Source organism: Brassica napus, chromosome A7, assembly GCF_020379485.1.
Source record: "Brassica napus cultivar Da-Ae chromosome A7, Da-Ae, whole genome shotgun sequence".
Taxonomy (NCBI): domain Eukaryota; kingdom Viridiplantae; phylum Streptophyta; class Magnoliopsida; order Brassicales; family Brassicaceae; genus Brassica; species Brassica napus.
In genome coordinates, this window is record NC_063440.1 from 9708459 (window position 1) to 9845967 (window position 137509).

A 137509-nucleotide genomic window follows, 5' to 3' on the forward strand; every position below is an offset into this window, starting at 1 on the left:
CAAACTTTCTGTTTGTCTTCAACACCAAGCCTGAACTCATATAGATCACCTAGAAAACCATTCACCCCACAAGAACAAACATTATAACAAAAAAAACATCTCTACGTCCCATCATGAAAGAAAAAACCCATTAACATGTAAAAGCTAGCAATAAACGTTAAAACTGTTCTTCTCCCCCACTCGTCAAATCAAAAACAACTTATTTAGGAAACAAAGAGTTGTGATGAATTTTTCTTTCTATCAATCAGAGTGGATGGATGATTTGACTTAACTTAAGGTCACTGTTCCCATTATATTCTTAGACTCTCTCAAAATCACACATCAAAATGTTAGTACTCTCTACCTATTTTCTACATTCAAATTATCTCTAAAATTAATGTCCACAATATAAGTTTCGAATGGTGATGATATTAATAAAAATTATATCAGATCACCGCACCGCAATTAATATTAATAAAAATTATATACATATATATATTTTATTATTGTTAAAACTGCACCACATTTATTCTGTGTGTTATCATTCGAACCTGTTGTAAATGTTGACAGTAAATAAATAATTTGGTGGTCACAACTAGTCCCAACATCGCGCGTAATCACTATGTAAGTTCACCCATTAGATAAAGCACTCCTGTGCACACACAAAAAAAGATAAAGCACTCCAAGATGAAAGTTAGGCGTAGATAGTGACTTATATAATATACTCTTTTGTTGTTTACTTTGTTAACTACCTGATTACATAATGTCAAAAAAGTGTTAAGAACATAAACTGAAAGGAATTTAAGATGTTCTTTGTTCCGAAAAAGAGAGAAGATGTTTTCTTATTTTCTCTATGCTCAGTTCCAATCAGTTCTGTAAAATAACTGTAACACTTAGAACGTACACTGTAAACACTTAGAAGTTAGAACTATATAACTCTTTTGAGTTATGCAATACAGCATTGCCAAGGTCTCATTTTTAAAAGAATATATATACATATACATATACAGATACCATTATAGTATATATGTATTCCAATTTAGAAAACTGGCAAGGGAAAAATCCAAAGATGTGAATTAAAGTTGACACACACATCGGTTAGATCGGTCGCGTAAATAACGCGGGACAAAATATTGATAAAGGCTGCTCTGAGTGTCTGACACTCATGAATCATTTCATATAATTCAGTTACAAATAAAAGAATAGCTTATACATGTGTATGATTTTGTAAGAACTTTATATGTATGCTTATATATATATGAATACGTGTGTGATGACAATATATAAATATGTGTCTTTGTGATGCGAAACATAGTGCTTGCTGATTCTTATCAACTGATTATAACGTAATGGTATTTATTTGTCTTATGATACAACATAAAATGTACAATGCATGCTAGTTGGGGAATGTAAATTGCTTTAAGAGAAGTAATGTACCATTAAGACACGTAAAATGTAAACCAATGAGCATTTTCTTCTCAATACTTTTATTATATTTAATGGTTTCAGAATAACGGTGTAATGGTTTAGAAACAAAAATAAATATAGATGCTGATTTTAGATTAAAAAAATATAAGAAAATCAAGTAGTATATAGTAACACTTAAATACAAATGTACAAATTTTATTTTGCGACATGCTATTAACCGTTGTTTTCAACTTGCAAAAGAAAGGAGTGAAACAGTCTCCCGAAGTATATGAATAAACATCAGAAAGAACGATGAAATAAAGACAACATTATATATATATTTTTACCAAAAAAAAAACATTATATATATATTTAGCTGTTTGCCTTTTTCGGAATATAATATCACTTAAATTAAATTCCCCGTTAAGAAAGCCGTGAAACTAGGGCTTTTCTCCCTACCTTTTAAGATCGCCCACATGCATGGTCTGATTGAGAAACTATGCTTACATTATATATGCATATAGATCCAACAAATAATTACCTCCAATCATAGGCTCGTAGCACATATACTAATCAAAATTCATAACATAATGGGGGTACTATGAAAATTTTATTTAAAATTATAAATTATTTTTAAAGATCAGTCATGCTAGTAATTATATACGTAACTTAATTATAATTTAAATTTAGAGTATTTTAATGCAACTATTCAGTTTCAGATATTCAATCTATTTCAAAATTCATGAAGTTTTAGGTTAAGGCACAATTATTAAAAAAAATATTTGTTATCTAAAAAATATCATTAAAATATGAATTTAAAATTATTCAACTAATCACAAAACAGACTACAAAATATGATTGGTTACACAGTTTTTGATAAAGTTAAAAAGTACATTGAAATATAAAAACATCATCTATTTTAAAACATCAAAAACTCCATAAAACATCATCTATTTTGAAACAGAAGGAGTATTATATTTATTTATATAGTTTAAAAAACATAAATTTTAACCAAATCATGTGATAATTTAATGAGATTCTTTATTAGTACATATAACAGAGTCTTAGGAAAGAATATTAGCTAAGGTAATCCTACAATCCTATCGTTTTTAGTTTTAAAAGTGAAATATAAATATCATCTTATGCTCACATCTAGGAAAAATTTGTATTTCGTAATTAAATAATAATACATACATACCATTACGAATGTTAAAGGATCGAAACAAAATTTCTAATACAGTCAGATACTTATATATGTTTGCGAATTCGGGTGAACAGATGGTAATTTAGAAAAGTGGCTTGTAGCTACTTAGTTGGTCATCGTTAGAGTTCGAAGCACTTTAAAAGTGTAATTTTTTTTTCATCCACTTAAAGTGTAAATTATATTTAGGGTATGGAATATTATTTTGAATATATATAATCATCTGTAAGGTTTGAAACATTATAGCTAGCGGTTGACGTATATAATCAGTCTAGTCCACATGAAAAAACATTTGAAGGAAGTCATACAAGAAATGAATTTAAATAAATGATAGGTTTAGTTTAAATTTTGATATTGTAAACAAGATAATATGAATATTGGCCTTGTTATTGGATGCATCTGGTGATTGAGCTGTAGATGGACGAACTTATTCACTTTGTGTCCCATCGACCTAATATTCTTTCGCCCCACTTTTCCTGCTCCCAGACCCGCAGCAAAACTTGATCACATAGACATCTATAACACATTATCAGTCACGTATATATAGCAATACAATTCGTTTAAGTAGGTCTTAATTCGTTGTAAGAAGAAGAAAAAATCGTTATAAGCTATGCAAACGGGAACAGTTTATTTTTTGTAGAAACAAGATTAATATTTGATGTTTATACAAGACAATAGTGATTCTAAGCTATGTTTTGTTTGTTTTTTCTTGATAAAGAACTATGTTTTGTTTGTTTACTAACAAATGTTTCATCAATGCATACAGAGCAAAATATAACGTACAATTAATACTTTCGAAATTTGTTTCTTTTATGTAATCTAATTTCCTTTACCAAACAAAGAGAACACACAGAAAACGGCATTTTTTAACTTACAAACAGATCTGCCGGAGAAAAAAGAATGTATATATAGCAAATGACGATAATACCTTTAACGATCGGTCAAGTAACCAGCTCATTGACCCACCACTAGGCTATAGTCGTCATTTTCACAAGCTCAACTTAATCGTAAATAATATTTATGTTAAGTAATTAACTAACACTATCTATAAAGACTTTGACTCACTGATCGTCTTTATTATTATTTCCCGCAGTCCAACCAAAGAAATCACTGATCCCGTCGGACGCTATCGTTTCATTGTTCAGGTCGCCGGCGCATCCTTGAGAAAGCAACATGCTTAGAGAATCTCCTTCTAGTTCTAGCTCTTCAAGATCTGCAAAGAAATCATCTGGCTGATGCTGATCATGAATCTCCGGTCTATATGGAGCAACCTTATTATCGTCTTCTACGTTTTCCAACTCCATGTCTTCTTCTGTTTGTTCATTCTTAACGGCAGAGGCTGAGGAAGGTAAGTGAGTGTTGCTTTGAGGACCATTGTGTGAAGCGGTTGTGGTTGAGGATTTGGAGGAATTGGGGTTAGAGGAGCAGGAGCGTGTGGAACCGGCAAGAGCGTTGCGTTGAATGGGCCAAGGATGGTTATGTTCGGAAGTATATGTGATAACCAACATGCTTGGATCGGCTCGGCTTCTTTCCACTTGCTTTCTTGCTGAACAACCTTTTGAGCTGCTGCATCTATAGTAACCCCTGAGAAAAAAACAACCATATATAATTAAGTAATCATCAAGATTAGCCATATGAATCCTTATGATTACATCATTAATATAATGGTTTATATCGGTAAAATGCCAAAACACTACTGAGTGAAGAACATTCCTCATATTATCGTAAGACAATGATTTCAAAAACTCTTTTGCTTGTTGTGTTACTCTGATGACTGAATTGTTATCTTAATTTCACATGATTTGTAAAACAATTGTTAATTTCACGGGTGGATATATGCACAAAATGTCACAACAATCAAGAGGAATGCTGTAAAAATATTCGAATCTTTGTAACAACTTGAGTCAAGAAGACTGTACTGGTGAAATAAAGCGTATTTTTCGATCTTTGTTTAATGATGGATACTGGTATGGTATGAGTTTGTGTAATACCTTGGAAAAGGAGATCCTTTGATGGGTTTCTGACCGTACTTACGCCAAGCCCATAGATCAGACGGAACCACTTCTCCACTTGATCGGCTGTTCATGGCAGCCGGCGCCGGTATACACACCACCTTCTTTGCCTGACTCTTCCTGCACGTATATATGCATACTTACACACGTGTGGTTTTTGGTCTACTTATAAACACGCGTGTATATATATAAGTTGTGAAAGCTTAGGTTGGTAGTGGGACATTATTATTATCAGTTGTGTTTGAGATAATGATGCAACGCAGTTGTATGTTCTTTAATTGTGACAGTTCATAGATTCTCCTGCATGTGTCTTCAATCTCAACCATCCTTCCTCTCATGAATATAAAAGACTTATATATGTATTCTGTGTATATATGCACATAAATTCATGAATATGAATAGACAAAACAAAACAAAACAAACTACAAAACTTAATAATGAAAAGCGCACATATACACATACACACTAGGTAACCATGCCTCATTTTATTATTACAATATGCATGATTTTTCAAGTGACAATAGTGATGGATAGTTTCCTATCAACCTACATCTACCAGGAGGCTTAAAACCCTAATTTGCTATACTTTCTATAAATGATGTAAATTGTTGAATAAAAAATTAATACTGTTATGCGTATGATAATTGAATATCGTGTGAGCATTTAATGAATCATATGATAGAAAAAAATAAAAAATATTATACCTTCTCTTAAGGCCTACATTCCGAGGAGAAGAAATTTGAATCTGAGACGAGAACGTGTTACCATCGACCAATAGACAGTTTCTAGGACTGTTTGTATTGGCGTTGATGATCCCTCTAGGCGAGGCCGCGGCTGCGGCGGCCAAAACGTGAGCCGACATGGCCGGAGAATTACACGGAGAGGACTCGTGGATGATGTTACTATGCGAGATCCGGATTCTTGGGAAGATACTGCATTGACTCTTTATTTGATCATCTTCAAGTACTACCTTAGGAACTAAGAAACGGTTGTTGTTGTTGGCGTTATTTTCGGCGGTGGAGAAATGGCTAGAGTTTGTGACCGCGTTGAGTTCTTGGAGAAGAGGATCGGTCATGCTCACGAATGGATCTCCAAAGGGATTCATGTGAAGATCTGACGGCGATGGTTGTGGAAGAGGCAAGATGTTGGGAGAAGAAGAAATTTCCGGCGACAACATGTGGCCTCCGATACCTCGCACGACGTCAGTCAAGTCCCCTTGAAAATTGTCCATCTCAAGAATCTAAAAGAAGCTGCACATAATCTATGTATGATGATATGAGTGTGTTGGTGTATATTATATACAGCTATACGAAAGAATCTGATCGAAAATCAAGAAAATATCAATACAATACTAAAAGGGAGATATAATCCATGGAGAAGGTGTCCATGTCAGCTCAAATAATCAACCAATTAGAAAACAGTTATGTTAATGAATAATTCCACGTCACCGAAGCACTTCTCTTTCGCGTTCTCACCGTCTTACCGACGACGAAAGAAACCGACCTAATTTGTCGTTACAGTTCAATCGTAAATTCTGCATTCAATTATTATTAAACAAGAAACTCTTCAAATTCATCCTGCATTCCACATCACTATATTAATCGATGGCGAGTTCTAGATTTGAAGATTCTAATTACGCAAAGAAGCTGTTTCGTCTCTCCTCTTTGTTCTACGGCGCAAGGTGATGCCTGAGCTTTTTCCTGATCAGAGTCGACAATGATTCAAGGTTCTGATCTGATCTGTTGCTACTAATTGCTTTCTCCAGTAAACTAATCTTATATGTTGTCAGTTGAATCATTTTTTCTTCTCATGATTCTTAGTTTTTTTTTAAAAAAGACTTCAATGTCCATTTGTTTTTACTAAAAACTTTGATGTCCATTAAAATACTTTTGATTATAATTTTGCTTCTGCGCTTTTTTGGTTTTCTATGAACTGACCAATATGTTTTTTTTTTTTTGTGTAAAGCTTTTGTAAACTGGGAAAACACTGAAATATTTCGATAAAAAGAGTTGACCTTCCACCCCAAAAGACCATGGAGTCTCTCCAAATTACACAGAGGTGGCATCCAGCTCGCTTTGATCGATACAGTTGACAATCACGAAGGCCCTGTTTGTTCTCACTCCATTGCCTTTCTTCTTCTGAAGAGGTAAGATAAGAAATCTATGTGCATGATAATAACTGCACACTACAGAAGTTTACTGGATTTTTTCATTACCCATATGAAATCTATGTGCATGAATAGTCTTCTAGATTGAGATACATAAGATTTGTTCAAAAAAAAAAAGATTGAGATACATAAGCAACTCACATATACATTTTAGTTTTGTTCATGATCTCTGTTATGTTCTTGATAAACATATACACAGATGATAATGCTGGTGAAAAATGTAGATTAGTATCTATTTAAAATCTCAGAATAGTTTAAGCAAACACTTATAAATATAATTTTGATGATTGTACACAGAGTTGCTTGCATCTCTTTGTTTTCTTTTGTTCTCTATATTCTATTTTTGTGGCCAACCCTCTGTATCCTTTGTAATTATAAGTTTTAAATCTCAGAGAAACCATATTGTCTGCATCCAAGAGTTTTATTGCAGATTATTTATATCCTATTTAATTTAAAGCTTGGTGATGCATTCTTTTCTTTACGATATCCAATCGGGCCTTTAGATAAGATAATTATTGGTATTTATTTTACACCACACAGTGATCTGTAGAAAGTAATGAAGAGGAAGGTGGTGCTTACAATCCACTGAAGCTGCCAATGGGTTAGGACGGGAAGCCAATACCATACTGGCTCTACAAGCTTCATGGACTTGGCCAGGTTTTTTGAAGTTCTTAGACCATCGTCAATGTTAAAGTAGACAGTGAAAACCACTATGTTGACTAATCAAATTTGATGTTGTTGTGTCGTGTAGAAGTTGAATGCAAGATACGTGGAAACAGTGTCTACATGGGTAGAAGGGCTTTTGAGAGACATTTCAAAAAGAGTTTCACCACCAAATGGATGCCAGAACTTGAAGAAGACTTACTCTGATCTCCAACGTCAAGGTTGCGGTTCCACCTTTTCCCAACGAACGGAGCCGTTGCAAGACCTTGACATACATCTCATTAACTCAACTTCGTAATTGATAGACGTGGGACCTGAAAAGCTTAAGGAGGTAATGACAATACTTCATGTTTATATGATCCCTGAAGCATTTTTCCTTTAATTATCTGTCATCTGTGTCATTCAGGCGCTGGGGGCACTGGGGCTGAAAGTTGGTGGTACTTTGCAGCAACGTGCCGAGAGACTTTTCCTTCCAAAGGTTCGTACACTTCCATTTTGATTTCAAATTTCTTTATATAAATAGATTAGAGCAGCATGATGATTTTTCATGTTTCTTTTTCTGAGGTTTTAAGACCAAGAGCCTAAACTGCTCCAATTTTTCTTTCAGGACTACAACTGTTCGTCTCAGTGCTTTCGATGTTCAGGCCAGCCAACTTCACCAGAACTTATTTAGGGTACGTGTCGAGCTTACGGTCATTGTTTCCACCAGAATTAGTCCCAAGTTTGTTGGAGGTCAAAACCATCTCTCTACCATCTCTGTCTGTAATGTTTTCCTCTAGAAATTTTCTGATACTGAATACACTAAAATTTGCAGGTCGCCTGTTCATGATGATTCAAGTTTATATATTTTGGAACTTGCAAATAAAGAGATGTTGACTTGACCAACCGCTGGTTTGGGCGAGTCTGGAGCTAGCTGCTCCACAAGTTCTACTAAATATGGTGGTGTAAGGAAAATTGCGTCTGTTACGGTGTCCGAGCTAAATGCATACGCTCTCAATGCTTCTAGCAGTGTGACATATTCTATGCCTGACGCAGTGGCGCTATATGTGTGTCCTGCATCTGCTCAGATGGTCAGAAGTTAAAAGAAACTGACATAGCTATAGGCAGTGGTGAAATCCCTGTGAACCCAACGCCTCTGCTGAATGAAACCACAACAGCTGCTCAAACAACTCTGATGAAAGCTTAGCTGCATAAGTTACCCATATATAGTTTCCTGCATTTTCTGAAACGTCATTTGCATTGTCTTTTTCAAAACATTGTTTGGTTTCATGTTTCCAACTTATTTATCAATAAAAGCATATTCTAATATTGGACCGGATACACATCAATTTCTTATAGTTCATTGATGTGAGTAGATCACTAACCATTTGTTTTCTTTTTACCTGACGAAGTACATATTTACTGTGTAGGTCAGAATTACCTTTGACAATTTTTACGAAAATTTGAATGAAAATTATTTTTAACATGATCTTCTAAATTATTTTTTAAATGAAATTTCAGTAAGTTTAGTTTTGAAAATGCAAATATTTAATTTAATTAAAGATAGTTATATTTTTTTGTAAAAAAGAAAATAAAATAAAGCATCTATGCGTTGGAAATTTGCACTTTATGCCACACACCTAAGTGGTCCATGTCTATTTTGTGTGAGCTTAAAAATTTAATCGATGTTAAATCAGACCAAAGCAAAAAATTACTAATGGCCAAAAATTTCATATATTCATAACCAAACAAATTGAAACTAAACCAAAACCGTAACAAAAACAAATTAGATACCGGAATATCTAAAATATAGCTTATATATCTAAAAATATTAGCTTTACAGTATTTAGTTTTAAATAACAAAATATCCGTAAACACTATAATAAACCATTATTTGAATATCTCTTATTTTTTTTTGATGTTTTTATCCGAACAACATGAATTATTAAATATTTAATCCAAAAATCCAAATTATCTACCTTTTTAAACGAATTATTCAAAATTACTTAAAAAGTCAGAACTGAACCAAATTGGATCACATATTAATAATTTATAGAACTTTTATAATAAACTAATAAATTTCGTCGGTCCTAAGTTGGACTCGAGATATCAGATAACGATAAAATAATAAGATAATATGTATCAAATAAAATCAACTATTTTGTCATTTAAATCATATGAAAAATATTTTCTGTATACTATAAAATAGTATAAAAGCAATATGAAAGTCAAATTTAAATTTTCTAATAATACGTATAGAATAAAATCAACTATTTTTTTATTTTATAAAAAATATATTCCAAAATATAAAAAATCTAAGAAATAAATCTTTTCATAAATTAATTACTATATAAATTAATAAAATATTAGTTCCAACATTAGTAATTTAGATAACTTTTATAATAAACTCAATGTAAAATAAATTTTTTATCATTTATTTTCAAACCCTAATTATGAACTCAAATAACATGATTTATCTGATTTTAAAAATAATCACATATAAAATTCAAACAAGCATATATATAGTTACAATTTGTATAGGTTTTCCTTTACTTACCTATTTTAAGTAATTTTTATTATAGTAAATAACATATTTCCTCATTGTATGACTTAATAATTTAAAGAAATAGAAAATCAATAAGTGTTGCCAAATTCAAAAAAAACTAACACATAAAATTAAAAGTAAAATAATAATATAAATAATAAAAATGCAATGAAAATATAGAAAGTTTTTAATTGATAATAAATTAGGCATTTTAAATATTTTATTCAAAACTAATGCAGACTTTTTTTTTCCATTCAAGAATTAATATTAGGAAAAACAAACAATTTTGACAATAAAACAAAGCCGTAACAAGGCTAAACATTTTTGCATAATGGAAAACAATGACTATGGTAGAGGTAACTATCTTGGTAAGTATCTCTATGCCATAATTTTACTATGCATAGCAGAAAATTAGGAATGTATGAAATTTATGGACCGTCATGAACAACAAACCGACATGTCTGAAGCTGACAAATGATGGAGTCGACTAAACATTGGTTAATAATATAATATTTATAATGCCACCAAGAAAGCTCCATATCAATAATCTGGAAAATCGTTGCATTGATTGTTATTACTATAAAAAAATAGTAAAGTTTTTGGAGTTGGTTTTATGGTGACTAACAAGTGTCTACACTCATCGACCGCTACTCAATTTTCACATTTTCTGTTTTCAATGTTTTTTTTATTTTGATTAGGTTTACTTAAGTTCTTCGCATTCAATATAACATTCTACTTTAAATAAGAAATGTAGTTTTAAATAATCACCACTTCCACTCGAATACCATATCGAAATATTATGATTTCAACATAAATTACTCACAACTCAATCCTTCTAAACCCAAAATATTACAAATCACCTGAATATTGGATCAAATTTTTGTTAGAGGAAACAACATGAAGACCATTTGAAGCCTTCACAACATATCAACGCTACAATTCTTTAATATAGAAACAACTATTTAATTTTAAATATATCTTATCACATATAATTTCTCCATACTTCAAATTTTCTGGAAAACAAAAATTATTATCATATACTTCTCTTGCAAATACAAATTTAAAACACAAATCCCAAAATCACAAAAAAATAATAATACCATAAATCACATATAAAGAATATCCCGCCCGTAGGGCGGATCGACCCCCTAGTAATCATAATGAAGGGGAAGAAGAGATTATGACACTAGCATCGTGTTTGTGAGTATTTTCTTGAAATAAGTTGTGATTGTCTTCAGAAGAGATTGAGAAGATGAAGAAGAAGAAGGAAGGTTGATGATGAAGAAAGAGACGCTGACTTTTCCTGATGAGATGAATATCTTCTTCCCTTTCTACATGTTAGTGAGAGACAGAAAGAGATTTCATAAAAATTATAATATTAAGAGATATCAATATTTTAAGTATGGACGGAAATATAAGTTAAAGTAACTGAGATAATCTATTTATTAATCATATAGATAAACGGATCGACGGCCAAGTCATTGTACTTTTTAGTTTAGATTATCTTTCTGAGTTTACTTGAGTTTGTAAAGTTCTAATATAATATTGGTTATTATTTTTTTTAAATGTAATATTGGTTCTTGATTACTCGTTGCAACAATTCGGTGGAATAGAAGCTGTTGGATATAAACAAATACCCTTTTCCACTCGCAAGAAGAATATAAAAGATTCATATTGTAAAATTATTTTTGAGAGAATAGAAGAACACCATTTTTTTTGTAACTATCCATTTTTTGAATTTCCTGTCAAATTTTGTTAATCTTTAAGTAATTACTAATGGAATATGAACAAAGTAAAAGACGCATATTATATTCTAGATGATGATTTAGGGGGGTTATTGGGAGATATATTTTTGTGTAGAGTTTGTAAATTTTAAAAGTTGATAGATTTTAAAAGTTATGTGGATTGAGAAAATATATATACACTAACTTACAAAATTTGATCATAACTTTTCTAGATTTCTACTTCATGCATATTATTTATTTTCTATCATTCATTTTGTTAACTAAAATATATGGTTGAGAAATTTAAAATATATTGTTTAGAATTTTAAAAATAAATAAATACTTCAAATTTAAAGTAAAAATTTCAAAATAAAAATATTTCAAAAAAAGTTTTGAAAAAACATTTCGAGAAAATGTTTTGAAAAAAGTATTTCAATTTTTTTTTGATTTTTTTAATAAAAAGTTTGAATTCAAAAAGTATAATTTGAAAACTATATAATTTTTTTAAAAAATTATTTAATGAAAAATAAAATATAATTACACATTCAAAAAGATAACTATATAAAATGTAATGAATTATATAATTTTGGACATATAATCTAGGTTGAAAGTGCAAAAGATATTTGGCAAAAATGATTATTTTGTTTTCTAGATTTTTCTCTCACATAGATTTTATAAATCTCATGAATCCCCTATATATTAATTGAGAAACATTACAACTTATTTTTGTAGCCACGTGTCATCACTAGGATGATACTTAGAATCATTAAAAAAATATGTTGGTCCATCTAATTCTATAATAAGCTTTTTATTAAACTAACTATAAATTCATTATTAATGTTTTTTATTTCCTTAATAAAAGTTACGAAATTGCCTAATGTGGCTAAAATATATACAGTATAACCTCTTTAAATGAATACTGTATAAATTAATATACACTAATTTTTTTATAAAATAATATAGTTTTATAGTCTCAAATTAAGTTTTTGGTTTAATTAGTATATCGATAAATTAATATCTCTATAAATTAATAAAAAAAATTATAGTTTTGGTGTAGTTCTAACATTATTAATTTATAGAGGTTTTACTGTGTATATGATAATTAATGATAAACTTTTTGAATACCTAGAGATTTTAATGGATTTTAAAATTCTCAAACCAATAAAAAGGGATTTTGAAAGTTATGTCTTATTATTATGGCATGATTTCATGACAAGATCACTCCTGAATTTGATTATTAGTTTGATACTCATGCAAGAAGAGTTAGCAGTCAGTATAACTGTATCATACGCATTGTCGCACAGATATCTGTCAAGTGTTGTGACAAAATAAAATAAGTAATATTGCGAAAATGGATGAATGGTATACTTGCAAAAAGAGTTGTGACGAGTAAGAGATGCGGCCGCAACTTGCGGAATACGTTTCACTGCTACCCAATCAAAATCTACCACAAAAACGTTATGGCTAACATTTATTTTTGCTGAAATCAGTACCCGAGATATGTATTGATTTTTTTACTAATATTGCACTTCATTATAAAATAAACAAACCGTTAAAAGGTCACATAATTATTACGGTCTGACTGAGTTTCCGCCACGACCCGCAAACGCAGCTTTTGCGGTTGATAGCAGTTGACAACGTTTTGAAACAATCATACAAACCACTACAAATCGCTCCAAACCGCTTTGAATCTCTTAAAATCAAAAGCTGGTTCCAGCTAGCGTTTGCGGTTGCGGACGGTTGCGGGTGGAAAAATAAATATAAAATTATTTTCAAAAATATTTTAAAATTTTAAAATGGAAATTTTATAAAAATATATATTTATTAAAATTCACAAAAAAGTATCATAATTTTCTTTATAAAAACTTTAAACTAACTGTTTATTAGAATTTTTAAACATTTCTATACACACATATATAAAGATATACACATATATAAAACGAAATAAAATATTTTTAAATTTTTTTAATATAAATCTTCAAAACAAATTTTATTAAAATTATAACTTTCAACTAATTTGAATTTTTATAAATAAACCTAATATTTTTATTAATCACATTATATTGATAATTATTATATTTTATTACAATAGTATGTTTTTTATATTTTTTAATGTTATAATATGTTGATATGGGTAATTTATTATTAAACCGCTGCAATATCTTATAATCAATCAGTCACAAATATTCCGCAAACGCAATAATTTTTCAAACGTTATACCAGTCATACAAAATGCTTAATATGCTTGAAACCGCAATCACCCACATCCGCAAACTCCCACAACCGCTGCTTTTAAACCATACAGAATCTTAGCGGCTAAGAGGAAACATCATTGGACAATATTAACCGAAATTCTACTATTTGTAGAACAGAAATGGACAGAAGTAGACTGAACATAAATAAAAGGAGCTCCTATTACAAATCCGAACTGGTATGTGGTTGGAATATTTGAGAAGTTGGTAATGGAGGCAACTAGCAGAGCTCATAGCTCTTGCTCGTTTGTTTGTTTTTGTTCTATTGAGTCAGGAAGCTCTACTTTATTTTGGCACAGTGTTTGGAGATTTCTTGACCCGTTAAATGAATTTGCAGGTATGAGTCACTGGAACCCATAATACAGCATTGTTATATATTACCGTCCCAGTGTAACGGAACATGGATTTTGACATCTTATTCGTTTCTTTTTCTTTGAGTCAAATGAGGATGATATATAAAAGTATAGTTATGGAATGGACAGCTTGACACAAGAACAAGTAAATGGCTAGAAAGTATATTTAACTTAGACGAAGCATATCTATAATATCTCTTGGATTAGATAATAAAGTGTCGTTAGGATGTGAATATTTGGTCACCTTCATGATGAACACTCTTACCCACGTTCGTGCATCACAACTCCAGCAATAGTTTTATAATACATTAATCCACATACAAAACATATATATATATATATATCATATTATAAAATTAGGTTTATCATATATTTTGGCTACGAAATATACGTATGTTGATTCGTTTACTGGATAGTAGAACTCATACGATTAGGGAACAAATAAATGGTAGTTTAGAAACATTTGCTGGTGTGGTGTTTTAACATCACAAAAGTTTGTCGGAAACAAATAAAAATCTGAAGAGGGTAAACAAGTTTGACTTACGTCGGGCCTAGTGAAAATGCTCCATGACGTATTCAGACATTTGTTCTGTGAGCAAGGTTTTTAAATTTTAAAACAGAGAAGATAATGGTTAAACGAGAAATTTAGTATTTCCATTTACATATCTTGAGCTGCGCCAGGGTGAAAGTGATTATTAATTTATTATGCAAGACCGAGTTCAAGAACTTCTAGAGAGTAGAATCTTAGCTCAATAAATCAACAAGATAAAATAAGGATTTGAAGCTGCATAATCCACTAATTTACACGTAACGTTACACGATTCAACTAGATTAAATTATATATGAAGTTAAGTAATAGTGATTTAAAAGCCCTTTCTTAAAAAAAAAAAAAGTAATGGTTATTTAGTCAAGTGTTGATAAATTTGTGCAGAAAGCAACAACTAGTGGCTGTGGAGCTAGTTTTCAAGGAGATATATTAGGGTCACGTAATGTTTTTTTTTTTGTCGAAGGTTCACGTAATGTCATGCACGACTGATGTCTTGCCTATACAAAAGCTTTCTATTATTTGGTAATAATCACCAAAACTAAACTTTTATTTGGTTGGAGTCTTAGTCCTCCAATGAAGTTGCAAGAACAAAATCGATTATAAAAACTACCATTTTTTATTAGATTTAGAAACTCACACAAAACTAAATCTTTTAATGCGTTTCTCTTATGGAACAACTCTTGAACTTTTTATATATAGGATTAAGTTACTTCTTAATCTAATAGTAATATGGAAACATAAATCCTAAGTTCGATATGTTTTTCTTTTACCTTAACCCATCAAACTTCACTTTAATGAATTAACTTACTCCATAAGTTAACTGGAATTATCCAACATTCTCCCCCATAATTCCAACTCGAATCTCGGGTATATATGTTGATCTTCTGAACTCCAATGAACTTGTGCATTTCCTCGAATTTGATCATCGCCAATGGTTTGGTGAGTATGTTTGCCTTCCGCTCCACTCCAGGTACGTGTTTAACTTCGATCAAGTCGAACTCCACACATTTCCGAATGAAGTGGTACTTCGAGAGTATGTGTTTGCTCCTACCGTGAAACACTGAGTTTTTAGTAAGGGCAATCGCTGATTTGTTGTCAATCTTCAACACGACATTTTTGTCTTCTTTTTTCACGATCTCGGCCATTAACTCTTTTAACTATATTGCTTGTTTTGCGGCTTCTGTAGCTGCCATGAACTCCGCCTCACATGGAGAGCGTGCTACGGTGGGTGGGTTGCTTACACGATGTCCCATGGGATCGGCGATGTTCCTTGGTAGAACATAAACCTTGCAGTGCTTCTTCCATTATCTACGTCTATGTTATGGCTGCTGTCACTGTAACCTGTAATCTATGTTGTTCCATTCCGTTTGAAGAAGAAACCATACTTAGTGGTACCCTTTATATATCACAACAGATGCTTCACGGCTTGTCAATGGCTCTCTCTTATACTTTGCATATAACAACTCAATACACTGACCAAGAATGCCAAGTCCGGTTGAGTATGAAGAAGATACCTTAAGCATCCTATGGTGCTTCGATATGATGTTGCATCAATCTCAGGCTCGTCCTCTGCCTTTGATACTTTCAAACTTGTGTGCATCGGAACGTGAGAATAGTTACATGACTCCATCTTCATCTTGACAAGTATACCCTGAGCGTATCCTCCTTGTTTGATTCGAATGCCATCAGCTCCTTGCGTTACTTCTATACCAAGATAGTATGTAAGCTTCCAGAGGTCTGACATCTCATATCGTCTTAACATATCATCTTTGAAATGTTTGATAATGTTGAGCAAAGTCCCTGTTACAAACAAGTCATCGACGTATATAGTTATGATCAGAAGCTCCCCCTTATCTTTCTTTTGATATACCGCAGGTTCTTTGGTGTACTTCGTGAAATCCATCTCCTTGAGAACACGATCGAGTTTGATGTTCCAAGCTCTTGGAGCTTGACGTAAACCGTATAGAGATTTGCTGAGTTTGTACACGTGATTCTCTTTACCTTTCTCTTCAAAATTTTCTGGCTGAGTTACGTATACATCCTCGTTTAAATCTCCGTTTAGGAACGCAGTTTTCATATCTAGGTTATGGATCTCCAATCCATTGGTCGCTGCCAAAGCTAAGAGTAGTCGTATGGTCTCTATCCGAGCGACTGGTGCACATACTTCGTCAAAATCTATGCCTTGTTGTTGTCTGTAACCTATTGCGACTAGCCTTATAGACCCACTTTAAACCTATCGGTTTAACACTTGCCGGCTTCTTGACTAGCTCCCAGTTCTTGTTTTTATGATAGATTCGATCTCTACCTTCGTTGCATCGATCCAAGCTTGTATCGCTGCAACTTCAATGTAACTTTCTGGTTCACCATCTTTGGTGAGCAAGAGTCTACCACCTTCAATTTCAGCGAGATAAATGTAATTATCGAACCACTTTGGTTTTCTTATGTTACAGACATATCTCGATGTTACATGCTGCTATTGGTTTGCATCGTTGTTCTCTGCTACTTGCTCTTGTTCATTTGCGTCTACAGCTTATTCTTCTTTGTTATTGTTTTGCTCTTCGTGGTGTTTGTCATCTTGATGCTCATCACCATCTTATTCATGTGTAACATCGATATAAGGAAGGTTGAAAGTTCCCGGTTCATCGTTTGTAGTCATCATTGTTGTAGACCAATCCCAACTCTTGTTCTCATCGCATACTACATCTCTACTAATAATAATCTTCTTCGTGACAGGATCATAGAGCCTATAAGCTTTTGAACCAGGCTCGGTCCCAAGATTGATCACCATCCTTGATCGATCATTGAGCTTTCTGAGATGTGGAGCATTGATTTTTACGAAACCTACACACCAAAAGACCCTTAGATGCTCAATGTTCGGTTTCTTAACATAAAAGCCCTCGTATAGAGTTTTGTTTTCCAAAGCTTTTGTAGCAATACAGTTGATGAGATACGTTGAATGACGCACTACCTCACCCCATAGTTGAGTAGGAATCTTCATTGCTTTCATCAAGCTCCTTGTCATCTTCATTAGTGTTCTATTTCTTCTCTTGACCACACCGTTTTGTTGTGGTGTATACAGTGCGGTGAGATGTCTAGTTACACTCTTTCTTCACAAAAACGAATGAACATAGAAGATGTGAACTCTCTTCTTCTATCAGTGCGAAAGGTCTTGAGTTTTAGCTTCGTTTGATTCTCCACGTATTCCTTGAACTTTTTGAACCAATCGAACGCTTCACTCTTCTCTCTTAGCAGCATCATCCACATATATCTTGAGTAATCATCAATCAAGATGAATACACATTTTTGTTTGCTGGTGTTGGTGGTGATATCAGACCGCACAAGTCACCATGTACCAGCTCTAATGCGTGTGATGTTCGATACTTTGCTTTAGGCGGGAAAGACTTCCGAGTTTGCTTCCCAACTAAGCAGGCGCTGCAAACGTCTTTCTCGTGTATCACCTGAGGCATCCCTACTACCATCTCCTTGTTTACCATATTCTTCATGACTCAAAAGTTCACATGTCCGAGCCGCGCATGCCACGTCCATGTAACATCAGTTTCTTGTATTTGAAGGCACTTATGATATTCAATCTCCATTGGCTTCTTGTACAATCGGTTTGGTGACATTGAGACTTGTACTAATAACCTTCCACGGGGATCTTTCAGCATCAGTAAGTCTTCTCTCATATTAACCTCACAATCCATCTTGGTTGCTTGTCCAAGACCTATGATATTGTGTTTAAGACTTGAGATTTAGTAGATATCTTTGAGGTCTCTTCTCTCTCCTGTTTTTTCGATGAACGTGATTGAACCTTTCCCAACAATCTCGATGTTTGATCCATCACCGAATTTAACTTTGCCTATGACATTTTCGTCTAGTTTTGAGAAGAACTTTCTCTTGCATGTCATATGGTTACGTGCACCATTGTCAAGATACCATATACTCGTATTTCCATCACACTCGTCAAATATTTTAGGAAACACTCTTTCTTCATTGAGGAACACAACTTCGTGCATATATAATGCATCTGCCTCTTGTGTCTACGTTAGATTTGTTTCTTCTCTCGGTCGTGTTGGACAATGCGATACAAAGTGCCCCATCTTTTCGCATCTCCGACATTTAACCTTAGAGTAGTCCTTCTTGGCTTGTCTGAAGCTTCTCCTCATTTGTTATGCCATCAGAGCCATTAGACCTTCCTCGTCCTCTTCCTCTTCCACCATAACCTCTGCCTCCTCCTCGCGAGTTGTTATGGCTTCCACGACCTTGCGTATCATTCTTTACAAACATTAGCTTCGATTAATCTTCATCTTGGATTTTTTCTTTTATGCGTTCTTCGAAAGCCTTTAATCTTCCAACAATGTCTTCGAATCCCGTTGAATTTAGATCCAGAACTTGTTCTAAGGAAGCTACGATGTGAATGAACTTTGTTCTTGGAAGTCCCTTTAGAAACTTCTTTATCATCTTCGATTCTTCTATTATCCTCCTAACGTGGCTACTCTCGATGCTAAGCCTGAAAGTTTTCATGCGTAGTCATCCACTGTGTATGTGTCTGTCATCTCCAGTTTTTCGAACTCATACATCAAGGTTTGTAACTTCGCTTATCTCACGCGATCAACAATTAGGTTACGGGATTTGATAGCTTCCCAAATCTTTTTCAATGTATCATGTTTCTCCTATCTGAAGTAATGCGTTTCCGGGACTGATTGAAAGATAAAAGAAATCACCATATCGTTTTTCTTTGCGTCATCACTCCCTGGATCAGTCGTATCCCAAACATCGTATAAACAAATCATAACTTTCACTCGCATCGACCATACGGTATAGTTGGTCGATGATAGCATAGGACATTGTATGTCCTTCTTCATCTCAAAACCTTTATCACGTGCTTGAGAATTGTTATCGTCTCCCATGTTTTGATCTTCCATGTTTTGATCGAATTACAATTCTTCTTGTACACGATTTTCAAAACTTGGAGATCTGATATCAATGAAGTTGCAAGAACACAATCGATTATAAGAACTAACATTTCTTATTAGATTTAGAAACTCACACAAAACAAAACTTTTCAGTGTTTCTCTTATGTAACAACTCTCGATGAAAACTCTTTATTTAGGACTAAGATACTTCTTAATCTAATAGTAGTATGGAAACATAAATCGTAAGCTTGATATGTTTTCTTTTTTTCATTAACCCATCAAACTTTACATTAATAAGTTAATTTGTTCTTTAAGTTAATTAGAATTATCCAACCTTGAGATTGTTTGTAAACTCGTTCGTTGTCTTTGTAACTGATAAATATCAGCCTTTTTTAAGATCAGCATTTTTTTAGTTTCTGTTGATATTTAGTAATTAACGAGTCTTTGTTTTGGGCTTTGTAGCATGTTGATTCTACACGTGTGCATAAATATCAAACTTTACGTGCAATCTGGCCATACATGGCCTTTAAGTACTCCCCAAGTTTTTTTTTTTTTTTTTTTTTTTTGGTAAAAAGTACTCCCCAAGTTCATTGCTGAAAACAATCACACTCTTAGCATTAAAATATTTGGAGAGACAAATATTTCTTAAAATGTAGGTTAGATACGTGATTATAGATGTTTTAAATGACTAATTGATTTGATTATATGCTTCGTATATATACAATATATTAATATTATGATAAGAAGATCACTTGACGAAGCTTTATAATATGTAAGAAAAAAAGGGATCGAAATAATAAAACATATAACAAAGTTGATATGGTTTTAGCAACTGTGTATATTTAAATAAGGTAGCCGTATTTTACAAGCTAATTATGCACTTTGTGATACAACAAAAATGTCAAATAAACTTGCATGCGAATCAAGAAGCTACGTATGGAATTAAGAATAAGAGTTCTTGAGCAGAATTTTTGCTTTGTTTTGTCAGATAGCTTGTTCTTCCTTTATTGTGTCAGTACCATTACAAAATTATTACTTTCACTATCTCTTCTGTTTTCATTTGCTTATTAATCAACAATTAATTGTTTATTCGGATTGACAATTCGAGATAAAGGAGAAGTGACCAGTTCAATAGAAAAGAAACGATTTGACTAGTTTTGGATGTTTTCTAAAACTCGATAAAAAAGTGTTTATCCACCACCATCAAAAGCCCAAATCTCAGCAGAAATATTCGACCAAAACGTGTATACTCTTAATACAAATGGTTTTTTGGAAGTTTCTATCATATATTAAGGTCGGTAATCGAGAATTCAACTCTACATACTATAGGCAAATCACGAGAAGTCCAAAGCCACTGTTCTCTTTTTTTTTTTTTTGTTCTGTATGTAAATATTTATAAAAATAATAAATAACTGGTACGATGCAAAATTACTGATCCACTTTAACGTCCAAATAATAGTTCAATAAAGTTGCTATGGTGCCCAACATAAATCATAATGGGAGTGTCCATTGAACAATTCAAAACAGATGAGATCTTTATAAAGTTATTTAATTCAAAGTTAGTCTTAAGTCTTTTATAATACAATAAGAGAGTTTCTACTCCTAAGAAATTCATTACTAACTAAAGTATAACGAGAACATAATTTGTAAGACCCACTAATTTTTCATCTTCTGTCTCTTCTCTTTTTTTCTTTTAGATCTTGTTTTTTATTTCATAAAATAAAAACACAATTTCATCTTCTCTTCTTTCACAGTTTCTCTTTGTCGTACTTCCAGGTCTTCATCCGTAACTCCAATAGTTCGATTGCTGTTCGTCTTCTCCTTCGCCATGAATCAACACGACCAAGCTTCCTCCTCCACGTTGTGCTCTGCAACTCATCCGCCTCGCGCTGTGACACCGTATGTCGTGGTGGGTGTGATGGTCGGAATCCATTGCGGTGTCGCACGGTGAAACTCGGACAACAATAGAGTTTTTCTCACATTTTCACATTTGGTCCTTTATTTATTAGGTTATTATAAATTTGGCCCAAACTATAAAATTTCTAGATACATCCCTTTTAATTGTCTAAATTTTTTTAATTGTTCAATTTAATCCTTACAATATGTAAATATGAATTTTAAATATAACATATATGTACATAAATTATTAAATATCATAATTTAAGTAATGTACAAAATGAATCGGTATACATGTATCATTGCATATAATATTGTATACGTGGACAATAGAACATATGTGTACATGATTGTATGGTACATTGCTTTAATGATATACAATGTACACAACTAAATATGTGCACATACACATATAAACATGTACACATGTATATATGTACACAAATACACATATAAACATGTACAAATTTACACATGTATGCATCCCAAACCTTGGTTATGCAATATGTATGCAAATACAATATTAACAATTAAATGCTACTTAAATAATCTAAATTAACTAATTAAGATGCTATAGTAACATCTAAATGCTCATATTGTACACGTACATCTATTTCATAGTGTACATATGTATATCAACTTCAAAGTGTACTTGTGTATGCTACATATGTTCTTTAGATATAAACAAACTACACCACAATTACATTCAAAATCACAGTTAAAATAAAATTGTCTGGTTAGATCACAATTAGATATCATGTCTTTCCACTAAAACCACAAATCACATTGTCTAGTTAAAAACCCAAAATCACATTTTGAATGATACCTGAAAAGTACTTAGTGTGTCAAATATCGTCAACATGTACACATATATTCTATTGTCCATGTGTACAATATTATAAGAAATGATACATGTACTCGGATTCATTTGTACATTTCTCAAATTATGATATTTAATAATTTTAATGATTTTGAGCATAATTGCTAAAAAAAAATATTTAGAGGTTTTTGGTACATTTATCTCTTCATTTCATTCGATATGGTCTAAAATGCAAAGTTAGAAGTTTTAGGTTAACTGAAGAAGATTAATTTGCAAATCTGGAAGTTTTAGGGCAGTAGTAGAAATAATTAAAATTACAAGGATCACATATAAAAATTAAGGAAACTTAATTTCAAGGTTCAACATTTGCGATCTAATCTCAGATGCAGCGGTGGCTTCCCTTTACAGTCCACCGGAGGCACGAAGAGAGGCTGAGAACACTACGAAGACCTCTTGGGACACCGTGGAAGAGAGGCAGAGGGCACGACGTTGAGGTTTCCCATCGGATTTGAGATACTGCAGAAGAGAAGATATGTGTAGAAGAAATGAGATGGTAGTGGAGCTTGTCGTACATGTGAATCGCGGTGGATAAAATTTAAACTTCAATCACGATATCTATGGTCTGTGACAGTACTAAATCAGTCACTATGAGCTGAATTCGTGGTTCAATCTGGTTTTTGCAAAGATAATCTTTTGAAAAAAAGATTAAAAGGGAAGTTTACTAAAACGAGTCAAATTACTTGAGTTATTACTAGAATAAATCTTAAAAGTTCAAAATTACTAAAATATTTTTATGGTCAAAAATGCCCTTTTTTACAGTTGTGAGCAGAAAGGTATATTACAAAATTGCCATTTAAATTTTGAAAAAAAAATCGTCGGCAGATTTATTTGACAGAAAAACAAATCTATTGTAACATAAATCTGTTCATTAAACCTGCTGTTAAAGTTATATCTGCCGTGTATTTGGTAGCAGACTTTTAAGTTACAACAGATTTTTTAAAGATGGCTGATTTATTTGTCCGATTTAATGCCGTCAATAGATTTATATGTTTTAGTCTATCGAATGAAGAGACAGATTTTTTAAAATTGGCAGTTTTATATCGTATCAGTTAGATTTTTTAAACCGATTTAAAATTACCTTCAGCCGACTTTTTAAGAGTAATAGACATAAATTTTTATGAAAGATATGTTTATCCGATTTAAATTTCTGGTCGACTTTTATATTCATTTGGTGGCAGATTTTAAAAATTGCCATCTTTGACGGCAGACTTTTAAATCAAATTTTAATTACCATCTTAAGACACACTTATTGTAGCAGACTTATCCACTCGAATTTCTGGTTAAATTCACTAAGATTTCGGTTTGGTATAACTTGGTTCAGTTTAGATTATTTTGGGTTTAAATAAATTTTTAATTTTGGTTGGAATCAATTTGTTCTCGGTTTAAATTAATTTAAACCTTCGGTTAAAACAATTTTAAAAGTTGGTTTAAGTTATGAATCAGATTACACCACGTTTCCAATTAGGTTATACGTTCTCTGTCGTCTTCTTCTTCTTGTTACCTCTGATTCATAAATTTTGGATCCACTTTCATGGGGATCTACAACGGTATCTTTTAATTCATATTGATAGGAGAATAATGGAACACATGATTCTCGTCTCGGGGAAGTGGAAAGTTGAGAAAACTAAGTGGTTATTTGAAGTTGACAATGATCGAGGTAGCATAATAGTTCCTGCGAATGAGGACACTCGATTTGAGGACTTTGTGAAAATCATATTTGAGGATTATGGAGTTGATTTTGCAGAAAATGGCTTGGAACTGAGGTACCTTTTTCCGAAGCAGAATCTACACAATCAAAGCATCAATACACCACCTGTGAAAATAGGAAACAATAGGCAGTTTCATGCATTCTTGGGTGTTTGCAAAGTCGAGAACATTCGGCTATGTGTGGAGTTTAAATTGAAAAAAATTGTTGGAGAAGGAGCTGGTGAAGATCAGAAACAACCCATACATGGAGATGACTCGTTGTGTGAAGACGAAGAAGATACAGACGAAGAGGGTGATCGATTCGATTACTGCGATGATTCTGATGGAGCAACATCTGATGATGAAAACTTTACTACATACGGGCTTCAACCAAACCACGTAGAAGAGGTTCATGGATCGTCTACAAAGCTGATTTATGCAAGAAAGACAGAAGAAAGAGACTCTCCAATGAGTATGTCCGATTTGCGCTTATTCAAATTTGACGTGGGGCAGAGTTACGATTCAAAAGATGCACTGGAGACACGTCTGAAGATATGTTCAGTTGTCCACAAGTTTGATTTTGATGTCATTGCATCAACGCGGACACTGCTCTTTGTAAAATGTTGGCTAGAAGGATGTACATGGAAGCTAAGAGCTACACCAGTAGGTAACTCTTTCAAGTTTACAGTCCGAGTATATGTAGATGAACATACCTGTTCCATAACAGAACGCTCATCCCGTTCCCGACAAGCTACTCCCGAGATTCTTGGACTCTTGTACAAAGACTATATTGGTGGGGTTGATCCATCAATTTTGCCACGTCATGTTTCTAGTGCTATGAACATGAGCTTCGGAATCAAGGTTGAATAAACATGTGCTTCAAATATAGTCTCTTCTCCAGCCTTTACTTCCTTTTAAATGGGTTACTGTTTATTGTTTATTGCAGATGGATTACTGGAAATCTCATCGTACACTTATAGTTGCTAGAGATCTCGTAATGGGTTCAGCAGAGAGTGGATATGAGGAATTACCTACTTACCTGCACATGATTAAAATGTCAAATCCAGGGACTTTAACTCGACTGGAAGTTGATACAAACAACAGATTTAAATACTTATTCCTTGCATTCGGCGCTAGCATTGCTGGATTTCCATATATGAGGAAGGTTGTCGTGGTTGATGGAACATTTTTGCAAGGGAAATACAAAGGAACGCTTCTGATTGCAACCTCCCAGGATGGTAATTTTCAAATCTTTCCAATTGCGTTTGCTGTGGTTGACACAGAGAATGATGAATCATGGACATGGTTTTTCCGCCAACTCAGCCGTGTGATCCCCGATGATGAAGGATTGGCATTAATCTCTGACAGACACCAGTCAATAGGGAAAGCTATTGCAGTGGTCTATCCATTGGCAAGCAGGGGAATTTGCACGTACCACTTATATAAAAACATCTTGTTACGATACAGAGGGCGTGATTTGTTTGGATTGGTCAAAAAAGCTGCAAACTCTTTTAGGTTAACTGATTTTCAAGCAACCTTCGAGACAATCAAAGAGCTAAATCCAGATTTGCATGCATATCTGGAACGTGCTGATGTACGTAAGTGGGCACGAGCTCATTTTAAAGGTGACAGATATAACCTCCTTACAAGTAACATAGCTGAATCCATAAACAGAGCTTTGTCCGGTGCTAGAAGCTTGCCAGTTGTTCACCTTCTAGAGTCGATCCGATTAATGATGACACGCTGGTTTGCAACAAGAAAACATGACGCTGAGTTGATGAAAACCTCTCTTACTCGAGGTGTAGAGAAGGTGTTGGAGGTAATATATTTTGAATCAGGTTATATTTTTTGTTAGACTATTTGCTAGTATACTAAGATTTAACATTTGCAGGGCCGGATACCTATTGCTAATCTACTAAAGGTTCAAGCAATAGACATTCATCAGTCACAAGTTACAGGAGTCTCGTCTTTACATGTTGTAAACCTGACCGAGAAGAAATGTTCTTGCCGTAGATTTGATTTGGAGAAGCTACCATGTGCTCATGCTATAGCTGCTGCGGAAGCTAGAAAGATGTCATGTATATCACTTTGTCATCATTACTATCGGAAGCAATACCTGTACAATGCGTACAACACAGCTGTTATGCCCAAAGATGACGTCCTTCCAATTCCAGAAGCGCTTGCCAAGAGGATATGTTTACCACCTGAGGTCCGCTAACCACCGGGAAGGCCAAAAAAATCAAGACATAAATCCATTTTGGAGAAAGTTGCAAGTAAAAAGCGGCCACGGAAGGAACACACATGTCGAATTTGTAACCAGAGTGGTCATAATTTTACAACATGTCCTCTTAAGTGATAAGTTTTCGATTTAGTTTGAGACTTTTGTCATTATATTGCATTTTGTGTGGTGCAATATTACGATTATTTTGTTTAGAAGACTTTGGTCATTATATTTCATTGAATTTGGTGCAACATTACGTAGTTTATTTAGTGGACTTTGTTCATTACATTATGATTCATTTAGTTTGTCTTTTTCCAGAATTTGTAGTGAGCTGAAAATGTGAAAGAGACGAGCCATAATTAAACAAAGTAACCATCAACGTTAAACATCCAAATTACACATCCGAGAACAAGAAAATACCATCCAAAAATAAGCAAAAACCTACAGTTATACATCCGAGAAAAAAGCAACAAAAAAAAAGCAGAGTACAAGTTATACTTCCTAATCCTCCATAGCCACCTCATCATAAATCTCTGCAGCCATCTTCAATCGCATTGCTGGTATGATCTGATCACTTAAGCCTACAAAATTATACCCCAGAGCTAAACATTCAATGTATTTCAGAGTGTACAGGCCGCAATCTCATGGGTCGTCATTTTGGGGAATCTTCTTGTACCTACGGTAGGTGAAATTTTTGTGAGGCTTTGTTCTCAACTTAGGATCGACCATCTTGTTAAGCAATGCAGGAAGCATTTTCGTAAACGGCATGCACTCCTCTTGCATCTTCTTATCAGGCACCCAAGTTCGAATGCTATCATACACATGTATTAGCTCCTTCTGCAGATCGATGTGAAGAGCAACCCAGTGGTCGCCGTTGACATGGTGGCAGAGGAAGAGAGAGTCAACATCTGCAAGCCACTTCTTACCCGTGACAAATTCAGCTGGGTATTCTCCAGTAAAAGCCATGCTAAAATATTCTGGCAACTCATTTGTCTCACCAAACTTTTTGTAGTCATTAACCCATGAGTTCACAAACCAGCGGTCAAGGAATGCAATTCGAGGAGAACAAAATGGAGACTGGGATTGCATGGAGCGTCTGTGAAACATATGCATTGCTGCAGCCATGTGCTGTGACATTACAAAGACCACGATCAGAATGGATTTATTCATAATGGACACTGAGCCAAACAAATCACAAACATAAACTTACAGAGTCATGCAACCAGCCATAATTCTTTGTTGGCCAAGCTTCTCTTGGTAGCACCAAGGTCAAATAAAATCTTGCACTTCTATCTCCATAACCAGACTCAGCATCTTCCCTACAAAAAAGAAAAACAAAGAATAAGACCAGGGAGACAATTACGAAAGAACAAGGTAGGATGGAAGAGAGGAAACTTACAAATCAGACTTAATGAAGTCCAATACTTTCTTCAATTTCTCTGGAGCCACCTTATCTAATGGGTCATAAGATTCCTTGGAGACAGTTTTACCAGATACGATACGCTTCACTGTTGAATTCCCTACGTATGGAAAAACTTGAGTCTTTGTCAGCTTGGTTTTTCTTTTGCGTGTAGGCTCCTCCAAACTTGAAGCTAGTGCTTCCAACGCCACTCTACACTTTACACTTTTCTGCCATTTTAGATGATTTTCCCAACCCTCTGTAGAAATGGATTCGTCATTTAGCTGTGGGATAGAAAAGGGTTTCTCTATCTTCACTTTTTTCCCTGGCATCGTCTTGTTAATCTTCTTCTCCTTTTTTACGACACGTTGTATTGGTAAACCATCAACTGAACCTTTTTTTGTCTGAACCATCCAGGACTGTCAAGTATAAAAAATCAGTTAGTATTTTGTACAAAAAAAAAACAGTAGATGACAATATAAACATACCATCGTGTTGCTACAAGCGTCGTCGTCTTCATGTGCTTTGGAGTTGCCGGCATTGGATGTAACTTTTTCTTCATCCTTCCCTTTAAGAACATTCATGTCTTCCTCTAATATGGCCATCTTGTTCTTCATCTCAGTCTCAAATAAAGCCATTCTAGCTTCCACCTGAGCTTGTACAGAAGCTTCCAATGTCTTAATAACCCTTTCAGCTACACTAACATCCATGGTTTCTACTCTTCCAGACAAGTTGTCAACAGCCTCAACTAACTTTTGTATGATGTTGTTGTTGATGGGCATATCAGTATGAGATTCTTCCTTCAAAACTCACAAACCAAAAAAATTTAGATACTAACAAAACGAAAATGTTCAATAACATGTGATACATACCATTTCTGGTGCAGTTTCTTTCTCCTTCCTTCGTTTTGTGGAGGGGCTTGTATCCACTCTTTCAGGAACACTAGGTGCACTGACTTGAGTTTTTCTCTTCTGGCACTTGGTAAGTGGCACTACATCCCAAAACTTGTCGTTTAGCTGATCATTAAGGATGTCAACTATCATGTTATCCAAATCATCAGGCGGTTTATCTTCGCCCCATTTCGGATATCTATCCTCCATTGCCTTTACAATCATATGCCTTACACGAATCTGCATTGTAAAGTACAACACTAATTAAGTAAAAAAAAATAAGACAAATAATTGCAAAGAAAATAATCATACCTTCTGATATTTTTTCTTTTCTTGTGCACAGAAGTTTGGGAAGTTGATACGCTGACGAGAACCATGCCATGACAGAAGCGGAACCTCAGCTTCCTCTATCCGATGCCCATATATCTCTCCTAAACCTGGCACAGACTCGTATATCCAAATAAGCAATGCATGAACACAACCATGTAGTGTGTAACTCTTCTTTTCTTCGTATGTCACCACTTTAATAGAATCCACAAGGCTGGTAAATGCCACACGACCCCATGGATGGCGTTGGAAAGCTGCTGGATCCATCACCCTTTTCGCCAAATGCAGAGGTATTCTACTATTGCTTGAAATGCCAAATATGCCAATGGATAATAGACACAACAAGCCAACCATTACACGCTTCTCTCTAGGCCAATTTTCTGATGATCGGAAAAAGGGCTTGAAGTTCATTCAACTTGGGTCCTTCAGAAATTGAAACTTTCATCTCCACCCAAAAGTCTTCATGAGCCACATCCCATTGTTCTTGCGTGTCAAAGGGATCACAATTTAACCCTGTAATATCTTCAAACTCATGCAGAGAGAACCTCAATGGCTGGTCTTCTATCAAAGACCAAACTTCATGACTGTACTGAATCGCCAATTGATTCACCAGAAAATAATGAACATGTTTTGCAGACCAAGTGTACTCCAACTCCTTCAGCTTGATAATCACGCCTACAGCTGATTCTCTTAACTCAAGCCAAACGTCTTCACCGACAGACTCTTTCATTACTTGAAGGTTGGACAGAAAACAACTGTGGTTCATGCTCCGAGATTGAATAGGCGTTTTACCAATCTCGTAAAGCCGCGGAGGATACTTTTTGGTACCCGAAGATGAGGCCATTCCTTTAAAAAAAAACAAGAACAAACTTAATAAATATCATTCATCCAGATTATACACAGTGAAATTAGAAATTAGAAAAGACAAATCGATTTTAAACTGAGAATTAGGGTTTTGAAAAGAAAAAAAAAACAGAACCAGTTTTCAATTTGTCAGAAATAAAATTAGAAATTAGGGTTATTGAAATTTAGCATGGAATCAAAGAAAATATGTTAAGAAATGAATATATCTAGCACTTACAGATTCAATTTTCTTTAATTTTGAGGCGGATGTGACGAAGCCAAATCGGAGTTAGGGTTTGGAGTTAGGGTTCATCGTGTGCAGGGACGACGCCGGCTTAGAGAGGAGGTAACGAAACGCAAGACGACTGCAACTGAGATGAGGTTGTCGGAGATGGAGGTTCAATGTGGGGAAAAGGAGAATTGAGATTACGAAGGAAGGAGAGAAGTGTCGACAAAGGGGTTTTGCTTTTTTGGAAAATATTAGACAATTAATTATTAAATTAATTCAATGGCAGTTTCGTTAATACTCAAAGGAATGCTGGTTTTTTTGTATTTTGATTACCCATGTGATCTAGTACAGTAATTAAGAAAGTTTATGCATTAGTATAGTCATTATATGTATCATCTGACTCATTATAGGTAATTTCTCAGATTAAAAATCAAAAAAATTTAAATGAAGAAGATGAGAAAATTTCAGAGAAAAAAAGAGAGATGAAAGTGGATCAAGAAGATAAGAGAGTGAGATGAAGGTGGATTCTACTACTTCTAACACAGTTCTGTTTTAACTTAAAAAACTGAACGATATTTGATGAAGTTAGAAAAAAATGTGTCTATAGCAGAAACTGCCTTACTGTGTTATAAATAACTTAAAACTGCATTTGAGTGTAATATTTTTATCTTTATTCAAAACTAGTTAAAATTGACTATTTACACTTACTATTTCTTAACGTTTAGGTTTTAGAAAATTCAGTTCGATTCCGATTCGTTTTTCTCAGTCGATTTAGTTCGGATAACAGTTATGAACCGACTAATAGAATTTTTTCTTCCAATTTTTTTTTTGTCAACCCATTTGTATTATCTTAGGCCCAAAGGTACAATACAAGCATTTCAAATTTAAGATTATACATTCAGCCTATTACAAGCCCAAGTTAAAAGATAAGGATATAAGTATGCCTAACATGTGTATACTACGTGTACGCTTCTTAGACTTCATCGCTTCTGGAGACAGAGAGAGAACGTCGCCGAAACTCTCTCCGACCAACCTCATTCACTATCTCCGACTCGCTTGAATTGCATGTTCACTCCGATTCTCCTCCATTCGCCATCCATTCATCGAGACTTTCTACTCCAAACATTAGTGTTGACTCAAATGAAGAAACTTTAGTAAAACCGAAACAGAACTTTGTTGAAACGCATGCCGTACGACAGCTCCAACTCTTCTATTTCTGTTTCAAATCTCACCAGCATCTTCTGACTCTCTATCTTGACCATCATGGAAACTCAACTTTCTTTCACATGCGAAGATTGATTCCTATTTTGAATCAAGAATTGAGCATGCTAATAAGAGGAAAATCAATCCTCTAGAACAAATAGAATAAGCATGAAGAACAAAAGGAGGCGAACTAAGCACACAATAAAAATAAATCGAACCAAGATGAAGACAAATCCGTAATCTGAAGATTTGATCGGACAAAGCCGAAGTGATACTCCGCTAACCGAAGAGACAAAATTCGCCTACTGACGATAGTAATACTATGATACAAGAACAAAAAGGCAAAAGAGAAGGGGTGGCAACCGGTGGAGAAGATGCTCACCGACCTCTTTCATTTAGTTCAAGTTTTTTGGTTATTCATATTAAAATTTTAAAAAATTGGGGGGGGGGGGGGGGCTTGGATTAAATATTTGATTTTTCGGGTTTTCGAATAAAAATTTGGATAGTTTGGATAACTGAATATTTTAGATAAAAAAGTATTTTGGTAATTTTTTTTGGTAATTTGGTTTATAAATAATATTTTAAAATTATTTGATTATTTTAAAATTAAATATAATTAATATATAAATTATATTATAGAAATTTAGACATGCACTTGATTCTTGGTTTGGTTCTAGTTGGATTTTGATTCTTTGATTCTTCGGTTCCGGATAAATGCTTAGATTTCATTTTATGGGTACAATTGGAGTTAATTTTGGGATAACGCAATGGATCAACGTAAACCGGGAAATGTCCGTCGGATTTAGACCGGTCCGTGAAGCAGCTGAGCAGAGCAATCTTGTCGTTTAACTTTAACCTCAGAGCGTCGTCGTCTTAGCTTCGTTTATCAGCTAAAAGCCCTAGCGAAAAACTTTGTAAGCTTCGCGTCTCCTGAGAGAAACTATGCCTCCGAAAGCGAAAGCGAAGGATGCAGGTCCAGTAGAGAGGCCTATCCTTGGCCGTTTCTCTTCTCACCTCAAGATCGGAATCGTAATTCATCTCTCTCTCTCTCCCTCTTTTAGAATCGTAATTGATTTGAAAGTGTGTTTCTTTACTTATCCGGGTAGAGATCTATCAACTCTACATAGGAAATGAACATTTGTGATTGGTTAAACATATGATTGTGAATCATGATGATGCATGTAACTCACTCACTCTGGATTCGTTCTTTCGCAGGTTGGGTTACCAAACGTGGGAAAGTCAACACTTTTCAACACACTAACGAAGCTTTCAATCCCAGCTGAGAACTTCCCCTTTTGTACCATTGAGCCCAACGAGGCACGCGTCAATATCCCCGATGACAGGTTTGATTGGCTTTGCCAGTTGTACAAGCCCAAGAGTGAGGTAACAAAAGCTTGTTACTTTACTTTCATGACTTGCTCAAATCATGTATGTCTATGTGGCTCGAAGCTTGACTTATGTGTCCTATTGTGTGGTTGTCTCAGATTCCAGCTTTCTTGGAAATTCATGACATTGCTGGCCTTGTTAGAGGCGCTCATGAAGGGCAGGGACTTGGAAACAACTTCTTGTCCCATATTCGTGCCGTTGATGGGATCTTCCATGTCTTACGTATGCCTTTTTCATTCATTCCTCTTTCTCTTTTTTTGTTTCTTTCTCCTAGTGTTAGCTTAGTTTTAGTGTGATTTGATACATAAATTCAACTGTTCATGCTGCCTATACTGTGTTGAATAACTTTTCGACTAAACTTGTGCAGGTGCGTTTGAAGATCCTGATATTATTCATGTTGATGATATTGTGGATCCTGTTAGAGATTTGGAGACCATTACTGAAGAATTGCGACTAAAGGTTAAAAACAAATCTGTTATATTAATCTCTGACGTCCTAATTAAGTTGTCTGTTACTCTGTTTGTTTGATATTGTTGTTTGGTTTAACGTACTGAACTACTTTGGGTGCAACTTTAGGATATTGAATTCATTAAAAAGAAGATTGAAGATGTCGAGAAGAGCATGAAGAGGAGCAATGACAAGGCGCTTAAAGTTGAACTTGAGCTCTTGCTAAAGGTATGCTATGCTTCTGAAATTCTATCCACGCTGGCTGTACTGTGTGTTATTAGTTGGCTTTAAAATGACCCTACATCTCGAATACAGGTGAAAGCTTGGCTGGAAGAAGGAAAGGATGTCCGTTTTGGAGACTGGAAAGCAGCTGATATCGAGATTTTGAACACTTTCCAATTGCTTTCCGCAAAGCCCGTTGTTTACTTGGTGAGTAATCTTTAATGTTCATCTTTTTTTTGCAATCATTTTCTCTATCAAGATAGATTATTTTGCTTCTTCTTGCAATTTTGCTTCAATAAATCTTCTCGGCTTAGCTTACAAAATATCTATTTTCTGACTTTCTTCTTGACACTGTTTGCTTGTAAATTTAACCTACAATATATTCTTTAGCTTTTCTAATCTCTATGCTGTACAAGTTTGTTTAAACTAAATGATTCATCTCAGCGGAACTGCGGAAAAATTGTAAAGTCATGTTGTTTGGAATTTTTTTATGATCACTGATTGGTTTGAAATTTAATTTACAGATTAACATGAATGAGAGAGATTATCAGAGGAAGAAAAACAAGTTCTTGCCAAAGATTCATGCTTGGTACTTACATATATCCCTTCACAAACTATGTTGAATAATAAGTTAACATTTTACCCCTCTGCACCGACGCATTTGCTGAAACTATTTGTTTCATCGTGATATAGGGTTCAAGAACACGGTGGTGATACTATGATTCCTTTCAGTGGTGTTTTTGAAAGGACTCTCGCTGATATGCTCCCAGACGAAGCAGCAAAGTATTGTGAGGAGAACAAACTACAAAGGTTAGTAACAAAACAACCGCAAATGAGTTGGATGTTTTTCTTTATGAATCATTTAAGTGATTGCTTCCTTTGACAGTGCTCTTCCGAGGATCATCAAAACTGGATTTTCAGCCATTAACCTCATATATTTCTTTACAGCGGGACCTGATGAGGTATTTAAATTCCACTTTACTAGTAATTTATTTGAGCTATATTATAGTGTATGGCAAAGTGTTAAATTGGTGCGTTTGCTTGTTCTAAAAATACATCCATCAATGATATTTTTGTGTTGTGTAGGTGAAGTGCTGGCAAATAAGACGTCAGTCAAAGGCTCCTCAAGCTGCAGGGGCCATTCATACTGATTTTGAGAGAGGATTTATTTGTGCCGAGGTTTCCTTCTTCCTTCTTCTCTTTTCTCTTTGATTCTTTCTCAATTCATCACCGTTTTTCCCTACCCTAAAAATTTGCCAAGCCTTTGGTTCCTCCAGGTTTTTTGATGATCTGTTTCTATTGAGAAGTTTCCATAATCTTTCTCTTGTTTTCCCGGACATTATCAGTGTCTGCATAATAATCTCATATTCATCTTGGTGTTAGTTTCCTGTTAATTATTTGGATCTTTGCACACACTCCTGTAGATCTCAAAAGTAGAATCATAATGGAAACCATTTATAAGATTCATCATTAGTTTCACAAACAAATCAATAGTTCACGTGAGTTGAATGCTTTGTTTCTTTTTGGAATTCGATGTGGTTTAACACAATGTTGTTGTTGTTGTTGATAATCACAGGTCATGAAATTCGAGGATCTCAAGGAACTTGGCAATGAAACTGCAGTCAAGGTACTTTGTCTAATACTCCATTTCCTCATCCCATGTCTTAAGTTTTCTGGAATAATTAGCCCTCTAAAAACAGACATGAAAATGAAAAGAAAGCTCTCCATCTTGCAATGTATTCTCTCGCATGCTGATGCAGATTCTATATGAATCCCATATTTGATATAGCCGAGTCTAAAACTTCAATCCTATAAAACTAATGCAGGGGGCAGGAAAATACAGACAGGAGGGGAAAACATATGTTGTTCAGGACGGAGATATCATTTTCTTCAAGTTCAACGTTTCCGGTGGTGGCAAGAAATGAGATTCCATCTCGTCTTCTACTACCTATTTCGAGATCTTGAAGCTTTATACAACTTCGAGAGATGAACCATACTGTATTTACTGTTTCCGACAGTTGCAGTTTTTTATTGTCTTACTAAACACAAACAAGTATCTGTAACGTTTACTCCTTTCTGCAGTTATCTAAGACATGTCTTTGCCTTGAGCCTGGTGTATTTGTAGAACTCCCTTTCAATAATCAGAAACAAGTACCTTAAACCAAGTAGGTTACACATTCTAAAATTTTGAAAAACACCATCATGAAAGCGCACATACACACATACGTATACACTATTATAGTTTCAAATGAAAATAATCAAATGCATAATGAACAAACTGATGGATATTGGTGTCACAAACTATATTCAATTCATATAACAATGTGATTCCAAAAATATTGGTGTTTTGATATGAAGAAAGGAAGAGTCGATGGTCCACACAAACAAAAAAGCGGGGACTAGCTGCTTCTCTCATCGAGCGTATACCAAAGAGAGCGTGAGGAGGAGGTTGATGATTGTTTTTGTGTATCTTTGTGTGTGTGTGAGAGAGAGATGAACAGATGTGTCAAAGCAGATACAACAGATGGTTCGGTTCAACCGGCAAGAGGCTGATGAGAAAGCAAACGAGATCTCAATCTCCGCAAGCGCATGTGAGCTTCTTTTTGTTTATCACTTGCATCCTTTTGCCAGGGCTTCACACTGATTCCATTTGTGTCTGTGTCTTCAGAGACTACTTGACGCAGCTGAATGCAAGTAGAATTAACCACCTTCAATCACAAGATGACATTGTCACCTCCATGAAAGACTCTGTGGCTAAGGATCTCCTTCGTGTCTCCAACAACAAGAACGCCTACAAAAAGCTCTCTAGAGTCTCATCACTGAGGTATCTACCTATCTATCTTTGTTGACATAGTGTCCTTACAGTTACCACTGTATCTTGTATATAGAGTTTGTTGCGGCTGAAAGAGCCATCAGCAATAAAGTTGTTGAATCAATCATAGAGGATGCTAAGAAGCATTATGCAGAGAAAGCCAAAGTCGCGTCGCCTAATAAAACCATTGAAGAGAAAGTGTTCCTCCCTCCACCTCCTAATCCTAAGCTCCCTGATTCCCACGACCTTCACTGGTAAGCTTAGCTCTTCCATCGTATTTATCTCTGTTTCTTGTATGTTTACGGATTATTCATATATACCAAAAATTTGATTGTGTGTCTGAATGGTGAAGCTGGGGAGGGGTGGTGGAAAGATTGTCTGCAAGAATACTTTAGACATTGACTTCAGAAAGAAGCTTCCTCAGGTTTGGGATATGTTCTTTTCGTTGGAGCTCCTGAAACCTCCAGGGCATGATCCTACCAAACATAATACCACGATTTACTTTCAGCTAGGTCACCAATCCTTTCAGTTCAAACACTAATCCTGGAGTTTTAGACACATATGTGACCGAAAAGTTAAACACTTAATATAGATAATCAAATCAATTCATTTATAAAATTTTACATATACCATAAACAAAGGAAAATGTTTACGATAATATTTTATGCTCGCCAATAATTCCATATTTTAAATCAATAAAGTAATTAGTTATGGCTGGTTCGGTTCGACTCGCTCTTTGTCTTTTACCCTGAGATTTGATCGGTCATCTTCCGTTGCTTCTTGGTGTTCGGCGGTTGCTTCATAGTTGACGGAATAATATTGCCGGTCATTGAAGCCTTGTACTACATTTGTTTGTGCTATTCACTATAAGGGGCAGTCATCTTTAAGGATTTGATGACCTTCTATCTTTGGCTTTCAAGGTTTTGTTTGTTTTGAAGACTCTGTTTGATGATCATTGTGTAAGCGTTTTTAACTTTTAGAAACGGGTCCAACTTCCGCTTTTCTTAATTGTTAGGTGATGTTCATGTAATTTCCTTTTGTTAGGGCTTTAGTTTCTGGGAAACCTTTGTCCAGCTTTGTTTCCAGAGACACTTATGTGTGCTGCTAGCTTTGTATTTCACCCATGCATCTCACCGTTTGTATCCCTCTATGTTTGAATGAATATAGTGTTTAAAAAAAGTATATTAGAGGCTTAATGCGCAACACTTTTTATTTCTGAGAACACTAATGATCTAGCTTTCAAAAAGCCCATTTGAGTACCACTATTAAATAAATACATTTAAGTTTCAAACATAACAACAAGATCCACTGTAGCACAAAGGATTATTTCAAAAAGAAGATTAGGACTTGGGTGACAAATATTCACCTCTCTCTTGAAATCCGGGTTCGATTCCCGGCAGTGGAAATTTTTTTAATTTTGAAAAACTTAACTAATATGTACTTGTTTGTTTTTCCAAAACCGACAAAATTGTGATATAAGCTATAGACTTTACCGTTACATATTTGTTCTGAAAATAATGCAGGCTGAGGATTTAGCTCAATGTGTGAAATCGGTTGTTAGTTTAAGTGGCGAAGGTGATTTCACATATCCAACCGACTCTTTTCTCTTCATTATTCTTTGCTAATCGATTCCTTATTTATATTTTGACAACATATATTTTTAGGTCTCATTCATTCTTTGTTATTTTCTCCTAGCAACTATTTATATTATATATATTATATATTGTCATAATGTTTGCTACCTGGTAGCTGGTTTAGAAAAGATGGGCATGAATGTCCATAGCATGCTCCGGCAATTTACAATCTAATTAAGGAAACATGTTTTTGATTGAAAATGCCCTTTTAACGTCATTTTCTACTAGAATATTATTTGAAAAAATCGCACTGCAAGATTTGTTTTCACGAGATATACACTCAGACGCATCCATAGACTATTTGATGAGAAGAATAAATGATACTCCCTAGCTTACCTTTAAAACACGGAGTCTGTTGCATGCTTCTTGTGAAAAAGTTCTGTGTGCCTACGAATTTGCATTCTTGTTAAGGTCAGCTACGGATTCCCCTAAATAATGGTTATAAAATAATTTTAACTAGATCAATAGCACAACCAGAGACTTTCAATGCAAGGATAAAAAACAAAAAACTTACTTTAAGAAACATATCAATGGATCTGTAGATCCCATCATCCGCGACATGCACGTAATCAAACAAAATCTCTATCAAGGCCGTAATCTTGTACAGACTCCGGAACGGGTCTGATGTGTTCTGCCAAATACGCATCTCTGATCTGATCCACTTTAAGTGATGAGCTGTGGCACGTTGAAACAATCACACTCTCGGTCTCGGTCTCGTTCTGGTAACAGCAGTTATTCATTTTTTTTTTTCAGAAACCGTGTACTGAATCTCGTCGAACACCTTGTGAAGTAGAAAAGGCTCTCCATCAATGACAATTGTGAGAAAATACTGCACATCCATAAGATCAAAGCGAGTCCTTCATTTAAACATATATTGCAAAAAAAAAAAAAGAAACAAACTTTGACATCTAGAGAGAAAACAGAACCGGCCGGGTGGTAAGGATTTGAGGAAGCTGGTGGGAGGAGCAGATAGATTGAGGGCTGTCCACTACACACACACTCTCTCTGGTTCGGGGTAAACCTTTCAAAAACTTAGCCTTTGGGGAAGTTGTACGTGAAAAAGCCGAGAGGGTTGTGTGGCACAGAGCTCCATAAAGACTCGATTATAGTCTATTAGGGACACACACACACTCCCTTAACTAAATGAGATATGTTTTATATCTAATCTTTTAACACTAACCACCTTCAAACTCTACTTTCTACTATAAACAATTTCAATTGTTTTGATCCACTTTGTCACCACTACTTTTTGCTCCCTTTTGTTTCCGCAGACATTTTTTCTTAACAAAGTTTCAGGAAATATACGACATAGTTGTTTGAGTTTGGACCAAAAAGTACCCACTAGCAGCAACCAAACGGCAAAAATACAGAGTAAATGCATCTTTTTGTTGAACACCTTTCTTAATAACTACTATTAACATCACTGTGTTTTTATAACCTTTAAAAATACCTTTAACTCAATTTTTTTTGTGTGCTATGTTCTTGTTGGACTTCTTTCTCTCGATTCCTTTGGTTTCTATCACTGCTCATAATTCCAAATTGATGATGTGCAAATTTTTGTTACACATTATGATATAAAAATTGTCACTTATATATACTATTTTCTGAACAATAGACGGCTTCTCCGGTATGAGAACGGCATCTCCAGTTTGGTCTTTTCCGAAGCTAACTGTGTGGTTTTAGCAGCTTTGGACGATTCGTTTGGAATGGTGATTAATATAATATTAATATAATATTATTAATGGGAATGAAGTATTTTTTTCAGACCTCTAAAACCAGTTCTATTTTTATGTTAGAAAAAAGATCTCACGTCGAAAATTTAAAAAGACATGATATATAAAAGACTTTGAAATTATTTTTATTGCCGATTAGTTTTAAGTTGGAATCTCATGAAACTTAATATAATAGCAGAGTCCATAAACCTAGGGATCTTGTAGTTAGGTCCATGTATTTGGATTTTTTCCAACAAAATCTTCTTGAATTTTTGCTTCTTGTTGCAGTTTGTGGTTAATTTTCCGAATGAAGACATCAAATTAGTGGAAGTAACCTATGATAACCCAAAGATTTTCCGCAATACCGTCATTACCTCACTTAAGTTTGAAACAACAACGGGTAGAACATCAACTTTTGGGTATGACGCGGGTAAGAAGTTTGTGCTAGGTGGGCCAAGGCTTGTTGGATTCCATGGAAAGGAAGGTGAAGCTATTGATGCTCTTGGAGCTTGATAAGAGATTCATGGGGTGATTATGGTATCTACGATGGTGTGAAGAAGATAAAAATAGGACTCTATGAGGAAGGTATAGCCTTTGTCAAGTTTGTGTACATTAAAGGCAATGGCCTTGTAACTGGTGATGACCATGGGAAGATAACTTCACTTGGAGCTGAAGAGGTCATTTTTCTAATTAAAACAACAACTAGAGTTTTGTTTCAAATATACTTTACCTTTAATATTTTCACTTACTATCTTTGTTTAACCTTTGAACCGTTTGCAGATTGTGCTTGAGAATGGTGAATATCTAACAGGCATAGAAGACTACTATAGACCTATACCTGGTGCACCATTTGGAAAGACTGTGTTAAGTTCAAGACGAACAAAAGGGAGTCACCTCTGTATGAATTGGATTCCGGTAAGAAATACTCGTTTGAGGAGAAAGGCCACAAGATCACAGGGTTCCATGGACGAGCTACCGCCGATGTTATCTACAGTATGGAAGCCATTTCCAGGACAATCTAGCTGATAATCTGCTAGTCACATATACTGAAGTTCAGTAGGAGATTGGTGTCTGTGTTTCCCCTTTATGAATAAATAAATTTCAATGAAGAGATTGACATGTATTTCTCTTTATTAATAATAATATTACTTTCAATATATTGGTGGTGTGTAAACTCTTTTATAATTTTTGCTATTCTTGTTTCTTTTGAGACCCTTATACTTTGTGTATATTCTTTATTCACTATTTTAACAAAAAACAAACACTAATAATTTTGTTACAGAAATATCACACAAAATTACCCATATTCTGTGTACAATAATCTTCTATTCTCTTTTTAATAATAACAAAAACATCATACAAGAACATTTTTTTCAATAAAATATTATTAATTAAACAAGAAGCTGCTAAGTGCAGAGCAGAGCAAAACCATCTAGCATATTCTCAAACTACTACAACTGCTTCATTACTACCTGCTGTTCAATCATTTCCCCCACAAGATTCCTGCTCAACAGCATATTCAAATCTTGTGCTACTGTACAGACTATGAGCGAGACACTCCATCAATGCTTATATGCAAATGCAGGTTTAAAGCAAAACAAAACCGATAGATAGATAGATTACAACCTACTTCAGCAGTACTTTCCATATCATCCTCATATAAACGAGTAAAGACCAAACCGATAGTCCTGCTGATACATAAAGCAACCCAGCACCGGAAGCTACGAGCCATCCAACGCTGAGGTCCCGGCTTGCGAGAAGTATGGTTAGTGCTGTCATCTGCGTGGCGGTTTTCCACTTTCCCAAGTTGTTAACCGCAACGGCCTGTGAGCATCAAACAAACACACAAAAAAAGCTCTTACATACTACAGTACCAGAGAGAGATGCTGGTGATCTAACTTTACCTCTAGAAGCTTTCCATTTTGAGATGCAGCCCATTCTCTCACTGCGGACATTGTAATCTGCATAAAGACAAATGCAGGATACGCCATTTAGACATTAAGGAGAAAACAATCAAATTTTCCTACAGATCTTACCTCTCTACCAATGATTGCAATAGACGGTACCGTTAGTAACCATGGGACTGGTCCTAACACAGCAACGTCGATAGGTTTTGTACACAGTGAGATGAGTGTAGCTGCGACCATAAGCTGAAGACACAAGATATAAATCAGAATCTAACAATAAACCTCACGTCTACTAAAAATAAAGCTTGTGATTAGAAAAGACCTTAGACCTTATCTGCAACAGGATCCAAAAACGCTCCAAACGCAGAACCTAACTTCATCTGAAACGCACACCGTCAAGATTGCAACTTAAACACAGAGACTGATAAAAAAAAAAAAAAAAGTACCTTGCGTGCAAGATAGCCGTCAAGCCAGTCAGTAACGGCTGCTGCAACGAAGATGCTTGTGGTGGCAGTTGCTCCCCACCAACCATCAACGTAGAACGCTACAAGCAACAACACAATCCCAAAAGAAGTAGTGAGAAGCAACAACAAAAAGGTGAAGACTTTAACATGAAAAACACAATCAATCCCGAAAAGACTACAACTTTACAAGTGTAGAGAGGCCTACTTGCGACGAGAAGTGGAACGGCAGCAACACGACAAAGGGTTAAGACGGTGGGCAGTGTAAGAACTTTGGAGGAAGAGGAGGGTGGTGGTGGGTATGAAGAGGAAGAGAAGGAGGGTGTTACGCGGTGGTGGGGACGACATCGCTGAACCCTAAAGGTTATAGCTTTTTGGGAGGAGTGACGGGGAGCGAAAACGCAGCCTGAGGAACGGCTAAGATGCGCCGCCGGGGAAGAAAGACGTAACGTGCGCCGCAAATTGAGGTCGACGATTAAGGAAGCAAGGCTGGATCTGAGCATGGCCGATTTGAGCTTTTTGATTTTTGATTCAGTAATATCGAAGAAGCTGAAGTTGAATAAAGCTAAAATAGATAAAAAAATAAAACCACTGTTTTGAAAATCAGACTCACTCGACCATTAACCGGTTCAACCAGGTTTTCTATTTTTTTCTAGCTAATTAAAAATAGGGCTTATTTGTGATATAACCAAAAAAAAAAGTAAAATTAATTTTGTAGAAAGAGGTTAGAGAGAGATAGGAAGAGAGAAGAGGAGAGAGGATGTGATTTTGGTTATATAATGAATTATTGGTTTTTGTTTGGTTATATCACCTAATTTCCTTTAAAAATATTAATATAAGATTCTATAACTGATTAATATAAATAATAAAAAAAAATATTAGGTAATTATCAAAAGATTAATATGAATTGTTATACGAAAATCTATGAATCGTTATACGAAATCTCGAAAAAATCACTTAAATTTCTTAAAACTAGGGTTTGCGAACCGGACTATTGATTTTAACGAGCTTTACTGGTTTAATATAAATCTAACTTTTGAAATACTTGAAACCTTCGAAATAAATGAATTACGGTTCAATCGGTTCAATCAGACAGTTCGGTCCGGTTTTCAAAACATCGATAAAACCTATATTTTCACCCAAAAATACAGATATTTTATATAAAAAAATATAAAGTTTGTTTTGAAAAGAAAAACTAATTTTATTATTTTCTTAGTGAATTGGAAAATAATTTTTGACTATATAGGAACAATTAAAAATCTTGCCTTTTTCAACAACAAAGAAACTTTTTTCGACTTCTCTCTCTCGTATCTTTCACGAGAAAGATGATGAGTTTAAGCCTAGATCTCCGTCGCCGATTCCTTTCGGTGATTTTGTCTCCTGTATACTGCGGTCTATTCGACGAGTATAGCCGGTTTTTGTCTCCGGTGGCTCGCGCTCTCTTCGAACGGGGCTATTCGGCTTTTGTCTCCGCGTCGTGTTTCTTTTCGAAGGCGGCGGCGGCTTCTCTCTGGAGTTCTCCTGGTAACGTTGATCTACCTTTCCTGTTCTCCTATGTCCAATCGCCTCTCTTTCCTTAGCCTCGATATCATCGCTTCTTCTCCTCGTCGGTGTCACGGACTGTTTCATCTTTGCGCTTTTCCTTATCATTAAAGGTGACTGCTTTTTCAAGCAGGAAAATTGTCACTTATATATACTATTTTCTGAACAATGGACGGCTTCTCCGGTATGAGAACGGCATCTCCAGTTTGGTCTTTTCCGAAGCTAACAGTGTGGTTTTAGCAGCTTTGGACGGCCACTTTGGTTGCCGTCTTGATTTTCTTTCCTTGCTGTTGTTTTTAGTAGGGATTTTAAATCTTTTATGCTACTTGTTTTTTCATGAAATTTTTGGTAAAAAAAATGATATAAAATTTAACATTTTACCAAAATAAAATAATTTCTAAATGTTTGTTAAAATATCAACTACTATGGTTGCATCAGTAGTTTTTGAAAACAAAAATGGAACGAGAACATATTCCGTGCAACATTATCAAAAGTGGAGGGAAGAACAAATTCCATGGAACGTTACCGAAAGTAGAGTGAAGAACATATTCCATGCAATGTGTTTCTTTCAACCAGTCCGATTATTTTCAAACCAGTGGAGAATCAATCAAGTTTTAAACAAATTATTATCATACCCGAATATTTCAGGTTACAGGGCAGGGGCGTCCTGAAATGTTGGAGGCCATCTACCCTCTCTCTTGCTGGGACATCGCATGAAGAAGTTGAGTTAGGCGTTTACTCTAATATTTCACTCACACTAGTTAGTGACATAACAAGAGATCAATGACTATCGACGAGCAATCGCACTTGAAGAAAGGTAAATAAATAGCATCCGTAACCTTCCTGCTTCCATTATTTCTTCTTAATTATATCCTTGTTTGTGTTTCCTACAGAGGAAGAAAATGGTACGAATCCTAAGATCAATAGGTACTGGATTCAACGTTACGATCTGTTCTCGAGGTATGACGAAGGTATCCAAATAGATGAAGAAGGATGGTACTCTGTGACTCATGAAGAGATCGCCATCAAACACGCAGAGAGGTGCCGTGGAAAAGTGGTGATTGATTGCTTCGCAGGCGTTGGTGGTAACACTATTCAATTTGCTAAAGTGTAATCTCTATCTCGCTTTCTCTCTCAAAAACAAGAAGAGAAGTATGAATATGAATGTTTTCTAAACCATTTTTCTTTAAATAGTTCTTCTTCTGTAATCGCTATCGACATTGATCCAATGAAAGTTCAAATGGCTATGAACAATGCAAACGTCTATGGAGTTGCTAATCATGTGGATTTTGTCGTTGGTGATTTCTTCAGTTTAGCTCCATCTCTCAAAGTAATCGTCTCTATCATTTTCTTTATATATGCTATTAAAGATTTTTTTTGGTTCCCCTCCAATTTTGTTGTTGTGCTAATATATATACTAGATAAAACTCATTTTATTTTGTCCAGGGAGATGTATCGTTTCTTTCTCCACCATGGGGAGGACCAAATTATTGCAAAGTCGAGAGTTTCAAGATGGATATGCTTCAGCCAAGAGACGGGTAAACATTTTTACCTAATGATATGGTAATCTTGGTTCTTAATTCTTATGAAAAGTATATACATTTTTAGTGAAGACTTGTTTCTGTATAGGTACTCATTGTTTAAGATTGTTCAGTCCATTACTCCTAATATCATCATGTATCTACCGAAAAATGTTGATTTAGCACAGTTGGAAGAACTGGCTTCCCTCTCGTCACCTCCCCTAACTCTTGAGGTATCACCTTTATCTATTAAAACACTAGGGTTGGGCATAATCTCTGAACCCAAGATATGAATCTGCACCCAATCTGATATATATATAAAATATCTGAACGGGTGTTACAAGAGATTAGATACCGAACCTGATCGGATAATATATGATAACAAAGTTAATCCAAACATATTCAAAATTGTATAGGATGTTGCTCTAAAACACATTTTTTCCTTAAACCTAAACATTTTATGTTCTTTATGAAAGATAATTTGTTGCAAACCTTTTTATTAACAAACTCCTATATATATATATATTGTGATTTCAGATAGAAGAAAGTTGTATTGGAGGCAAAATGATAGCCATAACGGCTTATTTTAGTCGCAATGCAATTTGAACTTGCATCAAAAAGGAACTATCTTTTCTGCAGCAGGGGATAGAGGAATTGACTCCTGAAGGAGTTAATACAATTTCTTGAAGAGAATTTTTGAAATAAATAGTTATGATTATTGTTCCAAGGATACAGAATTCTCATTTCATCTTTCCACTTTATGCAGGATTCTATCACATGGATATTTGATACAAATTCAAAGCATCATTCGTAGAAAATAAAGAATTCACTCTCCTTTCCCGTTAGTTTATTCGGTTAGACTCCGTTGATATCGACTGTAAAAAAGTCGAGCACTGATGAGTGATGACAAAATTTATGGTACAAACAAACAAACCCATTTGAAAAGTTCAAAAGCCCTAGCCGCTCCCTTGCAGACAACCTAATCTCAATCTTGTTTTCACCGGTATCCAACCGCTGTGTCGGTGCCGGTGTGACCTCTTTCTCTTTACTTTTGTGTATTGCTTTGGTTTTTCTCTGGAGACTCTTCTCCATCTCATGTCTACATGTTTGCTTGCTCTGTTGTCTCGGCGACGACGTCTCTGTTCGACTGTTCGGAATGGAGGCGTTCGAAGGGCAGGTAGTGGAGTAACGACAAGACATGTGTGAAGGCGTTGGCAGCTCCAGATCTTTGTCTTTTTTTGCTCACTGGATTTGGAGTGTGTAGATCCATCCGGCTTTCGTTCTCATTGGTTGGTTTGGATCAATAACCAGTACTTGCTTCAAGGGCCTTGTTGATTTGTTTACTATCGAATCACCTCTCGATCGTGGATTTGGCGAGTAAGAGAAGCTTTGTTCTTCGGTTCTCGTTGACGAATTGCGTATTAATCACCGGCTCTGGTGGACCATCCCAGCATCATCGTTTGGGCTGTGGCCTTCCCGTTGATGGGTCAAAATCTTTTGCTTCTCTTTCGCAGGTATCAGTGTGGCCTGGTAAATTAATTTGGAGTTTAGGGTTTAAGTTGGATAAAACACGGGCCTGGTAAATTTGTCGTAACTCGGTCCACGTAAATGCGCCGTAAATTTTCCACGTAAATTTGTCGTAACTTTAAAAGCACGGGTCTGGTAAATTCGTTGTAAATGAAAAAACATAATTTTGTCGTAAATGAAAAAAACGCGGGTCTGGTAACTTCGTCGTAATTTTACGACGAGTTTAAGAGGAATGCATTTTCTTATATATAGGCGATGTGTCAAAACAAGCTTTCATTCATTCCTCCCAAATCCCTCTCCACTCCTCCAAGGTAACCTCTCCCTCTCTCTAATTTTTTTTAAAAAGAATTGTTTAGTTTTAGGTGGTTTGTATAGGTAATTAGTTTAAGTGGTTAGTATAGATAATTAGTTTAAGTGGTTAGTATAGGTAATTAGTTAGGTATCGGAATAATATTTTTAAATTATATCGTTATTGATAAAACTAACTGTAATTTTTTAAAAAAACTTTAGATGGGTGATATGTTGTGTTTTTGGCACATTTTAACATTGTTTTCTAATTGGTTTTCAAGTCTTTATCGAGTCTTTCTAGTCCTTTTCGAGTCATTACAGGTCTGGAGTAGGCTAAAGAGTTGAAGGAAGGTGCATGAAGAAAGATGTAAGAATTGAAGTCCTTCCTGCGGAGCAATCATGTGGAGCAGTCAGACGGGTTATCCCGTAGGAGCAATCACGCGGAGCAACCAGGCAGACTGCTCCCAAAAATTATGGAAAGTTCTGATTAATTCGGGATTTGCCCTAGCTTTTCTATTTTCTTCTCCCAGCCGCCTGTGGCATACAAAAACACTTTTTTCTGCTTTACTTTGACATTCTACGCTAGTTTATAGAGAGAAACCAGACCCGAAAACTCCATTGTTGGATTTGCTTATTGTAAAGGGAGAAGGATCTCTACACTCTTGAGAAGAATCTTGAACCCTATCTCTTTTATTTTATTGATTCAGCATGTTTTCTTCATCTGTTATCTCTGTGTTCTCTGTAGCTATGGCTGAGTAGTCAGCTTGCTTAGTCTAGGGTGTTAGAGTGTTAGATCTGTGAGCTTGACATAAATAAGTTATAAATAGATTATCTTCATTCACTGTTGTTCTTAAGGTTTGCATCAAGTTAACCACTTAGTGCCTGATTCTAAGTTTAATCTATTCATCAAAAGTGTTATAGGTTGCTAGACATAACTTGAATGAGCATTGCATCCCTAATCAGTGAAAGTAGATATTAGGGTGTTTTGTGAATATATCGGACTTGATCTCTATTGCTTGCTGTCGCATCTTGATCCAAACGAGAGTTTAGGTATCAAGATCGATCAGCATAGGGAGCAGTCCACGATAGTGGACTGTTCTATTTGAGTGATCCGAGTTCTAGACTTGTTCTTAATTAAACTTGAATAATAGTTTGGCTCACACTTGTTTAACACCCGACCAAACCACCCTAGGATAGCATTTTAATCATCTGAAATCTTTAATTAATCTTGTTACTTATTTCTCACGAAACCCTCAAATCTTAAAACACCCATATTGTTTTAGCTTGATATTGATCCTATAAAAATAAAGTGTAATAGTTGGTCTCTGTGGATTCGATTCTAAAGTGCTACATCGACATACCATTCGATTGTGGTAGTGTGCACATTAGGTTAATTGGTGTGCGTATACACGTAATATCAATGGGTCCTAGAAAAAAGCCAGCAGCACCTACTTACTCTCAGATGTTTCATTATGGTGTCGGGACATCTTCTTCCGGTCCGTCATCTTCTGAGGCAGTTCCGGACTCTCAGTCATCCCAGAGAGTTTCTTGGAGTCCTCCTCCTCCTGCATCTCATATGCCTCCACTTCCTCCTCCTCCAGCCGCTGCACCTCAGCCTGTCCCAGCAGGTGCAGTTCATCCAGATTTATGTGTGCCTCCATCTGCCCCATACGCGGGATATACAATGGAGTATTTTCTCACCCAGCCTGGACGAGAGGGCTTGGATTTTCTTGATCCCGACAGACCGCGGAGATTTCTAGTCGAACATCTTTCACAATCCCTGGAGAGAGAATTCACCAAGAGACCGAGAGCTAAGTAATTCGACTCATTCACATCAAGAATAGAAAGCAGAAGCTCGCCCGCGGGCGAAAGACAAGGGATGATTCTTCTAAGATACGAACTTGCGGAACTTATTATTTTTTAGTACATTAAAATTTTAATTAATTTTTTTAACAATTAGGTTCTCTTTTCAGTTTTGGGGCCAACAACCGTGTTGACCGGAGCGTGTCAAAGACGATAAAGGGCTACTACGACGGAGCCTACCCGAATTAGAGCAAGAATCCAGACCACGTTAAGACGACTTGGTTTAAATGATTTGCGGGAATTTTTTTTTTTTTTTTAAATCTAATTAAATATTTATATCAAATTAAATATTTATTTTATTTTTTTCAAAATTTTGTTTGTTTCAGCAAAGGTGGCACTGGTCCTTGGGAATCAACAAGAGGGTGAAGAGGGAATTCGTTGCAAAGGCAAAGACCCGCCTTTGCAACACTGTCTCCGATTGGAAGGACAAGTGGGAGATCTACGGTTATGACCATAAGCCCTACGAGCTCACGAAAGAAGTATGGGATGATCTCATCGCCTTTTGGAAGCTACCCTCTTCGATCCGTAAGGCCAACTCGTGCTCCGCTTCCCGAAGAACGAAGGACAAAGATGGTTATTTGCCCATGGTTCACAGAACCGGACAAAAGCCTCAGCCGGAATCCGTCTAGAAGCTGGAAATTGTTTCTAATATTTATTTTAATTTTTTTAATTAATTTAAATTTTAATATTTTATTTTATTTATTTTTTTGTAGTATGAGAAGACGGGAGTCTTACCATCTCTGTCTGATCTATTAAAGATGACTCACGCGACATCAGACATGATTTTTGTGGATCCGACATCCGAGAAACTCTTCAACGCAGTGGCTTCTCGGGTTGAAGAGCGGGAGACACAATTAATCCAGCAGTCTCCTGGTGGATTACCCGTCAAACTGACCACCGAAAAGGTCGACATGATTTTCGAAGAGGTAAAACTTTATAAATTTATTTAGATAAATTTAACTATTTATTAAAATTTAACTATATTCATATGTTTTTATAGGTGGCTCATAAAAAGAAAGAACAGACAGTGGGTATAGGTTCTGTTAACGAAGTTGCTAAGGCAACTTTGTCATATGCTTCGAGACGGGACGAAGAGAACTCTCAGATGAGAGCTCGGATGGATAGCCATCAGGATCGTTTAGACTCTCTTGAAGATCTGTTGGACGTGATGGCGGTGGGAAACCCGACTATGAAGATAGCACTAAATGAGAGACGAGCAGCTCTCGGGATGCCAATACGGAATCCCGAAGATGCTGATCCAGACCGTTCTCAACCGAGCACCGACACCGACTACTTCGATAATATGTAGTAGTTTTTTTTTTCCGTTTTGTACTATGAATTTAAATATTATGTTATGACTTTTAAATAGTTTTTAATAATATGTTTTGATTTTCACATTTCATTTTATTTTTAATTTTTTTTAATATTTTGAATTTTAAATAATATTTTTATTTTATTTTAATATTAAATGATAAGAAACGATGTAAATTCGTTGTAAACTTTACATGGAATTTACAACAAAATCCTCGTAATATCGTCGTAACGTTTACGTGGAGCTTACATGGGCAGCATTGTAAAATCCTCGTAAATGTTACATGGAGTTTACATCGAAATAATACGAGTACTTTAAAACGAAATGTTACGTCTCGTTTACGATAAAATGTTTCCTTCTGTTTTACGAGGAAAGCTTTCCGCGTAAACATTACCACATGTTTATGATGAAACCTCAGTTACGACGGACGTTTAGCAACGAAACAGTTTTCGATGTTAATTCATCAGAACATTCTTTTTACGACGAATTTTCGAGGAATATTGCTCTCCTGAAAAAAATAAATTTTCTTGCGGTGATGGAACGTTACCGAATGCAGAGTGAAGAACATATTCCATGCAATGTGTTTCTTTCATCAACCGGTCCGGTTATTTTCAAACCGGTGGAGAATCAATCAAGTTTTAAACAAATTATTATCATACCCGAATATTTCGGTTACCGGGAGATCCGGGCTACCCTCTCTCTTGTCGGGACATCGCATGAAGAAGTTGAGTTAGGCGTTGACTTTATTATTTCACTCACACTGGCTAGTGACATAACAAGAGATCAATGACTATCGACGATCAATCACACTTGAAGAAAGGTAAATAAATAGCATCCGTAAACTTCATGCTTCCATTATTTCTTCTTAATTATATGATATATCTTTGTTTGTGCTTCCTACAGAGGGAGAAAATAGTACGAATCCTAAGATCAATAGGTACTGGATTCAACGTTACGATCTGTTCTCGAGGTATGACGAAGGTATCCAAATAGATGAAGAAGGATGGTACTCTGTGACTCATGAAGAGATCGCCATCAAACACGCAGAGAGGTGCCGTGGAAAAGTGGTGATTGATTGCTTCGCAGGCGTTGGTGGTAACACTATTCAATTTGCTAAAGTGTAATCTCTATCTCGCTTTCTCTCTCAAAAACAAGAAGAGAAGTATGAATATGAATGTTTTCTAAACCATTTTTCTTTAAATAGTTCTTCTTCTGTAATCGCTATCGACATTGATCCAATGAAAGTTCAAATGGCTATGAACAATGCAAACGTCTATGGAGTTGCTAATCATGTGGATTTTGTCGTTGGTGATTTCTTCAGTTTAGCTCCATCTCTCAAAGTAATCGTCTCTATCATTTTTTTTATATATGCTATTAAAGATTTTTTTTGGTTCCCCTCCAATTTTGTTGTTGTGCTAATATATATACTAGATAAAACTCATTTTATTTTGTCCAGGGAGATGTATCGTTTCTTGCGCCACCATGGGGAGGACCAAATTATTGCAAAGTCGAGAGTTTCAAGATGGATATGCTTCAGCCAAGAGACGGGTAAACAATTTTTACATAATGATATGCTAATCTTAGTTCTTAATTCTTATGAAAAGTATATACATTTTTAGTGAAGACTTGTTTCTGTATAGGTACTCATTGTTTAAGATTGTTCAGTCCATTACTCCTAATATCATCATGTATCTACCGAAAAATGTTGATTTAGCACAGTTGGAAGAACTGGCTTCCCTCTCGTCACCTCCCCTAACTCTTGAGGTAACACCTTTATCTATTAAAACACTAGGGTTGGGCATAATCTCTGAACCCAAGATATGAATCTGCACCCAATCTGATATATATATAAAATATCTGAACGGGTGTTACAAGAGATTAGATACCGAACCTGATCGGATAATATATGATAACAAAGTTAATCCAAACATATTCAAAATTGTATAGGATGTTGCTCTAAAACACATTTTTTCCTTAAACCTAAACATTTTATGTTCTTTATGAAAGATAATTTGTTGCAAACCTTTTTATTAACAAACTCCTATATATATATATTGTGATTTCAGATAGAAGAAAGTTGTATTGGAGGCAAAATGATAGCCATAACGGCTTATTTTAGTCGCAATGCAATTTGAACTTGCATCAAAAAGGAACTATCTTTTCTGCAGCAGGGGATAGAGGAATTGACTCCTGAAGGAGTTAATACAATTTCTTGAAGAGAATTTTTGAAATAAATAGTTATGATTATTGTTCCAAGGATACAGAATTCTCATTTCATCTTTCCACTTTATGCAGGATTCTATCACATGGATATTTGATACAAATTCAAAGCATCATTCGTAGAAAATAAAGAATTCACTCTCCTTTCCCGTTAGTTTATTCGGTTAGACTCCGTTGATATCGACTGTAAAAAAGTCGAGCACTGATGAGTGATGACAAAATTTATGGTACAAACAAACAAACCCATTTGAAAAGTTCAAAAGCCCTAGCCGCTCCCTTGCAGACAACCTAATCTCAATCTTGTTTTCACCGGTATCCAACCGCTGTGTCGGTGCCGGTGTGACCTCTTTCTCTTTACTTTTGTGTATTGCTTTGGTTTTTCTCTGGAGACTCTTCTCCATCTCATGTCTACATGTTTGCTTGCTCTGTTGTCTCGGCGACGACGTCTCTGTTCGACTGTTCGGAATGGAGGCGTTCGAAGGGCAGGTAGTGGAGTAACGACAAGACATGTGTGAAGGCGTTGGCAGCTCCAGATCTTTGTCTTTTTTTGCTCACTGGATTTGGAGTGTGTAGATCCATCCGGCTTTCGTTCTCATTGGTTGGTTTGGATCAATAACCAGTACTTGCTTCAAGGGCCTTGTTGATTTGTTTACTATCGAATCACCTCTCGATCGTGGATTTGGCGAGTAAGAGAAGCTTTGTTCTTCGGTTCTCGTTGACGAATTGCGTATTAATCACCGGCTCTGGTGGACCATCCCAGCATCATCGTTTGGGCTGTGGCCTTCTCGTTGATGGGTCAAAATCTTTTGCTTCTCTTTCGCAGGTATCAGTGTGGCCTGGTAAATTAATTTGGAGTTTAGGGTTTAAGTTGGATAAAACACGGGCCTGGTAAATTTGTCGTAACTCGGTCCACGTAAATGCGCCGTAAATTTTCCACGTAAATTTGTCGTAACTTTAAAAGCACGGGTCTGGTAAATTCGTTGTAAATGAAAAAACGTAATTTTGTCGTAAATGAAAAAAACGCGGGTCTGGTAACTTCGTCGTAATTTTACGACGAGTTTAAGAGGAATGCATTTTCTTATATATAGGCGACGTGTCAAAACGAGCTTTCATTCATTCCTCCCAAATCCCTCTCCACTCCTCCAAGGTAACCTCTCCCTCTCTCTAATTTTTTTTAAAAAGAATTGTTTAGTTTTAGGTGGTTTGTATAGGTAATTAGTTTAAGTGGTTAGTATAGATAATTAGTTTAAGTGGTTAATATAGGTAATTAGTTAGGTATCGGAATAATATTTTTAAATTATATCGTTATTGATAAAACTAACTGTAATTTTAAAAAAAAACTTTAGATGGGTGATATGTTGTGTTTTTGGCACATTTTAACATTGTTTTCTAATTGGTTTTCAAGTCTTTATCGAGTCTTTCTAGTCCTTTTCGAGTCATTACAGGTCTGGAGTAGGCTAAAGAGTTGAAGGAAGGTGCATGAAGAAAGATGTAAGAATTGGAGTCCTTCCTGCGGAGCAATCATGTGGAGCAGTCAGACGGGTTATCCCGTAGGAGCAATCACGCGGAGCAACCAGGCAGACTGCTCCCAAAAATTATGGAAAGTTCTGATTAATTCGGGATTTGCCCTAGCTTTTCTATTTTCTTCTCCCAGCCGCCTGTGGCATACAAAAACACTTTTTTCTGCTTTACTTTGACATTCTACGCTAGTTTATAGAGAGAAACCAGACCCGAAAACTCCATTGTTGGATTTGCTTATTGTAAAGGGAGAAGGATCTCTACACTCTTGAGAAGAATCTTGAACCCTATCTCTTTTATTTTATTGATTCAGCATGTTTTCTTCATCTGTTATCTCTGTGTTCTCTGTAGCTATGGCTGAGTAGTCAGCTTGCTTAGTCTAGGGTGTTAGAGTGTTAGATCTGTGAGCTTGACATAAATAAGTTATAAATCGATTATCTTCATTCACTGTTGTTCTTAAGGTTTGCATCAAGTTAACCACTTAGTGCCTGATTCTAAGTTTAATCTATTCATCAAAAGTGTTATAGGTTGCTAGACATAACTTGAATGAGCATTGCATCCCTAATCAGCGAAAGTAGATATTAGGGTGTTTTGTGAATATATCGGACTTGATCTCTATTGCTTGCTGTCGCATCTTGATCCAAACGAGAGTTTAGGTATCAAGATCGATCAGCATAGGGAGCAGTCCACGATAGTGGACTGTTCTATTTGAGTGATCCGAGTTCTAGACTTGTTCTTAATTAAACTTGAATAATAGTTTGGCTCACACTTGTTTAACACCCGACCAAACCACCCTAGGATAGCATTTTAATCATCTGAAATCTTTAATTAATCTTGTTACTTATTTCTCACGAAACCCTCAAATCTTAAAACACCCATATTGTTTTAGCTTGATATTGATCCTATAAAAATAAAGTGTAATAGTTGGTCTCTGTGGATTCGATTCTAAAGTGCTACATCGACATACCATTCGATTGTGGTAGTGTGCACATTAGGTTAATTGGTGTGCGTATACACGTAATATCAATGGGTCCTAGAAAAAAGCCAGCAGCACCTACTTACTCTCAGATGTTTCATTATGGTGTCGGGACATCTTCTTCCGGTCCGTCATCTTCTGAGGCAGTTCCGGACTCTCAGTCATCCCAGAGAGTTTCTTGGAGTCCTCCTCCTCCTGCATCTCATATGCCTCCACTTCCTCCTCCTCCAGCCGCTGCACCTCAGCCTGTCCCAGCAGGTGCAGTTCATCCAGATTTATGTGTGCCTCCATCTGCCCCATACGCGGGATATACAATGGAGTATTTTCTCACCCAGCCTGGACGAGAGGGCTTGGATTTTCTTGATCCCGACAGACCGCGGAGATTTCTAGTCGAACATCTTTCACAATCCCTGGAGAGAGAGTTCACCAAGAGACCGAGAGCTAAGTAATTCGACTCATTCACATCAAGAATAGAAAGCAGAAGCTCGCCCGCGGGCGAAAGACAAGGGATGATTCTTCTAAGATACGAACTTGCGGAACTTATTATTTTTTAGTACATTAAAATTTTAATTAATTTTTTTAACAATTAGGTTCTCTTTTCAGTTTTGGGGCCAACAACCGTGTTGACCGGAGCGTGTCAAAGACGATAAAGGGCTACTACGACGGAGCCTACCCGAATTAGAGCAAGAATCCAGACCACGTTAAGACGACTTGGTTTAAATGATTTGCGGGAATTTTTTTTTTTTTTTTAAATCTAATTAAATATTTATATCAAATTAAATATTTATTTTATTTTTTTCAAAATTTTGTTTGTTTCAGCAAAGGTGGCACTGGTCCTTGGGAATCAACAAGAGGGTGAAGAGGGAATTCGTTGCAAAGGCAAAGACCCGCCTTTGCAACACTGTCTCCGATTGGAAGGACAAGTGGGAGATCTACGGTTATGACCGTAAGCCCACGAGCTCACGAAAGAAGTATGGGATGATCTCATCGCCTTTTGGAAGCTACCCTCTTCGATCCGTAAGGCCAACTCGTGCTCCGCTTCCCGAAGAACGAAGGACAAAGATGGTTATTTGCCCATGGTTCACAGAACCGGACAAAAGCCTCAGCCGGAATCCGTCTAGAAGCTGGAAATTGTTTCTAATATTTATTTTAATTTTTTTAATTAATTTAAATTTTAATATTTTATTTTATTTATTTTTTTGTAGTATGAGAAGACGGGAGTCTTACCATCTCTGTCTGATCTATTAAAGATGACTCACGCGACATCAGACATGATTTTTGTGGATCCGACATCCGAGAAACTCTTCAACGCAGTGGCTTCTCGGGTTGAAGAGCGGGAGACACAATTAATCCAGCAGTCTCCTGGTGGATTACCCGTCAAACTGACCACCGAAAAGGTCGACATGATTTTCGAAGAGGTAAAACTTTATAAATTTATTTAGATAAATTTAACTATTTATTAAAATTTAACTATATTCATATGTTTTTATAGGTGGCTCATAAAAAGAAAGAACAGACAGTGGGTATAGGTTCTGTTAACGAAGTTGCTAAGGCAACTTTGTCATATGCTTCGAGACGGGACGAAGAGAACTCTCAGATGAGAGCTCGGATGGATAGCCATCAGGATCGTTTAGACTCTCTTGAAGATCTGTTGGACGTGATGGCGGTGGGAAACCCGACTATGAAGATAGCACTAAATGAGAGACGAGCAGCTCTCGGGATGCCAATACGGAATCCCGAAGATGCTGATCCAGACCGTTCTCAACCGAGCACCGACACCGACTACTTCGATAATATGTAGTAGTTTTTTTTTTCCGTTTTGTACTATGAATTTAAATATTATGTTATGACTTTTAAATAGTTTTTAATAATATGTTTTGATTTTCACATTTCATTTTATTTTTAATTTTTTTTAATATTTTGAATTTTAAATAATATTTTTATTTTATTTTAATATTAAATGATAAGAAACGATGTAAATTCGTTGTAAACTTTACATGGAATTTACAACAAAATCCTCGTAATATCGTCGTAACGTTTACGTGGAGCTTACATGGGCAGCATTGTAAAATCCTTGTAAATGTTACATGGAGTTTACATCGAAATAATACGAGTACTTTAAAACGAAATGTTACGTCTCGTTTACGATAAAATGTTTTCTTCTGTTTTACGAGGAAAGCTTTCCGCGTAAACATTACCACATGTTTATGATGAAACCTCAGTTACGACGGACGTTTAGCAACGAAACAGTTTTTGATGTTAATTCATCATAACATTCTTTTTACGACGAATTTACGAGGAATATTGCTCTCCTGAAAAAAATAAATTTTCTTGCGGTGATGGAACGTTACCGAATGCAGAGTGAAGAACATATTCCATGCAATGTGTTTCTTTCATCAACCGGTCCGGTTATTTTCAAACCGGTGGAGAATCAATCAAGTTTTAAACAAATTATTATCATACCCGAATATTTCGGTTACCGGGAGATCCGGGCTACCCTCTCTCTTGTCGGGACATCGCATGAAGAAGTTGAGTTAGGCGTTGACTTTATTATTTCACTCACACTGGCTAGTGACATAACAAGAGATCAATGACTATCGACGATCAATCACACTTGAAGAAAGGTAAATAAATAGCATCCGTAAACTTCATGCTTCCATTATTTCTTCTTAATTATATGATATATCTTTGTTTGTGCTTCCTACAGAGGGAGAAAATAGTACGAATCCTAAGATCAATAGGTACTGGATTCAACGTTACGATCTGTTCTCGAGGTATGACGAAGGTATCCAAATAGATGAAGAAGGATGGTACTCTGTGACTCATGAAGAGATCGCCATCAAACACGCAGAGAGGTGCCGTGGAAAAGTGGTGATTGATTGCTTCGCAGGCGTTGGTGGTAACACTATTCAATTTGCTAAAGTGTAATCTCTATCTCGCTTTCTCTCTCAAAAACAAGAAGAGAAGTATGAATATGAATGTTTTCTAAACCATTTTTCTTTAAATAGTTCTTCTTCTGTAATCGCTATCGACATTGATCCAATGAAAGTTCAAATGGCTATGAACAATGCAAACGTCTATGGAGTTGCTAATCATGTGGATTTTGTCGTTGGTGATTTCTTCAGTTTAGCTCCATCTCTCAAAGTAATCGTCTCTATCATTTTTTTTATATATGCTATTAAAGATTTTTTTTGGTTCCCCTCCAATTTTGTTGTTGTGCTAATATATATACTAGATAAAACTCATTTTATTTTGTCCAGGGAGATGTATCGTTTCTTTCGCCACCATGGGGAGGACCAAATTATTGCAAAGTCGAGAGTTTCAAGATGGATATGCTTCAGCCAAGAGACGGGTAAACATTTTACCTAATGATATGCTAATCTTGGTTCTTAATTCTTATGAAAAGTATATACATTTTTAGTGAAGACTTGTTTCTGTATAGGTACTCATTGTTTAAGATTGTTCAGTCCATTACTCCTAATATCATCATGTATCTACCGAAAAATGTTGATTTAGCACAGTTGGAAGAACTGGCTTCCCTCTCGTCACCTCCCCTAACTCTTGAGGTAACACCTTTATCTATTAAAACACTAGGGTTGGGCATAATCTCTGAACCCAAGATATGAATCTGCACCCAATCTGATATATATATAAAATATCTGAACGGGTGTTACAAGAGATTAGATACCGAACCTGATCGGATAATATATGATAACAAAGTTAATCCAAACATATTCAAAATTGTATAGGATGTTGCTCTAAAACACATTTTTTCCTTAAACCTAAACATTTTATGTTCTTTATGAAAGATAATTTATTGCAAACCTTTTTATTAACAAACTCCTATATATATATATTGTGATTTCAGATAGAAGAAAGTTGTATTGGAGGCAAAATGATAGCCATAACGGCTTATTTTAGTCGCAATGCAATTTGAACTTGCATCAAAAAGGAACTATCTTTTCTGCAGCAGGGGATAGAGGAATTGACTCCTGAAGGAGTTAATACAATTTCTTGAAGAGAATTTTTGAAATAAATAGTTATGATTATTGTTCCAAGGATACAGAATTCTCATTTCATCTTTCCACTTTATGCAGGATTCTATCACATGGATATTTGATACAAATTCAATGCATCATTCGTAGAAAATAAAGAATTCACTCTCCTTTCCCGTTAGTTTATTCGGTTAGACTCCGTTGATATCGACTGTAAAAAAGTCGAGCACTGATGAGTGATGACAAAATTTATGGTACAAACAAACAAACCCATTTGAAAAGTTCAAAAGCCCTAGCCGCTCCCTTGCAGACAACCTAATCTCAATCTTGTTTTCACCGGTATCCAACCGCTGTGTCGGTGCCGGTGTGACCTCTTTCTCTTTACTTTTGTGTATTGCTTTGGTTTTTCTCTGGAGACTCTTCTCCATCTCATGTCTACATGTTTGCTTGCTCTGTTGTCTCGGCGACGACGTCTCTGTTCGACTGTTCGGAATGGAGGCGTTCGAAGGGCAGGTAGTGGAGTAACGACAAGACATGTGTGAAGGCGTTGGCAGCTCCAGATCTTTGTCTTTTTTTGCTCACTGGATTTGGAGTGTGTAGATCCATCCGGCTTTCGTTCTCATTGGTTGGTTTGGATCAATAACCAGTACTTGCTTCAAGGGCCTTGTTGATTTGTTTACTATCGAATCACCTCACGATCGTGGATTTGGCGAGTAAGAGAAGCTTTGTTCTTCGGTTCTCGTTGACGAATTGCGTATTAATCACCGGCTCTGGTGGACCATCCCAGCATCATCGTTTGGGCTGTGGCCTTCTCGTTGATGGGTCAAAATCTTTTGCTTCTCTTTTGCAGGTATGAGTGTGGCCTGGTAAATTAATTTGGAGTTTAGGGTTTAAGTTGGATAAAACACGAGCCTGGTAAATTTGTCGTAACTCGGTCCACGTAAATGCGCCGTAAATTTTCCACGTAAATTTGTCGTAACTTTAAAAGCACGGGTCTGGTAAATTCGTTGTAAATGAAAAAACGTAATTTTGTCGTAAATGAAAAAAAACGCGGGTCTGGTAACTTCGTCGTAATTTTACGACGAGTTTAAGAGGAATGCATTTTCTTATATATAGGCGACGTGTCAAAACGAGCTTTCATTCATTCCTCCCAAATCCCTCTCCACTCCTCCAAGGTAACCTCTCCCTCTCTCTAATTTTTTTTAAAAAGAATTGTTTAGTTTTAGGTGGTTTGTATAGGTAATTAGTTTAAGTGGTTAGTATAGATAATTAGTTTAAGTGGTTAATATAGGTAATTAGTTAGGTATCGGAATAATATTTTTAAATTATATCGTTATTGATAAAACTAACTGTAATTTTAAAAAAAACTTTAGATGGGTGATATGTTGTGTTTTTGGCACATTTTAACATTGTTTTCTAATTGGTTTTCAAGTCTTTATCGAGTCTTTCTAGTCCTTTTCGAGTCATTACAGGTCTGGAGTAGGCTAAAGAGTTGAAGGAAGGTGCATGAAGAAAGATGTAAGAATTGGAGTCCTTCCTGCGGAGCAATCATGTGGAGCAGTCAGACGGGTTATCCCGTAGGAGCAATCACGCGGAGCAACCAGGCAGACTGCTCCCAAAAATTATGGAAAGTTCTGATTAATTCGGGATTTGCCCTAGCTTTTCTATTTTCTTCTCCCAGCCGCCTGTGGCATACAAAAACACTTTTTTCTGCTTTACTTTGACATTCTACGCTAGTTTATAGAGAGAAACCAGACCCGAAAACTCCATTGTTGGATTTGCTTATTGTAAAGGGAGAAGGATCTCTACACTCTTGAGAAGAATCTTGAACCCTATCTCTTTTATTTTATTGATTCAGCATGTTTTCTTCATCTGTTATCTCTGTGTTCTCTGTAGCTATGGCTGAGTAGTCAGCTTGCTTAGTCTAGGGTGTTAGAGTGTTAGATCTGTGAGCTTGACATAAATAAGTTATAAATCGATTATCTTCATTCACTGTTGTTCTTAAGGTTTGCATCAAGTTAACCACTTAGTGCCTGATTCTAAGTTTAATCTATTCATCAAAAGTGTTATAGGTTGCTAGACATAACTTGAATGAGCATTGCATCCCTAATCAGCGAAAGTAGATATTAGGGTGTTTTGTGAACATATCGGACTTGATCTCTATTGCTTGCTGTCGCATCTTGATCCAAACGAGAGTTTAGGTATCAAGATCGATCAGCATAGGGAGCAGTCCACGATAGTGGACTGTTCTATTTGAGTGATCCGAGTTCTAGACTTGTTCTTAATTAAACTTGAATAATAGTTTGGCTCACACTTGTTTAACACCCGACCAAACCACCCTAGGATAGCATTTTAATCATCTGAAATCTTTAATTAATCTTGTTACTTATTTCTCACGAAACCCTCAAATCTTAAAACACCCATATTGTTTTAGCTTGATATTGATCCTATAAAAATAAAGTGTAATAGTTGGTCTCTGTGGATTCGATTCTAAAGTGCTACATCGACATACCATTCGATTGTGGTAGTGTGCACATTAGGTTAATTGGTGTGCGTATACACGTAATATCAATGGGTCCTAGAAAAAAGCCAGCAGCACCTACTTACTCTCAGATGTTTCATTATGGTGTCGGGACATCTTCTTCCGGTCCGTCATCTTCTGAGGCAGTTCCGGACTCTCAGTCATCCCAGAGAGTTTCTTGGAGTCCTCCTCCTCCTGCATCTCATATGCCTCCACTTCCTCCTCCTCCAGCCGCTGCACCTCAGCCTGTCCCAGCAGGTGCAGTTCATCCAGATTTATGTGTGCCTCCATCTGCCCCATACGCGGGATATACAATGGAGTATTTTCTCACCCAGCCTGGACGAGAGGGCTTGGATTTTCTTGATCCCGACAGACCGCGGAGATTTCTAGTCGAACATCTTTCACAATCCCTGGAGAGAGAGTTCACCAAGAGACCGAGAGCTAAGTAATTCGACTCATTCACATCAAGAATAGAAAGCAGAAGCTCGCCCGCGGGCGAAAGACAAGGGATGATTCTTCTAAGATACGAACTTGCGGAACTTATTATTTTTTAGTACATTAAAATTTTAATTAATTTTTTTAACAATTAGGTTCTCTTTTCAGTTTTGGGGCCAACAACCGTGTTGACCGGAGCGTGTCAAAGACGATAAAGGGCTACTACGACGGAGCCTACCCGAATTAGAGCAAGAATCCAGACCACGTTAAGACGACTTGGTTTAAATGATTTGCGGGAATTTATTTATTTTTTTTAAATCTAATTAAATATTTATATCAAATTAAATATTTATTTTATTTTTTTCAAAATTTTGTTTGTTTCAGCAAAGGTGGCACTGGTCCTTGGGAATCAACAAGAGGGTGAAGAGGGAATTCGTTGCAAAGGCAAAGACCCGCCTTTGCAACACTGTCTCCGATTGGAAGGACAAGTGGGAGATCTACGGTTATGACCGTAAGCCCACCGAGCTCACGAAAGAAGTATGGGATGATCTCATCGCCTTTTGGAAGCTACCCTCTTCGATCCGTAAGGCCAACTCGTGCTCCGCTTCCCGAAGAACGAAGGACAAAGATGGTTATTTGCCCATGGTTCACAGAACCGGACAAAAGCCTCAGCCGGAATCCGTCTAGAAGCTGGAAATTGTTTCTAATATTTATTTTAATTTTTTTAATTAATTTAAATTTTAATATTTTATTTTATTTATTTTTTGTAGTATGAGAAGACGGGAGTCTTACCATCTCTATCTGATCTATTAAAGATGACTCACGCGACATCAGACATGATTTTTGTGGATCCGACATCCGAGAAACTCTTCAACGCAGTGGCTTCTCGGGTTGAAGAGCGGGAGACACAATTAATCCAGCAGTCTCCTGGTGGATTACCCGTCAAACTGACCACCGAAAAGGTCGACATGATTTTCGAAGAGGTAAAACTTTATAAATTTATTTAGATAAATTTAACTATTTATTAAAATTTAACTATATTCATATGTTTTTATAGGTGGCTCATAAAAAGAAAGAACAGACAGTAGGTATAGGTTCTGTTAACGAAGTTGCTAAGGCAACTTTGTCATATGCTTCGAGACGGGACGAAGAGAACTCTCAGATGAGAGCTCGGATGGATAGCCATCAGGATCGTTTAGACTCTCTTGAAGATCTGTTGGACGTGATGGCGGTGGGAAACCCGACTATGAAGATAGCACTAAATGAGAGACGAGCAGCTCTCGGGATGCCAATACGGAATCCCGAAGATGCTGATCCAGACCGTTCTCAACCGAGCACCGACACCGACTACTTCGATAATATGTAGTAGTTTTTTTTTCCGTTTTGTACTATGAATTTAAATATTACGTTATGACTTTTAAATAGTTTTTAATAATATGTTTTGATTTTCACATTTCATTTTATTTTTAATTTTTTTTAATATTTTGAATTTTAAATAATATTTTTATTTTATTTTAATATTAAATGATAAGAAACGATGTAAATTCGTTGTAAACTTTACATGGAATTTACAACAAAATCCTCGTAATATCGTCGTAACGTTTACGTGGAGCTTACATGGGCAGCATTGTAAAATCCTCGTAAATGTTACATGGAGTTTACATCGAAATAATACGAGTACTTTAAAAAGAAATGTTACGTCTCGTTTACGATAAAATGTTTTCTTCTGTTTTACGAGGAAAGCTTTCCGCGTAAACATTACCACATGTTTATGATGAAACCTCAGTTACGACGGACGTTTAGCAACGAAACAGTTTTCGATGTTAATTCATCATAACATTCTTTTTACGACGAATTTACGAGGAATATTGCTCTCCTGAAAAAAATAAATTTTCTTGCGGTGATGGAACGTTACCGAATGCAGAGTGAAGAACATATTCCATGCAATGTGTTTCTTTCATCAACCGGTCCGGTTATTTTCAAACCGGTGGAGAATCAATCAAGTTTTAAACAAATTATTATCATACCCGAATATTTCGGTTACCGGGAGATCCGGGCTACCGTCTCTCTTGTCGGGACATCGCATGAAGAAGTTGAGTTAGGCGTTGACTTTATTATTTCACTCACACTGGCTAGTGACATAACAAGAGATCAATGACTATCGACGATCAATCACACTTGAAGAAAGGTAAATAAATAGCATCCGTAAACTTCATGCTTCCATTATTTCTTCTTAATTATATGATATATCTTTGTGTGTGCTTCCTACAGAGGGAGAAAATAGTACGAATCCTAAGAACAATAGGTACTGGATTCAACGTTACGATCTGTTCTCGAGGTATGACGAAGGTATCCAAATAGATGAAGAAGGATGGTACTCTGTGACTCATGAAGAGATCGCCATCAAACACGCAGAGAGGTGCCGTGGAAAAGTGGTGATTGATTGCTTCGCAGGCGTTGGTGGTAACACTATTCAATTTGCTAAAGTGTAATCTCTATCTCGCTTTCTCTCTCAAAAACAAGAAGAGAAGTATGAATATGAATGTTTTCTAAACCATTTTTCTTTAAATAGTTCTTCTTCTGTAATCGCTATCGACATTGATCCAATGAAAGTTCAAATGGCTATGAACAATGCAAACGTCTATGGAGTTGCTAATCATGTGGATTTTGTCGTTGGTGATTTCTTCAGTTTAGCTCCATCTCTCAAAGTAATCGTCTCTATCATTTTTTTTATATATGCTATTAAAGATTTTTTTTGGTTCCCCTCCAATTTTGTTGTTGTGCTAATATATATACTAGATAAAACTCATTTTATTTTGTCCAGGGAGATGTATCGTTTCTTGCGCCACCATGGGGAGGACCAAATTATTGCAAAGTCGAGAGTTTCAAGATGGATATGCTTCAGCCAAGAGACGGGTAAACAATTTTTACATAATGATATGCTAATCTTAGTTCTTAATTCTTATGAAAAGTATACACATTTTTAGTGAAGACTTGTTTCTGTATAGGTACTCATTGTTTAAGATTGTTCAGTCCATTACTCCTAATATCATCATGTATCTACCGAAAAATGTTGATTTAGCACAGTTGGAAGAACTGGCTTCCCTCTCGTCACCTCCCCTAACTCTTGAGGTAACACCTTTATCTATTAAAACACTAGGGTTGGGCATAATCTCTGAACCCAAGATATGAATCTGCACCCAATCTGATATATATATAAAATATCTGAACGGGTGTTACAAGAGATTAGATACCGAACCTGATCGGATAATATATGATAACAAAGTTAATCCAAACATATTCAAAATTGCATAGGATGTTGCCCTAAAACACATTTTTTCCTTAAACCTAAACATTTTGTGTTATTTATGAAAGATAATTTGTTGCAAACCTTTTTATTAACAAACTCCTATATATATATTGTGATTTCAGATAGAAGAAAGTTGTATTGGAGGCAAAATGATAGCCATAACGGCTTATTTTAGCCGCAATGCGGCTTAGCTGAGAAATTTGAACTATATTGCATCAAAAAGGAACTATCTTTTCTGCAGCAGGGGATAGAGGAATTGACTCCTGAAGGAGTTAATACAATTTCTTGAAGAGAATTTTTGAAATAAATAGTTATGATTATTGTTCCAAGGATACAGAATTCTCATTTCATCTTTCCACTTTATGCAGGATTCTATCACATGGATATTTGATACAAATTCAATGCATCATTCGTAGAAAATAAAGAATTCACTCTCCTTTCCCGTTAGTTTATTCGGTTAGACTCCGTTGATATCGACTGTAAAAAAGCCGAGCACTGATGAGTGATGACAAAATTTATGGTACAAACAAACAAACCCATTTGAAAAGTTCAAAAGCCCTACCCGCTCCCTTGCAGACAACCTAATCTCAATCTTGTTTTCACTGGTATCCGACCGCTGTGTCGGTGCCGATGTGACCTCTTTCTCTTTACTATTGTGTATTGCTTTGGTTTTTCTCTGGAGACTCTTCTCCATCTCATGTCTACATGTTTGCTTGCTCTGTTGTCTCGGTGACAACGTCTCTGTTCGGAATGGAGACGTTCGAAGGGCAGGTAGTGGAGTAACGACAAGACATGTGTGAAGTCGTTGGCAGCTCCAGATCTTTGTCTTTTTTTGCTCACTGGATTTGGAGTGTGTAGATCCATCCGGCTTTCGTTCTCATTGGTTGGTTTGGATCAATTACCAGTACTTGCTTCAAAGGCCTTGTTGATTTGTTTACTATCGAATCACCTCTCGGTCGTGGATTTGGCGAGTAAGAGAAGCTTTGTTCTTCGGTTCTCGTTGACGAATCGCGTATTAATCACCGGCTCTGTTGGACCATCCCAGCATCATCGTTTGGGCTGTGTCCTTCTCGTTGATGGGTCAAAATCTTTTGCTTCTCTTTCGCAGGTATGAGTGTGGCCTGGTAAATTAATTTGGAGTTTAGGGTTTAAATTGGATAAAACACTGGCCTGGTAAATTTGTCGTAACTCGGTCCACGTAAATGCGCCGTAAATTTTCCACGTTAATTTGTCGTAACTTTAAAAGCACGGGCCTGGTAAATTCGTTGTAAATGAAAAGACGCAGGCCTGGTAATTTCGTCGTAAATAAAAAAACGCGGATCTGGTAACTTCGTCGTAATTTTACGACGAGTTTAAGAGGAATGCATTTTCTTATATATAGGCGACGTCTCAGAACGAGCTTTCCTCCCAAATCCCTCTCCACTCCTCCAAGGTAACCTCTCCCTCTCTCTAATTTTTTTTAAAAAGAACTGTTTAGTTTTAGGTGGTTTGTATAGGTAATTAGTTTAAGTGGTTAGTATAAATAATTAGTTTAAGTGGTTAATATAGGTAATTAGTTAGGTATCGGAATAATATTTTTAAATTATATCGTTATTGATAAAACTAACTGTAGTTTTTAAAAAAACTTTAGATGGGTCCTAGAAAAAAGCCAGCAGCACCTACTTACTCTCAGATGTTTCATGATGTTGTCAGGACATCTTCTTCCGGTCCGTCATCTTCTGAGGCAGTTCCGAACTCTCAGTCATCCCAGAGAGTTTCTCGGAGTCATCCTCCTCCTGCATCTCATATGCCTCCACTTCCTCCTTCTCCAGCCGCTGCACCTCAGCCTGTCCCAGCAGGTGTGCCTCCATCTGCCCCATACGCAGGATATACAGTGGAGTATTTTCTCACCCAGCCTGGACGAGAGGGCTTGGATTTTCTTGATCCCAACAGACCGCGGGAAACTTATTATTTTTAGTACATTAAAATTTTACTTATTTTTTTTAACAATTAGGTTCTCTTTTTAGTTTTGGGGCCAACAACCGTGTTGACTGGAGCGTGTCAAAGACGATAAAGGGCTACTACGACGGAGCCTACCCGAATTGGAGCAAGAATCCAGACCACGTTAAGACGACTTGGTTTAAATGATTTGCGGGAATTTTTTTTTAAAAATCTAATTAAATATTTATATCAAATTAAATATTTATTTTATTTTTTTCAAAATTTTGTTTGTTTCAGAAAAGGTGGCACTGGCCCTTGGGAATCAACAAGAGGGTGAAGAGGGAATTCGTTGCAAAGGCAAAGACCCGCCTTTGCAACACTGTCTCCGATTGGAAGGACAAGTGGGAGATCTACGGTTATGACCGTAAGCCCACCGAGCTCACGAAGGAAGTATGGGATGATCTCATCGCCTTTTGGACTCTTCGATCCGTAAGGCCAACTCGTGCTCCGCTTCCCGTAGAACGAAGGACAAAGATGGTCATTTGCCCATGGTTCACTGAACCAAACAAAAGCCTCAGCCGGAATCCGTCTAGAAGCTGGAAATTGTTTCTAATATTTATTTTAAATTTTTTTTAATTAATTTAAATTTTAATTTTTTTTTTTTTGGTAGTATGAGAAGATGGAAGTCTTACCATCTCTGTCTGATCTATTACAGATGACTCACGCCACATCAGACATGATTTTTGTGGATCCGACATCCGAGAAACTCTTCAACGCAGTGGCTTCTCGGGTTGAAGAGCGGGAGATGCAATTAATCCAGCAGTCTTCTGGTGGATTACCCGTCAAACTGACCACCGAAGAGGTCGACATGATTTTTGAAGAGGTAAAATTTATAAATTAATTTAAATAAATTTAACTATTTATTAAAATTTAACTATATTGATATGTTTTTATAGGTGGCTCCTAGAAGAAATAACAGACAGTGGGTATAGGTTTTGTTAACGAAGTTGCTAAGGCAACTTCGTCATATGCTTCGAGACGGGATGAAGAGAACTCTCAGATGAGAGCTCAGATGGATAGCCAGCAGGATCGTTTAGACTCTCTTGAAGATCTGTTGGACGTGATGGCGGTGGGAAACCCGACTATGAAGATAGCACTAAATGAGAGACGAGCAGCTGTCGGGATGCCAATAAGGAATCCCGAAGATGCCGATCCAGACCGTTCTCAACCGAGCACCGACACCGACTACTTCGATAATATGTAGTAGTTTTTTTTTTCATTTTGTATTATGAATTTAAATATTATGTTATGACTTTTAAATAGTTTTTAATAATATGTTTTGATTTTCACATTTCATTTTATTTTTAATTTTTTTAAATATTTCAAATTTTAAATAATATTTTTATTTTATTTTAATATTAAATGGTAAGAAATGATATAAATTCGTTGTAAACTTTACATGGAATTTACAACAAAATCCTCGTAACATCGTAACGTTTACGTGAAGCTTACATGTGCAGCATTGTAAAATCTTCGTAATTAATGTTACATGGAGTTTACATCGAAATAATATGAGTACTTTACAATGAAATATTACGTCTCGTTTACGACAAAATGTTTCCTTCTGTTTTACGAGGAAAGCTTTCCGCGTAAACGTGACCACATGTTTATGATGAAACCTCAGTTACGACGGACGTTTAGCAACGAAACAGTTTTCGATGTTAATTCATCATAACATTCTTTTTACGACGAATTTACGAGGAATATTGCTCTCCTGAAAAAAATAAATTTTCTTGCGGTGATGGAACGTTACCGAATGCAGAGTGAAGAACATATTCCATGCAATGTGTTTCTTTCATCAACCGGTCCGGTTATTTTCAAACCGGTGGAGAATCAATCAAGTTTTAAACAAATTATTATCATACCCGAATATTTCGGTTACCGGGAGATCCGGGCTACCCTCTCTCTTGTCGGGACATCGCATGAAGAAGTTGAGTTAGGCGTTGACTTTATTATTTCACTCACACTGGCTAGTGACATAACAAGAGATCAATGACTATCGACGATCAATCACACTTGAAGAAAGGTAAATAAATAGCATCCGTAAACTTCATGCTTCCATTATTTCTTCTTAATTATATGATATATCTTTGTTTGTGCTTCCTACAGAGGGAGAAAATAGTACGAATCCTAAGATCAATAGGTACTGGATTCAACGTTACGATCTGTTCTCGAGGTATGACGAAGGTATCCAAATAGATGAAGAAGGATGGTACTCTGTGACTCATGAAGAGATCGCCATCAAACACGCAGAGAGGTGCCGTGGAAAAGTGGTGATTGATTGCTTCGCAGGCGTTGGTGCTAACACTATTCAATTTGCTAAAGTGTAATCTCTATCTCGCTTTCTCTCTCAAAAACAAGAAGAGAAGTATGAATATGAATGTTTTCTAAACCATTTTTCTTTAAATAGTTCTTCTTCTGTAATCGCTATCGACATTGATCCAATGAAAGTTCAAATGGCTATGAACAATGCAAACGTCTATGGAGTTGCTAATCATGTGGATTTTGTCGTTGGTGATTTCTTCAGTTTAGCTCCATCTCTCAAAGTAATCGTCTCTATCATTTTTTTTATATATGCTATTAAAGATTTTTTTTGGTTCCCCTCCAATTTTGTTGTTGTGCTAATATATATACTAGATAAAACTCATTTTATTTTGTCCAGGGAGATGTATCGTTTCTTGCGCCACCATGGGGAGGACCAAATTATTGCAAAGTCGAGAGTTTCAAGATGGATATGCTTCAGCCAAGAGACGGGTAAACAATTTTTACATAATGATATGCTAATCTTAGTTCTTAATTCTTATGAAAAGTATATACATTTTTAGTGAAGACTTGTTTCTGTATAGGTACTCATTGTTTAAGATTGTTCAGTCCATTACTCCTAATATCATCATGTATCTACCGAAAAATGTTGATTTAGCACAGTTGGAAGAACTGGCTTCCCTCTCGTCACCTCCCCTAACTCTTGAGGTAACACCTTTATCTATTAAAACACTAGGGTTGGGCATAATCTCTGAACCCAAGATATGAATCTGCACCCAATCTGATATATATATAAAATATCTGAACGGGTGTTACAAGAGATTAGATACCGAACCTGATCGGATAATATATGATAACAAAGTTAATCCAAACATATTCAAAATTGTATAGGATGTTGCCCTAAAACACATTTTTTCCTTAAACCTAAACATTTTGTGTTATTTATGAAAGATAATTTGTTGCAAACCTTTTTATTAACAAACTCCTATATATATATTGTGATTTCAGATAGAAGAAAGTTGTATTGGAGGCAAAATGATAGCCATAACGGCTTATTTTAGCCGCAATGCGGCTTAGCTGAGAAATTTGAACTATATTGCATCAAAAAGGAACTATCTTTTCTGCAGCAGGGGATAGAGGAATTGACTCCTGAAGGAGTTAATACAATTTCTTGAAGAGAATTTTTGAAATAAATAGTTATGATTATTGTTCCAAGGATACAGAATTCTCATTTCATCTTTCCACTTTATGCAGGATTCTATCACATGGATATTTGATACAAATTCAATGCATCATTCGTAGAAAATAAAGAATTCACTCTCCTTTCCCGTTAGTTTATTCGGTTAGACTCCGTTGATATCGACTGTAAAAAAGCCGAGCACTGATGAGTGATGACAAAATTTATGGTACAAACAAACAAACCCATTTGAAAAGTTCAAAAGCCCTACCCGCTCCCTTGCAGACAACCTAATCTCAATCTTGTTTGCACTGGTATCCGACCGCTGTGTCGGTGCCGATGTGACCTCTTTCTCTTTACTATTGTGTATTGCTTTGGTTTTTCTCTGGAGACTCTTCTCCATCTCATGTCTACATGTTTGCTTGCTCTGTTGTCTCGGTGAAACGTCTCTGTTCGGAATGGAGACGTTCGAAGGGCAGGTAGTGGAGTAACGACAAGACATGTGTGAAGTCGTTGGCAGCTCCAGATCTTTGTCTTTTTTTGCTCACTGGATTTGGAGTGTGTAGATCCATCCGGCTTTCGTTCTCATTGGTTGGTTTGGATCAATAACCAGTACTTGCTTCAAGGGCCTTGTTGATTTGTTTACTATCGAATCACCTCTCGATCGTGGGTTTGGCGAGTAAGAGAAGCTTTGTTCTTCGGTTCTCGTTGACGAATCGGGTATTAATCACCGGCTCTGTTGGACCATCCCAGCATCATCGTTTGGGCTGTGTCCTTCTCGTTGATGGGTCAAAATCTTTTGCTTCTCATTTGCATGTATCAGTGTGGCAGAGACGTCTCGTCTGTCATTTGCTTTGTTTGCGTGGCTCTTGGAATCAGAGATAGGGGAGACATGACATCCGTTCTTCCAAGTCGTTAGTTTCAACGTTCCTTGCCGTTTGATTCATTTTATTGGAAGTTAAGAATCTATTAAAATAGATTCCTATTTAAAATTTGTCCTTGGTACACAATATTTGGTCCACTTAATACACTATTTATTCCAATGGATTAATTCTCTGTTCAAATAAAATCCTCCGCTTAATAGGCTAATATAACAAACTCATATCGAAACTGAATCACATTATGTTCTTAATATTAAAGTACTTATCTCAATGAATTAATAATCCACGTACATACGTTGTTGGGAAAGACAGTATTCTCCATCAAGTGATGCCATATCACCAACTATTTTAATATATTTACCTTCAATGAATATATATGTACAAATATATTAGTATAATTTTATGATACACAATTTAGATTGATTCGGAAGTATACTTTAAATCTCATCACCCTAATACATTATCCCCTATATATTAAAAGAAAAACATTACAACATATTTTTGTAGTCACATGTCATCACCACAATCATTTTTAAAATCTTTAAAAAAATATGTTGGTCCATATAAATATATAATAAGCTTTTTATTAAACTAACCATAAATTAATCATAAATGTTTTTCATTGTTTCTTTAAATAAAAATCACGGAATTACCTAATGTGGCTAAAGTATATATGACAATTAATGATTTTGAATAATAAAGATTTGATAAAAATCAGTCTATTCTCTATCATTTTTAATTCATATTAAAATAAATTAAACAACCACATTAACTATATAATAAAAATTTATATTTTTTTCGTATATGTTATATTTTGAATTTTAAAAAACGAATATAAATGACTAAAGTTGTTAAAAATCTCACACTAATTTTTTTGTGATCCATGGTTTAAAATTTATGTTATAACAAGATACAAATGATTACACAATTACATAAGTAGGAAGTCTCATTTAATAAATATTATATATATGCATATTAATATGATTAAAATAAATTATATACCATATAAAATACATAAGTATTTTAATTTCGAATTTGATTTGAAATTTTTTGATAAAAATTTTGAAAAATTATTGACAACTTAATATTTAGATTTTAAACTTTGCATTATAAATGTTAACAATTATTTTTTTAAATTATAAATTACTAAAACTATTAAACATCCCATAAATTTTTTATTGTTATCATTGATTTAAAATTTTTGTTATAAAAAAATACACACAATCAAAAATAATATGAGTATATAATATTTTTTAACAGATGTCAATATTAAAAATATACTATATATCTATATTAATATCATTTAAACTTAATTGTATAACATATAAAATAGAAAAAGTGTTTGTCTGGATAAATAAAATTTATTTAAGTATTTGTACCAATTTAATTATATACGTAATAGTTACTAAATTTTAAATTATTTAATATATATTTATTATTTCATAATATATAAAAAATTTTAAATTCATAATTTATTCCGCGCGGGTCTTAACCTAGTTGTTTGTATATTACTTATGTTCTATATTAAAACTTTAATGTAGATGATGGAAACCCTGTTCATTAGAAAAATGATTTCGATGACAAGCGCAAACTATTCAACTAGACATAAAAAAAAAATTCGACAAGTTCTCTATGGGGCTTTCTTTAAAAAAAAAAAGGTTCTACGTTGTATCTTTTGTTCAGGTGTTTTACACAGAGCCGTGCTTACAGCCTATTGAAAAAGGCATTTGCCTAGGGCCCCCAAATTTTGTAAAATTTTTAGGGCCCCAAATTACAAAAAAAAAAAAATTACATGGTAGTTAATGTATTCTCTTAGTTAGATTTTTATTATTATTTTATTCTAAATTTGACTTCTGTTTAAAATAACTAATTTGTGATCAATTTTACTATATTTTATAGAAAACTATAAAGATTCTACTTCAAATTAACTGCAAATATTTGATCCAAATTTGTTTTCTTTGTATATATTATGAGTTAAATTTATTTTATATATTTATAGAATTTGATTAAAAATTTATAATATTTTGAATATATAGTTTATTGTATTTAATTTAAACGCTAATATTTACCTTTTTAACAGCGACCAACATTTCAATCCAAAACGCTAAGAATATATAGTTTGGTTTTTAGTTTATAAAAGTCTGGTGCATTAAATTTAGAAAATACTTAGGTAATAAATCAAAACTTTTTAGTGTTATATATATATATATATGTTTTTTCAAAAAAAAAAAAATTTATATAATTCAAATTTAAATAGAAATATTTTCAAAAAAAGTATCATGTAAATTTTTTTTAACTCGTCTCGGGCTTCCAAAAACCTTCGCACGGCACTGGTTTTACATGTGCTATGTAAGGATGATCAATAAAAAAAATTTAATATAGATGCTCAATATAAACTATTTTCCTATACATTTACAAAATGAAACAAATATCCGCACATTCGTGCGGATCAAAATCTAGTTGTTTCTTGTTTTCAAGAACGAGACATGGAAGGAATAAACCAAGTGGTCTTGGCCTAGTGGTAAAGGGATTCCAATTGGAGCTTCCGCCCTGGGTTCGATTCCCCTTGGCCACCCATAGATGCCTTAAGTGGCAAGAAAACCCGGATTTCTGTGGGCCTCTTGGTGATTAGTCCTTGGGCCTAGAAAACCTTTGGGATCACACCAAGGTTATCAAAAAAAAAAAAAAAAGACATGGAAGGAATGTAAGACCCGATCCCGGCCGGCTAGGCCGCGGTCGATGCCTCACGTCGCTCAGTCCATACCCAGACCGAACCTCTAAAAATTTTGCCCTTTATTTAAAATATCGCCCATTGGCGAGGGCTAACTCAGATCCTAACTCAAGACTACCTTAGTTATTCCCTAGCTAGATCCTTTCAACTTATGCACAGCGGAATAGTGTCTACTTAACCATTGGTCTATAACCAATATAATACTTGTCTGGTCGAATCACCTCGGCTAATGGTTAGTATACTCAACTACCAGCTAGCTCCAAGGTCAATCCCGAACCCAAATCAAGACATACAAATCTGAGGTTCCATTCCCCTAACCATTCTATCTAGATCTATGCAACATTGCTAGATCATACCTTTGCCACATCCACGGAGCTTGTTAGCTCATCGGCCCAGCTACTCTAGCTGAATGAACTCATAAACCAGCTGATCGAGCTGTCACACTCGAACTGAGCTAGAACCGAGCTATGGCCAGCTGCCATATACTGCGTCCAGCTCCTTTACACACACAAAACAACTCCCTTAGGTACTTAGTCATTCAGCCAACCATCCCCACAGACATAAGTAACCCTTATTTCCATCGTATCCTGGTTAAGTCTCAGCTGACTGATGCCCTTAACCTTCATTCAGGACCATGACACGCTTGTCCTTAGGTCATGTGACCTGACTGGTGCGTTTCCTTGCACCGCAGTCCGTCCGGACGATCCTATCCAGGATCGGGGACATGACAAGTCTCCCCCACTTACGAAGGATTCGTCCTCGAATCCAGTGGTGTTAACCTCTTGTCTCATGACCAAGGTTCCATCCGACTTTTTTTGTACCCAGAACATGGAGCATGCTCGATTGGTTCTTTCTAACCAGTTCGTTGCATCTCCCACCTTGTTCTTTCTCACTGACCATGTCTTGGTCATCATATACACAACAAGTCTTCCCCACTTGATAGATTTTTAACCCAAAATCTTATCAAGTGGTCCATCAAGCACCCATACAAAGACATGACTTGTGTCACTGACCCAACTCTCCAGGTTGCGTTCCTAGTAGACACCAAGTCCATGTAGAACACTTTAGTTCCATGACTAGATCAAATTCAGTACCTAGGAACATACTGAGTACTCAAGTCTTAGTAGATTCAACCAATCTCCAAGCCACTCGATGCACCAGCCAAGTCCTAGTGAACATGTTCCAATCTTTAGGCTGCTCACTCTACCATGAGTCCTAACAGATTGTTCTGTTCCCTTAAGTCCTTCCTGGACAATAAGGTTTATGATTCCAGCAATTCATCAATCCTGGGTAAAGGGTACTTGTTCTTCCCAGTCACCCTGTTCAAACCCCTATAATCAATGCACAACCTAAAGCTACCATCCTTTTTTCTTAACAAATAGGACTGGTGCTCCCCAAGGTGATACACTAGGGTGTATGAACCCCTTCTCAAGCAACTCCTCAAGTTGCTTCTTCAGCTCTTCCATCTGAGCTGGTGCCATTCTATATGGACTTTTAGATAATGGGGCCGTTCCAGGTTCCAATTCAATGATGAATGGGTCAGCCCTATCAGGGGGAATGCCCTGTAGTGCCCCAAACACATCCTGAAATTCCCGAACCAACGGTATACCCTCTGGGTCACAGGCCCCTACAACCTCATCGGTGTAAATGGTAGCCAAAAAGGCCTCACAACCATTTCCAAGCATCCGTTCTACTTGGACTGCTGAAACCACCAACTACAAGAGGTTGGCTTGATTCCTTGGTACTTAATCGGGGTCCAAACTCGTTCTCAAGTTGCACCCTTCCCCGGTGACAATCTAGAGTTGCCCGATACTTTCCCAACCAGTACATGCCCAAGATCACTTCATGATGCTTGAGGGGGACAACAATCAGATCTATAGGCATCAGCCTATCCAAGATCACCACAGGGATGTCCTTAACCAGACCGAGTGAGTTCATAACTTGCCCTTCGGCCGCACTCACTCGTTCAGGACCATCCCATGTTCCATACTGGAACAAACCTTTTCCAACCATTCCTGGACTCACAGCACTATGTGTAGCTCCAGTATCAAATAATGTGTTTCCACACCACCGATCATTAAGAACTTAGATGAGTAGGATTTCGGTTTGATCACACATTTGGAAAATGTCCCATACTATTCTCCAAAGCATCACACATCTGTGAACGTCCCATACCATTCACAAAAGTGTTTATAGTATACCTCAATCCTCATCATACTAAGATACTTAACATCGTGTTTCCAATTCCTCTTGGAATTGATCCATTTCATTCACTCAATCTTAAGGAATTCTACCTTGACTTACACTGAGTCCAAGCTGATCCATCTTATCACAAGCCCACTCATGTACTAGCCATGTAGTGTCTCCCTTAGACTAACATGAACATTGCATATGCTCACTTGTTTTGAACGGCCATCAAGGGATAACATTTACCTCCAAGAGAGTGCTGCACGTTTCTTTCAACCTAAGCCACTCTCTGGTCCATGTTACTTCCCTTGTCCAGGTCGTCCATACAAAGATCTTGCATTGCGTCCATCATCCAATCCGTCTATTATTCCCAAATAACTAGATAAACTAACCTTTATGTTTTCAGGGTCTTGCCGTGGAAGAGTGTATCTTGGCTAAGCCGGCTCATCTTGGAACTTCCCCGTTCACAAGCATGAAACCCAAACTTATCTCAACTCTCACTTGGCTCACCACAACTAAGGTTCCAAGTCATCTCAGTTTTCAGAAATAATTTCGGTTTGGAACTTAACATATTTGAGCACTGTCCTCAACAGGATCAAGCATGCTCTGATACCAACTTGTAAGACCCGATCCCGGCCGACTAGGCCGCGGTCGATGCCTCACGTCGCTCAGTCCATACCCAGACCGAACCTCTAAAAATTTTGCCCTTTATTTAAAATATCGCCCATTGGCGAGGGCTAACTCAGATCCTAGCTCAAGACTACCTTAGTCATTCCCTAGCTAGATCCTTTCAACTTATGCACAGCGGAATAGTGTCTACTTAACCATTGGTCTATAACCAATATAATACTTGTCTGGTCGAATCACCTCGGCTAATGGTTAGTATACTCAACTACCAGCTAGCTCCAAGGTCAATCCCGAACCCAAATCAAGACATACAAATCTGAGGTTCCATTCCCCTAACCATTCTATCTAGATCTATGCAACATTGCTAGATCATACCTTTGCCACATCCACGGAGCTTGTTAGCTCATCGGCCCAGCTACTCTAGCTGAATGAACTCATAAACCAGCTGATCGAGCTGTCACACTCGAACTGAGCTAGAACCGAGCTATGGCCAGCTGCCATATACTGCGTCCAGCTCCTTTACACACACAAAACAACTCCCTTAGGTACTTAGTCATTCAGCCAACCATCCCCACAGACATAAGTAACCCTTATTTCCATCGTATCCTGGTTAAGTCTCAGCTGACTGATGCCCTTAACCTTCATTCAGGACCATGACACGCTTGTCCTTAGGTCATGTGACCTGACTGGTGCGTTTCCTTGCACCGCAGTCCGTCCGGACGATCCTATCCAGGATCGGGGACATGACAAGGAATATTAAGGTTTGGTTGGTCATACAAGCTCAACGCTAAATGAACCACTTCGAATCGTGCTGCTATAGAGTTCTAGCTCTCTGATCTGCAAACTGCAACAGCTAACTTCGCATCTGGTAATTTACTTGGAGAAGGCTCAATAGGACGTGTTACAGAGCAAGGTCACAACATGTTGGTCTACGAGTGCTTCAGGAACGGCTCACTACACGAGTTTCTTCATTTGTCAGATTGTTTCAGTAAACCTTTGACTTTGAACACAAGAGTCAGAATCGCCTTTGAAACGCTCGAGCCGTCGAGTACGTTCTTAAATAGAAAAATATACACACACACATAAACGTTTTGATGGCCATGTTGTTTTGTTTTTGTGTAGATATCTACACGGAGCATGTTCACCGTCTGTGATGCATAAGAACATAAAGTCTTTTAACGTTTTGGTAGACGCAGATCTTAACCTTCAAAACTCAAGGGTAAAACTACGTGACATTTGAATTAAACAGTGTGTTATTTATCTACAAATCGTGTTTTATGACTTTCCAAATAAGCTGCGTTTGAATTTGGCGGAAAAATAACGGAGGGTTTAATTCGTTAAAGAAAGTCATGTGGGAGTTTTATTGGTTAAATCATTAATTGAGGGGTTTGTACCCAAAACAAAATTAATTTGGGGGGGGGGGAGGATTAAAAACCCAATAAAAATTGATAATAGGCTTACGTGCAACGCTTTTTGGTCTAAAGTATTTCCGAAATCACTAATGAGCTAGCGTTTAAAAATCCATTCGAGTATCATTATTAAATAAATAAAATTAAGGGGTTTTATTGGTTAAATCATTAATTAAGGGGTTTGTACCCGAAACAAAATTAATTTGGGGAGGGGGGAATGTTACGTTAAAAACCCAATAAGAAATAATAATAGGCTTACGTGCAACGCTTTTTGGTCTAAAGTATTTCTGAAATCACTAATGAACTAGCCTTGAAAAACCGATTTGAGTATCATTATTAAATAAATAAAATTATTTTCGCATCTAAACAAATCCGTTGTAGCACAAATGATTATTTCAAAAAAAATTAAGATCATAGGGCCACCTAATGATCGCCCCATCCAAGCCCTTAGGGATATAACTTGTGCAATTGTAACGTTGTTGTTTCCAAAGATGAGGCAAAATATAAATTCTATAACAACTCAGCAAGCAGTTCACTAGGCTAACATTAAGACATAAAGTGAAGTATGAGCAACAAGCTCCACCAACAAAGGATTCTCATCTCAGAAGAAATAGTAGCTTAGATGAATGAGTTATTTTCACTCTAGGACGGTTTTGAGTTTTTTATTACACTCTAGAGCAGTTATTGCTCCTTGACACTTTTTTCTAACTTTCTTCTAACTATTCTCTTTTCTTCTAACTAAATTATAATTTAAATATAACTAAGTGGACCCATTCAGTATTTCATCTTCTTCCCTATTTTCTTTTTTATAACCATGGAAATAGTGGTATAAACCATATAATAAAAGCATCGGTGAAGGGAATGGCTTCGCCGGAAGCTGTTAAAAAGCTTCTTCTTTCACGTCGTGTTCCACAATTCATCCCTCTCACGCTGTGACATTAATAAAAGAAAAAACAAGATTTACGTTTTTGTTGTAGAAACAAAATCATTTGGAGCTTGAAATTATGTCTTATATGATATTTTTACATGTTTAAATGTATTATAAGCAAGAAAAAAAAAAGGATGATTAAGGTGAGAATAATGGCTGGCGGCTATAGAGGGAAATTGCAGAAAACCCTAATTGATTTTGGAAAGATGAAGTTAAAATTACGAAAATACCCTTCATTAAAAAAATATGAAAAATAAATGATTCATATGTACATGATATATTGTACATACATATACACTATCCACATGTACAACGATTCATGTGTACATGAAACTAGACATCCCTTAAATAAAAATTACTAAAATGCCACTCCTTAAATAAAATTGCAAAAAATGTACAACATGATTTTATATGTACATGTACATCTTTACATGTGTACATGATTACATGTGTACAAAGATAACATGTGAACATCTTTACATGTGTACATCTTTATCTTTACATGTGTACATTGTATATTACTAAAGTAATGTATCGTAGAATCGTGTATTCTCTTTAAAATCCTAAACTCATGTTTTAATTCTTAAATGCATTGGAAAATAAATTAAATGAACTAACATCAAAGCTAATATGAGTAAAACACAAAATCATGTGTGCACCTATTGTCATGTACACCATTTTCAGTTTGACTTGATCTATTTATTATGTATTTTGGTATTGTTTTAGTAAGCAACCACCAATCCACCTATATGTGTACAACTTGTTCACATATATTGATTCATTTTTATGTACATGTGTACATCGCTTTACATATCCACATGTACAAAATGGTGTGTACCATAACCATACAAGCACCTCTATACCAAAATATTGGGGTTCAGTCAGATTTGTACACGCAAGGTCATACATCTTTTAAATAAATAAAGACGTGTATATGTGTACGCTAAATATGATAGTGTACATATGTAAAACAACCAGAAATTAATCAAGATAAGATCTACCATGAAGCTACCATGAAAACACAGAAGCTCTTACACAAAATGTGAAGGATGATATTTGGGTTCAGTCAGATTTCAAAGATGTCTGACCATGCGTGTACATAGGAAGAAGGAAAAAAATTCACATGTACATTGTGTTAACGTTATCGTGAGTTCATGAAGTCGTAGATGCTTAGTTATTGAGATAGAAAACCTACAAAAAGAAAAAATTGTGTACACAATCTCTTTGATGTATAACATAAAATTAGGTGTACACATGTACAGTTTGAAAGTAATGTACACACGAACTTTTTATTTTGATTTTTTTTAATTTTATGATGGAAAATTACGAAAATAACCTCGTCTTCTTTTTTGGTCACTATCGACCAGAAACTCTAATCTCCGCCTCTCTCACCTATTTTTCACGATTCTTTACGAATTCCTCCACTTTTTTATGTATTTTGTCCAGATCTGATAGATTTCAAACCTAATTCATGGTTTTACATTCAAAAGTTTGAACAAAACTGTTTTTTTTTGTTTCTGATTTGTTAAACATTTTGTTCTAAATCTCCATTGTTGAGTGCGAGATTCTTGATGACGCTGCCCGACTCCTGCGTGATAGTATCATGATGTCCAAGGACCTCATGACGAAAAAGAATTGAAAAAAAAAATGATGAAAACTTCAAAACGATAAAAAAGATAAAAATCAATCGTTAAAAAAAAAGAGTTCAGAATAAAGAAGATAAGAGAGAGATGATAATGGGCCTACTAAATTAGTATATAGTTCTGTTTTAACTTGAAAATCTAAACGAAAAGTGATAAAGTTAGGAAAAAGTACCTCAGTAGCTGAAACTGTCTTATTTTGTTATAAATAACTCAAAACTGTCTTATAGTGTAATTCTTTCTAGATGAATTAAAGAAGTATCACGAAATCGAATCCATTTCGACATAGACATATCTGTCAACATCAATCCGAAGTGCCCCCACATTCAATAATGCAAAGGATTGTTTTTTTTTTTTAATTGATGCAACATGCTGCCAACAATTTGCTGAAATAAAGCGTATCATTCTGACCCAAGCAGAGACCGTACTAAATGATTGTGTGTGCCTAATGGCATACCAGACAGAAGTCTAAATTGAATACGTTTAGAAATGTGGTACCATGATGTTTCTAGGAAGCAGAAGAACCCTCTCCATTCTTGAACTTGTTCTTCTCAGTAGCATTGACATCATCAACTCTACGATCAGAGAGTCAAGGAGTAGTGATCCCTTTGCTCAGACTTTGTCCTTGTTTCCATCCCAATCTAAGAAGATCAAGCTCTCTCAGCTTCCATGGCTTGCCTCTCCTCGTAATCGTTGGCTAAACAGATTGGGAGCCATCTTGACCAGACTGACAGTGGATTTGTCATCATCTGACGGCGGATGAAGATCTCTCCACCTAGGCTACCATTTTTCAATTCAGAAATCTGATGAATTTAGGCCTTTCATTTTTTTTATTTTTTTATTTTTAATAAAACACCAAGCCACCCACTTAGGCTAGAGAGAGAGAGAGACAGAGAGGAGATATGAGATCGGATCCGGCGTACGGTCGGCGCGTGAGCGTACGTGCTGTTGTCGAAATCTTTCTCCTACCGTTAAAGAGGTTTTTCTTGCTTCTTCTTCATCGCCTCTCACCGAACGCCTTGTCTGAGTTCTGGATTGGAGCCATCCTCCAACGGTGGTTCCTCGCTTGGAGGGCAGACTCGCTTGCGTGGAGGTTCATGGCGTGAGAAGATAGGCTTGCATGTTCAAGTGGTGATTCCGGGAGATGGAGGCTATCACAGATCCGTCAACGCCGGCTTTTCTCCGGGAGGTGGAGGCTCCCTCAGCTTCGCCGCCGCTGGTTCTAGTTTCCGGAGAAGGAGAGGTTTTCTCTGCTCCGTCTTCGCCGGTTTTGGCTCCGGAGGGTAGAGGCTCACATAGCTCTACGCTGTCGGTTTTGGAACCCGTAGTCTTTTGGGGTTTGGTTACTAGTTTGGCTTTGGTGGAAGCTGCGTTGTGGCTCTTGTCGTCAGGATGATTGTTCGGGTCAGAATGGATGAGATTTCGGTAGAAGATGAAGCTCTCCATCGACAGCGACGACGACAAGAGAAGAAAAGCAGAGGTCTCGAGTCTCGGGCTTAAAATGCCCAGTAGGCGGCGTGTGATGATTGGGATGAGCTCTCGGTTAGTACGATGACGCTCTCTGTGACAAGTTCGACGGTGTAGAGCCGTTCAAGGTTCGGTGGACCCATCGGGATGAGACAAGAAGATGATAAGCTGACACGTGCTTCTGGATATGGCCAGTGTCGGTGATGGGCTTTTAAACTTTAAGTCCAGTCTTTTAGTTTGTTGTTGGTTTAGTTATTCGGATCGTAGGCTATTTTTTTTGTAAGGATTTTGGACTGGGTCCTTCTCTATTTAATGAACAAAAACTTGGAAAAAAAAAACATAGGCTTGGTTCATAAAAATAGTATGAGAAAAACAGACTATTTTTATAATTCTTGCAAAGCTTTTAATTCATAAATGTTACTACATAAACCCTAGAAACGTCTAAGTGCGATCTCTCTCTCTCTTCCTAAAGGTATTTACTTTTCGCTGCTGATTCTCTGTGGACATATGTTTGATATGCAAATCGTTAATCCTATTGCTCCTTTTAAAAGATTTAATATTTTTTTGTTTGTTTTGATTGTTTATCCTTAATTTTACAGATATGCGGGTGGTGAATCCATCCTTGTGTATCGACGGTGCACAACCATTGGTGTACCTCCCTCCTCCTCGCTCTTCTCATTTTCCCGCTAATGGTATCTTCACTTTTCCATTCATCTTTGTCAATCATTCACATTTCACAGTTCTTGATTGCTTCTTGGCAACTTAGTTTATTGAATTGTTGGCATTGAGAAAATGGTTTGTCATCGGTTTTGAAGCTGTTTATTTTTGATCACCTAGTGTTGTACCAGTTAGATCATAATTATTGCTCAAGCTTTTGATTTTTTTTTAATTTTTATTTTTGGTGTCTTGTAAGTGTTAAAAGCTCTTCTTCTTCTACTTGGTCTCCTGTGGTAGGAAAATTCCATGGGCGTTGTTACTATCCTACGAGCGTTTCTATGCAATCCCAGAGCCAGTCAGTTGCAAGTAAAGGAGGAGCCAAAAGATTTGGTTTCAACTCTAATAGCAAAAGATCTGTCTTTGCATGTAACGCTGCCCTGGTAGAGGTTCTATCCGCTAGTTACAATTGTTTTTTTTTTTAACTTCTGATTTGATTTGTTTGTGCAGAATGCAAAATGCAGTCAAGGGCAAACACAGACTGTTACTCGAGAATCACCAACAATCACTCAAGCTCCTACACATGGTAATCCTTTTCTTCTATTGGTGCTTCATGTGGAATAAACTTGTTTTATGTTTCTAACAAACAGTAAAGTCTACTATAATAACATCTGTTTTATGAATCTAGCTAATAATCAAACAGGTATTTACAGCACATATTGTGGCTTGCTACATTCTTGTTGATAACCTGAGACCGGAAAATGCTTTGAACAGAACCCACTTTTCCTGACTGTTCCTATTGGCTTTCTTATTATAGTTTGCATCCCCTAGAAATAAAGCCTCTTTTTAATTTGATTGAAACATCAGGAAAGGAGAAATCCCCAAAGCTTGATGACGGTGGAAGCGGGTTCCCACCCCGGGATGATGGTGGTGGTGGGGGTGGAGGAGGCGGTGGAGAGAGCTTCTCAGGTGGATTCTTCCTTTTCGGGTTTCTTATGTTCATGGGTTACTTGAAAGATTTGGAGGGCGAACATGAAACCAGCCACTAGCTAGAGAGGGGAGGAAGGGGAAACAGACAGACAGACAGACAGATCTCTAGACAAAGTATTGAACCAGAGATAATAAAGTTTCTACTAGTGCTAGCAATTAGGCACATATTTGTATGTTTCATCAATTTTGATCATGAATCAGACAGATTTTTGTTATCTCTGACATAAAACAAAATGCTTCAACTTTATAACAAATGTTCGAACTGAGGTTTGGGAGATGCAGAGTTTCGAACTTGAATGAAAATATTAGAAGTATATATATATATATTCTCTTCTTTGTTAACAGGTTTGGCCTAAGACTTTGGAAATGTTCAATGCCTGCAATTGGTGGTAAAAGTGACAACAAGTCCACTGAAAAACATCCGCTTGCTTTAGCATTAGTAGCGAGGACACAATAAGGAGAACAAGTAGTGGAAGCCTAGGTGAGAACAGAGAGGAGGAAGTCTCAGTGGCAGGTTAGCAAGCTTGAAGAAACAGGGAGACAAAGACTCGCGATCACTCAGAGTCTTTGGAGGAATAAAGAGGAAGGAGTGATGAGCAAAGACTCAGAGGCGTTTAGAGTCTTTGCCAAATAAATGATATGTGGTTATTTCATTTTTAAATAGGAGTTTGTTAGGCGTTTGCCTTCTCATACTTAAAGTTGTGTGTAGAGTCGATATGAGACTTCTATTCCCTTGATCGTCATGAGATTATATGGCTTCTTCGAGCTACAATTTGTATTTCGTTTTGGGGATATTCAGTAAGATCGTTCTATTCTCTTTCTATTGAGCTCCATTGTTACGAGAGAGAAATTACACGAGGAAGAAGATCGGAGCTATAAACTTATCAGATTGGTCCATGTGGAATCATCATATGAGGTGGAGGCCGCCTGTGGCAATCTAGTAGTAGCATCGGCTAAAGGATTGGCATGATCATTCAGAACCATTCCCAAACTTTGATGAGCCGAACATTCACTTTGCCAACGGAAAAGGCTGAATAACTAACCCCTTTGGTTTGCTGCGCAAACACCCCCAAAAAGAACATATTTACTTGGGGGTTCATTCATGTTCCATTGGTCTAGGGTCAGGATTTGAACAAGAATCATCAAAAGAAGTGTCGTTGTCGTAGTCACTAATGAGATCATCAAGCTTGTAATCCACGGAGACAATCTCTCTCTGTTTTTATGCCCCACCTTGTAAGTTTCTGAACTAGAGTCGTGGGGTACACGTCGACAGTGACTGTCGTGAGCCCTTTTTCTGCGTTATATTCGGCTGCGCTTACGCATGTATATCCATTTGTTAAAGAGAAACTATGAATTATTTCTCCTACTATAAAAGTTTTGAATTTTTTTTTTTTATGTAGCGCTGAGCTTGCTTTCTTTTGGCAACCTCTACAACACTTAACCTCAACTTTTTAGTACGCAAGCCTGCAAAAATTTTACACAGAGAATGAATCATGGGCAGCTGAAGAAGTGATTGAGAGACGATAAGAAGTACCGGGACGGGTTCATATATGAGGGTACTATCCATATAGTATTAGCACAATTTTACAAGAGTGATTATTCGTTGGTTCCCATATCCGATATATATTTTTACAAGTTTCTGGTTAATACTGAGGGAAGGTTTCGATGAGAAAATCCAGCAGCATCGCTACGTATTATCTGGCAATGGAAATGAAAAGAGCACACATCTTTAAAAAGTGAGTTCACTTTTTACATTTTCTTTGGAGTGCTTGCTTGATTCTTCTTCATTTGCTCTTTTATCTTCTAGTTTATACATTTCAGAATTGCACAATAATGACAAGTAAATGCTCATTTTGCGAGCAATGCTCTGCTTTTCAACTTTGTTGTTGTCGAGTGCTTCACTATGGCTTCCACTTGACTTCTCTGTTTATGCAACATTCTCTTGTTTCATAAGAAAGAAAGCATCAAGTAAATCAGCCAAGTTCATTTTAAATCTATTTTGTAGGAACAAGAAGATGCAAGCGACATTGAGATTGACATCTGATTGTTTTCTCATGAAATCATTATCTGCGGCTCCGTCAGGTCAACAACTTTTATAACATGTACTACTAGTACTACTTTGAAGTAAAAAAAAAAAAAAAAAAAAACTATATAGAAAAAATGATAAGCTAGTAACAAATTTGGTCGACAAGAATGTTGGACTGGATTTGGAGATGAAAGAAAAGAAAAGAATAATAAAATCGTACCCGTAAAAGATAAATGCCCTTTAAACCAAAACTATAGCATCTTCAGGAACTTTGTTTTACTTAGTCCCGGTTTTGAGTAAAGCTCACACTACCTTCTCTTCTTCCTTCACAGCCTCTTCGATTTCTGCAGCAACATCTTCTTCATGGCTCTTCTTTGTCTCCTGCGTGATTGCAGGTTCCGAGCTTTGAGCATTCTCATGCGACTCAGCAGCAGCTAGTTCTGACGCATCAGGACCAGAATCTTTCAACTCCTCGGCTATTTCATCCCCACTTGCTGCCTCTGGTGACTTCTCTGCAGTTTCATCGCTACATGCACCTGCTATTGCTGAATCCTCTGCACTCTTTTTATCCGTATCATCACCTTCATCATCCTCTTTTTCGATTTGTACCTCACCATTGGGCAATGTGGTGGCTTCATCTGGGTTTGAAGAAGGCCCAGTCGACTCGGATTTCTCTCTCCATTCGACCCAAGCTGCTGATTTTTCTGCTTCTGGTTCACTCGGATTTTCAGAAGGATTCTTTGTTGTTGTAGAATCCTCTGTTTCCATATCAACAGGCGGGGAAGAGTCTACAGTGTCCTTGAAGTCTTCATCGGCTTCACCTATGACAACATCATCATCATCATCGTCATCTTCATCAGCATTGGGTGGAGGGGAAGCCATTGAGCCTTCATTCGCAGTTTTTTCATCATCGAAAGCAAACCAGTTTGAGTTTGTGAAGAGAGAACTGCTACAAAGACACCATGTTACAATTAGTAAGTGAAGTGACCCCGCATCAACGATATGATAAAGAGTCAACGGAATTGAAATTCTACCATAAACGAAAAGTGGAAACCGATTACCTCTCCTGGTCATCTCCAAGGCGCAAGGAAGATATAACGACTTCTGCAGATTCGTCATCAAAGTAGACATCCTGCAACATAGACTTCATATGAGGCTTTCATGTCTACCTTAATCGCTAAAGCTATCATATAAATGTGAGTGACTTCTCCGCAATAAATACCACAGCAAGGAGATATGGGTACGATATTAAAATTGTTCCACATTTGAAATCTTCTCACAAAAGGCCTAAAGCTTTGTTTAGCGTCACATAACCCAGATTTTAGAAAGTCGAGTCTCAGTTCCACATGATAAGGAAAAGACAAATAGTACCTCATCATCGCGTTCCATAGAGCCTTGGGTCTGCAGTGGATAAATAAAAAATGTAAATGGTAAAACAAATGTTCATAGCAACTAGTCTTCTTAAAGACTCCGGAAAAGAATGCAAGGAATATCAAAAGCTCTAACAGAACATAATTACCCTGGTACCGACTTAAACAAGCTACATCCAGGCTAGGAAAAGATGATAAAGAAAGAGAAGACTGTAGGAAACCGCATGCTAACTATCCAGAGGTCAACCAAGTAGAATCATTGGAGAAAGAAAGTGACGGTTTAAACTATCCACCAAATATAGAGTTTTAATAACTACATCACTCGCTGTGGTCCAAGACATTCTCAGAACTCTAGGCACTCTTGCATCAAATTTCACTATATATCATCATATTTTAGGAACTATAGCAGGATTAAAGACAGCACAAAACAAAATGATTTTCTAGAAAACTCCTGAATCGATTTCCTGGGGCTTAAATCTATGATAATAGTAATATGCAAAAAATGATCACCAAGTAGCTGCTATGACAAGGAAACACGAGAACATCACCTCTTCCATGTCATCATTGCTGTACATGCCATATCTAAAGGCCTGGCTCAAGTTGTTTGCTAAGGCTGCCACATCATAGTCTCTATCGTGGTAATCATCATCATCACTATCTCTATTACGATCATGGAGTGAACTTGGCCTCCTGTTAGGGAGAAGAAATTAGCGAAAGGAATTATCTATTTACTACACCAACCATCACCAAAAGAAAGCTCTTATTAAGTCAGATTCACCCAGATGTTACAAAATTCTACAAGAAAAAATACTATCTATAACGGTATAACCTCTGCTTTTGGTGATAAATTAAAAACAGAACCATGTTTCATAAAGTTTCTTTCAGCCAGCAAATTTTACACTAAGAGAAAAAGTGCATAGCAAAACGCACACTAAGAGAAACAATACATACCCGCATGCCCAAGAGTAGACATTTTCCAGTGTATTACGCTTTGACAGGACATCTGTGTGCCAATCCACCCATTTGCTATTTTCCTGTTAAAATTTTTTTTAAAAAAAAACAGGAATTGAAGGAAGTAGCTTTGAGAGAAATCAAACAGGGATAAAGCACAGAGCAAATTGTTTTTGACCATCGGATTTTCTATAAAAATTAGACAGTAACAACGAAGTACCACACTCACATAAAAACTCAGAAAACTAGGAACACAAATAAACAAACAATTTGCGCTTCATATGGTATACCTGCAAATGTGACTGAATTTCGGCGTTGCTATTAGCTAGTTGAAGAAGTTTGTTTGAGATACGAGTCAAATGACCTATGTTTCCAATCCTAAGTGGCTTTCTACCCTCCGCAGGGACTGTAGGCTGAAGCTGAGACATCACATGTATTTAGTATTAATTGATTATGCCAACCCCTGACATTACCAATTAAGTATCTTCACCTTATCAGAATCAGCAGCAGTTAGTATGGAGTCTTTTTCCGCCTCCAGTATACTCCCAATAAGATTGCACTCACTGAGAAGATGGTCAAGAAGTTGAGAGTTTTTGCTCTCCAAACATGAGAGGATTACATTCTCCACATGGTGATGCAAGAAGTTATTGTAGGGATACCTGAGAAAACATTTCACCAAAACTTAGCATGGCAGGCTGTATACCATCAACTGAGAAAATATAATCTCCCACTTACTCGAAGAACAAGTCCAAGACTCTTTTCACCGCTCCAAGTCGAATTACTTCCTTCTCTGCTGCTTCACTACCGACTGTGAGTAAGACTGAAATAAACTCTACAACCTAGGAAAAAGAAACAGTCATATTTTTATTTGTGGTTGAGGTATTTACAACCATTACAGTGAAATATACTTTTTATTTCGGAAAGCAAATCAGACAAATATGAACAACAGAAGTACCTTTAATCTGTGTTTTCCAAGAGGTGGTTGCAACTTGCCATAAGTTGTTAACAGAACACCCTCAGAAGATGATACATTCAAAAGCACGAGTAAATCACCTGCACAGTAGAAGCATATTACTTGGTGTTCATAGCAGCCAAGAGAGTAACTAACATTGCAGACAACAAATTAACAGGAAAGACCTATAGAAGTTGTGAAAGCAAAATGCCATAAATGGTATTCTAGTACGCCTCGATACATCATTTATAAATAAAGGTTCACCAATTTCCATACAAACTAGCAACAAATGTGCATAGAAATATGTTGGTAGGATTTGAATCCCACTTACAAACCTAATATTACTTCTTCCCAACCTAACCGCATCCCTCACAATAGGAAAATAGCATTTAAGAAGTCAACACAACAACACAAGCGCAACTACGTATCAAAATTTAATAACCATACGTATTTCCCACCTAGACTACCAAGCATTCCCTCCACTGTCTCGGGATTAGGTACCATGCTTCCAAGGGTTAGTTGACGACCATATATAGGATACGTCCCCAATGTAAACCTCTTAGGATCGAGCAGAGATATGCATACGGACAACGAATTAACCAGTACAGACTTAGGCCGCGAATCTTCTAACGTATGTTTTAGCAACCTTCCAGTGCAACTGCATCAAATTGTACAGAGATAAAAACAATAAGCCAATAAATTATAAATTATGAAGAGTATCAACGACTAGATGAAAACTATAGCCAAAGCTGAGAAAGTCTACCTGGGGCTGGAAAGTTTTGTTGCAAGACCAGGGGGTGCGTATCTTGCTACAGTACAAAGAATTTCGGCTACGTTGGCATGTACCTCGGGACAATCCTACAAAACATAATATAAGCCTCCATGATATAAGTAAATAGCATTAACTGGGACGATATAATAAATCAAAAATAAAGGAGGAAAGCCGTAAGACTAGCCCATATTGAAAGAGAAGTAATCTACTGAATGAAACTTACGGAGGAGCCAAACTTGTCCACAATCATCTCTAAAATATCTGTATCTTCCACCCACTGCATTGCACTTGTGTAGTTTGCATATAGGTGTTCATCAGTACCCACCAGACGTTTTAAAACCTGACCAGCATCAATAAGTTAGAGTCTACAAAAACTGGTATTTTACAGATATCAAATAATCTACAACTAATGAGTATCTCCTGTAAGAATTACAACCTTCATTGTTCATAGAAAATAATAACTGAAAAAAAAACTCGTGTAAAAGTATTTATTAAACAGCAAAATCACCATGACAATGATGAGAGCAACATCAGCAGTATTTACCATTGTTCTCACCGTCATAACCGGGTCTATTACTATTTCTGTCGTAAACAGAATCATAAGTACTTTGAATGAGAGGAAAACATGACATTTTTCCAACTATTCAGTGTGTTCTCACGTAGATGTGTAATATACAAAAGCCGAAATCTTGAGTTCCTAAATAACAAATAAAAGTGCAAACTAACCTCCATTATAGATGTAATACCAATCAAATCAACAAGCTGCTTCAGTATTTCTTGATGATCCTGGTAGCACGAGAAAGTCAAGGTCAATATTAAATGATTTATTTATGAACTCCAGATGGTTAAATGTTGTTTAATGTTGATTAGGAAAAAGCGGTGTCAGAAATCAACAGCAATACATAGCTTTATCAATGTCTGACTATTCGACAGCATTATCCCAAATAACACGATCAAGAAAGCAACTAGCTAAAGGTTTAAATTTTTACGAAGTCATATACAATACAAAGCTTTATCAATATCTCAGACTAGAAAGATAAGGATAATACTACTATTATGCTAGCTAGGTTATCCTTAAAAAGATATCCTAGTACGGGAAACAAAATCAACTTACTTTTATGAATTGCATGAACGGGATGGTCTTCCGCACCAGCAGACAAATGACAACCTAGTAATACAAGATGTAAGAGAAAACACGTAGAGGAAAAAGAAATAGAGGCCTATAAGTGGGAAAGCTCTCCATGAGCTTTCTGATATAAAAAAAAAGCGTCGAATGCTATCTACCTTGCTGAAGTAGCCGGCAAGCAATGAGTTATGGGTTTCTTTAGCTTCCAAAAACGAAAAAAGTAATAACATCAACTGCAAAAGGAAGACATCACGAGAGGTAAGAAACGCAAGATCCTTAACCATTATAAAGTAAAAATATAGGAGGATGCAATAGAGTCAATGTCTACCTCCTCATCCTCGACTAGTGTTTTCAGTATCATTTCAATCTCACATGTGAAAATTTCACAGGCAATGAAAGGAAACCTGGAACACAAATATAAAATTGTTTATTCATCAAAAACAAAAAAGAAAAGAAATAATAATTAGTTAAAAAGACTAACTTGAATGTTCGCTTGTTTTCCACATCCTCGGGAGGCTCCTCAATTATGTACCTAATGAGCTGTTCAACTTGGACTCTTTCTCTCAAGCTGAAAAATAACGAATCCAACAGTCATAAATGATATAAGAGAACATAGTTGAAGACATGAGGTTTTGAAAAAGAGAGGGAGCATACAAATTTAAGAGACGGCCATTGAGGGCCTTGCATTCTTGAATGAGTTCATCCTCGTCGAGAAGATCCTCTAATGTGAAACCATCTTTGTCCAAAATTGCCTCAACCTGCAAACAAGAATGAACAGCAAGGCACTTAGTTACTTATAATCCAAGAAACAAACCCTATGCTCTAACTAAATCCATCAATCAACAAGATAGAAACGCGAAACAAACAGCGAAAAACTCGTTTCAGAGATATCGTGAAAAGAGGCTACGGAGGAGAAGAAACTCACGGCGGAGGCCGTAGACAAGCCCGCCATTCGCCAGAACATCTTTCCGGCTGAAGAAAACGTCGAATTGCTCCCGTCGACGCAGAGATTCGGATCTCCGAAACCCTAAACGAAATGAAAGAAGAAAGACTCCACTCGAAACAAGTAATCCGAACCCTAGAATCTGTCGAAGAAGAAGAAGAAGAAAATCGGAGGAATTGGAATCTGAGATGGGGATGGGAACGACGAAGAGGCACCTTCGATTGCGGGAGGGTAGTGACGACGACACACCCAACCAAATAAGAAGTTTTAATTTTATTTATTTATTTCTTTTGCTATTTCCGTCCCAAGTAGTGGTTGGTAATGGTATTCAACATTGCCCGTTCGTTTGTTAGTTATGAGACAAATTATAATTACGCATGTACTAGTTTTTATTATAAACAGACCACATTACTCTATGTTGACACAATAGAACCACATCTACTTCTTTTACAACCATAATAACTAAATTTATTTTATTTTTCACTTAATAGGGAACTTACATTGTGTGCCTAATGTAGCTTATTTTAGTAACTAGTTCTTAATCTCTGTTGTTACTGGAGTTGGATTAAGCACTGGTTTACTAAAATATATTCAAGATAAACTAATTTAACAAAATATCATGATTCAAGGATTATCTCAAATCTTTGAGGTAACAAACTTCATATCAAATAGATAATGATCATGATATGAGATAACCACATCATGGTGGTTTATTGGTTTCCATTAAAAGAGGAGTTGTCCTATTAGTCTAGATGGGGAGTGGATGGGGCAGTTGCCCCCATAATTTTTTTTAGTGTATTTTTGGTTAGAATTTTATTAATGCCTTGGATGAAAATTTGAACTTATAAATATATTACTAGTGTTTTGTTGTTTTGCCCCGAGTAGAAATTCATCCTAGATCTGCCACTGGCTCCACATATATTCACGCAGATATAAACCCATTGTTAACGGCCTATTTGAATATCTGGGAAAGAATCTATCTGTGGGCTACACCTCCCACCTAAAGATTAAGTTTGTGTTTTTAATAGACCTCAATTTAACCATTTTTCAATAAAAAAAATTACTTCAAGATCAAGCGGTAACCCTGTAATCCGAGTTACGTAGAATAAAGTGTGCCAAATGCACCATATATATATATATATATATATATTAATTGGATTAAGTTCACTAGTATTAAAGACAAGTCAAACTCATCACATAAACCATCATGAAATTATGAGTTTAATAAGATATTTAGATATACTTTTTTTTAAATTGTATTATCCATTTTGTTTTGTCTTTGGTATTAGATATATTCTTTCTTAAGATATATTCTTTCCACAAATTTTACATTTTTCTATACAATTTTGATTGTGGATCTTAATTCCTACATTCGTCTAGTTGATTTGGCAACCTAAATCACTCAACGGTGCCCAACCATGCCAAATCGGAATTATGCAGTGATTTTTTTCTTTTAAGTTATATTGTTATCGTTTCAATCTATAAATCGAATAATCCAATTTTTAAGAAGTTTTGACAAAAACAACAATAAGAAGCTACAAAATGTTAAATGTTAAAATTTTCAAGAAAAAATTATGAAAAAAATTAAACTAATATTAAGCATTTTAATACTCAAACTTTTTGTTATCCACCTCAACAAATTATTTTGTTCATTTTAATTCACTAACTTTGAATTTGTGATAATTTTAATAATCAAACTATGCTTATTTTAATCAAAATTTAATAAGTTTCAAACGAAATTTAAAAATCCCAAATTTGAAAAAAAAATCTTAAGATAATTAAGTTAATTTTAAATTTTAGGAATAAAAGTAACTACATTTTAGATGTAGTTTTAAATTTAAAAATTCCGTATGATATTTTCTTTTAGTTTATTTTCACAAAAATGGCATTCAATAAAGGAAAATGACCAAGACATGTTTTATTAAAGGGTAAATCCATATTTATACTTTAGGATTAACTAATCTAGACTTACGATTTAGAGTTAAGGGGTGAAGTTTTGAGGATGAAATTTCAAACTAAAAAAAAAACAAAAATTAAAATTTTCAAAAAAAAGGTTATTTTGGTTATTTTTATTTTTGAAGGTTATTTTGGTAACAAAAACTTTAAAATGACTATTTGAGAGAATTACCCTTTTAAATTTTAGAAAAACTTAATTTCAAATGAAACAAATTATTTTGAGTTTCAGAAAATTAATTAAATTTGATATTAAAAATAAAATTCAGTTTATTTTATTCTTAAAACTTAAAATAAAATTAGAAATTTTTAAGAATTTTTTTTGAGTTTTCAATTTTTTTTTTTTAAATGTATAAAAATTAATAATAATTTTTGAATATACTAACATACTTAGAATATTAAAGTGGACACAATTTAAAGGTTAATTTATGAAAACGAACAAAATGGTTTTTAATCAACATCAAAATAGTTAATCTTATATATTAAACTGGATAGTAAAAATGTTTGGTTCCTATTTTTTAGAAAAAATAGTTGCGCTATTTTGTATGAAATTTTCCTAAATTAAATTTCCGAACAAGTTATTTTTTAGAAAGCTACATAGTACATACGTATTACCGGTTCAGTATGACTTAACCGATCATCCGCCCATTCAAACCTCGGCTAATTTTCTGAACATGGGTTAAATATAAACCACCCGGTTCAATCTCCGATGATCAGAGCTCCGAAGAAGCTCAAAACTCAGAGACTGCTCCTCCGTTGGCTTCTTCGATCGAAACCCTAAACAATGGAGGACGCCGACGGTCTCAGCTTCGATTTCGAAGGCGGTCTCGATTCCGCACCTACCCAACCCACAGCTTCAGTCCCGGTCCCTCCTCCCGAAAACTCATCCTCCGCCGCCGTAAACCTGACACCAAACTACGATCATTCCTCCGCGACGGTTCCCGGAGCTGGAAGAGGACGGAGCTTCCGTCAGACTGTTTGCAGACACTGGCTTCGAGGTCTGTGTATGAAAGCGGAAGCCTGCGGGTTCCTCCATCAGTACGACAAAGCTCGTATGCCTATCTGCCGGTTCTTCCGGTTACACGGCGAATGTAGAGAGCATGATTGCGTCTATAAACACACCAATGAAGATATCAAAGAGTGCAATATGTATGTCTTGTTCTTTGATTCTACTCTATGCATTGAATGATATTGGTGTTTGTTTCTTAGTTTGGTCTTATTGTCTTATGAAAGCTAATGGGTTCTAACTCTTACGCAGCGAATGATATTGGTGTCTGATTCTTAGTTTGGTCTACTTTGTTATGAAAGATAATGGGTTATATCTTCTCTATGCAGTGAAAGAGATTGTGTTTGGTTCTTTGTTTGGTATTGTCGTCTTATGAAAGTTAGTGGGTTCTACTACTCTACGCAATGAATGAGATTGTGTCTGGTTCTTAGTTTGGTCATATTGTATTGGCAGGTACAAGCTTGGGTTTTGTCCGAATGGTTCTGAGTGTCGATACAGGCATGCGAAGGTACCTGGACCTCCACCTCCAGTTGAGGAAGTTCTTCAGAAGATACAGCAACTGACTTCTTTCAATCATGGGCCTAACAGATTCTATCAACCACGGAACGTTGCTCCACAGTTGGGAGATGTTAAGCCTCAGGTGCAATTTCAGATGCAGGGACAGCTACAAGAGTCAGGTAACTTGCAGCAACAGCAACCTCAGCAAACACAACATCAGGTCAGCCAGACTCAGACACCAAACCCTGCTGAACAAACATCTCATGCTCATCCGTTGCCTCGGGGGGTGAATAGGTGTGTACAGAGTCCCACGGTTTTTAATTGGCTTGTGTAAACTGTATATCTATCAAGACGTTGGTTTCTTATAAGGGTGATCAGATACAGATACTTTTTATATTCACACACAAATGTATCTAGCTTTTATCTTTATATATCATATACAAGTTTAACTTCATGTTATATGTTCTATCTGATGTTAGGATACTTTGGTTTGATAGATACGTAGATTTAGAGATTGTAATCTTCCTCAATCAAATTGACCTGCGTCTGGTCTGGCTTTGCATTCTGATCTTTCTTTGACCTATTACTAGTCTCCCTCTTTCCATCAGTTCCCCTTCTTTCTTCATTTGATTTGTGGAATTAGGCTTTGCAAATGGTAGCGTATCCATATGCTGTCTTCATTCATAGTTGATTATAGTTTGTTAAGATCTATTAAGAAGCATATGAAACTTTAGAACCATTATCTTTTATTTAGTGATCTGACTCAGTGGTTTAGCAGGAATCCTGCAACCGTAAGAGTCATGCTTTGTCTTGTTGTTTCAGGTTAACAAACATTCAGTGGCTAGAGGTATTAAAAATGATTTTGTTGAGCTGTTATGATTACTGCTAAAAGAGGTCCAAAATTTGGCGGTTTCATCTTTCTGTTTTTAGCTGAATAATAATTTGTTGGCCTCTCTGCTTGCTTGTGGTGAAATAGTTAGTATTCATTGTCAACATTGATGTATTTTCGCTTCTTCACGAGTATCCCTTATGAGCTTCTAGTCAACATAAATTTTCTTGCTTCCTTTGATCTATATGGCTTATTTTAGTCATCCTTTTAACCTACAGTCTCAGTTGCTAACTTTATGCATAACATCTTGCCGCACTATTGTGCTTGCAGTTGTACATTATGCAATTTTATCAGCCTTTATTTGAAAGAACTTTCTTCCTTAATATGATGCCACTGAGAGTTCTTTCGTAATTGGTCCCTAAGAGTTCATTGCCTAAGTCTTTGCATTTGCACATTAAGATTTTATTCAGTTATTGATTAGAAGCCTTGTGATTCATGTAGTAAGTGTCTTCTGGATTCACATTCAGTTGATCTTAAATTCTTAAAACGTTGTTTAGTGTTTCATCTTTTGAAAATGCTTTACTTGGGTTATAGTTTGATGTAATTATGCGAACTCGTGGTATGTTGTAGTTTACTACATTCTCACTAAGCTTCATCTGCCATATCTGATACTTTTTAGAAAACTTGGGTTTTCAGGTATTTTGTAGTAAAAAGTTACAATCTAGAAAACTTCGAGTTATCTGTGCAACGAGGAGTATGGGCTACACAGAGAAGCAATGAAGCGAAACTTAATGAGGCTTTTGACTCTGTGGCAAATGTGATCTTGATATTCTCTGTTAACCGGACACGTCATTTCCAGGTAGTTCATTGGGCTAAACAGGAACCACTTTACTTATTGTTGAAAGACTTATTAATTATCTTTCTTCATCTGTATCAATGGTTGCTTTCTGTAACCTACTTCGTCCTAATTGTCGTATTTGGTAGGCAGCCTTATGAGCCTAACTTATCTTTCTTTTCACATGACGTTATAGGGCTGTGCTAAGATGACATCCAGAATTGGTGGTTACATTGGTGGAGAAAATTGGAAACATGAGCATGGCACCGCGCAGTTTGGCCGCAACTTTTCAGTTAAATGGTTAAAGGTATACTTTTTGCCTAAACCTCCCTTTGATTAGTATAGTTGTTGCTCTGAATCCCGGTTTAGTTTACTTCTTCCCTATGCGATTGAGCCTATATGGTCTTGCAATTCTGGTGCTATATTCTTATACACAAGTCTCAGTCTTGCTTGAAATGTTAGTGTGCCCTTTTACACCACCGATCTTAATACACGCTTTACTACTTTTTTTATTTTCTCTGTCTCTGTTCTGGTATTGTTAACAATGAGCTCTGGTATATGGTACTGAGAGCTAATGAAGTTCTTAACTTGATTTGCAGCATTCACATGACTTATCTGAGTGATTGTAATTCTCATCATTGTAGTTGTGCGAACTGTCCTTCCACAAAACTCGGAACTTGAGGAATCCTTACAATGAAAACTTACCTGTCAAGGTACGTTGTTACGCTATCATAGCTGGTCTCCTATTTAGGAGTAGTATCGTTTTTAGATACAATAAACTCAATTACTAAAATATGGTTGTTTATATCAATACACTGGCTGCAATGGTTAAATTGTCCCATGCTGACCATACTTGCATGGTAACACAAAAAAAAAAGTTTACTAGTCATTACAAGTTACTATTGATGCAGTGAGCCAGTGATAACGAAGTATTAAGCTAATGGTTGTTGCGTAATAGTCACCTTTAGCTTACTCTTTTGGTGTTCAATGACTGTAGATAAGCAGAGACTGTCAGGAGTTAGAGCCCTCCGTTGGCGAGGAGCTGGCTTCTTTGCTTTATCTAGAACCAGATAGCGAGCTTATGGTATATACTCTCTTTTAGTTGCTCGCTTTGTTCTTTTGATGGTTCTTAAGCGTTTAATTTACGATGACACATGGAAGAATTAAGCTCCATGTGTTTTTACTTTTCACTGATGGCTCTGCCTCTTTTAGGAGTTTAGTTACTTATGGTATATACTCTCTTTTTGTTGCTTAATGTTTTGTCTTACATTCAAGGCAATATCCATAGCTGCGGAAGCCAAACGCGAAGAAGAGAAAGCAAAGGGAGTGAATCCAGAGAGCAGAGCTGAGAATCCAGACATCGTCCCATTTCAGGACAACGAAGAAGAGGAAGATGAAAGCGAGGAGGAAGAAGATGGCATGGCAAACGGTCCCCAAGGCAGAGGAAGAGGAAGAGGAATGATGTGGCCTCCTCAAATGCCTCTAGGACGTGGAATCAGACCAATGCCTGGCATGGGAGGTTTCCCTCTCGGTGTAATGGCCCCTGCCGAAGCTTTTCCCTATGGACCTGGTGGCTATAACGGTATGCCAGATCCTTTTGGTATGGGTGGTCCAAGACCTTTTGGACAGCATGGACCGAGGTTTGGTGGTGATTTCAGAGGACCTGTACCGGGGATGATGTTTCCTGGTAGACCTCCGCAACAGTTTCCACGTAAAGGTTATGGGATGATGGGACGTGGACCGGTTATGGGAGGAATGGGAAACGCTGCTCCTCGAGGAGGAGGAGGCAGGCCAATGTATCATCCACCAGCGACAACAACAACATCAGTACGTCCTGCCTCTTCTAACCGGAGAACACCTGAGAGAAGTGATGACAGAGGAGTGGCCGTGGATGAACATACATCTCATGAGATGGAGCAGTCTGAGGGTGGAAACAGTTTGAGAAACGAAGAGAGTGGAAGTGAAGATGAGACGAAGCTCCAAGACGATCGAGGAATGGAGAAGGAAAGAAACGTCGGTGAAAAGTATTTTCCAAAGAATGAGAGAGACTTGCAGAAGTTACGGTTTTCAATATTTTTATTAAAAAAAATGTATTTTCAGACAACAGACAATAACTCTCACGCCTCTAGTGATTGAAAAGTAAACAATACCCCCATAGTCTTTTAACAAAGTAACAGCAAGTTATAGTTGCGCTCATCTTAGCCTAACAAACCAGTTTCTTTCGAGTTTCGACTGATGGTGGGAAAGAGGAATAATTTGCAAATTCGTTTCACTTCTGGATAATGATCAATGTATGAACTTAGATTCTGTAATGTTGAAGATTTCTTTTTGAATGAGAAAAATGATAAAACTAGTGAGATGTGTTTTACCATATACATATATGATATATGAAACTATGGGTGTAAGTGCATAACCAAAAGAATAAAATGAAGCTAACTATAACAAAATTTGAGAAAGAAAAAACTAAAGCTCACAGGAATATCCAATTCAATCATTTTCAACAAAATGGAATTATCTGTACTACAAGGTTAAAATTATATATAAACTGTAAAAATTATATAAAGAGGAGAGGTTGGGAGAGGAAAAGACGAAGCTGGCCTTGAAGAAGGGCAGGGTCTTTGATTTTGTTGGTGGATATTATCAAAAAAAGATATGAAACTAAGTAAACAAAGTTACAACATCTCTGTGATACCCTCTCACGATCAACATCCTTGGAACATTCTCCACCAGCAAATCCATATACTCCATGTAGAAATACGCCGGGTGGTTCAACGGAGGCGGCGGGAGACTAACCAGAACCACCGCTGCCATTCTCGAGTAACTGAGTATGGTCGAGTTCAGTTTCAGCATTGTATACAGAAACTTCTCCACTTGTTGCTCATTCACCACCATCGCTTTCCCATTCGCCAACCGAGGAGTCGAACCTTGACTCTTTATCTCTCCCAAGTAATCTGAGATTCGTCTCTGTGCAGCATCAAACGCTTCCAACGAATCTTCTTTGCTGTTTCCTTCTGATCTTATGTCCCATGACTTCATCGTCACCACGATTACTTCCGCTTGCATTCTCAGGTCGTAGAGGAACTTCTTCACGTCGGCTTTGAGTGCTTCCGCGTCTGAATCCTCTTCAGCTATGCAGAAGAGTTGGATCTTGCAGCTTTCGAAGCTTTCTTTTGTCAGAAGAAGCTGCGAGAGGAGAAGCATGAGACCACCGTCTCTCACAATCCAGTACAAGTCGATTGTTCCGTACTGTCTTTGGTACTCGTTTGGCCATTCGTCTAACCCTTTGATGATGACAACTGCTTTGTTTGCTGTTATGCAGTCGTTGATTATCCCAACGAATGTGGATGGAATCTCTGTTAGATTTTCACGGCGCCAGATCTCAGGGTACCGCATTACCACGATGTTGGGTTTGAGATTCCCCAGTCCCATCGTCTGGATGATCCCACGGAACCCTTCGGTCATGTTTGGGGCTACAACTATTTCAGCTACACCTTCACAACGCTTATACTCAATGTAGGTGGCTAGTTTGTTGCAGGCTTCCTTTGCTTCTTCAGCACATTCATAGTAGTCACCATCTAGTATGTCGACAAAGATGGACATTCCACGACCTTTTTTCTTCATACAGTTGGCGAAATCAGCCAGTTTAGGGTGGCACGGAACATTCTCTGGGAGCTGTCCCCATGGTCTGCAGAAAACAAGAGGGATTGGATACCAGTTCTTGGGGTGCACTTGATTCGCTGCAATTAGGAGAGAAGATAGTGCATGAGAAAAGCTTAGATAAATGGACCATCTGATATTAGATAAGGCAGGTTCGGTGTAACAACACATAGAGAATGTAATTATGTAACCTTACCTCCGAGTGACCTGAGACTACGAAGGGCCAGCTGAAAATATGCACTCTTGAAACCATCTCCCCAGTCCCCGGCCTTTCCTTTTAGCCCAACGTATTTGTATATAAGACTTGCAAGAGCAATGGCAACCACAGTGAATGACCAAGAAATCAAGAACATGATCACTGCAACCGTAGAGAAAAAAAAACGCAGGAAAAATCAACAAGAGTCTTCACAATAGGACATCTTCTCGAGCGATTGATTATTCGAAAATTCATACCTATGCAAAGTGCGGCTCCAACAAAGGAAAGGCTCCAATGATGATATTTCCACCGTGGACGCCAGCTTGGAGCATCAAGAAGATCGAGCAGGAAACAAGACAAGTTTACTCCCGAATAGCATAGAAGATAGAACATAGTCACAGTCGGTGTGATAAGATCTAGATTTCCAATAACAACACATCCGATGCAGATCAATGCTGTGAAAAGCGTAGCTATGTGAGGTTCACTCGTATCTGCAACTTTAAAATAATTTAGGATGGGGAGAATATCATCATTTGCTATAGCGGCAAGCAACCTAGGGGCCCCTGTCAAACTCTGGAGAGCAGCCCCTAAGGTTGAAAGGATGATTCCAACATGAACAATGACAGGCCACGGCCAAGCAACTGTTGCAGTAAGTAGCCTGCAATAGTGGAAAATATTTCATTGCATGTATAGTCCATGATATAAGCTAGGTGTTCAAGTCCTAAAAGAAGAAGTCTCAGCGAGCAGTATCAAACATAAATATTCTATCCTGCCATAAACTAAGAAAAACATTATAGCTTTGAAGGCCCCTAATGACTTTGCGTAGTATATTCAGATCTTTCTAGTTTCTTTCAAATCATGATAAAGATAAGTGCAAGTGATAAGTGGGGCTTTTTAATTTCCTCCAGGACACTTAACAAGATATAACAGATCAGCTGTAGAATATAAAAAAGTAACCACACGAGGAGTAAAAATGTTACCTATCAGTCAAAAGTTTGTCACGGGTCGCAACAGCTCCAAAAAACAACACAGAGATCACATACAGTGAGGTAGTAGTAAGAGTGGCAGCCAACGTTCCAACAGGAATTGATCTTTGTGTGTCTTTCAGTGAAGATGATCGATTTGAACCAGCCATAATTCCTGTTACAGCAGGGAAAAATAGACCCACCAAATCACTGAAAATAAAACAAACAAAGAGAAGTGTAAATAAATTTCAGACTAAAAACTGAGCAAATAAACTTAACACCAAAACTAGAGTTTCACTATCATGGGCAACACTATTTCTGAAAGTGACTCACTTGAATGTCCAGTATGTGCCTCCAGTTGGATCAGGAATTCCCGCATTATTTGTCATCTGATAAGCAGAACTCCAGTTATCTCTAAAACTTTTAAAACGCAAGCCCGTAATTCCAGCTGGTCAGATCATAACAGGGTAACAAAGTGAAGGTTAAAAATTTGGGGGTAAAATAAATCTATTTCCAACAATATTCAGAAATGGCTTACTGTCAGGATCATCTGTCTTTGCCAAAAATATCCCGATGAATATGCAGAATATAGAGAGCAAAACCGGTATTAGGAACGCAGGTGCAACCCGATTAATCATCTTAACGCCGCCAAACACAATGAAGCATAGAAGGATAGTCACAACAATTCCATAAATCTGCAAGTCATGTGAGTTTGGGCTTTGTATTGGTTCTGCAACTGCTGTTCCATTAACCTTCGTGATAGTTTCTGCCATTAGAAATAAGACACAGATAAGTGACTAAATGCGAGTAATTGGCTATAGATTATGTCCTCAGGGAAAACAAGTAAACGTTTTTGTTAAATAGAACTCAGAAGTTGGTAGGCAAAAATATCGTTCTTGCAAATCCTGTTTTGCATATACGCTTTGCCACTTCCAACAATTGATGAAACAAGTCTTTCGAGTCAAGACTAGCATGATAAAGTGGTGACAAAAACTGACAGATTGCTAAAGGGTTATATGTCCTAGAAGCCCTTTGGTTTGGTTCCAGGTTTCAATTCTTACAAGTTCCACAGTAATACCTCTAAAAATCCCAGCAGCCGGGAACGCTTTTAGAAAAGTCTCCACAGCACCCAAAACGTACCTACAGTTATAAGGAGGAAATAATAAAAAGTAGTTACTAAAAGCACTTGGAGGCCATGTAAAACTGAAGAGAGCACCAGCAACTCAAAAGAATGGGTGGTGGGCTTAAGACTTTCTGCAAGAGAGTTTCCTTCAAAGGATCCAGAATTTACACTTACAGAGCTCCAGCAACTGCGTTGCCAAGGAAGAAGCATAAGCCTATGCTAATCCCAACCTCCGGACCAAGAGCACGACCAATGAGGTAATATGGTCCACCACCCTGGAAGTAATGCAAAAATTAATTACAGAATTAACTTGAAGTCCTGACTATTGTTCATCACACAAGGAAGAGAAAAGTAATAGGGGTGCCAACTATGGACCAGAAACCCAACGCACGGAAGGCTACTTATAACTACAGTTAAAGAAAATTCGGGAGATATAACATAAAAATTAAGAATTACCTTCATTGCGCCATTTGTCGCAATGGCACTCAAAGATATCGTCGTCAAGAATGTACATAATCCACAGAGCAATACCAATACGAGGCTTTGTCCAATACCAGCCATGCCAACAATCCTGAAAACTGAACAGCTTAAGACCAGCCATGATGACTTTGCAGACTGGTGTACAACATCAAGGACTTTGCAGTCTTACCATGTGAAACGGATGTAGTATATAATTCCTAATATGTTTTGTAAGCAGGGAACGAAAACTCCCATCATTGTACCCATCTTGAGAGCAGGCTACAAAAACCAAGCAGATATAGTAACATCGTGAAAAACCATAAATGCAGCGATGGATGAAAACTGCCAGACTATATTACATAGAAAAATTAATTTCGCAGCACCATAATAGACAGAGTCAACAACAGAACAATGAAGGATATTTTCAGACGAAGGAAAAAAATCTAATCATCCTGAAACAATGATTGCTAAACACAGAGCAGTTAAACAAACAGATAAAGGAACGCGACCTTTGCAATCAAACAGATTAAACTTCAATACAGAAAATGTTCACCCATCTAGGTTTAAAATTGTATAACAAACGTTTCCAAACAAAGGAGAGAAAACTGGAGGAGACAAGGGGTAATTCTAGTGCATGACACTTGAAGTCCTGGCGTGCCCCTGCACCGCCAGTGTTAGAGAGGTATTAACTTTTTATTCGGTTATTCTCTCATATCGCTCTCTTCACTAAGCCTGATGTGACTCGACAGTTTTGCTCTAACAGAAAAACAAGAGAAGAGCTTGGCTGGAACAGCCTGGCAAATGCATGATTTACAAACAAGTGAGAAGCTAATGGGAATAGGAAGATACCTTTGGGTGCCCTTGCGTGATAGAGATATCCTCCCCATCCCTAGGGCTAGATGGTGCCGCAACTTGCTCCCCCGTCATACTGAAGGAAATATTCAATCACATATAAAATTAAGAGAATGTATTTCTCAAAGAAAAACACATATACAATACGCATTTACACATCAGGGTGATGAAAGAGAGATCCTTAAAATATAGTTAAGAATCACTCAGAACAACATATAGCAGCAATAGAAAGCACATTCATGCTATAAGAATCATGAACTGTATACATAGTCAAGGGCAGGAAACTTGTATCCTCCAAAAAGACCAGGCTGATCAACGAAAACAAGAGACCATTTCCAGTATATTTAGCTACAGTCTTTCTTTAATCTTTCTAATGTACATTTCTACATGTAGAGTTGTAGATATCAAAATGAAGAAGGCATGTACCTCTTCAAACCAAGAATGTTGACAAGAGAATCGAAACCAAATAATTCGAGCTTGGACTCCTTCTGATGGCCATTGACACCATCTTCTAGTCTTGGACCCTCCCTTCCACCAGCGCCCAACTCTCCTGGCGTAACTACTTTTATGTTCCTGTTCAAAAACCTACAAACGTGAGACACTCACGAGGCACAATTCAACGATACAAGCAAATTCTCAGTAACAATGTCTACTGATCACGAGATCTTCATTAACGAAAAGAGCTTCACGTTATGAGGAAGGGATCCGACTATGAAATTACTTGAGAGTGGGAGAGGAGGACGATCCAGGTTCGACTGAGGACATTTCGATTACCGCCCTATCGTGCGCCACCACCGGCCTGTATCTTCCTCCGCCGAGACGCGGGAAGTCCTCTTCGCCGGCTTCTTCAATGTCCCCCCTATCCATTTCTCCCGAAGAATCTGGACAGATCTCTTTCTCCTCCTTTCAACACTGAGAAGGATATCTCGTCGGAATCAGAGATCGGAGAGTTTGAAATCTGACGAAAAAGTGAGATCGAGGACTCGTCGATTTAACGGAAAGAAAAAAAATATTATAAACTGAGGAAATTAAAAGAAAAAGGGTTAAAATATATAATTTGGGCTTCTTGGGTCAAAGTGAAATGTCCTTGTGGAAGCACCGTAGCCTATTGGTTAAGGTTTAAAGGCTTCTACACCCAGGTCTGGGGTTCGAATCCCAGATTATGCAATTTATTGCAGATTACAGGAAATTCAGGTTTCAAGTCCCGGAAAGAGCGGTTTATTAAACAATTATGCAGACTACAGAAGAAAGACTTGCAAGGGATCTTCAACATGGTGCAAGTAAATCTGGCCAGACGTCCAGACGTGGATCTTCATAGGACGGCTCAGGTGATGCAGTTAAGCGTAGGTCTTCATAAGGCAAGTAGTATTGTCGGTTGTCGAATCGTCTATGTAATATTTCCTATATCATAATTGTAAGATCGTAAAAAATCAGCGTTAAAAAAAAAGTGAAATGTCCTTCAATTCCTTAGCATAATATAGTCTTGGTCACTTCTAGATTTTCTTCTTCTTTTTTAATTAACCTTTTATTTAAAACTAATAAACTACTTTAATCATTTTCCACTTTAATAAACCAACTTAAGTAATATAATTACGTTCATAAATAGACAATTTTCAAATTTTGATCACAAAAATAGACCACAAGGAAGAAAATGACCAAAATGTTTCATTTAATAGATAAAATGATACTAATATCCTAGATATATAGAAAAAGTAAAAAATATTAATTTTTTATATAGTTTTAGATTATATGTTTTCAAATTCGAACTTTTTTATAATTTTTTTTTGAATTTTTTCTTTTTCAGAATTTTTTTTAAATTTTTTTTTAAAAATTTTCTTTTTGTAATTCGAAAATATTTTTTGAAACTATTTTTAAAATTTTTATTTTTAAATTTTTAATATTTATTTTCTATTTTATAAAATGTTAAACCTCAAACCCAAATCTCCTAGATTATAACCTAACCCTTCTAGTTATTATTTGCAGGTTTCCTCATAGTGGATCACTGCATGATTATCCCTGATGAATGGACTTTCACCGACTCTCGTTAGAATTTTGTATAACTGATAAGGATAAAATGTCAGAGATTGTACATATTCGCCCTGGTATGGCTTTGCTTGAATTATAAAACAATGTTGTCAAGGAGTTCTTCACTGTCACAGCTCCTGCAACTCATGCTGTCTTGAGTTATTGGCTTCCTAACACTAAAAAGCTTGCTACCGGACTCACAACACCACCGGTTATACTTACCAATGACAGGCCTCTCTTACTTCTTCCTTCACTTTGAAACTCACCACGGCGTGAATTTATTTGTCACTTTCGACACTAAAAGAGACACACGTCAAATGATCTAAGTAGATGAAAATCCTTTACCAATTTACAATACCTAGCCAACCTTTAAAGCACAATCTCAACCCCTTTCGCCTCCCTTTAACAGTTTCTTCGAAAATTTCCTCTTTCTTCCTTTTTGATGAAGATGAACTCCTATAAGATATGCCTATCCACCCACCAAATGAGAATAACTATCCTTTACATTTTGCTGGGACATGTCCTTCATTCACCGATCTTTCAAAATCCATCGATTCTTCCTTCACGAGGAAATAAAATGCTAGAAAAAAATGTTCAAAGAAGATTATTGGAGGAGATAATGATGGAATCAGTTAAGAGATAAGTACGAATATTGTGAGAGATAAATATAAGTTAGTTGAGATGTTTATCCTAACCAAGTCGGTTAAGGAAGTTGTATAAATACGTTTGTATATTCATGAATAAGATCAAGCAATTCTATAAACTTACATGGTATCAGAGCTGAGATCAACATAAAACCTACGCTCAGAATTGTTCCGTGATAAACAAGATACATCATGGGAGATGAGAATAAGCAAGTGGTTGCGAAACAGAGTGATTCGATGGTGGTGACCTCGCCGTATACTCTGTTCTCGTCAGATAATCCAGGAGCACTGATTACATCAGTTAAGCTGAAGGGTGAGAATTACAACGAATGGGCAATGGAGATGGCTAATGCGCTTAGGGCAAAGAAAAAGTTTGGTTTCATTGACGGAATGTTGCCCAAACCAAGCGAGGAGAGCTCTGAGTTGGAGGCATGGTTAAGTGTCAACTCTATGATAGTTGGTTGGATACGATCATCAATAGAACCGAGGGTCAGATCTACTGTGACATTTATCACAGAAGCACACAAGCTGTGGGAGAATTTGAAGAAGAGATTTGAGGTCGGTAACAAAGTGCGAGTTCATCAGTTGATGGAACAGCTTGCATCTTATCGACAGAACGGACAGCCAGTGATAGACTATTATGGTCGTCTGGCGATGATGTGGGAAGAGCTACAAACTTACAAACCTCCACCAGCGTGTAGCTGTACAGCAGCTGCGGCATATGAGAAGGAGAGAGAAGATGAGCGTGTGCATCAGTTCATCATGGGCTTGGACGATTCGAGGTTCAGCAATGTGGTAACAGCAATAATAGAGGCAGATGAGTTGCCTGATTTGGGTAAAGCCTACGCAAAGGTTATCAGAGAAGAGGCGAGACTAAACACTGCTAAATCCAGAGAAGTGGCTCAACAAGAAGCTATTGGGTTTGCAAGTAGAAAAGAAGGAAGAAAGTTCAAAAGAAGCTCGTGATGCTAGTAGTTTGGCGACACGATCAGAAAACACTAATGGAGGGTATGGAAGCAGATCATTGGAGAAAAATTGTTCTACTGTGGCAAGACAGGACACGACAAGAGCACGTGTTGGCAGATAATTGGCTTCCCTGTGTGGATGAATGAAAGACGAGGAAGAGGTTCTAGCAGAGGTGGACGCGGTAGATCCAACAGTGGTTATGGTCGTGGGGGAGCAAGTGGACGTGGTACTGCGAACACTGCTCATGCGACTAGCTCACACGGGTCTGGAACTTCAGACTTGTCACCAGATCAATGGAAAGCTATCACTCAGATAATTAATGAAGGGAGATCATACACACAGTCTGAGAAACTTTCTGGTAAGCCTATAGGTGATGTTATAATTGACTCTGGTGCGTCACACCATATGACTGGAAACGTCTCATTCCTGGTGAATGTTAGAGACACAGGACCGTGTGTAGTTGGTTTTGCGGATGGAGGACGTTCAACGTCTACTCAAATGGGTGACATGATCCTCACGGATCGCATATCTCTGAAAGATGTGCTTCTAGTACCAAACTTGGACTGTACTCTTATCTCGGTGTCCAAGCTGTTGAAGCATACTAATTGTTTTGCCTTATTCACAGACACCATTTGTGTTTTGCAGGACCGTTCTTCGAAGACTCTGATTGGAGCCGGTGAAGAACGTGATGGGGTTTACTTCTTCAAGGATGTGAGAGTTGCTCGTGCCTGCAAAGCTGATGGGAGTGAGGATCAACTGTTGTGGCATAGAAGACTTGGACATCCATCTGTTTCGGTTTTTTCTACTTTGTCTGAGCTTTCTGGTGTTAAAAATAAAGCTTGTTCTAGTCACTGTGACGTGTGTTTTAGAGCAAAGCAAACAAGAGATGTTTTTTATGATAGTATTAATAAAACGAGCAAGATCTTTGAGTTAATTCATGTGGATGTTTGGGGACCGTATAGAGTTCCTGCTTCGAGTGGTGCAGCCTATTTTCTTACTGTGGTTGACGACTTCTCGAGAGCAGTATGGACACACCTATTACTGGCAAAATCTGAAGTGAAGAAAGTTATACATAGGCTTTGCGCTTACAGTGAAAACAGTTTGGTCAAGCGGTTCAGATTGTGAGAAGTGACAATGGGATGAAGTTCATGTGTTTGAAGGATTTCTTTCAGGATAAAGGGATAATACACCAAACAAGCTGCGTAGACACGCCACAGCAAAATGGGCGTGTGGAGAGAAAGCACAGACACATCTTGAATGTTGCAAGGGCATTGTTGTTTCAGTCACACATGCCTGTGAAATTTTGGGGAGAAGCTGTAACAACGGCGACACACGTGATCAATATGACGCCAACAAAGATATTGAAAAACAGATCACCGCATGAAGTTTTGTTCGGAGCTAAGCCAAATTATGGTTCCTTGCGTGTGTTTGGCTCGCTGTGTCATGTACATAGGCGAGATAGGGACAAAGACAAGTTTGGCGCAAGGAGTAGGAGATGCGTGTTTGTAGGCTATCCGTTTGGGAAGAAGGCCTGGAGGGTGTATGACATGGAAACAAATGAATTTGTGGTATCCAGAGACATAAGCTTTCTTGAGGATGTGTTTCTTTTTTCACAAGAAACAGAAAAGTGCGTGGAGATTAGAGAAGTAACGGGTAGTCCAGATGATGATTGGATCATTAATGTGGGTGTGAGTGTGCCTGCAACGAGTGTGCAAGTCTCTGGAGGGTACATTAGCACTCCGGTGGTTACTGAACAGAATGTGCCTAGAGAACAGAGTGAGAGGACAGAGCAAAGTGACGGTGGAAAAGAGATAGGAATGGAAAAAGACAAAGCTGAGGAAGTATCAACTGAAGTAGTTGAACCCATGATGGGTAGGGGGTGTAGAGACAAGAAACCTTCAACAAGGCTGCGAGATTATGTCAACTACAACGCACGTTGTCTCAAAGAAGAACCCCATCACGATCTCACCACCGCCTCTGTTCCAAAGTCAGAGTCAACGTTGACAGTCCAAGGTAATACGCCGTATCCTATTACAAACTATATATCTGATGATAAATTTTCCCCTGCACATAAAGCTTTTCTAGCTGCAATAACAAATGGAGAAGAGCCAAGAAGCTACAAAGAAGCTATGCAGCAAGAGATATGGCGTGACTCAATGCAGAGTGAGATCAAGGCGTTTGAGGTTAACAAGGCATTCAGCATTGTGGATTTGCCTCCTGGGAAGAGAGCCATAGGCAACATGTGGATCTACAAATTTAAATACAATGCTGATGGGAGTGTGGAGAGACCAAAATCTCGTTTAGTGGCTCTAGGTAATCGGCAAGTGAAAGGGAGAGACTTCAAGGAGACATTTGCTCCGGTAGCAAAGATGACGACTGTGAGATGTTTGTTGAGAATAATCGCAGGGAAAGGATGGATTGTACATCAAATGGATGTGCACAATGCGTTCTTGCATGGAGATCTCAAAGAAGAGGTTTATATGAAGCTTCCGCAAGGGTTTCAGGCGTTGGGACCAAACAAAGTTTGTAGGTTGCATAAGGCGATATATGGGCTGAGACAAGCTCCTCGATGCTGGTTCCAGAAACTCACAGATGCACTTAAAGGCTTCGGGTTTCACCATTCTTACGCAGACTACTCTCTGTTTATGTATTCGAAGGGAAACGTGGAGCTTAGGGTACTCATATATGTGGATGATTTACTCATTTGTGGGAATGATGTCGAGTTTTTAACCAAGTTCAAAGATCATTTAGGAAAATGCTTTCATATGAAGGACCTGGGGAAACTAAAATATTTCCTTGGAATAGAAGTTGGACGTGGTGCTGAAGGATTCTTGCTTAAGCAAAGAAAGTATACTCTGGACTTGGTTGCAGACACTGGATTACTTGGTTCGAAACCGGCTGCTACACCGATGGAGATACAGCACAAGTTGGCATTGGACTTGAGTCCGTTTTTACGAGATGCAGAGAAGTACAGGAGGTTAGTTGGTCGCTTGATTTATCTATCAATTACGCGACCAGACATATCGTATGCAGTACATATCTTATCACAGTTCATGCAAAAGCCTCGTGAGATGCAGTGGAGTGCTGCTATGAGAGTCGTAAGATACTTAAAAGGAACTGCTGGTCAAGGTATACTGTTGGGATCTCAAGTGGATACGAGTTTGTCTGTATACTGCAACGCGGATTGGTCAGCATGCCCTGTTACGAGACGATCTTTGAGTGCGTATGTGGCACTTGTTGGTGATTCACCGGTATCGTGGAAGACTAAGAAGCAGGGAGTAGTGTCACATTCGTCAGCTGAGTCTGAGTACCGGTCGATGGCGCAGGCAACAAGAGAAGTGAAGTGGCTTAGGAGACTGTTACGTGACTTAGGAGCTCCACAGCGCAAACCATCCAAGCTGTTCTGTGATAGCAAGTCAGCATTGCATATAGCAGCCAATCCGGTGTTCCATGAAAGAACTAAACATATTGAATCTGATTGTCATCAAGTGAGAGATGCGATACAAGAAGGACTGTTGGAGACGGTTCATGTAAGAACCACTGAGCAACTAGCAGATGTTTTGACAAAGGCACTTGGTCGTGCGCAGTTTTAGTACTTGTTGGTCAAGTTGGGAGTTCGAAACCTTCACCTTCCCAACTTGAAGGGGAGTATTGGAGGAGATAATGATGGAATCAGTTAAGAGATAAGTACGAGTATTGTGAGAGATAAATATAAGTTAGTTGAGATGTTTATCCTAACCAAGTCGGTTAAGGAAGTTGTATAAATACGTTTGTATATTCATGAATAAGATCAAGCAATTCTATAAACTTACAAAGATCTTGAAAACATTCCTGACAATTGGTTGATCGATGAGGAAGAGGAGACTACTTCAGAAAGTTCTCTTTTTAGAGCATTTGTTAGGGGAACACACTTTCTGATGCAGCTGAGATTATGGTGGTATCAAACTCCCTAAAACAGCCCCATAATTTAAAATCGTTAATAGATGTCGCATAATTTGCTTGCCTTTTAGACAAAGGCGTGCAGTTCTCTTCAGGCACATGGGAAACAAACTCACTACACGCCTCGGCCTTTGCAAACGTCACGCTTTTTGACGTCAATTCTTTTAACTTTTGGCTAAAAGAGCCACCCAAACAAATAAAACTAAATAATGAGTTAATCTTGTCACGTAACAGCAAAAACAAAAAGTCTCCGTCGCCGGGACTCGAACCCGGGTCTCTCGGGTGAGAGCCGAGTATCCTAACCAGCTAGACTACGACGGATTTTGTATTAATCTATATATAAGAATTTTATAATTGCTTCAAAGATATTTAGTTTTGGGCAACCTTCTCGGTGTCTGTTTTCTGTTTTAACAAAACGGGTTATTTGTTTACATTAGAAGCGGTTTTGAAAGGTGAATGTCATATCTTTATTGTTTTGCAGATCATTAGTTTTATGAAGACCTCTTACATATATATAAACACTAGCGAATGATACATCATTACCAAGATAATTTCGTGTAAAGCTCTAAAGAACAAAGGAACATTTATTCTTTCTTACTTCGCCACTGTCCCTAAGCCCTAAAGAACAATATAACATTTGCAAGATTCAGCATCTGTATCGGCTAAATATCCAAGACGATCGCATGTACACAAGAGTACCTAAGACCATCTATCACCTTCTAGTTTTGGTACTCTGTAAATGGCAATGATGCAAATTGCATCAGCAAGCAAAGGGATGACTGCAACTTCCATTTGCGTTCTTCTTGTCACAATACAAACTTCTTGCAAGGCTGATATACCATTTCTATCCACCTAGCCCCATTCCATTCACTCTCCTTGCGGAGACCAAGTTACAAAGGTATTGAGCATTTGCTGGTCCGGTGCTGTGAACCATTCTAAAGAAGGCACTGGTATCTCTTGACAGCAGTTGTTGTGGACTATCATACTCCAAAACCTAAAGAAAATTGACATGGTTTTATGTTAAGTATCGGAACGAATCTCGCTACTCTTGTACAATAATCCTGGCATTACCTGACCAAAACTAAGCACAAGGATCTTGTCGCAGTCGATGATGGTATTCAATCTGTGAGCGATAACAAGCATTGTGCAGGACTTGAATTCCTCACGGATGGTCTTTTGTATCAGAGAATCTGTTCTGACATCAACAGATGCTGTTGCTTCATCGAGAACAAGGATCTTAGATCTTCTTAGCAACGCACGCGCTAGACTCAGTAGTTGCCTTTGCCCCACGCTGAAATTCTCACCTCCCTCAGAAACCTTCAAAGACTCAAAAGTGAAGTAAAAGTTAGATCAATAGTCTCAATCATAATAAAAACAAAGAATCTATGTATTTACTACTATAAACTACACCTCTGCATCTAGGCCAAAAGGGTTCCTGGCGATGACATCTTTTATATGCGCCCTTTGTAGAGCCTCCCAGAGATCAGCATCATTGTGCTCACTAAATGGGTCAATGTTGAATCTCACCGTCCCTAAATAGAAGCAAAGATTCTCATAAAGAAACAACAGGAACATACTTACAATGTTGTCATAAACCACACACTGACCTGAGAAAAGAACTGGTGACTGTGGTATAATACTTAGAACCCTGCGCAAATCCATCAGTCCGAACTTAGCAACATCATAATCATCAATCGTGATCCTTCCTTTTTCCACTTCCACGATCCGAAACAATGCATTCAACATGGAAGACTTCCCTGCACCAGTTCTTCCCACCACTCCTACTTTCTCACTGGGAGAAACAGAAAAGGAGAGTCCATGCAGTACTGGAGGAAGACCTGTTCTATAACGCAGGTAAACATCTTCAAACTTAATTGATCCTCTTGAAGGCCAGTCAGATACTGGACGATTGTTCTCGATCACATCTGCAGCCTCAGAAGGTAGATCGATGTAGTTACCCACACGCTCAACGGAATTCAAGCTGTTCTCTGCTCTGCTAGCTTGCCTAAGAACACCACTCAACAGAGAAGTGATATTCAGTGTGTAGCTAAGAAGCAGACCCATCGTAGACGCAAAGCCAGCTTGGTTCTCTGCATTCCCATTTCTCAGAACGGCGAAAGTTGCGGTTAACCAAATCATGACACCACCAAGAGTTTCCAGTCTTATAGTGAGCCAACGATTTGAGCTAGTGTTTGCAAGAGTGAACCTTATGTTGTTGTCCATGGATTTTCCATTAATCTTGGCCATCCTCTCGTATGCTTTATAGGCTCGGATGCTTGACAAACCATTCAAAGCTTCACCAAATTGAGCATAAATAGGCGATCTTGTAACGGAATCTAAACGTTTCACTTCACGGGATGTGTTCTACAAATCACAAAGCTGATATCAGTTTCAACTGGATCAAAAGCTTGAAAACTATTCTGCACATACATGATGCATAGAACAATACCTGATAGTAGAGATATGCTGCATAAAACAGTATCAGGAGCGGCATTATTGCCCACAATGAAATTGTACTGACTGTACCTATAAGTGCAAAGGTCGAGAGGAGTTGCCAGAGCTGGTTCATGAACATATTCATAAGGTTGGCGACATTTCTATCTATATCACCAATGTCCTTAGAAAACCTGTTGATTACTCGTCCAGTTGGGTTCGTGTGGAAAAAGAGCATAGGAGCTCGCATTATAGAATTCAGCATAGCGTCATGGAGTTTCTTGGCGGCACGTAAACTTGATGTGATCAGCCAAAACGAGTTGGTAAACGTCACAGCAACCTAAAATCAATGATCATAATCACCATTAACATAATTGAATATGTGACCGAGTTTATCTATTTCACTCGCTTTTCAGAAACATACCTGACCAAATCCGAGAAGAGCATAGACGATAATGTAGAAACCGGGACTATAACTCTTTGAGGTGCTTTGATCGGTCCAGAAACTTAGCCATGTGCTACTTGAAACCCGGAGAACCTCAGTTGTTAAATAGCATGCAAAGATGATCATAACCACCCATAAGCCGCCCACTGCCTTTTTATACCTCATCAGAACGTTCCAACTTATGATGCCAGTTTCTCGTTCTTCTTGCTTTACAAGCACCGATCTTCCTCGTCTTCCTTGCTTGGTACTGCCAACATTTCTTTCACTCGCATCAACCGTGAGAGTAGTACCAGGCTTCGAGCTTTTCTGGTCATTTTTATTCATCTCTTGGGTTGTGTCCATTTTCCCAGCGTTCTCCATTAGTTTCTGGAACAAACTCCCATTTTTTGACAACTCTTCAAAGGTTCCTTCCTCTTTGATCATTCCCTCGGACACTAAAATAATTCTATCCATCAAAGGAAGAAAATGTAGCTGGTTTGTGACAAGCACTCTCGTTTTCCCCTTCAGCTCATCTTTCATGCAGCTATCAAAGACCTGTTACTTGGTTCAAAAAAAGTCTATTACCTTCAAGAATAATTAATAAATCAAATACGCTGTAAAAAAATGGCTGAATACTAATTGATTAAATCATCCGAATTCAAGTAAAGGTAGTTTGACCATTGATGAAATGGCTGAACATTCACTGATTATACTCTATATATGTCAGCCTTAAGAGTATCAATATGATCATTTATGTAATGGATCAACCTCAAAAGTCAATACCTGCTGAGCAACATGAGCATCTAAAGCACTCAAAGGATCATCGAATATGTAAACATCTGCGCTTGAGTAGACTGCCCTAGCCATTGAAACTCTCTGCTTTTGCCCTCCACTAATATTCACCCCGCGTTCTCCAATCTCTGTATGATCACGGCCCTGAGTAAACCAATTCAAGAATTTACTACTATGAAATTGTCATATCAAGTAAATGTAACTGGGTTGTGTAAGCCTTTTCACTCCACCAACCGGAAGCAAATCGAGATCGTGTTGTAAGGCAGTGGCATCAATAGCCCTCCAATATCTTTCAGCTTCAAACCCCGACCCAAATAGTATGTTATCACGCACCTGCAAAACATAGACCAAATGAAAATAAAGAACCTGAAAGCTAAACTATAGTTTTTTATTTTTGCTGCGAGTAGTAAAGGTGACTCACAGTGGCATTGAAGATCCATGAGACTTGAGGAACATACGCTACTGAGCCTCTAATAATAACGCTTGAGGTCTCAGTACGTGATAGCTCCCCTAGCATTGCCGAAACAAGTGATGTCTTACCTTCCCCGGTTCCACCTACAATGGCAACCAAGCTTCCGACTGGAATCTCCAAATTAATATTGGATAATGTGGGCTTCGTTGCCTGGAGAACATAAAACCATGAGTATCATAGAATCTAATGTTGCAACTCAACGTTATCTAAACAAGAGGGAAACTTAAGAGGATTCACCTTTGAATCCCATGAAAAATATCCATTCTTAATGGAAATGGCTGGAGCCCCTGGTTGAAGAGGTGGGTTTTCTGCTAGAATTCTCTCTTCGCTTAGAAGTAGTTCCTCAATCCGTTGCAGTGAAACATTTGCGTTAACAACCTAAGTGGAGAAGTAGCAAAGATAAGACAACTAAATAAGATGGATCAAAATCAAGATGCAATTCATTTTACAGATGCATATGATATTACTGAGGAGATGACTATTAAAATAACCTGACTTAGAAGATTTGGTAACATGTTGAGAGGAAATCTTAGAACTGCGAATAGAGAAAGAGATGTGAATGCCCTTGCCGGTGTCAAATCTCCTCCAAGCAGAACGTAAACCCCAAATGAAACCACAGTCACAACTACTGGGATGCTGTTTAGTATAAAACTGTTAAACTGCAAGAGGAAAAACACCCAGTTAACTAACTGCAGACGAGACAGATGCATCCTATTAACTACAGGCAATACAAAATCAAAGATAAGTAGCCATACAGCTGATAGTAGCTGCGCTTTACGAAACCATGAGAGCTCTTCATTTCTAATTCCTTGAATCCGCGACTCAAAGCTCTTCTCCCATGCATAGCATCTAACAAAGTTGGAAAATTCCACAACTGCTTTTAAGAATGTGACATTCAGAAAAGCTGAAAAACAAATGATTAGGAGTAACAGTCATACTTTACAGTATCCATGGCTGCTAAAATCTCATTCATGATACCAACTCTTTTGTCAGTCCACTGGAGCCCTTCTTTAGTCAGCTTCCGCATTTTGCTTATAATCAGAGTCTGTTTATCACGAACCAGAATAAATAGAACTGTGTGAGTTTATATGCAATTACCACAACTTGTACAATTCAAGAATAGGCTAAAAAAATAATAAAGAAGCTTAATACCTGGAGAGGAATCAGGAGAAACAAAATCAATGAACCAAAAAGCGAAGCAACTCCTAGTTGTTGATAGAGAAGAATCATAGACACAATGATGCGAAAAGGAGCTGACCATAAGCCATGGAGCTGTTGTGATATTTGCTGGAAAATAAAGAGACAAATCATTAGTTGTGCAAAGTACAGTATGGATCAAACTGAGAAGGAAGATTGAACACATAAGTATACCTGAAGTGCATTAGCATCTGTAGTTATCATGTTTGTGACCTTCCCAGATGCAAAATTCTTCCGAGCTTCATGAGTTAGTCTTAAAGATTTATGGAATATAGCTGCAACCTAGGAGAAAAATATCATATTTAGTTGGAGATTAAACATGACTAAAATGATCATATACGATGGGAGAGATATGGAAGTTTTACAAACTTTACCAAAGTTGATCTTAACCGGAATCCCACACGCCAAACATTCTGGTAGTACTGAGCTTCACAGAGCACTCCAAGTGTCTGAAAATAAATTTCGAACCGGAATAGCTTTTCAGAGGTTATAACAAGAACAACAACAATGTGAGAGCTAGAATGGTGAGAAAGTTCAGTGTATTCACTGGGTAATAGTAGAAAAACAAACACGTCAGTTGGAGAAAAAGTATTCTAGAGAACAAAAGCGAACTTTTTGATACTTACCACCCCAACGAAAATTAAGAAAGCATAGACATAGCCAACCCAAGCCGGATCACCTTCTTGCATTGACTACATAAAATGATCGAAGATTCAGTTAGCCGAAGAAGCACAGGGGTATTAGGAATATTTTCAGCATGTTACATAGATCTCATCACTCATGTATGATAAATATATGTAAAGGCGTTTTTTCTCAAGATTGAAAAAGCAATAGAAGATATGTGATGACCGTAGAGAACGTGTGGAACATAAAACATCAGGTAGAAGCATAAGGCAGAAACAAACTAGACAATATTAGTAAGGGCTAAGTAGAAGCAAAGCTTACCCGTAATAGGTGGCTCAGTACAACCGGTCCAACAAACTGGGAAAGATCATTTCCAATCTACACCACGCCAAAACATGATGAATAAACTGTTTGAGACTTGTCAAACACAGAACTGAAAATTGCTGTGGATGCACGGGAAAATAACAGCCAATAGACTTTGTAGGATCTATAAGAGCCAACCGAGAGGCAGAATACGAGTTTTAACTGTTTAAGCAACCATAATTTGAGAGCACTGAAATTAAACGATAAGATAATTACCTTAAAGATACCACCCAACCAGAACCTACAAAGAGAGTACACAAGAAACTCAATCTCTGGCTGAAAAGGAAACTAAAGTGCCATCAGTGGTTTTTAGAAAAATCAGCAGCCTATACCTTCCACCAAGGCTACTATTCAGTGCTCGGAGAAGCCACGGCTTGCGTCTCTGCGATTCTTCTGTCCAGCATCTTTGGAATCTGTCAGATAATTCATCCAATAAATAAAGAATATTCTTGATTCTAAACAAAACTTTCTACCATAAGAAAAGAGAGAGAGTTGATACAGAAAAGTAACAAAGTTTCTGTACCTTGTGAACAGAGTTTCTGTTTGATCCCATTTGTCTAATTGCCAGACATCCTTTTCAGTTATGGGTTTTCTGTAGCCTAACTGCATAAGCGGCGTGATCCAACCAAAGTATATTCCTAAGAAAACAAATCAAAATCAATGGAACAAACATGAAACCATGAAGCTAATCTATCTTTCTTGACTGTTATATATTTGCCAATACACTGAACACTGAAAAGCCTTTGATTATGGATTCAGTGGCAACCTACTGGAAAATATGCTGGCATGTCGCTCGGGGCATATGTTCTCTCCCCCGCGAAGTGCTTCATATTCAACATTGTCTAACGGTTCATTGTTTAGAATATGGTATCCTGGATAAGGATCTAGTTCCGGAATGTAAACAAGTAGAAGAATCCCAAAAAGAGCCTGCAACAGAAGACAAATGAATACTTAAAACAGTGAGGCCGAACATTTGATTGCCTCAGGTACAGTCTCAGAAAACTAGCTATTTAAAACCTAGCTTATATCTTTCAGTTTCAAGATGTTTTTATAAGTCTGACGCTTTTATACAAAAGGACCATTTACTAACAAACCTGAGAACATCTTGAACTGATAAAGAGATGTAGGGCAGTTCTGCAATAGCAAATTGAGGAAACCTATTATGACTTTCAGGGTTAAAGCTACTAATGCCCAAACACAATTTCACACTTCAAAAGTTTAGTAGTAGTAGTAGATTTTTCAACCTGTTGACCGAGTTCTTGAGAGGCAACACAAGGTCGAGTAGCACAGCATCAGCAACCAAAACATAAACAACGCCAAATCTCACGTACCACCGGAACTCTTTGACATATTGTTTGGTTTCCAGCCCAATCAAAACAAGCATGGAGAACCAAGCAAACGCCTCAACAGCTAAAGATGCAACCTGCCATAGTACAACACCAGAATCACACTTCATTTCTGATCTTGAACTTTAATCTCCATACAATTAAAAGAATCAGAGTTGGAATTTGAAATTACCTCAAAGGGAGGAAGACCAGTCTCTTCATCCATGTCAAAGAGTGAAACCCCCAAGGCCAATCTCAGCACCGGCTCAACAACACAGTAACAAGCTAACATCCCTAGCACACAGTTATAGCACTTGTTCCTCAAAACATACATCTGAGCTTTGGTATTGCGGAAGATGGTCGATATCCGGTAGAGACACAAACCAAGAAGGACAAAGTGAGAAACAAGCATCACAAGTGAGTCAATAGCGCATGGCGTGTAGGAACCAAACGCAGCATCCGCTGCTTTCTCCCAAAACCCCTCTGCAACTGGCTTGCAGTACCAAGTCAAAGCCTCAAAACCCATCTTCTTGAATACCCAAAACTGGAAAACAAGAAAAGGCATTTGCTTTAAGAAAGGCTATGCAACACACAGTAACTATAATCAGCAAGCAAAAATAACAAAGGAGCAGACTTTTGTTAGAAAAGAGAGAGATGGTATGGGGTAAGAAGAAGAAGAAGAAGAAGAAAAGCATTACCCTTTTGCTTCGTAATAGTTCCAAGTTTGGAGCTTTGTCAATAAAACTATGTAATGCCTAAATGTTTCTATAAAAGTAGGAGACTTTTGAGTAGAAGACAACTCGACAAAGCACTAGGGGAAGCCTAACGTCGAAGTCGAAGCAGTCACACTCTTTGGGTTCACAAATCATAATCACTCCCAAAAGAAAAAAGAAAAAAAGGATTCTCTTATTAGATAAGAATCGCAAATTCCGATCTCCACATATGTTATATGTATTCACGTGACTTCGTTTTTTAACCAGTGTTTATGCTACGTTTACCATTGACGTGGCTTGAAGTTTGTTGGACGAAAAGAGATTATCTAGAGCTCGGCATTTTACTCTTCGTTTATTCAGGTTTTTCGGGTTGGTTTACTAGTTTTCTAGTTTTTCGGTTTTGAAAAAATGCTGCCGAAGTAAACTGAACTATATTTCGGTTCGATTTGGTTCAGGACTGAGGTTATTTGGTTCAGTTTTCGGTATTATTATTTATTTCGAACTGAGCCGAAACTAGTTTACATATCGGTTTATTCGATTAATTTGGTTTAAAAACAGTCATGTAAATTTTGATTTTTTTTTTATTTATTTGGTTTGTTTCAAAAAAATTTAGTTTATTTGGTTAATATATTTCAAACCGATCGGTTTCTTGTCCGCTGAACCGAACCGAATCGAACCAAAAAATAATTGAAATTCACCGATCGGTTTATTGGTTAAAGCGGATGTTAAACCAAAACCTGGATTTTGCTTTGGCCGGTTCGGTTTATTCCAATTCACACCGAATGCCCAACATTAAGATTATCAAACAGATGTAAAGACTAATTAGGATTATTAACTTGGCAATCCTTTAATATTTTTTGTAAAGATTTACAAATGTTTAAGAATCAGAAATTGATTTCATTTTTATTTTACTCCAATTAAAAATGAATAAAATTGGAGTTGTTGTTTGTTTTATTTGGCATATAAAGATAAATACTGGGAACGAAAACTAGTTTCATCGTCACGGCTTACGTGTGAGTGAGTCAACCCAATCAAAAGATTTTGGCTTGATGTCTATGTTTTTTAGTTTATGTGTGGAGATGGGATCAAATAAAGCCAGAAACTTCAATGCCAATCGAGAATATCACCTTCTCTGCAACCAAACACACTCTGTTTGCCCCTAAAAAGTCCATCATATATATGAGCATTTTCCGTGTATAACAAGGAACACAAAGAAGTTCATCAAACTGAGATCCTTATGTCTAGTGAAAACTTTTCTTCGTCCTCATCCCAACACTGCGTAGATTTACACAAGACATATTTTCTTCTTTTTTAATTGAAGGCTGTACAAAGACTAAAGAAACTCTCTTCTATTAGGAAAGGGCGTAATAGGCAAAAATGGATCAAATTGTATTTTGTTTTTTTTTTGTCTAGAAAACCAAAATTTCCCTTTTTAATCTATATAATTTCTCGATAAAATAGTATTTCACAAAACTAATAAATCAAGAATGATCAAGGGATGAACCAAAGATCTTGGTAGCTAAAAGATGGAAAAGTCTTGGTTTGATTCTTGAATGTTGGATGCTTAGCTTGGCTATGAAACGTAGTGGTTGTGGGGGGTTACAAGATAGAATTGAACAAGGAAACGAAACGATTGTCAAGGATGATAAGTAGATGTTAGCTATGTGAATTGGTAGAATAATGGAAGAAGAATCTTGTATGCACACCCCGTTTTTTTTTAGTGTTAAGTTGATGGACTTAAATTAGCAATACTGACAGAGAGAATGGGCGATAAATAAGTGGTTACGTACACTTGTTATTGGTACTGTTAGCAAGCTCGATTGTGATAAGGAGCCTTTTCGCAAAGATGAAAGCGAGAAGACACAAAACGATAGATGGTGTAACTTGCTTTAGTTTGCTGGAAAGGTTTAGACATTTAATGATACAAAGAGAGAGTATGTGTCTCCAGCGACATGGCAGCAAATGTACAGTAGGCATTTGAGAAACAAAATTTATTGGCAAACGGTACATGTTTGGGAATATATATATCTATAACAGTTTTGAAGAGAAAACGGAGCTCCATGGCACATTTTTGTTCCACTGGAATATAATCGTGCTTCTTATCCAGTTAGGCAAGATACATAAAAGGCGCAAGTCAGAAGGATGTTTGGCAATTAGACGAATGGGGGCACCAACCAGGAACTCTGCTCATAACAAATGAAAACAGAGAAGATCCCTAAAATAAATGAGCTTGTTTGGTGTTTTATAAAAAACCAACACTTTGAAAATAAAAACAGAAAAATGAGAGTTTATAATACATGATTATTGAGAAAGGCAATACTGTCGACGTGATGAGGTGCGACACGGACAAAACATTCATACCCACCTACAAATCCATAAGAGCGTTGAAACTCTTCATTGTCACCAATTCCTAGGAGCCTAACTCTTCTGACATTGTTTGTTGTGACATTGTAGTAGAAGATGTAGAAGGGTTGGACCTTGATTGTATTAACCACGCTTGGGACGATAATGATCTCACCAGCTTTATTGGTGCCTTGGAAAGACATTCTGCGGCAAGAAACGGACTCCCAGGCAGAGGAGGGAAACACACATGTTTGCTTTGACCATTCATGTTTCTGGGCGTCCTCTAGTATCCATAAATCAAAGGGAATGGAGCGAGCAAGAGGTGGATGCACAAGAATAGAAGCTAGCTTCCCATTGTATTCTATAAATATGGCATTCTTTCCACATAACACGACAGCACTAGGTGCTTGGATAAAACTTACTTTCTCAGATCGAACATCAAAACACATGACAACTGGATTCTTATTCTTAAAATCAGTAGTGGAGTTATACTTATAACCGCCATAGTAGATAACACCGTTGATACATACTCCCACTGATACAGGTATATAAGGAACAGGGGTACCTTCAATGTCTCTCCAACCTCCTCCTCCTCCAAGTGTTAACACCTTGTGCAGTAGATGAGGACGAGCAGAAGAAGGATCTCTCAAATGCACAGATAATGCTTTGTGTTGGCCACCAATGGGATCGTACCCCACGAATTGGGTGTTCTTGGTCAAATTAAAGACTTGCTCGGTGCTGGGGTTACAAACCATCAAACCATGATCAGTGTAAACACTGAGAAACCCATGGAGAGAAGCGCAATACTCTTGGCTGGCTCGCAATCCCACTGGTAATGCCATCTCGAACCTGGGTACCAAACAAGAAGAAGAAGACCCCTCTTGATACGACAAGAGGAAGGTAAGCTTCTCTTCAGGCTTGCCGAATGCGTTGTTGCTAAAAGAGACTATAAACCGTGGTTCCGCTGAGGAGACAGCGAACAAGGAATCCACCAACTCTTGCCTTCCGATGAAGGAACACCACATCTTCGACACGCATCGAAACTTCATAAGAGACTTGGCAGGCAATCTACTCATTATAGCCATCTTAAGATCATCATGCACCGAATCTAACTTACTTGGGGTTGTGTCTTTCTCCTCGTACTCCGTGCGTTTTCTGAAGCTTCCTGAGGCTTCTCGGCTGTTGTGGAACTTATCCTTCTCCTCGCGCCTGCGTTTCATGGCGCCTTACTCCTCGCACAGCCCTCAATTCGACTAGGAGGATATTTTTATTGTGTGGGAAAATCAGACAGAAGCACAAAGACCTATATATATGTTTGTTTCATGACGTCTTCCTTTTTTTTAGAGGCTTTTTCTTTTATCAAAAAGGAAGAAAAAAAAAACAGGAAATATGGCATAGATAACTATAAGACTATGGGGGTGATTGGTTGGGATTTAGCAAGTGACTTTAGCTTTAATTTTTATCTACAGCTTTAAAATCACCAATCATGCTTTACATTACTTTTTAAAGCTACAACCAAAAAATTAAAGCTACAGCCAAAAAACAAAAAAAACTAGCTATAAAAGTCTTATTTTCTAAAGCTCCATCTTTTTGGCTGTATGAAATTTTAAAGGTACAGCTCTTAAAGCTAAATCAAAAAATCCTACAGACAAAATTCTAAAGTAAATTTCTAAAGTTACAACTCAACCAATCACCCCCTATGTACAATGGTTTTAAGATTCAACACCCTCCACTTCATATTTTAACAGTTCATGTCATATTTTCTTTCTTACACATCATCATTCAATACACATTCAATTTTTATTCACTGCAATGGTCTTGTTGAATAAAATTCAATACTCTATTTTATTAATTAATAATTATTATTTTAATATCCAAATTAAATAAACCTACTCTCTATTTATATATAATTTAAAATAATAAATTTTAGTATAAGAAATAAAAATAAATTATTTAATTTATAATGAAATTAATTAGTTTTAAATAACTAAGAGAATATCAAAATATCAAAAATCTTTAGAAAGTGACATGTGTCGTCGGTGGTCCCTATTTTCTTCTTATTCAACTTGTTGAATCTTTTCAACACCAATTAATCTACATCATCAAATTTCATTTTTCAACAACTTCATTGTAGGGATTCAACTATTGAATCTTTTATTCAACACCCCCATTGTACATAGTCTAAAAATATATAGTTGATCAAATAAACCTAATCTAGTAGAGGCTGAGATATAATTATTACGTATATAATCTATTTATGACAATTTTCTCTATACATTCATTTTTCAGTTTTATTTCTTCAATTGATAATAACTATTTTAATATATTTTTTTAATTCAGTTGATTCATCAAAATTGATTGTCATTTTTTTAAAAAAAATTAGACTCCTAAAAGACTTGTTTGAGCCTCTGACGTTTCCCCAAGTGGATGTCTATCCTGATAAGAGTCACAGATTAATAACCTTAGAGCATGATTAAGGGAGGTTCTTAGGATGATATTTTTAGAGGAATATAAGAAATCGTCTTTTAACTTTTAACTAAAAAAACTAAGAACAGGTTCGCTAAAAATTCCACCTTAAAAACTCTTCATTAATCATGCTCTTACTACATATATGACTATGGTAAACAAACACAGACAACCATTGATACAACACATTTGAGGATACTTTTTTCTTGTACTGTGTCCAAGATCCAATGCAAGATATAAGTAACATAAAGAAGTCCACAAGCAATATCTATGTATCATCTCTCTTTGAAAATCAGCAACCTTTTAAGAAAATGACATGGTTGTAGTTTCTAAACTTAAAGAGATCATGAGGAAAACATACCTCAAAGGCTCCATTAAATTAGCTCCATTTCTGCTGATTTATCTTGACCCTGATAATGACTACATAAATAAGATGATTGCGCCAAGGTGACCCGTTATCACCCTTTCTCTTTGTGATGTGTACTGAAGGTCTGATTCACGAGCTGACTGAAGCAGAGAGGACGGAAAGACTTCATGGGATTCAGTTCTCAGACGAAGGACCTATGATTCACCATCTGTTGTTTGCTGATGACAGTTTGCTAGTATGCAAAGCCACTGAAGAGCAGGCCACTGTGCTAATGAAGATACTTGAAGCTTACGGGATTGCAACTGGACAAAAGGTGAATTTACTCAAATCAGCCATCACTTTTGGAGCAAACGTGAGTGATGAAACCAAGGAGGCTGTGAAGAGGATCACAGGTATCACACAAGAAGGAGGGACAGGAACCTATCTAGGTTTACCCGAGTGCTTCAGCGGCTCCAAAACAGAGATGCTTGCATATATATATGACAGACTGAAAGACAGATTCTCAGGTTATTTCGCCAGATGCCTCTCTCATGGTGGAAAGGAAATTCTCATCAAAGCTGTCGCCATGGCCATGCCGGTTTATGCGATGTCGTGCTTCAAATTAACCAAAAAGTCATGCGAGAATTTGACTAGGGCAATGGCTGATTTTTGGTGGAATTCTCTCGAGCACAAACGCAAAATACATTGGATAAGCTGGAAAGGTGGTCTAGCTTTTAAAGACATACAAGGGTTCAATCAGGCTTTATTGGCTAAACAAGCGTGGAGACTACTTGATCAACCATCATCCCTGTTTGCACGCGTTTTCAAAAGTAGATATTATGATAAGTCTGAATTTCTAAGTGCAAGAGAAGGCCACAGACCATCATACGCTTGGAGAAGCATTATGTTCGGCAGGGAGTTACTACTAAAAGGTATCAGGAAGCAAGTTGGCAATGGGAAATCGATCTCGGTCTGGTATGAAACATGGATTGTTGATGGGGTGATGAGAATGCCTTTGATGAAGAACATTATGGTGGACCTCGAACTTAAAGTTTGTGATCTCCTCGACCCGGTCTCAAGAACATGGCAGATTGATAAACTGAAGGAGCTGTTCTTTGAGGAAGACATCCAACGAATCCTAAAAATGAAACCAGTGATGGAAGATGATGATTACTGGACTTGGGTTCATAACAAGAATGGCTCTTATTCGGTAAGATCGGGTTACTGGTTATTTGACAAGCTGAACATCACAGAGGAAAAGGTGATTGCGAATGCCCTGCCATCTCTTAATGCCCTTAAGGAATCAGTGTGGAAGGTGGAGACAGCACCCAAGATCAGGTCTTTCATGTGGAGAGCTTTGAGCAACGCTATACCTACTGGAGAACTTCTTCAGCACAGAGGGATAAAACTTGATCCTGTTTGTCAGCTATGTGGATTTCAAGGAGAATCTCCAAATCATCTTTTGTTCTCTTGCACTGTGGCGAGACAAGTCTGGGCTCTCTCAAACATCCCAGTCCCGGAGGGTGGTTTTAGTGAGACGTCCCTATTCTCAAACTATTACTACTTGCTTTCCCTACTGAAAAATGCAGATGTCCCAAAAGAAATCATAAGAAGTTTCCCTTGGATTATATGGTTCTTATGGAAAAACAGGAATTGCTTGATGTTTGATGGCAAATCTTCTTTCCATCTGATATTATTGTGAAGATTCAAGAAGAAACAGAGCTGGGTTTTTGGCAGACCAACAAGAGAAGGAGAGTGAGCTGGAGAATCGTAAGGAGCAAGCAAAACTAGCCAAAAAATGGGTGAAACCACCAGCGACATGGATCAAGTGCAATATCGGTTTGAGCTTCTCCAAAGTAAAACAAATGGGGGGTGCGTCTTGGGTTCTAAGGGATCATAATGGTGAAACATTAATACATGCCAGGCGCGCTTTTCTGGGATTTGCAGAGGAAATGGATTTCAAATTGGCAGCGGTTTTGTGGGTGATTCAGAGCATGGAACAGCACAGAAGAAACAGAGTGATCTTTGCGTTTCAGGATGAAGATCTAGTAGGTATGGTACTGAGACCAAAGGCATGGCCTTCTTTCAGATTCATGAGCTTTGAAATTTTAAGGTATTTGGCCAAGATAGAATGGTGGCGAATGGTTAAAGAGGAGAGGAAAACAAATAGAGAGGCGTTTCTCATTGCCCAAAGTGTCACTACTTCTAGTAGGCTGCAGTCATATGTAGCTTATGGAGGGCCAAGTTGGTTAAGTGAGCTCTTTGATGGTGAGAAAACCTAACCCTCTTTTTGTTGTTGGAGACATGTGAGGATGTGGTCGTTTTTTGAGAAGTCTAGTGTTTGGATCACAAGGAGGAAGGAAGTCTTATTGTTGTTGTTGTTTAATCTACTTTTTGTTCAATGTGGAGGAAGCTGTGAGCTTGTATTGTAAGAACTTCAGTTTAAGTTAAATGAAAATCATAGATGACAAAAAAATAAAATAACTGGCATTGTTTGCCTATATTTGGCAATCAACCTGCAGAGAGATCAATAAAATAAAATTCATTAGACAACTATAAATAGAACAAACAGTAAAAAGTTTGTAAGAAAAGGAAGGTTGTGAAACTGAGTGCTCTTCCAAGAAGAGGAAAAACATATAATGACTGATGCCTTAACTTTATGTCCCTACAAAAAGAAGAAAAGTAAACAGCTTCATGATCAGCTTTAAGTCCCCCCATTGTCATAATCAAGAAGAGTGCAAGCAGTAATAGTGATCAATTCGACCAAACCCCAGTCTCTCTAGACAAGTTAATCTAACAAAATCAACACAATAATAGTACAAGGGAGTCGTCATTTAGGTCCTTTTTAAAATTGAAAATTTACAAAGTGTTTTGAATAAAGAAGAGAAGACAAGAGAAGAGAGAAATTGGTGTGTATTATTCCATGAGTAATGAGTCCTTTATATAGGATTACAATAGCTTGTGGACAAAGCCACTTGGAGAACAAGTAAAGCTTGGAGAACAAGTATATTTAAGATATGCCATAATGGCATCACCATAATATTCATAACACTTCCCCTTGATGTCCATTATGCGCGTAAGATGCTGCCTCGTTAAAAACCCCACCAGGAAAACCCAATAGGAAAAAACCATGGTTAAAGGAAAAAGAGTGCAGCGTATAATGACTTCCCCTCATGTGTACATACATCGAGATCTTTGAGACAACGTAGTTCAATAAGATGAGTGAGCTTCTTGAAAGTAGCAGGGGTAGCGTCTTGGTGAATGAAACAGCCAAATATTTACTCGAACAAACTTGTAGGAAACGAACTTCGCCATTCTTCAGTAGTGCATGAGTCTTCATGATCTGATCATTTCTTGGATTCTTTTTATCTCCAAAACTATAGAACAATGATAGATTTTCATCTCCCAAATTGTAACATTCTCTTTGGGTGTCTATCTTTTATGTGTTCTTTGTTGCCTCGTTAAAACCTTGTCATGGAAAAACCCAGTGGGATAAAAACCATGATGAGGGAAAAGAGTACAACCACACATATTTCACATTTCTTCTCCGGAAAGCAATATCTTCAGGATATGCATTCCAATAAGAGAAATCTCCTTTTGAAATTGAGAATATTGTAATACTCTTTCCATTAGAGTATTCAAGGTCTATAGATTTCTGGTCCACAATTCTTATTTGATATAGACAATATTTTCTTAGTCTATTTGGACTTCAAACCAAACTTCTTACATACAATCGTCTAGACATTCGTTTCGTACATACGAATAACTCATTCGTAACTATTATGACTTTCTTTCTTGTCATATGAAATTACATCTTTTGGTTATGAAAAAGATTAGTAATTTGCTCAATGACACTTTAAATATGGTACTTCAAGACCAAACATGTATGAGCATCTTAAATAAAATCCTTCACGGATCTTTATGATAACATCTAATTTTAGATCTCCAATTTGGAATACATAAAGACAATATTTGTATTGTCAAGAGCTTTCTTCCAAAATACAATTTTCTATAACTCTTCAGGAGTTTTATTGATATTCAAATCAATGATTCTATTGATCTATAATCACTTGACAAATATAAAGATGTATTGATTTACTTCAAATATTTCATATATCCCATAAAACATATTTCGATCGAATAGCTAGAGTTCCCGGGAACATGACTTTGATATAAACAATCCTTCAGGGATTATATATTTTAGGGATTCTATCTCTTAAGGATTACTAGTTTCCAGTGGGTCGTATAATTCAAATTCTTCATTTATTTTCAGAATAATAAGAAACTTGAAAGTAGTTGCATCTACCACATGAGACTATGTCTCTTCACAATCAATTCCATATTGATCTTTCAATGAGCAACAAATCATTTCCCACTTGTTTTACACTTTTTAGTGTATGGACTACTGGTCCAAATACTTGTCTCTTTCACAAGAGTTTGTATTTTGTCTATTGTTTCTTTCTGACTTGGCCAATCATTTATTTGTGTACACTTTTCAATAGACTTTCTTTCATGATCCTCTTTCTCATTCATCATATCAACTGCCATTTTTTAGGCATAAATATCATTGACGTCGATTTGCTTATCAGTTCCATTTTATTTCATACATGACATCACTTATTGAGATCTCTTCATTGTCTCAGGTACCTGAATTCTTTCAGTCATGTTTAATGTCTCTTCTGGAGATCATTCACAAACTCTTATTCCTCTTGACCATTACTTTATGCTCCTTTCATTTACGAGGATTTTTTTTTTATCTTTGGAACCAATATGTTTACTACGCTTCAGGCGTAACTGGCAGTTTGATATTGTTCTTCTGGAACATCAATTCTTATTTGGAGCATTTACAGCTGGTATATGTGATTTGATCACTGTATTTATTTGGGTCAGTAAATGTGTCTGGCAACTGATTTACTAAGCTATATAATTGAATTATCTTTTGGACTTATCTTTAGTCCGAGGATCAATGATAATTCATTCGAACTTATATTCTTTTCCAGCTGTTTATTTTCTCCCTCTTATGTTGGAAATACTAATTCAACTTTGGCATTCAAATCGAGTCTTACTTATATCCTTCGGGGATGGCTCTAGATTCTTAAGAATCAATGGAGATTCATATCCAACATGTATTCCAACTTTATTTGAAAACACATCTTACTTAAAGCTCTGTGGTGGAGCAATTGGAATGTATATCACACATCCAACATTCTTAGATGCAAAATGGTTGGTTTCTGACCCACTACCAATGACGGGGAGAACCATTAATTACTTGTTGGTTTGATGCGAATTAGTGTTGCTCAAAATGTTTATCACTTATCCTAGTGATTTTTCTATAGTCGTCAAAGACTTTAAGATGTGAATTCACCAATATCATAAAGATGCATAGTGGGTGATCAGTCCACCAACATCTCCATTATGCCAATAATTTCATTTGGCTGGTGAAAACCGTATTTTCATTTTATCTTATGAGAAAGAAATATATGTGAAATCATTCATAAGAATCTTCTGGTTCTTCAATGAATATTCATAAATCTTTATGTATCTTTTCACATCACTACTGAACCAAAATGGTCTAACTGGTTCATGCCAAGTATTTTATAAAATTCTGGTTTACTTTGTATTTATCTCCATTACACTAAATCTTTGTGTAGTATAATCTATAAGAGGCTGTATATACTTTCTCTAAAATACTTATACTGTCTTGAGAAATATTTCTGAATTGAAATATATATAGCATTTCTTTTGCTTACTGTCTCAACATAAGTGTCAAAATCCCACAGATTCCCTTCGAGAATGATTCATCAATCTTAGTTTAGTACAAACATAATATTTTGGATGTTTGACTTATTATTAAATGTGAGATTCATTAATTCTTCCCCTCGAGATGATAAAACTACATGTTTATCAATCTCGAATGAATCTCATTTTGAATCAACAACATACTCTAGATGGGTCATGTATTCTTTCTCAAATCCTTTTAACTTCTTAGACTTATAAGAATATGACGCAATAAGGATTTTAAATTGCATTCTTATGTGCAGTAATATTATGTACTCTTCTGGAGCATCATATATATCTTCTTCCTGAACATTCTATAAGGTTTTACTACCATGTATTGTACTCACAATAATCTTCTTTCATCTTTGGATGATTGAATCATTTTTTTTTCTCAACTTCAAGTGAGAGAATGAGTTTTAAATAGAAACTCTTGGGTCTTTCTTTATTATCATCTTTATTTCTCAACTTCAAGTGAGAGTATGAGTTCTAAAAAGAAACTCATTGGATCTTAACCTTATTTATATATACATTCACGTCTACAACCACTTTTAGGTTTATTTTCTTGAACAATACTATTTGTGATATAAATATCCTATTCTCTTCAGGAGAATGGATCATAATCTACTATATGTGATTTATTATCTTAAATCAATAGCTCATTGTTTCTCTGAGTCTCAAAGAAACAAGATACAAGTATAAACTTCTTTTTATTTTTTTAAATCTATTTTCCCAATCATGTGTCTGCTGGACAACATTACTAGTGTGAAAAATATTTTTTTTTTTCATATATGCATCATTTTTAAAAAAAAATTCGAGAATTTTACTTTTAAACTTAACATCCAACATAGTTGAGATATATTACAGACTTCAGGTCTTGTAATCTTTAGATGCAAAATATATAATGAGCTATAGGTAATCACTTCAGGTGATTGTACATTTCTTTATATTATTCTCCAAGACTTATGGGATCTTAAGGTCAAGCCTTAAACTTAAAACTCTCACATATACAATCACAATGAAATATAATAATAAAACTATTTCAAATTATATAAAATATGTATTAACATAGATCTTATTATATAAAGAAATAGATAATATTTCTATAGTAATCATCATATGTGCTACTTCTTTACTTTCATGCTATTGAACAAGGAATCAATAAACTTACTAAACAAATCTTATATCACATTTATCAATTTTCATGTAAATTATTACCCTCGTATATAAAGCATGAAAATAAAATACTTATCTTGGTAAAAAAATGCAACGGAGATGAGAATTTGAATTGCTCATGTATCTTGGTTGGATATAATTTCACATGATCTCTTCTCTTTTAAAGAGGATGATTCTGAAATACTCAAAATTTGCTCATATAAATATGGCTAACATGTTAGTAAACATCAATATATAACATTGACCATATTTAAATAGTAATAATTCATCCGAAAAAATCTACTTAAATCAAGCGTATATATAATTACTATAAAAATCATTCGAGCATTAAGCAGAATGTGCAAACCAACGGTTTCTAAACCCGATGCAAACCAAAACTATTACCATATCATGTGATGTTCCAAGTAAAATAGAAATAATATATTACATGCACTCAACCGTAACACTTGATTACTATATTATATGTATTCGTATATATTACATGCACTCAGCCCAAAATTTTAAACCAACATGCAATATCTTATCAAGTCTAGTAAATAATTATTAACCTATAAATCCAATTCGATGATATAGTTTTAAGCATTGAACAATGCGCAGCCATAAAGAATAAAAGTGGATGCAATCACAAACGCAATAACAATATAAGATGTAGCTGCAACACTAAATCTATGAATTTGTTAATTTATACGTTCAACTGTATCGATACTATATGCAACCGTAATAATAATATGCAGCCGTAATGAGACGTATTCAAACTTCGGAGCTATAGTCATCTGCTATTACTGAACAATAATGGTATGCTGTAATTAACAATATGCATAAACAAACTATATGAACTTGTTAAGCAATAATCATGGTTATACGAATATGAATATGAAAACTAGCGAGATTGAGTATAGCTTATAAAGTCGATAAGATCTCACTTTGATCGAAGGATTTTTCTTTCCTTGAAACAAGGGAAATCAATATTGTCGATTAAAACTTTTAAACTCAATCTAACATGTGATGAACTATGAATCCCAATCTTACAAACCATGAATTGATAATAAGCATGATCGGTAGAATGATTGGACATAGACTAAAAATATAAAATAAAATCTATACCTATTAGTTTAAAGTCGCTAGAGATTCGTGCTGATAACGTGTTTTGAATAAAGAAGAGAAGACAAGAGAAGAGAGAAATTGGTGTGTATTATTCCATGAGTAATGAGTCCTTTATATAGGATTACAATAGCTTGTGGACAGAGCCACTTGGAGAACAAGTAAAGCTTGGAGAACAAGTATATTTAAGATATGCCATAATGGCATCACCATAATATTCATAACACAAAGAAAGATTTGAAGATAAGACTACTCTATATCAGGCTTATTTGGAAGTCTTCCTTTATAAATGTTGGTTTATTTTTGTTTTTTTAGACCTCTAAATACCAGAGAAGACTTTCTGGTAAGTCGTCAAGGATAAGCATGTTAGTTTTGTATTTGACCAGATTGTATCAAAATTTTGACTTTTACTAGACGACTTACAAAGAATTTGTCCAATAGAAAAATAAAACTTAAATATTTAATTTTTTTTTCTACATGATTTCCATGTAAGTTGTTTCAGGTTACTTTTGCAATTAAAAAATAAAATTTAAATATTTTATTTTATCCGGACGACTTGCATGTAAGTCTTCCGACAGAAGACTTACACGAATCTTCTGTAATAACCAAGGTTTGACCAAAATCTCATAATAAAATCCTGGAAGACTTCCGTGTAATTCGTCTACCGGAAGACTTACATGGAAGTTCTCTGGATAAAATTAAATATTTAATTTTTATTTTTCAATTACAAAAGTAACCTTAAACGATTTACATGGAGTCATCTAGAAAAAAAAATTAATTTTTATTTTTTTGTTGGACGATTTTCCTGTAACTCGTTTAAAAAAAGTCAAATTTCTAACACAATCCGGTCAAATGCAAAACTAACATGTTTATCTTAGACGACTTATCGGAAATTTTTCTCTAGTATTTTCGAATTGTTTTTGTTAACACATAAAATTTGAAAGACTAAGTCGTCTCTAAAAAACACACAAAACGTCAATTGCATACTAACCTATGCATTGACCAGAATGTGGAATATTTCTGATAATATTTGTATAGCAAATGTATTCATTAAAGATATTGTTGGAATTTAAATCTCTCTTTTCCGGATTTCAGAATATTCTCTATCTGTAATATTAAAGTGCTTTAGAATATTAATTAATTATATTAAACTAAAATTAAAGAATAAACATAGCTTTGTAATTTTTTCCAAAAAGAAATGGTAGAATTATAGTATGGATTCTGTTTTAATAGTATAGAACTATAGATAAGTTGTGTTCGACTGTAACCACAGAAAAAAAAGCTAAAATTTAATTGTTTTTTGGAATCTCCGAAATTAAAGATTAATTTTCAGTCAATTAAGTTAGACCGGTTGGCCAGAAATCTCATTCCAATATATGTACATTTCTATTTAATAATATATAATAGATATATGTGTGTTTTATGTAAATGGTCCTTACGGGTGTCAAAATGAGCTATAGCTCATGAGCTAGCTCAGCTCAACTCGTTTTTTCATGAGCACGATCTCTATATTTTAGGTTCATTTAATAAATGAGTTTAATGATCGAGTTTCAATTAGATCATGAGTTATATGAACGATCTTTAATGAACATGAGCTGGCTCATGAGCTTATTCATTTTTATACTTATAATTATATATAATATATATGTATATATAATATAATATATATTATATATTAAATATTTGGATAACTTCAATTTTTATGTAAAAAAGAGATAATTTCTATAATTATCATATTTATCTTATAAAATGAAAATGTCAAACCAAATAGATAATTTATATATTAATCATATTTATTTTCTAAAATTAAAATGTAAATCATACATATATGTAATATGTAAACTAAACTTTTAAAATTTATCTATAGCTTTTTCTAAGAAAGAAAAAGAAACTATATCGTTTAGGAAGTATCAAAATCTTCTATATAAACCCATGCTAACCCTATCAAAAAAGAAACTATACTGTTTTTTTATTTTTGTCATGTGTTGGTTTTTATTTAGTATTTAATATTTATGTTTTGGATTTTTAATATTTAAATTTTGAACAATATTTTAGAAGTTATTTTATCACTATTTTATTTTATAACTATTATTTTTATTTTGATCACGAGTTAACTCATTTAACTCATGATCTAAATGATCTGAGCTCGAGTTTACATATTGAAACTCATATAATAAATGAGCTGAGTTGAGCTAGCTCATGAAAGAACCGAGCTCACTATGAACTGAGCTGAGTTGAGCGAGTTAACTCATTTTGACACTCCTATTGATTTTATCCATATATAGGAATAACAAATATATTTATAATTTGTAAATCATCAAAAGTGGACCCGTTATTAGGCAGTGAATTGGACTTATGTCACCTAACGCCAAAGACGACATGGTAGACTCTTGTTCTTGTATGCATATAGAGCTGCCCTAGTTATTAAAATCAACAGGCGTGTTATTATTACTTTGACCAACTAATTAGAGAAAATAAGAGGGTTGTTTCTTTTCCAAGAGGAAGATTTAGAATATTAATTTGATCTAGATCAAGTTGTTGGACCTGGTTTAGCTGAACCGGGATTCTGATTCTATTAGCATTTAGCAACAACTTGGGACGATTATTCACATTCAAAGCTAAACCGAATATACCGGGAACCAAGGTCTGCTCCTAACAATGTAATAAGTTGGACCGGTCAAACATTTAGTATGCTTTCACCAGTCTTCGCAGAAGTTACATATGCGTGTGTGATCATATGAAATTTCTTCATATATATAAACAACAGATAGAGATCAATTCCAGAACACATCGATCTGCTTCTTGCTGCAACACACCACAACCTTAATTATCACTCATCATATATACTCAGAAATGGAGAAGTCACTGGTCAAAACTCCATTGAGAAAGCTAAGAAGAAGAGGAACGAAACGGTCCTGCAGATTGAAGCAGAAGCTCAAGCTGACGTGGAAGTCTATCAAGATCCAGGTAAGGTCACATCTACCTGGCGCCTTCTTGTCAACCAAGAAACGCCTCACGCACGTGAAATCAAGAAATCAAGAACAAGAACTAGCTCAAGTGGCCAGGAAGATCTGCAAAATCTCCAACGACTCCACCAGTTCGCTGGCGTTTCTTCTTCAGCTTCCGAAGTATTCAGCAACTGATTTTCTAGACCGCGGCGATCTGATGACTCCAGCTGCGTCTCCAAGGGAAAACATATCCAAAATGTGGCGTGAGCTTCACGGTTCCAAGAACTGGGAGAATATTCTTGATCCTCTACATCCATGGCTGAGGAGAGAAATAACCAAATATGGAGAGTTCGTGGAATCAGTCTATGATTCTCTCGATTTCGATCCTTTATCTGAATTCTGCGGAAGCTGTAGATACAACAGGAACAAACTCTTTGAGGAGCTTGGTTTAACAAGACATGGTTACAAGGTAACCAAATACATCTACGCCATGTCTCATGTGGATGTCCCTCAGTGGTTCTTGAGCTCATCTTTGGGAGAGACGTGGAGCAAAGACTCTAACTGGATGGGCTTTGTCGCTGTGAGTGGAGACAGAGAGTCTTTGAGGATCGGTCGGAGAGACATTGTTGTGGCGTGGCGTGGCACTGTGACTCCTACTGAATGGTTCATGGATCTTAGAACTAGTAAAGAGCCTTTCGATTGTGAAAGTGAACATGGCAAGAGGGTGGTGAAGGTGCAAAGCGGGTTCTTCAGCATCTACAACTCCAAAAGCGAGCTCGCAAGGTACAATAAAGAAAGTGCATCTGAGCAGACAATGGAGGAAGTGAAGCGGTTAGTTAAGTTTTTTAAGGAAAGAGGCGAAGAGGTGAGCTTAACCATCACGGGTCATAGCCTTGGAGGTGCATTGGCGCTTATGAACGCTTACGAGGCCGCCAGAGATGTTCCGGAGTTATCTGGTAACGTTTCTGTGATCTCATTTGGTGCGCCGAGAGTAGGTAACTTGGCATTCAAGGAACGTCTAAACAGTTTAGGTGTTAAAGTCTTGCGTGTGGTGAACAAGCAAG

At 36.6% G+C, this 137509-nt stretch overlaps 20 protein-coding genes, 1 long non-coding RNA gene, 1 other non-coding gene and 1 pseudogene across 51 annotated transcripts in view; 14 read left to right on the forward strand and 9 right to left on the reverse strand.

The window, feature by feature from the left end:
• Window positions 1–3350: 3350 nt before the first annotated feature.
• On the reverse strand, window positions 3351–5943 carry LOC111199205 (probable WRKY transcription factor 14). The gene is made up of 3 exons (XM_022688687.2): window positions 5304–5943; window positions 4579–4719; window positions 3351–4171 (listed from the first exon to the last, which is right to left on the reverse strand). The coding sequence occupies exons 1-3, from the start codon at window positions 5828–5830 to the stop codon at window positions 3649–3651; spliced, it is 1191 nt and encodes a 396-aa protein (XP_022544408.1). The 5' UTR covers window positions 5831–5943; the 3' UTR covers window positions 3351–3648.
• Window positions 5944–5961: 18 nt separating this feature from the next.
• Window positions 5962–8737, forward strand: LOC125576463. Its single transcript, XR_007314814.1, has 7 exons — window positions 5962–6325; window positions 6565–6745; window positions 7307–7423; window positions 7518–7760; window positions 7836–7907; window positions 8037–8161; window positions 8244–8737. It is a non-coding gene; the product is annotated as an uncharacterized LOC125576463 (long non-coding RNA).
• Window positions 8738–24099: 15362 nt separating this feature from the next.
• On the forward strand, window positions 24100–26425 carry LOC111199339. Its single transcript, XM_022689331.2, has 3 exons — window positions 24100–25068; window positions 25154–26026; window positions 26099–26425. Exons 1-3 carry the CDS (start codon window positions 24100–24102, stop codon window positions 26423–26425), a joined length of 2169 nt encoding a protein of 722 aa, XP_022545052.2.
• On the reverse strand, window positions 25956–28614 carry LOC125576464. Its single transcript, XM_048736597.1, has 4 exons — window positions 28316–28614; window positions 27828–28246; window positions 27639–27747; window positions 25956–27556 (listed from the first exon to the last, which is right to left on the reverse strand). The coding sequence occupies exons 1-4, from the start codon at window positions 28607–28609 to the stop codon at window positions 27071–27073; spliced, it is 1308 nt and encodes a 435-aa protein (XP_048592554.1). The 5' UTR covers window positions 28610–28614; the 3' UTR covers window positions 25956–27070.
• Window positions 28615–28678: 64 nt separating this feature from the next.
• LOC125576116 lies at window positions 28679–29888 on the reverse strand. Its single transcript, XM_048735487.1, has 3 exons — window positions 29496–29888; window positions 29030–29443; window positions 28679–28957 (listed from the first exon to the last, which is right to left on the reverse strand). The coding sequence occupies exons 1-3, from the start codon at window positions 29886–29888 to the stop codon at window positions 28679–28681; spliced, it is 1086 nt and encodes a 361-aa protein (XP_048591444.1).
• A 2180-nt stretch (window positions 29889–32068) lies between these two features.
• Window positions 32069–35539, forward strand: LOC111199206 (obg-like ATPase 1). Its single transcript, XM_048736598.1, has 12 exons — window positions 32069–32348; window positions 32535–32702; window positions 32804–32927; window positions 33073–33164; window positions 33282–33380; window positions 33468–33581; window positions 33899–33963; window positions 34068–34184; window positions 34261–34336; window positions 34461–34553; window positions 34951–35001; window positions 35201–35539. The coding sequence occupies exons 1-12, from the start codon at window positions 32262–32264 to the stop codon at window positions 35297–35299; spliced, it is 1185 nt and encodes a 394-aa protein (XP_048592555.1). The 5' UTR covers window positions 32069–32261; the 3' UTR covers window positions 35300–35539.
• A 5350-nt stretch (window positions 35540–40889) lies between these two features.
• Window positions 40890–42500, reverse strand: LOC106448928 (CDP-diacylglycerol--glycerol-3-phosphate 3-phosphatidyltransferase 1, chloroplastic). Its single transcript, XM_022688690.2, has 6 exons — window positions 42109–42500; window positions 41886–41983; window positions 41769–41819; window positions 41569–41682; window positions 41437–41493; window positions 40890–41356 (listed from the first exon to the last, which is right to left on the reverse strand). The coding sequence occupies exons 1-6, from the start codon at window positions 42401–42403 to the stop codon at window positions 41159–41161; spliced, it is 813 nt and encodes a 270-aa protein (XP_022544411.1). The 5' UTR covers window positions 42404–42500; the 3' UTR covers window positions 40890–41158.
• Window positions 42501–44024: 1524 nt separating this feature from the next.
• Window positions 44025–68198, forward strand: LOC111199207 (trimethylguanosine synthase-like). Of its 17 annotated transcripts, XR_007314824.1 has the most exons (12): window positions 44025–44259; window positions 44336–44552; window positions 44637–44772; window positions 44889–44980; window positions 45072–45195; window positions 45500–45583; window positions 65151–66035; window positions 66309–66359; window positions 66620–66765; window positions 66934–67044; window positions 67145–67730; window positions 67804–68198. XR_007314824.1 is itself a non-coding variant. In XM_048736600.1 (6 exons), exons 1-6 carry the CDS (start codon window positions 44226–44228, stop codon window positions 45774–45776), a joined length of 651 nt encoding a protein of 216 aa, XP_048592557.1. In that variant the 5' UTR covers window positions 44025–44225; the 3' UTR covers window positions 45777–47497. The 17 variants fall into 17 exon arrangements, 3 of the variants coding, with proteins under 3 accessions (XP_048592557.1, XP_022544412.1, XP_048592556.1); XR_007314823.1 differs by having other exon boundaries at window positions 66620–67044; XR_007314822.1 differs by having other exon boundaries at window positions 66934–67730.
• On the forward strand, window positions 47702–50042 carry LOC125576466. Its single transcript, XM_048736607.1, has 2 exons — window positions 47702–49566; window positions 49641–50042. Exons 1-2 carry the CDS (start codon window positions 49399–49401, stop codon window positions 49947–49949), a joined length of 477 nt encoding a protein of 158 aa, XP_048592564.1. The 5' UTR covers window positions 47702–49398; the 3' UTR covers window positions 49950–50042.
• LOC125576467 lies at window positions 54303–56560 on the forward strand. Its single transcript, XM_048736608.1, has 2 exons — window positions 54303–56084; window positions 56159–56560. Exons 1-2 carry the CDS (start codon window positions 55917–55919, stop codon window positions 56465–56467), a joined length of 477 nt encoding a protein of 158 aa, XP_048592565.1. The 5' UTR covers window positions 54303–55916; the 3' UTR covers window positions 56468–56560.
• On the forward strand, window positions 54717–55115 carry LOC125576117 (verprolin-like). Its single transcript, XM_048735488.1, has one exon. The coding sequence runs from the start codon at window positions 54717–54719 to the stop codon at window positions 55113–55115; it is 399 nt and encodes a 132-aa protein (XP_048591445.1).
• On the forward strand, window positions 57001–60532 carry LOC125576465 (trimethylguanosine synthase-like). Of its 4 annotated transcripts, none has more exons than XR_007314829.1 (7): window positions 57022–57290; window positions 57374–57590; window positions 57675–57810; window positions 57927–58018; window positions 58109–58232; window positions 58535–58666; window positions 58764–60532. XR_007314829.1 is itself a non-coding variant. In XM_048736602.1 (6 exons), the coding sequence occupies exons 1-6, from the start codon at window positions 57257–57259 to the stop codon at window positions 58809–58811; spliced, it is 651 nt and encodes a 216-aa protein (XP_048592559.1). In that variant the 5' UTR covers window positions 57001–57256; the 3' UTR covers window positions 58812–60532. The 4 variants fall into 4 exon arrangements, 2 of the variants coding, with proteins under 2 accessions (XP_048592559.1, XP_048592558.1); XR_007314830.1 differs by having other exon boundaries at window positions 57038–57290; window positions 58535–59836; window positions 60134–60532; XM_048736602.1 differs by lacking the exon at window positions 58535–58666 and having other exon boundaries at window positions 57001–57290.
• LOC106422063 (trimethylguanosine synthase) lies at window positions 63692–68198 on the forward strand. Of its 2 annotated transcripts, XM_048736604.1 has the most exons (10): window positions 63692–63805; window positions 63889–64105; window positions 64190–64325; window positions 64442–64533; window positions 64626–64749; window positions 65050–65198; window positions 65296–66035; window positions 66309–66359; window positions 66620–67730; window positions 67804–68198. In XM_048736604.1, the coding sequence occupies exons 1-6, from the start codon at window positions 63772–63774 to the stop codon at window positions 65116–65118; spliced, it is 672 nt and encodes a 223-aa protein (XP_048592561.1). In that variant the 5' UTR covers window positions 63692–63771; the 3' UTR covers window positions 65119–65198; window positions 65296–66035; window positions 66309–66359; window positions 66620–67730; window positions 67804–68198. The 2 variants fall into 2 exon arrangements, with proteins under 2 accessions (XP_048592561.1, XP_048592560.1); XM_048736603.1 differs by having other exon boundaries at window positions 65050–66035.
• A 420-nt stretch (window positions 68199–68618) lies between these two features.
• On the forward strand, window positions 68619–71664 carry LOC125575297 (trimethylguanosine synthase-like). Of its 3 annotated transcripts, XR_007314831.1 has the most exons (7): window positions 68623–68933; window positions 69017–69233; window positions 69318–69453; window positions 69570–69661; window positions 69754–69877; window positions 70178–70326; window positions 70424–71664. XR_007314831.1 is itself a non-coding variant. In XM_048736606.1 (6 exons), exons 1-6 carry the CDS (start codon window positions 68900–68902, stop codon window positions 70469–70471), a joined length of 651 nt encoding a protein of 216 aa, XP_048592563.1. In that variant the 5' UTR covers window positions 68619–68899; the 3' UTR covers window positions 70472–71664. The 3 variants fall into 3 exon arrangements, 2 of the variants coding, with proteins under 2 accessions (XP_048592563.1, XP_048592562.1); XM_048736606.1 differs by lacking the exon at window positions 70178–70326 and having other exon boundaries at window positions 68619–68933; XM_048736605.1 differs by having other exon boundaries at window positions 68624–68933; window positions 70178–70433.
• Window positions 71665–81014: 9350 nt separating this feature from the next.
• Window positions 81015–84135, forward strand: LOC111199208 (protein YELLOW LEAF 1, choloroplastic-like). 2 transcript variants are annotated; one of them, XM_022688693.2, is made up of 6 exons: window positions 81015–82688; window positions 82816–82908; window positions 83171–83223; window positions 83278–83313; window positions 83381–83456; window positions 83738–84135. In XM_022688693.2, the coding sequence occupies exons 2-6, from the start codon at window positions 82818–82820 to the stop codon at window positions 83917–83919; spliced, it is 438 nt and encodes a 145-aa protein (XP_022544414.1). In that variant the 5' UTR covers window positions 81015–82688; window positions 82816–82817; the 3' UTR covers window positions 83920–84135. The 2 variants fall into 2 exon arrangements, with proteins under 2 accessions (XP_022544414.1, XP_022544413.1); XM_022688692.2 differs by having other exon boundaries at window positions 83171–83313.
• Window positions 84136–85994: 1859 nt separating this feature from the next.
• Window positions 85995–92281, reverse strand: LOC111199209 (serine/threonine-protein phosphatase 6 regulatory subunit 3). Of its 3 annotated transcripts, none has more exons than XM_022688696.2 (19): window positions 91983–92281; window positions 91712–91815; window positions 91539–91625; window positions 91386–91461; window positions 91216–91290; window positions 91046–91099; window positions 90658–90717; window positions 90155–90271; window positions 89923–90017; window positions 89618–89817; window positions 89163–89260; window positions 88943–89046; window positions 88698–88866; window positions 88498–88620; window positions 88208–88290; window positions 87805–87946; window positions 87258–87287; window positions 86948–87018; window positions 85995–86835 (listed from the first exon to the last, which is right to left on the reverse strand). In XM_022688696.2, the coding sequence occupies exons 1-19, from the start codon at window positions 92019–92021 to the stop codon at window positions 86190–86192; spliced, it is 2373 nt and encodes a 790-aa protein (XP_022544417.2). In that variant the 5' UTR covers window positions 92022–92281; the 3' UTR covers window positions 85995–86189. The 3 variants fall into 3 exon arrangements, with proteins under 3 accessions (XP_022544417.2, XP_022544416.2, XP_022544415.2); XM_022688695.2 differs by having other exon boundaries at window positions 85995–86832; window positions 88498–88626; window positions 91983–92274; XM_022688694.2 differs by having other exon boundaries at window positions 88498–88626; window positions 91983–92274.
• Window positions 92282–94603: 2322 nt separating this feature from the next.
• Window positions 94604–99270, forward strand: LOC111199210 (annotated as a pseudogene).
• A 330-nt stretch (window positions 99271–99600) lies between these two features.
• On the reverse strand, window positions 99601–105427 carry LOC111199211 (cation-chloride cotransporter 1). The gene is made up of 13 exons (XM_048736609.1): window positions 105095–105427; window positions 104800–104946; window positions 104371–104449; window positions 103712–103800; window positions 103519–103633; window positions 103237–103337; window positions 103018–103079; window positions 102478–102705; window positions 102273–102387; window positions 101955–102149; window positions 101232–101632; window positions 100975–101136; window positions 99601–100858 (listed from the first exon to the last, which is right to left on the reverse strand). The coding sequence occupies exons 1-13, from the start codon at window positions 105238–105240 to the stop codon at window positions 99780–99782; spliced, it is 2919 nt and encodes a 972-aa protein (XP_048592566.1). The 5' UTR covers window positions 105241–105427; the 3' UTR covers window positions 99601–99779.
• A 6768-nt stretch (window positions 105428–112195) lies between these two features.
• TRNAE-CUC lies at window positions 112196–112268 on the reverse strand. The gene has a single exon. It is a non-coding gene; the product is annotated as a tRNA-Glu (tRNA).
• Window positions 112269–112458: 190 nt separating this feature from the next.
• Window positions 112459–120450, reverse strand: LOC111199212 (ABC transporter C family member 12). 5 transcript variants are annotated; one of them, XM_022688702.2, is made up of 26 exons: window positions 120276–120450; window positions 119771–120121; window positions 119497–119675; window positions 119347–119386; window positions 119023–119179; window positions 118776–118890; window positions 118585–118665; window positions 118469–118493; window positions 118211–118267; window positions 117892–117957; window positions 117640–117714; window positions 117440–117547; window positions 117221–117355; window positions 117007–117113; window positions 116824–116917; window positions 116560–116727; window positions 116306–116446; window positions 116018–116218; window positions 115831–115929; window positions 115588–115740; window positions 114805–115359; window positions 114397–114720; window positions 113555–114311; window positions 113358–113479; window positions 113019–113264; window positions 112459–112941 (listed from the first exon to the last, which is right to left on the reverse strand). In XM_022688702.2, the coding sequence occupies exons 2-26, from the start codon at window positions 120101–120103 to the stop codon at window positions 112792–112794; spliced, it is 4488 nt and encodes a 1495-aa protein (XP_022544423.1). In that variant the 5' UTR covers window positions 120104–120121; window positions 120276–120450; the 3' UTR covers window positions 112459–112791. The 5 variants fall into 5 exon arrangements, with proteins under 5 accessions (XP_022544423.1, XP_022544422.1, XP_022544424.1 ...); XM_022688701.2 differs by lacking the exon at window positions 120276–120450 and having other exon boundaries at window positions 119771–120222; XM_022688703.2 differs by lacking the exons at window positions 119771–120121; window positions 120276–120450 and having other exon boundaries at window positions 119019–119179.
• A 236-nt stretch (window positions 120451–120686) lies between these two features.
• LOC111199342 (putative F-box protein At1g32660) lies at window positions 120687–123953 on the reverse strand. Its single transcript, XM_022689334.2, has one exon. The coding sequence runs from the start codon at window positions 123851–123853 to the stop codon at window positions 122579–122581; it is 1275 nt and encodes a 424-aa protein (XP_022545055.1). The 5' UTR covers window positions 123854–123953; the 3' UTR covers window positions 120687–122578.
• Window positions 123954–125575: 1622 nt separating this feature from the next.
• Window positions 125576–127727, forward strand: LOC111199343. The gene is made up of 2 exons (XM_048735490.1): window positions 125576–127058; window positions 127150–127727. The coding sequence occupies exons 1-2, from the start codon at window positions 125576–125578 to the stop codon at window positions 127725–127727; spliced, it is 2061 nt and encodes a 686-aa protein (XP_048591447.1).
• Window positions 127728–136149: 8422 nt separating this feature from the next.
• Window positions 136150–137509, forward strand: part of LOC111199213 (phospholipase A1-Igamma1, chloroplastic-like) — a 1922-nt gene continuing 562 nt past the window's right edge. The window contains exon 1 of the mRNA XM_022688705.2: window positions 136150–137509. This exon is cut by the window's right edge and continues 562 nt beyond it. Coding sequence (XP_022544426.1) covers window positions 136351–137509 — 1159 coding nt within the window. The 5' untranslated portion in view covers window positions 136150–136350.

Bases quoted from the DNA above. Each gene is read 5' to 3' on its own strand.
- LOC111199212 (XM_022688701.2), bottom strand. From the start codon at position 120,142: ATGCCTTTTCTTGTTTTCCAGTTTTGGGTATTCAAGAAGATGGGTTTT. The intron at 117,356-117,439 runs GTATACTTATGT...TTTATTTTCCAG, and splicing joins CAGATGCTAATGCACTTCAG to CAAATATCACAACAGCTCCA. The intron at 114,312-114,396 runs GTATTGTTCTAT...TGTGATTTGTAG, and splicing joins CAGCATATCTCTACTATCAG to AACACATCCCGTGAAGTGAA.
- LOC111199206 (XM_048736598.1), top strand. From the start codon at position 32,262: ATGCCTCCGAAAGCGAAAGCGAAGGATGCAGGTCCAGTAGAGAGGCCT. The intron at 33,165-33,281 runs GTTAAAAACAAA...GTGCAACTTTAG, and splicing joins CTGAAGAATTGCGACTAAAG to GATATTGAATTCATTAAAAA. The intron at 34,337-34,460 runs GTATTTAAATTC...TGTGTTGTGTAG, and splicing joins TTACAGCGGGACCTGATGAG to GTGAAGTGCTGGCAAATAAG.
- LOC111199343 (XM_048735490.1), top strand. From the start codon at position 125,576: ATGTGTACTGAAGGTCTGATTCACGAGCTGACTGAAGCAGAGAGGACG. The intron at 127,059-127,149 runs GTTTCCCTTGGA...ATTATTGTGAAG, and splicing joins CCCAAAAGAAATCATAAGAA to ATTCAAGAAGAAACAGAGCT.
- LOC111199211 (XM_048736609.1), bottom strand. From the start codon at position 105,240: ATGGATAGGGGGGACATTGAAGAAGCCGGCGAAGAGGACTTCCCGCGT. The intron at 102,706-103,017 runs GTATTACTGTGG...TTCTAATGGCAG, and splicing joins GGCTGCTGGGATTTTTAGAG to AAACTATCACGAAGGTTAAT. The intron at 102,388-102,477 runs GTAAGCCATTTC...TGATCTGACCAG, and splicing joins AAAGACAGATGATCCTGACA to CTGGAATTACGGGCTTGCGT.
- LOC125576117 (XM_048735488.1), top strand. From the start codon at position 54,717: ATGGGTCCTAGAAAAAAGCCAGCAGCACCTACTTACTCTCAGATGTTT.
- LOC125576116 (XM_048735487.1), bottom strand. From the start codon at position 29,888: ATGGCCTCATCTTCGGGTACCAAAAAGTATCCTCCGCGGCTTTACGAG. The intron at 29,444-29,495 runs GTGGAGATGAAA...ATGAACTTCAAG, and splicing joins TGGCTCATGAAGACTTTTGG to CCCTTTTTCCGATCATCAGA. The intron at 28,958-29,029 runs GTATGATTATTT...TTTACAATGCAG, and splicing joins AAAAGAAAAAATATCAGAAG to ATTCGTGTAAGGCATATGAT.
- LOC125576464 (XM_048736597.1), bottom strand. From the start codon at position 28,609: ATGCCCATCAACAACAACATCATACAAAAGTTAGTTGAGGCTGTTGAC. The intron at 27,748-27,827 runs GTAAGTTTCCTC...TCTTTTTTGTAG, and splicing joins GACTTCATTAAGTCTGATTT to GGAAGATGCTGAGTCTGGTT. The intron at 27,557-27,638 runs GTAAGTTTATGT...GTAATGTCACAG, and splicing joins ATGGCTGGTTGCATGACTCT to CACATGGCTGCAGCAATGCA.
- LOC125576466 (XM_048736607.1), top strand. From the start codon at position 49,399: ATGACTCACGCGACATCAGACATGATTTTTGTGGATCCGACATCCGAG. The intron at 49,567-49,640 runs GTAAAACTTTAT...ATGTTTTTATAG, and splicing joins TCGACATGATTTTCGAAGAG to GTGGCTCATAAAAAGAAAGA.
- LOC106448928 (XM_022688690.2), bottom strand. From the start codon at position 42,403: ATGCTCAGATCCAGCCTTGCTTCCTTAATCGTCGACCTCAATTTGCGG. The intron at 41,984-42,108 runs GTAGGCCTCTCT...TGTTGCTTGTAG, and splicing joins CGTTCCACTTCTCGTCGCAA to CGTTCTACGTTGATGGTTGG. The intron at 41,820-41,885 runs GTACTTTTTTTT...TGTGCGTTTCAG, and splicing joins ACGGCTATCTTGCACGCAAG to ATGAAGTTAGGTTCTGCGTT.
- LOC111199208 (XM_022688692.2), top strand. From the start codon at position 82,818: ATGCGGGTGGTGAATCCATCCTTGTGTATCGACGGTGCACAACCATTG. The intron at 82,909-83,170 runs GTATCTTCACTT...CTCCTGTGGTAG, and splicing joins TTCTCATTTTCCCGCTAATG to GAAAATTCCATGGGCGTTGT. The intron at 83,314-83,380 runs GTAGAGGTTCTA...TTGTTTGTGCAG, and splicing joins TTGCATGTAACGCTGCCCTG to AATGCAAAATGCAGTCAAGG.
- LOC111199342 (XM_022689334.2), bottom strand. From the start codon at position 123,853: ATGAAACGCAGGCGCGAGGAGAAGGATAAGTTCCACAACAGCCGAGAA.
- LOC106422063 (XM_048736603.1), top strand. From the start codon at position 63,772: ATGACTATCGACGATCAATCACACTTGAAGAAAG. The intron at 64,326-64,441 runs GTAATCGTCTCT...TATTTTGTCCAG, and splicing joins GTTTAGCTCCATCTCTCAAA to GGAGATGTATCGTTTCTTGC. The intron at 64,534-64,625 runs GTAAACAATTTT...GTTTCTGTATAG, and splicing joins ATGCTTCAGCCAAGAGACGG to GTACTCATTGTTTAAGATTG.
- LOC125576465 (XM_048736601.1), top strand. From the start codon at position 57,257: ATGACTATCGACGATCAATCACACTTGAAGAAAG. The intron at 57,291-57,373 runs GTAAATAAATAG...TGCTTCCTACAG, and splicing joins TCAATCACACTTGAAGAAAG to AGGGAGAAAATAGTACGAAT. The intron at 58,233-58,534 runs GTAACACCTTTA...TTGTGATTTCAG, and splicing joins CACCTCCCCTAACTCTTGAG to ATAGAAGAAAGTTGTATTGG.
- LOC111199205 (XM_022688687.2), bottom strand. From the start codon at position 5,830: ATGGACAATTTTCAAGGGGACTTGACTGACGTCGTGCGAGGTATCGGA. The intron at 4,720-5,303 runs GTATAATATTTT...ATATACGTGCAG, and splicing joins AATGTAGGCCTTAAGAGAAG to GAAGAGTCAGGCAAAGAAGG. The intron at 4,172-4,578 runs GTATTACACAAA...TTTTTTTCTCAG, and splicing joins AAAGGATCTCCTTTTCCAAG to GGGTTACTATAGATGCAGCA.
- LOC111199209 (XM_022688694.2), bottom strand. From the start codon at position 92,021: ATGTTCTGGCGAATGGCGGGCTTGTCTACGGCCTCCGCC. The intron at 90,018-90,154 runs GTAAGTTTCATT...TATGTTTTGTAG, and splicing joins TGGACAAGTTTGGCTCCTCC to GATTGTCCCGAGGTACATGC. The intron at 87,288-87,804 runs GTGATGTTCTCG...TATCCACTGCAG, and splicing joins GCAATGATGACATGGAAGAG to ACCCAAGGCTCTATGGAACG.
- LOC125575297 (XM_048736605.1), top strand. From the start codon at position 68,900: ATGACTATCGACGATCAATCACACTTGAAGAAAG. The intron at 69,454-69,569 runs GTAATCGTCTCT...TATTTTGTCCAG, and splicing joins GTTTAGCTCCATCTCTCAAA to GGAGATGTATCGTTTCTTGC. The intron at 69,878-70,177 runs GTAACACCTTTA...TTGTGATTTCAG, and splicing joins CACCTCCCCTAACTCTTGAG to ATAGAAGAAAGTTGTATTGG.
- LOC111199207 (XM_022688691.2), top strand. From the start codon at position 44,226: ATGACTATCGACGAGCAATCGCACTTGAAGAAAG. The intron at 44,260-44,335 runs GTAAATAAATAG...TGTTTCCTACAG, and splicing joins GCAATCGCACTTGAAGAAAG to AGGAAGAAAATGGTACGAAT. The intron at 44,981-45,071 runs GTAAACATTTTT...GTTTCTGTATAG, and splicing joins ATGCTTCAGCCAAGAGACGG to GTACTCATTGTTTAAGATTG.
- LOC111199339 (XM_022689331.2), top strand. From the start codon at position 24,100: ATGGAACACATGATTCTCGTCTCGGGGAAGTGGAAAGTTGAGAAAACT. The intron at 25,069-25,153 runs GTTGAATAAACA...TGTTTATTGCAG, and splicing joins ACATGAGCTTCGGAATCAAG to ATGGATTACTGGAAATCTCA. The intron at 26,027-26,098 runs GTAATATATTTT...TAACATTTGCAG, and splicing joins GTGTAGAGAAGGTGTTGGAG to GGCCGGATACCTATTGCTAA.
- LOC125576467 (XM_048736608.1), top strand. From the start codon at position 55,917: ATGACTCACGCGACATCAGACATGATTTTTGTGGATCCGACATCCGAG. The intron at 56,085-56,158 runs GTAAAACTTTAT...ATGTTTTTATAG, and splicing joins TCGACATGATTTTCGAAGAG to GTGGCTCATAAAAAGAAAGA.